The 143,772-nt window shown below is 41.1% G+C and overlaps 11 protein-coding genes across 16 annotated transcripts; 8 read left to right on the top strand and 3 right to left on the bottom strand.

Moving 5' to 3' along the window:
• Positions 1-4,847: 4,847 nt before the first annotated feature.
• On the bottom strand, positions 4,848-52,692 carry LOC105682999 (lachesin-like). Its single transcript, XM_020851127.2, has 8 exons — positions 52,386-52,692; positions 37,138-37,235; positions 22,897-23,104; positions 15,110-15,268; positions 11,920-12,048; positions 10,989-11,126; positions 8,909-9,058; positions 4,848-6,552 (listed from the first exon to the last, which is right to left on the bottom strand). The coding sequence occupies exons 1-8, from the start codon at positions 52,453-52,455 to the stop codon at positions 6,293-6,295; spliced, it is 1,212 nt and encodes a 403-aa protein (XP_020706786.1). The 5' UTR covers positions 52,456-52,692; the 3' UTR covers positions 4,848-6,292.
• A 1,037-nt stretch (positions 52,693-53,729) lies between these two features.
• Positions 53,730-68,969, bottom strand: LOC105684697 (RUN and FYVE domain-containing protein 2). Of its 5 annotated transcripts, XM_012398269.3 has the most exons (13): positions 68,686-68,969; positions 67,949-68,014; positions 65,359-65,537; positions 65,168-65,277; positions 64,826-65,033; positions 64,553-64,716; positions 64,313-64,475; positions 64,129-64,245; positions 63,905-64,045; positions 62,084-62,181; positions 58,990-59,206; positions 58,594-58,833; positions 53,730-55,959 (listed from the first exon to the last, which is right to left on the bottom strand). In XM_012398269.3, exons 1-13 carry the CDS (start codon positions 68,873-68,875, stop codon positions 55,819-55,821), a joined length of 2,034 nt encoding a protein of 677 aa, XP_012253692.2. In that variant the 5' UTR covers positions 68,876-68,969; the 3' UTR covers positions 53,730-55,818. The 5 variants fall into 5 exon arrangements, with proteins under 5 accessions (XP_012253692.2, XP_012253712.2, XP_012253684.2 ...); XM_012398289.3 differs by lacking the exon at positions 67,949-68,014; XM_012398261.3 differs by lacking the exons at positions 67,949-68,014; positions 68,686-68,969 and adding an exon at positions 66,463-67,923.
• A 2,786-nt stretch (positions 68,970-71,755) lies between these two features.
• On the top strand, positions 71,756-85,958 carry LOC105682993 (soluble guanylate cyclase 89Da-like). Its single transcript, XM_012395271.3, has 13 exons — positions 71,756-72,207; positions 78,979-79,178; positions 81,028-81,221; positions 81,372-81,505; positions 83,087-83,323; positions 83,556-83,770; positions 83,853-83,960; positions 84,038-84,206; positions 84,284-84,427; positions 84,526-84,679; positions 84,764-84,873; positions 85,431-85,520; positions 85,621-85,958. The coding sequence occupies exons 1-13, from the start codon at positions 72,166-72,168 to the stop codon at positions 85,723-85,725; spliced, it is 1,902 nt and encodes a 633-aa protein (XP_012250694.1). The 5' UTR covers positions 71,756-72,165; the 3' UTR covers positions 85,726-85,958.
• Positions 85,959-86,103: 145 nt separating this feature from the next.
• Positions 86,104-91,403, bottom strand: LOC105682987 (trypsin-1-like). The gene is made up of 7 exons (XM_012395257.3): positions 90,927-91,403; positions 89,357-89,552; positions 88,767-88,929; positions 88,341-88,549; positions 87,988-88,190; positions 87,434-87,488; positions 86,104-87,308 (listed from the first exon to the last, which is right to left on the bottom strand). Exons 1-7 carry the CDS (start codon positions 90,996-90,998, stop codon positions 87,193-87,195), a joined length of 1,014 nt encoding a protein of 337 aa, XP_012250680.2. The 5' UTR covers positions 90,999-91,403; the 3' UTR covers positions 86,104-87,192.
• Positions 91,404-95,235: 3,832 nt separating this feature from the next.
• LOC105682978 (trypsin-1-like) lies at positions 95,236-98,368 on the top strand. The gene is made up of 7 exons (XM_012395245.3): positions 95,236-95,512; positions 95,622-95,781; positions 96,054-96,216; positions 96,773-96,978; positions 97,098-97,303; positions 97,814-97,871; positions 97,961-98,368. The coding sequence occupies exons 1-7, from the start codon at positions 95,438-95,440 to the stop codon at positions 98,107-98,109; spliced, it is 1,017 nt and encodes a 338-aa protein (XP_012250668.2). The 5' UTR covers positions 95,236-95,437; the 3' UTR covers positions 98,110-98,368.
• Positions 98,369-100,543: 2,175 nt separating this feature from the next.
• On the top strand, positions 100,544-105,980 carry LOC105682966 (trypsin-1-like). The gene is made up of 6 exons (XM_012395234.3): positions 100,544-101,391; positions 101,933-102,041; positions 102,155-102,317; positions 103,714-103,922; positions 104,374-104,625; positions 105,199-105,980. The coding sequence occupies exons 1-6, from the start codon at positions 101,269-101,271 to the stop codon at positions 105,318-105,320; spliced, it is 978 nt and encodes a 325-aa protein (XP_012250657.2). The 5' UTR covers positions 100,544-101,268; the 3' UTR covers positions 105,321-105,980.
• Positions 105,981-107,897: 1,917 nt separating this feature from the next.
• Positions 107,898-113,033, top strand: LOC110116965 (trypsin-1-like). 2 transcript variants are annotated; one of them, XM_048650848.1, is made up of 6 exons: positions 107,898-108,316; positions 108,817-108,907; positions 109,239-109,401; positions 109,785-110,002; positions 111,430-111,632; positions 112,330-113,033. In XM_048650848.1, exons 1-6 carry the CDS (start codon positions 108,242-108,244, stop codon positions 112,507-112,509), a joined length of 930 nt encoding a protein of 309 aa, XP_048506805.1. In that variant the 5' UTR covers positions 107,898-108,241; the 3' UTR covers positions 112,510-113,033. The 2 variants fall into 2 exon arrangements, with proteins under 2 accessions (XP_048506805.1, XP_020707661.2); XM_020852002.2 differs by having other exon boundaries at positions 107,907-108,316; positions 109,797-110,002.
• Positions 113,034-113,176: 143 nt separating this feature from the next.
• Positions 113,177-116,561, top strand: LOC105682957 (vitamin K-dependent protein C). The gene is made up of 7 exons (XM_020851995.2): positions 113,177-113,746; positions 114,233-114,317; positions 114,415-114,580; positions 114,657-114,862; positions 115,257-115,468; positions 115,586-115,643; positions 115,742-116,561. Exons 1-7 carry the CDS (start codon positions 113,648-113,650, stop codon positions 115,861-115,863), a joined length of 948 nt encoding a protein of 315 aa, XP_020707654.1. The 5' UTR covers positions 113,177-113,647; the 3' UTR covers positions 115,864-116,561.
• Positions 116,562-120,472: 3,911 nt separating this feature from the next.
• On the top strand, positions 120,473-122,730 carry LOC105683915 (trypsin-1-like). The gene is made up of 7 exons (XM_012396906.2): positions 120,473-120,631; positions 120,718-120,766; positions 120,835-121,003; positions 121,076-121,284; positions 121,340-121,533; positions 121,599-121,656; positions 121,719-122,730. The coding sequence occupies exons 1-7, from the start codon at positions 120,575-120,577 to the stop codon at positions 121,841-121,843; spliced, it is 861 nt and encodes a 286-aa protein (XP_012252329.1). The 5' UTR covers positions 120,473-120,574; the 3' UTR covers positions 121,844-122,730.
• Positions 122,731-123,565: 835 nt separating this feature from the next.
• Positions 123,566-133,736, top strand: LOC105685048 (dnaJ homolog subfamily C member 9). The gene is made up of 4 exons (XM_012398855.3): positions 123,566-123,862; positions 124,042-124,356; positions 124,473-124,639; positions 132,917-133,736. Exons 1-4 carry the CDS (start codon positions 123,769-123,771, stop codon positions 133,163-133,165), a joined length of 825 nt encoding a protein of 274 aa, XP_012254278.1. The 5' UTR covers positions 123,566-123,768; the 3' UTR covers positions 133,166-133,736.
• LOC105685037 lies at positions 125,383-127,782 on the top strand. The gene has a single exon (XM_012398843.3). The coding sequence runs from the start codon at positions 125,794-125,796 to the stop codon at positions 127,219-127,221; it is 1,428 nt and encodes a 475-aa protein (XP_012254266.2). The 5' UTR covers positions 125,383-125,793; the 3' UTR covers positions 127,222-127,782.
• Positions 133,737-143,772: the final 10,036 nt, after the last annotated feature.

Here is a 143,772-nt window from a genome sequence, read left to right as displayed (position 1 = left end):
GAACGAAACGCTCGACGCTGAAGCCGATCACTTCACAATATGTAACGTCCAGCGGATCGTGAATCTTAATAAAATATCAATCATGACCATAAGAATTTTTTATTTGCTTTTTTATTACCCGTTAAAAAAAATCGAGCAACTTCAAAATATACGTTTGTATATTAAAGTACAAAAAAATTGAAAGCGAATGAAATTATAATAATTCCAAAATAACGTTAGGTTTGATCTTTGATTCATCTTCGTTATTCCGACGAATCTATTATGACTCTTGACGAATGAAGAATATACGGTGAGCCCTTAATTTCAGCCATCGCCGGTACAACGGGCGGAGGCTGCGACGAGGGGAGTTGTAGAACAAAACAGGCCATGCGACAACCATAGACCATACAGAGCCCAGTACTCTTGACTTTCTGGAACAATCAAAATGGTTTATGAACAAACAAGTTGACTATAACCCAAAATATATTCAATTATACACTTCCCCTACGTCGTTTACACGCAACGACGAACGGAGGGGATCTACGTGTAAGTATACCTCCGGGGTAGGGCAAGGACAAGCAGCTGATATCAAAGGTCTCCGTGTATTTCAAAGTTGAAAACCATCGCTGGTTGAACGACGGAGGAAGAGGCGTACGTAAGTTCAACATCAGACTCGCACCTCTTACTTTAATCATTGAACCGCAAATACGAGCGAGCGGATGCTATCCGAATATCCGTAATTCACGCAGTCGGCGTCCCACTACGTTTGACAACGAGTATATCTACGTAAGGGTAGGTTTTTGGCTCAATGCCTCGTCAAATCTACTTAGTCAATAACGTATAATAATCATTTTCAAAGTTATCTCACATCGGGAGAAACCACGCGTTCAATATTTCACCACAAATTAATTATAGAAATTAACTAGCGGATCATTGGGATCCGCGTGCGCCCCCCGTAACACGGACGCCGACGGCGTTCTATCGGGGTTTGATACTACTCTTTCTTTTTTATACAAAATACCGTAAAAATTCAGGCAATGCGTGGAGGGAGCCGAACAACGAATCGGGTGAATCTTTTTTTTTTTTTTCTCTTCTCATCCCGACGTGTAGGTACGTACGTTGGTTTGCTCCCGGCGTGCCGGTGCCATCACGCACATACCAAGAATATTCTGGAGAACTAACGGGGTTTTTGACGTTCCCCCCCCCATCCTTTCCGTCGCAACCTGCTGGGGAAACCGAGCCAAGGAATCGTGAACGACGAGAGTCCTAGCATGGCGTTTAATACCCACTTGTCTGACCCGTACGAGCTATCGACCGAAGCCACCGTACCGCCACGAAGATTTACTGCCTTAGTTACTGCACCTAATACGCTTGGTGCGCCCACGATTGGCTGGCTTCATAAAAATTTATCATATTCTCTATTTTTCGATAACTAGGAGCGTCGAATCTCCACTGTTACGGCACGGTGTTTGCAGCGATCTAGTTTTTTCTGTTTCGCATCTAGTTTTCTTCGATACGATTTAATTTTTCGAAGCAAGAATTGACCAGGAAAGAGGGCTGAGAATATTAAATCGCCTCATTATTTTTTTTCACGTGTATTTTGCGCAGGACCGAACCACAAAATTAAACCAGTATATTTCGAAAAGCGGATGAAAACTGAGCGCGTCAACGGATCGTAGGGAAAATTTCTTTTCCCGTGAAAACTGATTCGTTTTCAGAAATCTGCAGAAATTTTCATCCAATAAAATTCCTCCGAATGCGAATGAATGTTTTCGATCAGCGCGTATTTGTATGCGAGAAAATGAAGAATTTTCCATTTTTCATACCGAAATGACATTCTTTTTATTTTATTGTGCATACTTTATATCACACCACCCTCTATTCATAAGTCGGATATCCATCGCCTTTATAGAAACAGCTAAATACATATGGCGCGTGGATAAAACTTTTGGAAAAGTTAGACTGTTCGGAAGTACGAAAATTGCAATGTAAGTGCCATATTACCAGTTTAATTGGCTAATGGAACAGGAGAAACTCCAGTGCTCGGTAATATGGATAATGACGTGTATGTATAACTACGCGAACGCAAGGATAACGGTCTGCAAACGGTATGTGGTATAATCTGAAGATGAGGCAAATATAAAATGTTTATTGAAATAATTCTATATAGCGCAGACCAAACCGCGAAGCTCTTTCGTCAGCTACCCTCCGTATCATATATACGTACGAATATGGTTTTTGCTTCGGCAGAGAGTCTGAAAATTAAAGATTTTAATATATTTGAAAGTGTACCGACTGCGATTAAAAAATTTTGAATCCGGAACACACCGGTACCGAATTTGATCTGTAACGAGTCTACGATTTTTTGCGAGCTTTCAGAGTTATTTCAAGCTCCGCACAACACTCTACGGTCGTTCATCCGTCGGCAGGGTCGTTTGATGAGTGTACGAATGTAAAGTCTCGTGTAAATGTGGCCGAGTATCGCGAGACTCATTTACAGTCCAGCTGAAGGGCTGATACAATTTTATACTCGAAATCTGATGAGAGAATTTAGAGGACCGTGAAACCGGTCGAAGATGTCGATCGTCGAGATTCGTCTCGCTTCTCATAAATTGAAAATTTCACTGAAGCGCAATTATTCTTGATTTATTTCGAGCATTCCGAGGGAAAATACAACGGAGGAGCACAATCTGCGAATTGAAATCAATTTTCTATAGTGACACATTCCGTGTCAACGTCAGCTGTTTATATTCTTCGATAACGAATTTACATTCCGATAAAATCAAGAACGAAACAGGCCATTTAAGTGGCGCTCTGACAGCTCGGTGAATTCAGTCCGTCCTATAAAATTGCGTGCTACGAATCATCAGCCGCTGCTTCCACCACTGCATCAACAGTTATTGGTTCTTTAGTCACGACAGCACGATACTTGAAATAGATAATGTGATTTTTGTAATAATTATAATCGACGGGAGCCTCGAATCGTAGTGAAACTTTCCCGAACATCAGCCAACACCGATATTTACTGCCGATCAGCTCCGCGGTGGTCAATGTTCTTCAAACCTCACCCCTCCGACGCGCTAAGAACGGAAAATGTTTTTTGGAAAACTCCAGTCCATCTGAACAACTTCAAAAACCTTGAAATTTAACATTTATAGTTTCAATTCGAACAGAATAAAGAAGTTCATTTCTAATTTTTGACGAAATTTGCTTAAAAATACATATAGCTCGAATCTGAAGAAAGGTTCTGAAAGTAAATCATATCGAACCATCACTGTGAGTCGTGGCTGCCTACGATCTTTTCCTACTCACGATTAGTGACCTGAGTAAAAAACTCAGAAAGTATTCCATTTAAAATTATTGTTGAATTGGGGGGAAGTGGTTTCACGTTGTGAGTACAATTCTTGTTATTTCAAACGAAAAAAATTCGATTTGACTTTCGGAAAAAAAACGAGCGAGTGTCCTTTGACTTCGCCTGAAATTTGCGAGTGATTAGGGCGAAGTATACACGTTGTAGTCGGCATCAAAATGAGAAATGTTTGTCAAATGCTGAACCGTCAACCGACTCGCGGGGGTGTATTGTACCGGTAGGTATACAGTTGCTGTAGAAAATGACAGTATAACCGATATAATATGGCTAAGGGCTGAATCGGTACATTTCACCTCTCCATTGTCTGTCCTAAGCACGGTTCATTTTGGGCACAGTTATACGACCATTCAGCGATCAATTTTGGGCAGATATCTTTGTCTATGGAAGCTAACAAGGATTGTTTGCAGGTTTACGTAGTTTACATCCTTGCTAAAGTATTCACCTGGTGCCTAAATATTATTTATAAAAGTTAACTTGCTCCGCAATTTCTTACAACAATGTCCTCGGCAATACCACATTAAAGATGATCTCTCGCTATCACAGTGTACAGGGCGAGAGCATCTACCGCAAATTTTAAAAAATTCGAGGGGGTTTTGAGGTCGCGTACGGCAGCCACATTGTGCTGAACTCCTCCTCATTGCAATCATTTATTTTACGCGCTCCGAATTAATTACACATACGTGCAACGTGTCTAGCAGATACGAGATGTTATGTGAAGTGTGAGATGTGAGGCGCAGTCAGCAAGATGGGTAAAATAATTCAACCCCGCTAGCTCGCGTATTGCCGGCGCGGTAAACGTGGGGGTCGTAAGAACAGTCCGCATTCACCAATTACGGTAAAAACCACTACGTCGCGGTTGGGACGATAACTCAGCTGGCGTCTGCAGAATCCAGAACCTATATTTTCCAAGCTTCATTGACTCTGACGATTTACGAGAAGGTTCTGGGCAAACTTTCTTCCGGTTAGGAATTTTATGCAAATTTTACCTTATCAACGAAACCGTACCAACCGAAACCCCATTACCGGGTTATATTTTACAGCATTACTCGACACTGTGCGGGTGGCTCTTTCTTTCGTTCGTCGAAGCAAATAACATCCTTCGCGGCATGCCTCGACTCAAGCTCAATTTTTTGTCCTATTATTATCATCGGTTGTTGAAAATTCAGAGCTTTCAAGACGATTTTATCCTCCGCTGGTTCCTGAAAACTACCCTTACCAGACCACCCTTTTTGGTCGGTAAGACAGATTTTGTTGCACCATCAGTCGGTAGTGAAAATTCCCAAAATCTTTGGTTTGAATCCACAATGTTCAACGAACAATTATTATCTTTGTTTCTTTCTCGTAAGGATGTGAACGAGGTTTTGAAAAAAATCTTGCTGACAATTTCACAAATATCTTTCAATATCTTTCTAACATTTATTCAATAACTTCGTTACATGATGAAACGTAATTTATTTACAAAAAAATTACTTATCACGGTTAATGCGAAACCTAACCGTAATGTTCAACCTGATTTTATTTACATGTCCCTGAGGCTTATAAGCTAGGTATGGTAAGTACAATGAAACTTAGCATCGGCACATCATCGACTTGGTGTGTAAGCATAATCATCCCTTTTCCTTAACACTATGTATAGGATATTGGCTACCATTCGTATGTATATATACAGACATATGTAATCTACTATCATTATTGTATAATTACACATTGTACATTTTAGAGGTATACACGTTCAATCTTCGTACGTATTAAAGGATAGAAGTCGATATTGAATAATTTTTATTATTCTCACGTGAAGTAGAGGAATGGTATTGACACACCCATGTGCCCAATTACGGAGAAGCGGGGAAAACGAAATCATCCCGATGATTTCGGGTCTCGTCACTTTTCAAATTAGTTCGAGAAAAATTGTACGTATATTCAGACAATGTTTCTTCCATTATTCATACACGTGAACTGAACCTTACAGCGTCTGGCATGAAATTAAAGCGAGTAAGTATGTGACTCGAAATACCCAATTAATACTATCTAAATTTTCAAGTGAAATAGCGCAAGATCATATTACTGATTGTATTTTGTTAGATAGCTATTTGAGCCCCGAGAGAAAATTAATCTCCAGACTCGAATATTCTCATATTATTGACATTATGCTTTCCAAACTGAGCATTACGTAGTCCCGTCGTTTGCGAAATATACGCGCTGAAATTTTCGTCGATCAAAGCATGTAACCTTGTTTGAATACCTGGAGGAGATCGCTATACCGACTTTATTGTAACAATTCAGCATTGTCATTTCACTTTATAAAAAAATCGACGATCACATCAGCCTGTGGAAAGATCAACGAACGTATCACGTAAGTCGCGAGTTATTTCGTAAAATTGACTCTGTAAAATTGGAACAAAACTTTTTATTCGGATCAAAATTGAAAAAACTGTATTTATCGCACAAAAGACAATTGCGCTAGACTCTCATTCACTCGTAACGAGTTGGTAAAAAAATAAATTAAATTAAAGTAAAAAATCACTGCAGACGATATTCAAAACTTTCGATGTATATACACTATGGAACCCATATTTTTATCTAGAAACTGACCGAGCGAACTTACATACGCACGTAGAGAGATATTCACATCTCTCTGATCGACGTGTTCTGAAAAATTCACCATAAGAAAAAAAAAAAAATAGGTGATCGAGGCAGACGCGTTGAGATAATTGACACATGATGTATAGGTATCACTGAGCGAAATAAATAAAACATCGCGTAATGTTGAGTTTGATCTCGATATTTTGTATCTGCTCGCGTCGTACGACTTGAATAATTTTATCAAGGACTCCACGAACCTATTTCGAGTACCTTGGCTCCGAAAGATCTACTCTTATACTCAAAGGTAATTACACAGACGTGTTAACTCGAACGTAAAAAATATTTTTGCACCAGTGTAAGTTATGTCGGTAATCGTCTTCCGATTATCGTTATGATTGTCGCCATTCCAATTTTCGTCAGATGTCGATTCATCGTTGACGATGCCGTTGCTGAGTCGAAATCCGTCGGTTGTTCGCCAACGTCTTCGTTATCGAGACCGTTCGGTATCGTCCCACCTTTAGTCGCAGCCGCCTTTTTCTCCTGATTCCGTTCACTTTTCCACGATTTTTTCGACTCTCTTCTCGTGTTCGGCTTGTGTGTAGTCGGCGGTGCGGGAATCTCTGAAATTAATACGCACACACCGCATTGTTTATTATCGCGCACAACGGAATACGACGACATCTGATGATCCGCGAATAATTTCGTCCAGTCTTACGTTTTCGAGCGACGCTCAATCCGACCTAATCATATTCGGAATTGATACTGTAATAAACGAAAGGGACGGTAAGTTCGAATTCTCTCGACGAATAATTTTCGGTAACGAAGAGATTGGCCTCGCGGAACGTTGTACGGTTTCAGAATTTATTCGAGTTTTAATTCGTGCGAATTAACAATTTTAATTGGTGTGAGTGGGTCACGCATATAACCCGACCTCCCTGGAACCTCGGGTAATGGTGCAATGTGCTCGTATTAAACTGAAATTACAGCAGCCATAGCTCTAATAGCTCCTATAACAACGATGAAAAAGAATTTCTGGTTCGATATTCGTTTACACCGCTAATTAGTATTTTCACAACATCGAGTCAAGTTTATAAAACAGCTCTTACGTATTAAACCGTAGCAGACCCGATGCCTGTTAAATTTTTCTCATTTCAATTGAAATTTCGTTAAGTCTTCTGAAAACCTTGGCTTTTGTGCGTATTACATACACGAAAGTCGAAATTTCCACTTGTAATTAGGCGAGCAATCAATTAAAGTCTTGTAGCGCGCACCGAGGTATAATGGGCTTCCTGAATAGAACTAGCTTTACACGGCATGCCACTTAAATAGCGTGAAATACATCGAAATAATATAGAAGCGAGGTTGAAAGCTCAGTTTCCTGCTTCGATCCTCTATAAATATTTCTACCGCTATAGGTATAGCCGGTGCAGCGTCGCGGCATTCTCAGATCTCCCGGCACGGCGCGTCGCTACATTGTAGTGGGTTTCTTTTACAAAGCCGCAGATGGTTATCTGAATTTGCAGCGACGCTGTAGCGACTGGATTTGCCCACCGCCCATAATATCCTGAACCGTCAATTGCGATTACTGAAAATTCGACAACACGAGTAATTTTCCGTTCACGACATTAGAAAGTCTATATTTTTCTACAAATTTTCAGCCCACCTAGATCCGTTTAGCTTCAACCGTTCCCGAGATCACCTCTTCGTACTTCGTTGCACCTGGGTGCCATGTTTTTCAATATTTTCGAAATTTTTCAACCGGATCCTTTTAGAAAATCTTTCAATGACATCGCTGATTTTTTTTTTAAATATTTTCCAGGGCTTTTCTAACGAGTGGGGACGCTCCAAAGTTAACCCACTCCGGTTGACTCTGAGAAAACAACGTTTTTCGACCTTCCGGTGTTTCTTTTTCGAAATTCGGAAATAAGTCATCAGACGCAGAATACTCCAAGCTTTTGAACTTTTTTTGAATTTCTGCTCCATCATTTTTTTCTTTGTAGTTACAAGCTACCAAACTGAGGTCTCTAAACTTCAGACGTCGACAGTATGCCTTCTATGCTGCTACTAATATGTATGGTATACATATTCTACCACCTCAGGAGTTCGGAATTTTGTCCCACCACCAATACTGACGTTCACTGATTGCCTGCTCGCAGCCAGCTACACCTGCGTAATACATACCGTGCCCTGTACTTATGCTACTTTTATGTAATAAACGGATGCATGCTGTAACGTCATTAGCTATAACGAAGGAATTGCTTTCGATTAAGCGTTTTCACCTCCTATTTTCTCACTAAATATGTTATTAGCTCAACTACCCTTCACGTCGACACGAAATCACATCGCTGCAACACAAAAACGTGTATAACATATAACACCGCGAAGTAGAAGTCTCGCGTGCAGAGAACGACCATTTTCTCCGCCATTCTCCTGCGAAAATTCGATTACTCGTTTTTTCTTCTACTTCTTTTAACGAACACAAATTGAATTTTTCACATCGTTTATCGAATGTCCGAAATTGCATTGATTCGAATTCTTCGAGGATCGTGATCGCAAAGCAATTAGCAAGAAATAATCACTCAATGATAACAAAGTTCGCGTCACAGACCGCTTTCATGGCCCGATTCCAACGATATCGACGCGGTGGTCGAAGAGCTGAGAGCTACAGATTGATATTGCTATTATCATCGACGCGTCGCCGTCGTTCGTGGCAATCATCCACAAACACCGTCGTTTTTCGACGATTTTGCCCAAAACTTCATCACCGTGAAACAGGTACCTGATTGTAATGGCGATCGGTATCGAGAAGCGTTTCGACGATACTGCAACGCCGTTACATTGACCATATTTCCCGTGTTATCTACAGGTCGCTAATATACCTCGCGATCCACGAAGGATATACGTGTACGTGCATATTTATGAACAATGTAAGTACATACGCCGATATTCGAATGAACATGTATCAAATATACTCACCGTACAATTTAATTTTACCGTCCGTTTCGCCAATAGCATTTTTGGCTACGCATTGAAACGCTCCAAAATCCTGCGGCTGTATGGAACGAATGGTTAACTGCATCGTGCTCTCGTATCCCGAGTAACTCGAGACTAACTTGAAATTGTCATCTGTAAGGTGAAGGTATTGAAAAATTAGAAAACGGATAAGATCGTTGTGACAGATAATCGACCTTATTAACGGGACTACAACGGATTATTATCTTCGAGTCTCACAGTTTCGCATAGCTGCGCTTCACAAGTTATACGGTTCACGCACGATCCCTATGGCCCATCAGCCGACTCACTTCAACAGAAAAAAAAGACTCTCAATCCACTCCCGAACCCGCTACCAAAGTAACCCCCATCTTCGAAGGGTAAATTCGTACCTCTTAATTGAGAATTTTTTTCAAGCAGATGGTTTCACCTTAAAATTGAGGGTTTCCCTCTACACAGCCGGGTGTTTCTTTCAAGTTTGAGAGCATCTCGAGCTGAGAATTCTCGTACGAGTTGAGCGTTTACCCTTAAGTTGCGAATTTGATCCCTCCCCGCTTCTCCTCCAGACTTTTTGATCGTATTGTTTGTAGTTATGAGTAGGTACGTGCAAGCATTACGTCCGTTACGTCGATTATTTTACAAAAAAATGGAGGGAATTCGGAAAAATCTAAATTATACATCGATAGTTAATAACCCGAAATATATAAAGGGTTTTCTAACTTTTAACCTTCGAGGGTCAACGTTTGAAATGAATTATAGATTCACCTACAACTGATCCCTCAATTGTTGGGGTTACTTTAACGGTTGAGGTAACATCCCTTGATTTAAGGGTTACCCTGTATACTTTGGTAGATACGACTCCAAATTCGGAAGTTTACATTCGGAAATTTAGTTTCATTCGCTCGAGGAGAATTATTCTTTTTTGTCCATTAGGTTATAGCTAAGGTTGTAGTACCTGAAGTAGTTGTAATTTTTTTTTTTTAGAATAATTACTTGGCGTTATATTTACCAAACCGAAATTTGAACTGAGTCAAACTACTATGATTGTCAAAGTTTGAAATTAATTTTCTTTTTTTCCTCCGTTTGCGCTTCGTCATTTTACCTAAACTTCGCTCATTTCGGAATATAAAGCTCGTATTAGAAGCTGTAAATTCATTTGCTAAAAGTGAAAGTCCGCAACGCCAAAGGAACTTGAAAGAAAAACCGATTCCACGAAAAATTTTACTTTCGGAGTTGTGATTTTGACTACTCCTGCACTTATTGCTTCTGCGTTTAGGGCGATGTTTGAAGTGCAACATGTCGACAGCTAATCGATCAATCAATTATTTCCTAAGCAGGAAAACTAAATCCGATCATGAGTAGGTGAGAAAGAAAAGATAATCTATCGCTAAAGCGCAGGTTCTCGTCGGAAATAGTTCGATAATCTTCAATCGTATGCCCACAAAGCCTTGCGTAGATATAATTTCATCTGGGTGAAAATTTTCGCGTGATTATGTATGACGATAGACGATGAATTAAATACGAGCTTTGCCAGGGAATACGATGGTTAATTAACGATTGCCCGTTCGTTCGTTGTTCGTTGTTCGACAATTCGCACTCATATGGGAAATTGTTGGTCCACTGGTTCAGACCAGTATCCAAACTCCGGTTGTTTATGTGCTTCACTTACGAATGAAGTGATCGAAAATGGAACTTTTTTTGGACTACGTCATCGTAGCTTCATTATCGTCATCCCTGTTGATAGGAATAAAAACTGTAATGTGGTTACAAGAATGTAATCGATCCGTTGGTATACGATACGGTGTAAAAATTCGTAGGCAAAAATACGAGAATGAGATGAAAAGAAGGAGGGACGAATCAATGAACACCGGAGTCGTACCACTTCCGCGATATCGAATGTTATATGAAATTGAATAATTATTTTACACCGATCAATTGAACCGCGACGAAATATAATGGAATCAGCAGCGTTACGTACAGCATGAACGCGAACCGCACTGCAGTTCTATGTTGAGTCGGGTTTCCAGTTTAATTAAATTAATGAATTTGTATAGAATATACCAACCGTTGACGATGATCTGATTTGTCGGTCTGGTCCAGTAGGCGATCGGTCGCGGAAACGCCTCGCTATGGCACGTGAGCGTCACTGTTTGCCCTTCGTAAACACCGACCAATTGATTTTCGATCCACACTCTCGGAGGAACTGTCAAAAGAGTCAAAAATCAATCGATCAATACCCGTTACACTGTAACTCTGATTTCGCGATAACGAATTTGACGTACTATTTCTATTCGGATCGGTCATCGCGTTGAATTTCAAAGCTTCCGTAACATGGATTCTCTATAATAATTTTATTACAGACACAGATAACATTTATACAGATAGAGCGGTATATACAAAATTCGTTCCAAACTTCTGACAATTCACCCATCATTTCTAATTTTATTGGTTCGCCAGGTGATTTTGGACCTCGAGTCATGAATTTTGATCTTGTCGCGAACGATGGTAAAAATTTCCTATTGGTTGACAATATTCACTCATCAGGAGATTTCGACAAAACCCTGATTTTCGGGAAAACCGTACGTCAACCAATGCCAACCAATAATACTGAGAAATGAAGAATCACTTGCAACCCACGATCCCTTTGAGATTTTCGTTCTTCCTGAAGGGTAGAATTGTTCGGATCACTAGAACATCCTTTGATCTCGAATTGGATAGGCCTATTTTGCGGCGGTGAATTTACCTAGATCTTCACCGATTTCAAGAGACAGGAGAATCGTCTGGTGAAGCGATGACGCGTAGTTCTCGATGACACGGAACACTCCGTGAGGTCATGAGACGGTGCATTTCTAGCATCGATTACGCATCGCGTTACGTAAGTTTTACGGGGTTTCCTTGCATGCATCGTGCGTTTGAAAATCCCTTTTAACGCGTACGTTTGGGTCGTACCCGGTGGCATGGGGAATATGCTTCGCTACGGCTTCCGAGATACTTACAGTGTACAATGAGAACGATTCGCTTGCTGACTGTGGGTGGAACTCCGTTGGATGCGATGCAGAGGTAAGGACCCATGTGACGCCGGCTGACGCGCAGAATCTCCAATTCCGGACCCTCGGTACTCGCCACTGTAACATCAACACCCGCCTCTCTCATTATCAGGTTACGATGAAAAATATCAAGGAAATCGAACGACGTCCGGTGCAATAATTATTTCGGTCAACTGTGACGCGCTTCGCAATAATGTAAGAATCGTTGTAATCTGATTCTAGGCAACCCGCACCAGAGCTCATAATTGCCAATTAGAAGAAAATTCTCCGTTTAATCCTGAATGCGAACGGGAATCGAAAAAACTATCGAGACTGCCGCTAATTGTTTCCACATCGACGGGTGAAAATCGAGAAAAAGGTATCGCGCGATTTATACATCGGAAAATCAAATGACCTCATTTTCCGGTCGAAAGAATTTGAATGTTCCACGCTATGCGAGATGTGGGATGAATGTAGCAAGAAACTAACGGCCGTTACGATTCTGTGAATCTTTGTACAGTGGCAAGAAAACCACATCGTTGGTCAAAATGTGTATAATTCTTTGACTTTCGACCGTCAAAAAACTGTTTTTTTTTTACCCACATTCGCGTTATTCTTATACCACTTAATTGTTTCATTACTGTTTTTTATCGTGATGATTATGAGAGCAAAGAATACGTAAAACGTCTGTGCTATCCTTCCTGGAAAAAAAGTGTTCCCGCATCTAATACAACGATAATCGTCGGAGTTTCTTCGTGTAGCGCACAGAAACTTTGTCGTTGAAGTTGTCAGTGTTTGCCGATATCGGAAACAGTTGATAATTACGCCAACAATTTACCGTTATAACGAGAGCAGATATTGTTGAAGGAGGAGAATATTTTCGTTCCCGGAACTCCGGTTGACTTTGTGTAACGGGTTATTCTCACCCATCGCAGTGAAGTATTATCTCGCTATAGGCCTCGAGTGCCGAGCCACGTGGCTATTAATTAATTACTCCACATCACGCGGATCGAGTCGGGAAAACAATATAATCAAGCATAGTATACCAGCGACCCCCACAGTTCTACAGACTTTGACATGAATCAAGCTACGTATGAAACGACAATTGTGAATATGCGATGTGCAATATACACATGTTTCTGCCTTTGACAAAAACAAAATAATAATGACGAATGAAAATCTAACTATTTTATTTTAAAATGTACAACCGAATAACTCAGAAACAGTAGAACTCTGATGTTGGTTCGACCGAAACCTTTCAAATTGAATTACTTCTAGCATTCTGCATTTTTTTCTTATATGGATACGCCTGGCCGAACGATCCAGAGTTTTTTGGTACATACATCCAGGTTTTGAAATGGTTAATCCTGTAATTAGAATGGAAATTGGAACAATAAAATATCGTCAAATCAAATTTGTCTAATCGATATTACTCCGACTGAACGAGCCACACGTATCTTCGATTGAAATCCGCGATAAAAATATTTCCGAAATTTAGATCCACTGCGCTCACCACTCGTGAATTTCTTTGAAATAATGAAAGTTTTTCAATACCCAGCACATCTTCACAACAGATAAGAAGTGATCAAAAGAATCGCTCGGTTCGCGTGTCCTCGCAGCTTCGAGGGGTGTGAGCTGGATGAAAATAATCATTCCATCGCGCTGTAAACTGCAGATATTTCGCATTTCCGGTTGATGATTACTCTTCAGGTACGCGTGCACACGTATACACGTACGAATCCAACGTATACCGTAACAATACAAGGGGTGAACGTTCGCGCCGGATGACGTATAGGTGCGAGTTAAAAGGAATGAAAAAAAAATATAAAATAAAATAAGAAACGGCATAATACCTACAGACATAGCGTGGTTCGACGTCGCGTTCCTATTCCATTTCTAGCGAAAAAAATTCGATCCCCAATTTCTTCGCGTTTTCCAAATCGCGATTGACATCACGTGTACGCGTGAATAGGTAGGTATAGGTGTCTAGGCAATATACCAACAACTCAGGTAATTCCGAGTAAAATCTCGGTGACGGTTCGAGCCGCTTCGGTATATTGATTCAAGTGAAAACCACAAGAGTACCCTTTTGTCGCGTCAGTCATGCAGGAAAGAAGGCGAGGAGATCGCGCCGATAGAGAAGCTGTTGAAAATAAAAGGTGCAAGGGGATTCAAGGCCTCGTGTCAGCGTCACCCGCGTCCCCGTTGCGTTGGTATGCCAGCGGAATGCGAGCGTAAAATATTTTCCCTCTCTGGAATAAGGTAATTTATTCAAAGGATGAATCTTTTATATATCCCAGTGCACCCTGTTTTAAGGAATCGCTTAAGTATTTGTTCTCACCGGTGAAACCTATACGCGCGCTTCCTCTTCGGAGCCCGCAACTTTAAGGTATTTCTTCTTTAAACTCCACCGAGAGCTTTGAATACACAATTTCCCGGGGTCCACGTATCTATTCGTCGAGCCAATCAATCGCTTTAATCACGCGCACTTTTTTACCATTTTTCTATACTTTTTCATAAAATTGAACCACAAAATATATTTCCCGTACACATTCGCAATCGGTGAAAATTATGATTTATTATTCAAGTTGACCACCATTTTTCTACTTTTTCCCCCATTTCGATTCGATACCGCACGTATACGTATACACGGGGTAAGTTCGGTCGCGTGTTTAATAGCCATCTGTACACAGTTCTTTCCGCTCTTTCACCAGAGTAGACGTACATTTACAACATACGTATAGGTACAATTAGAGATACGACTCGATCTATACTTTTCGTGGCTAATATTGACTCGATCTCGGTTGCCCCGCGTGCATGCATGTCCGTCGGATATATAGAGCGCTCACCGCCGGCATGCTAACTCCGGTGAGATCTTATCGTTTTGTAATCACCCACAGAAATTTTCCCATAGCCCGGCTCGAGACCGAAACATTCGAATCACGGTGTATCTTCGCACCTGTTCCAACCGGATCGACTGTTCACTCTCCGTCATTAATTGTAACGAGAGTGTCACGTGATTCGATTTTTCAACTTTTATCGACCGGCTACCGCGCAATTCAAGCATTCTCAATTTCTCCCAACGAAATGAGGCGACGCGCTCGTACTTGGGTTGAAAAAATAGTTTTTTTTTTTTTTCCAATGATCGTGCGACGCTCACCTTCCTGGGTGGTGAATTGAATAATAGGGTTGCCATCCTCTCGTCGCCACGTCACCGACGGTGCCGGGGTGCCAGTTGCCGCGCACCGTAACGTAACGTTACTGCCTTCGCGGACAACCATATCCGTACTCGTAGGGTAGTCCAGGATGTCCGGTGGCACTGAAACAATCCCATGAAACGCTGAAATGGATCTGAATACGTCGACATTCCTGAACCATGCATTGGCAAGCCCATTATGACGCGGAATACAATACGGTGGATTAGCACCCGTGACGCAACGATTCCAATTTAGAAACAGGTATTATTAACCCCTCGCTAATTGGTAACGATTAACTCGCTAATTATCGCGTATTGCATCGTTCGTTTCTCGTTTGTAAGTCGCTCGCAAAACTTCCGATTGATTTTATACGCCACTCGGGCGTAACAAGGACTCGCGATACTAGCATCGAGATATAAATACATTGAATATGATACCGGTGATTCGTTGGAATTCATACGAGAACTGGTGAATTCGCTCAAGTTGAAAGGTGGAATTCTTAGTTTTACCGCATGATCACCACCTGATTAAACTGCGAATGTAATTTTACTGCAGTATATTTTCTGCGGGTATTTCAAATTGATGAATCGCCGAGTTCTTCTGCGGCCCGCATGCAACACGAATGGTTGCACACTTTTCGAGAACCCGGGTGAGTTTGGAGATCGTAAAGGTGGAATTACAGGTGTGTATATACATATAGATATATAGATATATATTTGGGTGAGTTCAACACGGGCGTGCTTTCGTTTTTAATCACGTGACCGTCGTGACAGTTGACGCACGCCACTGTGTATATATCTAATCATTTTATTACGCACTATTGGAGATTAACTCGAACCCTGATTATACGACGTCCGCGAGTCAACCCAAATGATTATATTCTTCGCCAAGGTTCGAGATAATTTCACCAAGTGCTTTGTATTATACATAAAACGGCTGAATATCTCGGCACGAAAAATTTTACACCCCGACTACACGTGCACGGTATAAGACCTTTCTTTTTTGTTTCACTTTAACGCAGCCACTGTAATATGGAACGAGTGAAGTTAACGGAGTACAAATTATTCGCGAAAAGATGTATTGTCGGTTGCGTGAAGTTTAGAGCCCTCAGTTTGGAAGCTTGTAACTACGAAGGAAAAAATGATGGAGCAGAAATTAAAAAAAAAGGTTCAAAATCTTGGAGTATTCTCATTTCAAAATTTCGAGACAAAAACACACCGACAGTTATGACCACCAAAAGGTTGGAAAAATGCTGAATTTTTGGCGGTCGTCAATAACGTTTCAGGAAATTGAAGGCGTTGAGCGTCGCTGCTTTTTTGATAATCATCTGCGGTATTATAAAAGAAGCTGACTACATTGTAGTTATGTGCGGCGCGGAGAGATGTGAGAATGCAGCGACGCTGTAGCGACTGGGTCGCCCGCTCAACGCCTTCAATTTCCTAAAACGTTAATGACGTTTGTAGTGAAACTGCAGCTTTTCTCGCGCGAAATGTGATAGCAAATTGTAGAGGGATTTATTCCGTACGTGTACCGTGTATGGAAATAAAAATTTCTGAAAGACGAATGTGTACGATAAAATTCATGGAGTACAAAAGCGCTCACGAATTTCACGCCGGATAGAAAGCCGTAATAATCCAAAGATGATAGATCGTAGCGTGGCATAGGTGCAGCAGAAGTCAATACGTTACACCGTACGGTTCATACGAACGTACAGATGTGGGTGGTGCACGTAGAGTTGTATTCGTTATATCCAGGAGCCCATCCTGTGCGTATTTGTTCTAGCGGAAAATTGCGAAGAGAAAAAGAAACGGAGACAGAGGGATGGCGAAAAAAAGAAACGGACTATAAAAAAACAAAAAAAACAGAAAAAACCATATAGATATATAAAATTGAGGAAAGCGTTAATGAAACAAGTAACGAACGTTGCAACGCTGCACGGTTGGATCTATAGAAGTATCATACGTAGAATTGTCCATCCGAGAAGCGAAGCGTGCTTTGATATACATGCGTGTACGTAGGTGGGTAGGTACAACATCGATCGGTGGCAAAGAGAAGTGATTAATCTGAAATCCAGTCGTTCGAAAATCCCATGTACACGGGTGAAAGGTATATTTATTGATTTTTGTCAACAATTGTACGTGTTTGATTTATAGCGCGTCACGACCTGCGACGAGGATGCTTTACGATTTTCCGTATCCTCCGACCACCGTTCCCGTTGCCGTTGGAAAGCACGCGCGATTCCATAGCGTTTCGGGGATACAACGCAGATACAACGTTATGATTCGAGTGAAAAATGAAATTGACCGGAAGTCTGCGATGTTATCTGAAAAATAGAGACCTCTCATTTTAGCACCTCCGTCCGCGGAACAGACCGACTCGTTTCGGGCTGACCAGATGCTCGGTGTTTCAACCGGAGGTTGTAGCTCGCGATATAGCCGCACTACCGCCGTTGCCGCTGCTTGTGATAAAGAGCAGTTTAACGAGGGGGTTGCCGTATGGCTAAACTACGTTTATACGGTTACTTCCTGGAGGGTGGCAGATGGGTCTTCACCTTCACCTCTCGCCGGCTACAACCGGCTTCGACCCTCTTCTTCACCCGGTTACCGACCCCACCCACATTTTCCAAGACTAGGTTATTAGCGCTGGGGGCACGTCGCCAGGAAGGTGTTTAATAGCTCTCCAAGAGTGCAATCACGTACCACGAATAGTATATTTTACATACATTTGCATCAAATTACCACAAATTGGTTACGAAGCATGCCGGTTGCCGGACCACGGACCCCCCCCTCCCCCCTGTAATCCCCACCCACTAGGGGTACGTATGTACGTTCACCTGATATACGAACGTATCGTGCGTCCCGAAAATTCAACGTCAAAAGAATCGGTCGGATCTCGGATATACGTCTGAATTTTCGAACCTGACGTCACAATGCGGATGGGAGTCGGTTCTTTTATAAAATTCATGGATAATGGAACCGTCGCCGGGATCACGTCGAGCTATTGTGGGAGAACGATGCGTCACGGCAGCACGATGCCGAGGTGGAGGGGAAATCGCTGAGTATCGGCTGGACTCGGTAATGATGCGAATCCGGAAGAAGTGGACAGACATCAATCGCACTCTTCCTTTTCTCCCTGGGCCGTCACGACGAGCGCACGTATGTAAGTTGAAGACAAGTCGCTTATAATCTATATTCTACCAATTGTTAATATGCCCGGGATATTGGGCCCATTTTTGCATATTTTATTTCATTATTGAACCATGTTATTTAACCAATTGCTGTTATACACACGAATTTACTGGTACACAATTTTATTTGTACAACGTCTCGTCGCCTGTCTCGTCGTTTTTATTTTGATGTGCCAAACCATTTACATGATTTATTTCTTCTGTACATAAGATTCTTACACCATTTACGAGCCGCTTATTTTCATTTATGTATATTGATTTTATTTATTTTACGTTGTATGGCTTGCTTTATGTTCCTGTTATTATTTATTCATTTATTATGTGATATGGTGACATCCCATTATTTATTTAATTGATGAATTTATGTGGAGTAAGAGAACTGGAGAAACTTGACTGAATATTTTACACGATCAGCGGTCAGGCTCACCGTAATATAAAAAAGGTAAACAGTACAGGAGAAGTAAGTGACGGTCAGGCTCACCATAATATAAAAAAGGTAAACAGTACAGGAGAAGTAAGTGACGAATTATATCTGAATAATGATAAATTCATTACACTATGTTTTGTAATTTGCGATTCCAATTTTGGGTGGACTTTTATTTTCGCCAACAACCTCGCCGCACGGTCATGTAATTTGTATTTTAGGCATAATTTGTCCGCGTTTCCGTTATAAGGTTTTATCCACATTACGAACTTTGTTGAATGCATTTAATTTTTCAAATTGACCAAATTTTGCCGTCCTCAATTTCGTTTCGTTCCAAATACAGGTAGCATGTATGAATTCGTTGATAATCTCCGATAATAATTATTCAATCACGTGCGAAAAAAACGAGTTTTCTATTAGATTCGGAAATGAAGTTATGCCCGTAAATGAACCCTTCTAATCTCTGAAACCCCCTCTACGAGATCAAAGCCGTTTCAGGGCTGTCGGAATGCAGAGAGGCAATTTCTAAAATGTTATTCAAATATGGGCCAAGACTTCTTAATTACACTCAATAAATAATAACATGCGAATACGAATTCGCCTCACAACCAATCAGAATATCATATCCCTTACCGTCTGCTGTTTCATGGCTATACTCATACCGCATGCACAATTCCAGGTAACTTTTTCACAATTCTAGAAATCAATATGCAGCAGAAACGAGAGAAACCAGATTAATTGAAAAACAAAAAAAACCAACCACTTTGTTAAAACTTGACGGTTTGTTTTTTGTTAATAATGGAAATTCGGTAGAGATCCGGCAATGCCGACTCACTATCGTTAAAGTAAAGTCAACACGAAGGTCTGAATATAGTTGGAAATATACGGTATTTCGCACGGCTGTATACTCCCCGCACCCCTATCGATATCCATCCGTCTCGTCACCTCGTACCAATCGACCCCGGTTGGTGGTGGTCAGGGATGGAGAAGTGAGCGGTTACCGTACATACCGCGGGAGGAGATGCAAAAACGAGTGAGATGTATACGGAACCGAACCGAAGTTTAATGGGGACCGGGGGTTGTGTGGCGACGACGCGGTCGTCGATCGGTATGCAAATACTCGGGTACGAAAATATATATGTAAAATATCGTAATCGCTTTGAAAAATAAGAATAATCGGAGCTCGCTTTACACCGGTATCTACCGCTTCCCCTCCTTCCGCCACTCGACCTCGTTGCTCGCCCATTACTTACAAGCTCCATTTCCACCTGTATAAGTATGAGCACGTAGGTACCCGCCTCCGCTTGTTCTTTACGCCAGCTACAGCGTGTAATGCACGTAGGGCATACCAGCTAGGGCCGACCAGGGGCGATAAAGAGGTAACGGAGATATCAGGATATCAACGCCATTCTTTTGGCGGGGGCGCTTTCGACAAATTATTTAAGTCGATAATAATAACGTGGGTCGATCGATGGATGCAAAAGAAACGCGATTCGATTCAAGGAATATCGGAGAAATCATTTTTCCGACGATCATCGCTGATTTTGTCGCAAATAGTAGCGAGATCCGGATACTTCCCATGCACATACAATGTTGCGCGTAAACCAACGACGAATGTAACATTTTTTGAATGGATTTCTGAAGTTCTATTGAGGAACCGCTCTAAATGAGGAACAATGAAGGAATCGATGAACGATTCCGACCCCTCGTCAAAACATTTCCCTTCTTCATCGACACATCGAAGGCTAAGAACCAGAAGGCCACAAGTATACATGCACCAGTCTGACTTCTGATATGTTCTACTCCGCACACACAAAATCAACCGAATAATTAAAAAAAAAGAAGCAAATTGAAACGGAGCTGAAAGTTTTCAAACCGCATTCCACTTGAAGCAGTGCGATCTTGACTTCCGTGTCATTTTGTCCACAGTTTTATTTCGTTCATCATCACGCTCTCGCGACACTTATTTGTAAATTACTCGTTACGGTTTTCATCCCTCAAAATACTCCGCATACCTGTTGCATCGATGAGCGTTGAAATATTGTAATTGAAAGATCTGGACTCGAATGGCGAAGATTCGTCAACTCGCATCCGTTCTAACGACATTCGCGTACCTACGGGAATCTGCAACCGTGGAAGTGTAGCGAGTAGAAGAAGACGAGAAGAAAAAAATTTCACGCCACATATCGCTGTTTATTCTTTTCTTTTTGTACAACGTGCGTTTCGCTCCGATGCAAGTCGTACCTATACCCGTTCTATGGACATAACGTACGTATGGTATACCTACGTCGCGTGTTGTACGGGTAGAAAATAATTAGTTTTCGAGCGATACATCTCTGCGATATCCAAATGTGAGTGGGTTTCGAAAGGAATATTTTATACCTGGATTCGAGGGGATTCGAGAGACCGAATATTACACGCTTTTGAGTACCGTACGTATACCAAGTGTTGTGAAAAAAAAAAACAGAAAAAATTAGTTACTCCAGAATCGGATTGCAAAATTCCGTAACTAACAATGAGATATGTGTGGAGATTGGAATGTAAAATGCCGCGATTTTCTAGCTCTCTTCTGTGGTAAGCGCGAGGATTAATTTCTGTATGAGATCTGAACATGGAAATATAGATCCCACGCGATGTTGACGCGTAGGTAGTGTAACGAAAATGAGTCAAACGAGTCGGATTCCGGAATTCGTATAAATTTTCCATGCTGATTCGCGTCATAACTCTACGAAATGTGGCAATTTTTCTGGAATTGAAAATAGTTTGTTTTCAATTATGTGATTATGTGGTGAAACTTTTCGAACTAATCTTGAACTTGTATGAACTTTAATTCCGAAAAAAAAAAAAATTAAGTACGTGCATACCACACACACGTATAGGTATGTACGTCGCATGCGCACACGGGTAAATTATACGTTCCACCTGGAGAGAATTACGGTCGATTCATTGAATTATTCCAGCTGATTCTCTACGAGGTAGGAAGTTAATATTTCCGTATCGGTAAAAGTGACTATCTCGGGTAGAAATATCGCCATTTTTACGTCATGCGCGCAGGTGCTCGTACGTTAGTATCTGGTGATCTTTGCGGGTCTTTAGAGATCGCGGTTTATTTCTTGACACTTATATTCCGAGTTTATGTTCATACCTAGAAACCACTTAGTTCTGCTCTGTGCCGTTTTAGAATTGTTGTCACGTGATATTTTTATGTTACCCCATGAAGATCGTACCGCTCCACATCGTTCGCAACTGCGCTGGGTAGTAATAAAACCGTAAATACGAGGCTAATTCTCATGTTTTCAAACGATATCTCTCAACATCATCAACGGTGACACAATCTAGATCAGCTTTATGTGATGTAAAAAATGTATAAGTTCCTTTTAGAGACGTGGCCATTTCCGAGTTTTTCAAATCTCGCTTCTCCGTGACTGTCGTGAAAAAAAATTCTACTACACGTTTTTCAACTACAGTTCGCACGTTTCTTTCTACTTTTGCGGTAGCGGCGGTTCAGCCCTTTTACTACTCTCTGGTAAAACTCCTCGTTGGAAAAAACAAAACGCTACCTCTACTTTTAATCTCCGGAGAACGTCAACTGTTCCATCTAACAATAAATGAAAATCAAATTTCAACCATTATTATTTGCACGTCGTTTCTATATCTGTTCATCTTTTTACATCGAAACTATAACCGATCCGCTGATATCGAATTCTATCGAGCTTTGGCATATCGTAATAGTTTACGGCTCTACCTAACGAAGCCCCTCAGCGATCGTAACAACGGCGCAATTTTTATGGAATCATCACGTGATACAGCCCATTGTATTAACATCTCCAAGTTTCCCACTGCAAAGTCTTTGTCGATAATTAGGTATGTTGGCGATCGCATTAGCTGGATGACAAATCAAACTGAATCTGATCCGATCGAATCAGTTTCTCAGCTCGCCGACCCAACGCGGCTATGAAAAACATCGTTGTCCCGACGGGAGTGCACTTCCCTCAATATTAAGCTCGGAGACAGCATCGTTGCAGGATGATGTTCCGCCGGTGCGGAATCGATCGATTCGAGCGCGATCGGTTAATTATCGATTGGGTATGGATGAAATCTTGGTGTGACAGAATTAGGGGTGAATTTTTTTAGCTTACCAACGACGTCGAGGAAGCCCGTGTTACTGGACATGGGGTCGGTGTTGACCTGGCACATGTACCAGCCACGGTCCGTTTCTCGCGTATCACGTATGTGGAGGGACCACGTGCGATGCCCGCTATGCGTCACTGCGATCCGGTGATTCTTTGTGATCACGTGACTGGCTATCGTTAGAATGGTCTGCGTGTCGACTCTCAGCCACGCCACCTGAAACCATCCCACAGATTTTATTTGACTCGATCTCCTTGTGGTAACCCCCGTATAATTGTACAAACAGGAAGTGCAGCCACCTCGTTGATTAACTCTCCTTATGGCGCTGCCGCTACCGCTGCAGGCCACCTGTTCTAATCAATGTTCAACTTCTGCTGTATACTTCATACCCGCGTAGCCAAGTGCAACGTGTACGTTCCATCGTCGATGGGGGGGGAAAAAAAAAAAAAACGAAATATCACGAATGACCGAATCGAATCGAATGGTTGAAACGACCCGTTAAAGTTGAATCTTCGTCCAGCGGTCGTAGCTAAATGTTCCGACTTTGTTTTTTCGCAGTAGCTGAATTGAGGTGGTACAATGAAAGCCGTAATGATCAAATTCGTACGTACGATTATGTAACGTCGTTTTGAACAGATGTTCCCTTTACTTTGGAAGAAGAGCTTTCGCATGAATTTCTAGTTTAATTTCGGTTCAGCACGCTCTCGTTTTTTTGACGGTGGACACCAGGAGAAAAAAAGGGTAACTCCATAATTTCCACTCATCTCATTCCCCTATATACTTTCACTCTTCAAAGGTTCGAAGAAATTAAAATCCATCTTTTCTGGAGATGGGATTCTAGTCGGAGCTTCAGACAGAAAAGAGGCCACGTGTGAATGAAAGACAATTTTTCGAGTCAGAGCTTCATTAAATTGATTTATTATTTCGAAAAAGTGTCGGTGACAACTCTAGGCACGATAAGAAATGTCACAAAATATATAATTTAGATTTGTGATACGTGACAACGAACATCCGTTTCGTAAATGGCAATCGTAATACGGAAAAGAGGCACCGTCGAGAGTTCCCCAGTTTTCTTTTGCTGAAATTTTCACTCACAGGTACTCCACTTTGCCGCCTTCATTCCTTATTAAAGAAGATAAAAGGCAAGGCGCCATTTTTTTATAACATTCAAATGAAATCCACTTTTTCGAACCACGCCGCCGATCGGCAACACCGTGGCCACCGGAAAATCAAAGGATCTCAAAAATTAGATCCATCCGTGCGAAGGATGTAAATTTCCATTGCGTCATCTACACGTGGTGGTAATTCTCTGCGCAATTCGTATTTGACTTCGGAACCATTTGCCTGCTCCGTGAAATGTTGGACACCATCTAGTTTGACAAATGAATACAGCCAAGTTATACTCAGAAGGTCCATATAACAATAACGAGCTTTTCCAACACAGTTGAATAACTTCGAAAAGGGGAGCTCACGAAGGATCAAGTAGCTCTTTTCTTGTGCGAAAGCTCAGGAGTAGAACTGTCTTTCAATGACATAGTTCGTACGTAAACACTTTTGTCCAGACCAAGAGAGTCATAATTGCGAGCTGAATACTACTTCTTTTTATCATCTTAATCTAACCATAATTAAGCTCCTGGACAGGCTTAACTCTTGAGAACCCGCACAAGACGTTCGTGAGTGGAAGTAGATCATTTCTAATAAACCACTGAAAAAGCCGGTGAAAAAACATCGTCTTCCGTGATCGCGAATTCAACTCTAATTTTTCAAAGGGTTTTCGAGGAGACGATTGAATTCGTGAGATCATCGAATCGAAAATTTGTGAATCGAATGCGTGAAATGATTATCGTGAAATCTGGTTGTAATATGTACGACGCCCGAAGGTGGAGTGCAAAAAAATGAATCAAGCTCCACCGAAAAGCCCCTTACCGTGTCTCGTAGCCAACACTAACTCTCATCTTTTTTCATCTAAACGTAAATACATCGCTCTTTCTTCATGCGTCCGATTATCATCCGGATCCGTTGTGGTCAATCGTTCGCTAATTTTCGCAAATGGGACGCACATCGGTCCCATGAAGTTAATGGGAATTAGTTTTAAATGTGAACAGAATCCTCAGTGTGCCGCAGACGGTGTACGTATATAGATACGGAAAATGCGGAGCCGCTATCTTCATCTACATTTTCCCCAAGGGTCGAACTAACTAGTTCATGAGGAAGCATTCGACTGCGAAATTATGTCGGTTGCCTCCGTTACCGGCGTCCTAAGTATCACTTGCAGTCCCGAATCGATGAAAGCTTCACATGTCAATATGGAAAGATCGTTGTTGGTGAAGATATGAATCACACGTACCGTATGCCTTGTCATTCGTATGTAACCTATAGAAATGTGAATCGCGGTATGGAAAATATAGAAAACTACTGTAGCGAGTAGTGAAAACGGAATTATGAGAGAAGAGAGAAAGAAAAAAAAAAATAAATTGAATTGAATGAAGAATTTTTTAAAAGAAATGGAACGAAAACAGTAAACCCACTGGTACCGGTACACATTTTATTCTCAAAGGGGAGCCCCACTGGCCGGAGGTAAAACGATGTTTCGTGTAGTGGGTATAAGGTAGAAATTAAGAATAGAGGGTCTAAATTGTGTGCGAAAGAAAGGTGTCAGGGTAGCAGGCCGCAATTCACGAAGTGGGAGGATGGCGCCCCTTTGTAGCATGCTCAATTGCGCGAGTAATTATTCAGTCCGTGGCAAACTTGAACCAACCTAACGTCATATAACCTGACCTAACTCGGCTTAACCTGCATATCAAACCACATACATATTTCATATTATCCTGGAGCGCTATGGAGTGTTTCAATAAAGTTGTCTCATTGTTTGACTGCACTTTGTAGAATATGGACAATTTTCAAGAACCCGGTTTTTTTCATCCGGATTTTAATTTAATCGCACAGAGATCGTACAGAGATTTTCAGCGACAGTGACAAAAGAAAAACGATGCAAAACTAAATAATCGGCGGACGATAGTGTTACGACAAATGCGAAATTTTATTTTTGTTTCATGTATTCAGAAAGTTTGGAATTGGGCGGCTTTTAAGGGTTCGTTAAAGTTACCGGTAGCCATGCCCGTTATCCGTAATTGAAAGATCCCGAAAAAGAGACTATTAAGCCGCGTAGGCAACGGACGCGAAGTTTCGCATCAGCAATTATAACGTCATTTAGTTTATCTGCTCTCGAATAATTGCTTTTCCTCAATCTTTCAATTAAGCCAAGTGCGCGAAGCACGTCGTCATATGGAGAACCATTGATGATTCGAGATCCCATTAACCGTCCAAAGATACCGTAACGAATCTATTGTTTTCCGTCGTTATTATCTTTGTTGCGAAATTTTATTCATTATTGTATTTATATATATGCCAGCTATGATTACATTCAAATTACACCTAATCGACGGACTAATGTGTTCTCTTCAGACGGAGAAATGTAGCGGAGCATACCGTTTATAGGAAATTATGCTCGAAGATGGCTGCTTCTGTTCTTCTGCTTTATTATTTTCGTGCACGGATGAAATAATAAATAACGAGACGCGAACGCAACAACGTCAATAAATAAACGGGAGATATATACTCGATACAATAATCGTAAAAACCCATATGCATATAACACCAAATGAACCCATAAGGCGATAGATGAAATGAAACGGACTGATGGGCAAATTGTATATATATATCCATATAAATGAATAATATGTATAAATAAAATAGCGAGTGAGTGATGTAAGGTGTCGTAATAAAATTGATATAATGTAGGTTATCTCACGTGTGATCGATGGGCAACTATCGAGCCAGCGGATTCCGAATTACGTGTGTCACAATTCCTTCGTCTAGCCGGCAGGATGAATCGAGCGGAGAAAATTTTTTTCGTCAAAACTTTATTAAAATTGAACGGAATATCGACAGATATTTCGATGAGCACCGCCGCATTATCTTATTAGAGAAATGATGATAAGCCAAAAAAATATTCTCCGTCATTTGATGCAAAGTTATTCATGTTTTCAGATAATTCAAATTTCTTCAGAAGAAAAAAAAGATGGAATGAAAAATATGTGCCCGATTTAAACGATTCGGACGAAACATGGGTCGAGAGTTCGGGGTACAGGGGTCCTGACAATGATAACGAAAGGGCAATTATTGAAATCGTCCAGACACCGAATCCGGTAAATTGATTAGCGCGAAGACTTCGAGGAAGCGATTGAATTGGTAGGGTAAATTCAGTTAAAAATGGCCGCTGAACCGTAGCAACGGTTTTCTCCCTGCCGGTTCGTCCGAGTTGGAATAAGACGGTTTGGGGTAGACGAGTCGTCGCGTCGGTAAAAGGGGAGTCGGAGAAAAGGATGGAAGGTGTAAACTGGAAAAAAAAAGTGTAACAAAGATAGAAAACGGCATCGGGAGTACGTTCGAACAGCAACGTTGCGGCTGGTTCGGAGCGCTGGCGATGACGTTCGACGCAATTCAATCAACGTGGCACATTGTCGGCGTCTTGACGGAGACGTCAGACGTCGAGGAATATTCGGGTAGCTCGAAATATGAAAAATGACGGGCAGGCGGCGGATGTCGCCGGGTCGACGGATGCTGCTGTGTTTGGTATATCCCCTCAGTTGGTCGCCGAGCATTTTCCCCGCACCTCGGAAACACTCGGTTTGCTTCCTAGATCAAGGTGTCCGGAACGTACACGTATACCTCGTAACGCTACACGTCGCGTGCTTCAGGCTTCATCTTTCGTCCATCAGTCTCACCGCATCAGCGGCCTTTTCATCTGTAAAAAGATTAATCCGACTCTGCTTTGCCGCGACTTGACTGCTGCAGGGGACGATTTCCCAGCCCTAATGACGAATACCCGCTCGGACCTCGCGTAGCTCGGTCCAATCTGGTTCGGTGCCGCATATACATATATCTTACCGCCGGAAATAACCGAGCTTTGGGATTCGGCGGGACAAGGGTGAAAATCGTGTGCCGTACAAGTTGAGCCATAGTCTTGATTATGAACGGTAGTATTACGATATAACTGTATCACGGTTTTTCTTCCCCTCAACAATTTTCCCGAAGAGAACGCTCCGAGAAGATGATTTACAACGTATATCGCTGAGTTATATAAGTTACGCTTGTCATCCGATACCCGTCCCACTTTTCTAAGCTTCCATTTCTTCTATCTCTACACCGTTCGAGTTCTCACGCACCGAACTCGAAATCTAATCGCCGTGTCAAGTGGATGATGACAAAACTCACCAACTCTTATTTCATCAAGGATCTCGCTGCCCGTATCAAATGGTCAGAGGTAAAGTGTTGGCGAATGATACGCATCGCTGCAATGTAAGTCTGAAGAAACGAAGCCATCGTGAAAATAGCCAGATCCCCCAACCGCGAGTGCGACAATCGTTGAAATTTGATTTCTCCATAGAGAATCGGCGGGAGGCAATGATCCCACGTTTGATCTAACGCGAGATTCGAAATGGACGTACCAAAGATAAATAGAGAAACGTTTGCATGCGCGCGTATCGTCGTCCATCACGGTGATGAAAAACGATGATGAGTCAACGTTGTCTCGACGGTGACATTTTACGGCTTCTTGCCCTTTAGCAGCAAATGTCACTAAGGCGGTAAGTGATAAGTAATGTTTACGAAAATGTCGCGTGTCTTATTACCTCGATTTTTGTCCCCGCGTCTGCGTTACGGTTGGGCTGTCAGTTATACCGGAATGTTAACGGCTTACGATCATGAGAATAATAACGGTGACGATGCTTGCGATGGGAGCATACCAAACCCCTTTCCGATCGAGGTACACCGTACGCTACGAAATTCTAATTTCAATATTGCGCGATAACGGAGTCACATTAGCAAACTATCGTCACATTTTACTCGCAAATCAGAGCCAACCTTCCGATGGGTTGAAATCGATGGATTTTCATACGCCACATGTGAGAAAGGTTTACGCGAGCACAACCGAAAACATCTGTGATGCCTAACGTGATTACCAACGCTGAATAATTTAGACCCCGAGCTGTGGGTCGTATAGAAAATTATCCTCATAAACTTACGATGCCAATTTCGTCGATTGTTTGGGCGAAGTTGGTTGACACCGAGGAAACGTTATCTGCTCCAGACAACTTTGGTATCGATCATTGTTTTTTCGTTTTTTTTTGTTTTTTTTTAGCTTTCGGATCGCATTGTACGTTGTATCAATTTTTGCAAACGAGGACGTTCGAAACTTTGGTCCACTTTCGATCAGGAGTTGACCAACTGCTTGTACGTATGTACTTGGAAAGCATCGGTATAACTTGATGCCAGAAAATCCGTGCGGTTCCGAACGCGAATATTATTTTGATTTCGAGGTTCTGTTTAGTGAATAAATGAATCTACAGGAATGATACACGTGTAATACATATTTGTAAGTATGTATAGGTAAATAGCTGCTCGCATTTTTACTTGTTGAAAAAGAATCTCCCGTGAATCATGGGCCCTTGAAAACCGGATTCCGCCATTCAGCGGAAAAGTAGAGCTTCAACGAGTTTCCTCTGAATGAGAATAAACAAAGTTTGTTCATTTATGAGACTCGATGAGTGCGCTGAACTTTTTTCAATCAATACATAGAAGGTGAAACATATATTTCGCTCGTTACAACGACGAATCTGATGTCACAGAGCGTTTTCAATGTCAAAGATAAGCTTTACGGGATAGTTATTATTCAGGTATCAAACACTATACGAGAATATACATTAGACGATTGCATTTGATTGATACAGTTTCTACTTTGGAACAAAGCCAGAGCTGTATTCAGTTCTCCTTGAAACTTGAAAACTGAAACGTGGATCTGGTCTGAGAGTTTCATACTTGGACAGAAGTTGTTGCAAGTGATCAATTCACACCGACTGATTTGAATAGAATTCTGAACTAGTCAATCTAATTGAGTCAACAGTTGAATTTCTTGAGCTATTAGAGATGCGACGTCTTCTGATGTAGTACCCGGGTAAATGTAGCGGTAAAGTTTTTCGTAAACAAACTTTGTCGCAGTTCCAATTACCTCGCGAACGGATATCACGAATGCATCACGCGGCACGCTCTGAAAATTGGAAACGAGTTCAAATAGAGCACGCCAGCCACGCGAGTATTTGTGTTATAAGTCCTAGCGGAATGGAGTACAATTGAGTACCTTGTGAGCGAGTAAAGCGATAAACGTAGCAGAAAAAAATGTTCCACTTTCCGTAAAAGCAGCTGAGATTTATTCAACGTGATAACAGGCAGTGGCGCGTAGCTCCACTTAGGGAAGATAGGAACCTTTGACCAAATGGGTTTTAAGGTTAGGGTTGTAACTCTGTATCGCTTCGCGTCGACCCCCCAAAGAAGATCGTCTTCAATTACAGAAGAGTTGGTATATAAGCAGCGGCCAGGCGGCCGACCGGTCAGGCGGAAAAGCAAGCGACGCGATGCGATCTTCTGGGCGAAATCGGAGGATGACCGGATACCAGTTTAGGTTATTGGTCTCGTCGGTATAGCGAGGATTTCCAGGAGTTAGGGCTCGAGTCGTGGCGGAGGTCCACCGTGCGAAAGCGCGAACTTGGCCTAGGATACCCGGCTGACCGTCGAGCAATTTTTCCTTGGATGGGTGCACGGGCGCACCGCCTCTCGCGAAGGTTCATCCGCCTACCTTCTCTTTTTTTCTACCTTCCACCTTCCAACTTTTACTCCCTTACACCTCGAATTGAAGGTTCAGACATAGCCCCAAGCGGAAGACCACCATTTCTTATCCCGTTTCTCTTACCCTCATTTCCCAACAATTCTCGCCCCATCAATCTTTCATTTCTCACCCTACCGAGCCCACCCCTCTCTTTCTCACCTCCGTCCCAACTCATCCGACACCTTCGACCGCCTCTCGCCCCGCAACACCTTACCGTTCTTCGTTTCGCGTGAGTAAAGGAAAAATTACATTTGCTTTGCGCTGCTTCCACTAAATATCATGCTATCAATATCACCAAATATCGAGGGTCTCGATACGGATGAGAATCTCTCAGAGCTCCGAGTTCACCCGTGTACATCTGTACACCTATAAATACCTATGCGAGGTATGTAGTACCGTTCACGCGATATACCAAACCAAACGAAGCATCGACGAAATAGTTTTCCACCAACGAAGCGCGGCGCAGCGGTCTGACGTGAGAACATCCCATTTAGCCGAACAGTGCCAAGGCGCGGATATCACGGGTTGAATAAAGCCTAAGGGCTCAGACTAATCTAGCTGGGGTGATTATATGGATCGAATTATTTAGTGAAGTTGAAAGCCTCCTCCTACGGAAACCGCCTTAGCCATTGAATCGTTCGAGAATATACCTGCGTCCGACCAATCCGGGGAATGACTCACTGCTATTTGATTAGCTAATCGTCAGCCGATAAAGGCTGCGTGAAAGTCAAACAGATTTTCATTGAAATTTATTTACGGGACGGGGACAAAAAATGCGGGGGAAAAGCGAAAAAGTACCTTTATCTGATACCAGATATCTCGCGGGTGCAAAATATTCATAACCGAGTCTGAGAATTTGACCTTCTAATAGGTCAGTCATTCGTTACTCGTTCGTTGTACGCGCGATAAACGAGATATCAGTTTATCGCTGGTCAGGCAAAGAAACGAGAAAAATCAAGATCCTATCACAAGTTAATGCAGGTAGCGTGTGAATACAGGGCGTAGAGTTAAGTATCTATTTTTTACAATAGAAACGTCTACGTATCCCTGGCAAAGTCTGCACCGGAACAAAAAAAGTTCCCACGTTTCATCCGAGAACCGAAATACCCACGAACCATGTTGCAATTTTTTGCACATCCAATTTGACGCTGAAGATCGAATGTTATGGAATTACAGGCGAAAATCAACGATTTTCATATTATCAATTCAAGTCGGTGGATTCTAAAAGAACTGCCTTCTTGCGAATAACTCCTCATCTGATATCCTCCTAAGATATTTATTCGAATTAAAGCAACAGAAGAATCGCTTTACTTTGTTCCAAATTCTGAGAAATAAAAATACGCTCAAGAATGATATTTTGTCTGAAAAACATCTTGACGGATTGTGTGTCATCTAAGAGATTGAATTTTCGGACAACCTAGTTCAATCATAGCTTCTACGTTCTTTATAGGTTTGTTGTAGTTTCGCAGCCGTTTAAATAGTACATGTGATGGCGGAAGTGTAGCTCTCACAAAGCGGAGAAAATTTGGGAAGACTGGTGAAGGGAAGGTGGAAGAAAAGGCAAGAAGATCTCTGGAAGAAAGACGCGAATCCCTGAGTTGCCTCGAATGTCTACCTCGGCTGCAGAGGCGGATCAGTTGATAACGTGTTCTACAAGTGCTGTTCTACACCACTTCGCAGCCCAAACGAGAAACCGCGCGCTACCCAGCAGACCCCGTAGGAGAATCCCTCCCGGTTGCCGCGGTCTCCACTCGTAATCCAGTCAGTTTCGTCAGACTTCACTTCACCGTTGAACGGGTATACCCGTAGTCACAGTTACCCTGCACTCTTGAGTATGAGGGTACGCCATTTTAGGTGCCCCGGACCGCCTGCTTTTACCAAAACCTCATTAAGGCCATATCTATTCTCTAATTCTTGCGATATCCATTTTCATTCTCGCAACATTATGAAGCATCTGAAATTTGCTCTCGATTATGCATTGTACGAGTTTGAGGAGTCGGCGGTTTTCGGACGGGGATCGACGAACCAGACGATTTATTTTCTTCTTCCTTCCCTCAGGTGGGAATCGGTTCTCATCTCGTGTACATTGAAGGCTTTTCACACTATCATTTCGACAAGAATATCTTACGAATGTTTAGTCGACGCAGAGGGATTTCGTTTACGTTCCATCCCGACGGTTGAAAAACTTGACTCGAAAGAAGCAATGTAATTCGACATATCGGCGCGAATTTTTCGTTACAAAAAGCTTTTCGGTATTTCATATTAGATCTGATCGTTTGTATTATTTCATAGCAAAAAAAAAAAAAAACATCATACCAGTTATTTGGTTATTCAATCATGGTGCATATGTGTTTAATAATGGGAATACCTCATTCTCAGATTACCTACTTACGCTGATCGGATTACGTAAGCCGAGAAAAGTTTCAATCGGCTTTTCCTCGCCGCCTATAACCGTTGAAGATATAAATAAGCTTTGACACTAGAACGTTGCCACAAACCACCGTTCAACACCACTTATGCCAGAATTATAATTATGGGCAGTCGAATTTCTCCTGGCCAATTGTGCAAATACGTTATCGGATCCTCCTACTTATGTACATATGTGCGGGGTACCGATGATTCAGGAAAACGAATACTTCCTACTTCCTTGATCGAAAAATTGCAATAACCAGTTGGAAAACAATGAAAACAAAAAAATCTTGGAATGAATGTACGGACGGGTTATTTTTCGTGGTAGTTTTTGGAAAAGTTATCTCGCTCGTTCATCCCAATTCGATGTGGAACGCGGGGCTTCTTTCCCGGAAAATGGTTATTGAACAATTTACTGGGAAATTATACGAAAATTAGTTCGAATATGTTATGTTTGAAAACCACGGTCGTGATTAAAACTGAAAACGCACACTAATGACCGGTGCAGCCTCGGGTGCAGCAGACTTCGGCGAAGGAAAACCAGGTCGGTTTAATCATCGTATAAATTCCGAGTAAATCATTCCGCTACTATCACCTTTGAATGCAGCTATCTACTGATAATCTTGCGGTAATAGAATATTGAAATTACCTCACAGCTATTAGTATGGAGCAGTTAGGGGCTCTTCGAGTGCATAAAATAGCCGTATCGCGATAATCAATTGTTTATCGGAAATCTTGATCACGTATAAGCTGACACGTTTTCTCTCTTCGGACTATTTTTACCGACTTGAAAAATCGAAAGCTTAGACCGTCAAAAGCTCTTGCAGAATTCATTCGCGATTCGAAGACCGCAGCTGGTGATCTGTGGTAAAAATATCCAATGATGGGCATCGACATTCGCTGCGTCAAAGGGCGACCGTCATGTATGAGGATGATTGCTCTACCTGTCCGTTTGTGACATTTGGATATCGAACAACTGGAGACACGTGATAAGGATAATCCGGTATGCCGAATAGACGTCCCTGTGCAGGTCTCAGAAGCAAAGAGCTAACGATATTCTCACAATGTTGCATTCTGGACTAGTACTAACTATAAGGACTATACAATGTTGACGACGGAGGTATGAGATGGAGGTGAATCTGGACTAGAAGTTGGAATAATCAAAATTCGATTCAAAATTTTACGGGTTAAAATTGATTGGATTAATAATCGGAATATGAAAATGAGGTATATAAGTTTGTGTCCGTTTTCTTACCTACTCCACCTTTCATCGTGAAAATTTGAAACGAACGTTGCTCCAATTAGGTTTAGGGTCGTAAAAATATTTCGAGGCGACGAGGAAAATTATACCGTCGTTTCCGCCAAAAGTAATTTCGACTTTTTGATAAAATTATAAAATTTTCCCACGGAGTTAAAGTAATATAAAGTGAGTTCTTTGCGACACAGGTTATACACAGCGCGATTCTCATCCAAGACACGTTTAAATATTAACGAACCCATTTAAATATCAAGTACTCTGCGGCTACCCTTCTCATTCTACTCGAGAGGCGTCGTCACATACCCCATTACGTCGTTGTCTCGTGTCAATTGCAACAAATCTGGGGATCACCCACGTTGAAGGCACACGTGTGTATCCAGGGTGAATAAATAAACATGGGACATTGCGTAACAATTCATCCATCGTATCCTATGACCCTGACTATTTTTGTCTAAAAACAACAAAACCAAAGGTCATTGTTTTGAAATTCCAAGAGATTCAATTCTCTAACATACATTAGACTTCAAAAGAAAGTTTTCCTACATTTTTCACTGTATTTAAAACCTCAGAATTCAGTGAAACACATATCTTTTTTTCATCACGCTGCTATTTTTTTTTTCGTGATTTTTAGAAAATAACGATAAGTTGTCAGGTTCGAAGGGGTGGGCCCTTCACAAGAACTGATTGAACATGAAAATGTTCGATTTCTACCGAAATGAGTAATGCTAGAAAAGTGAAATGAAACAATATAAATTGGTCACGGACTCAGGTTGAGATATTTCGTCAAGAAAATGCTCCGTACGTACGTACATACGTCTATACCATCGTACCTATAACGTACCTGTACGGTAATAAAATCGATGTTCCGTACGGTTCGAAGCTATAGAAATGAGGTTGAGAATTATTTTCAAGAAAAGAAGAGAGCAGTAAAAGTATATAACACATAGAATGCCAAAAGCATTCGAGAGACGTCCCTTCGGTTTCTATATATCTATATATATATATCTATGTATGATTCAATACTCGGACTGCTGCAATTTTTGTAAATCACCAACAGCGGCATTTTCATTTCCTAGGAGGTCGCGCCTCGCCCCCTCGGGCGATATAATGTTGCGTCGATGCTATTAAATATCGGGCTATAAAACAATCTGGCGCCAACACCGACACCACCCAAAGGTGTATAACTCTGGATACGGCTCGCGAAGCGTGGCGCTTGGCGACGTCTATAAGGGGGCGTTGGGGTGCCGGTGAAAACGGATGGGAGGGTGGTTACGTGGGGGAGCTGTTTCTGCGGTGGAGTGAGAACCGGAACGTGGGCCGCCACTGCGACGTCTATTAGAAAGAGAGAGAGAGAGAGAGACGGGGAGAGTAAGATCCGCAAATGAAGATAGAGAGAGCGAGAGAGAGAGAGAGGGAGAGGGACTCTTTAACAAACTGCTGAACTCACACCCGTGGGATTTTATCCCCACTTAATGGAGTCCTCCGGAATACGCACGCAAATTCACCGCCAAATCTTTGACTCTAAAATTATTAGGGATCGCTACGCCCTCTAATTTTTGCCCGAGGACCAAACTCACCAGATCGGAGCCCCAACTGCCGCGAGAGATACACGGACTTTTCGAGAAAATTAACGCTCCCAAAAAGGATTATAATCGGTATATATCGTTGATGGCATTCGGCTTAGACCAGCGCAATATCATGCTAATAGCAAGATGAAAAGGCACGAGTTTTTCTTTTTTTCTTTCATTAAAAAAAAAAAGTCAATGCCTACGCAATCCCCCGTATTATACTTATGTATATATACGAAATTCTGGATCGATATCATTCGTACGCGTTCCGCACAAGAATCTAAAAAGTTGAAATATAAAGATCGAGTATCATACGAACAACTTTTCCGAAGTATGATCGTTACGAACCTTATTTTTCGGCCCCATATATTCTATCGCGTGATACAATGTTGTACGAGGACGAACGTTTGATGAAGATTATATCCGTTGAATTTGTTTTTATTCATTTTATTTTTTCTCTTATTTCTTTCTTTGTATGTATTCATTATTTTATTTTATTTGTTTTTTTCTGCTCTTACTGTCGTATACGAATTTTACGGAAAAATATGAAACAATGCAAACTTTATTCCACGTTCTTTGTTTCATTTTGTTTTTTTTTGTTTTTTTTTCCCGAATAAAAAGGGTGCTACGGTACAGAATGAATTTGAATCCTCTACTGAAATGACGGATCAATGCGTATGGTTGTGAAGCGAAATTTTAAAAACTGCGACGGAACGAATAAACGTGGACTCTTTACCTATGGGAAACTTCCACGGCTGTACAGGCGTAGCTTGTATCGCGAGGACAAAAAGACGGTTTTCTCTTTAATAATTTCGGAATTTCAACGACCGCCTAAATACGCTTCGCTCGTCATTGTGTGCTCGTTCAAAAAATACACACACACGCAACGGGGAACTCAAACAAATGAAATGAGCGAGAGAAACGATGACTCCACAATCCCAGAATAATATTAGTGCAACCAGCGAGGATTATACTCCCCATGGATGGGAACATAATTAGGGACTATTAGGGCAAAATATACTTACTCAGGGTGTCCCGTATCAATAATTCAACCGGTTTGATTACTCGGAAGAATCGGGTCGTACGGAAAATATTTCTCGCAAAAGTTTCACGGTTTACAAGGGAGAAAAACTCAACGAAATAGAATTTCTCTATTGAAAAAAAAAAGACAACTCAATATCATTATAATCGATTTCCCGATTTATCATACTCATTCATTCAAAATCACAATCAATACTCATAGATATCGTAGTAATTTTGAATTAAATATTACACGTAGATATCGTAGTACCTTGAAGGGTCCGAGGTCTTCGACGATGCAGGTGAAAGTGGCTTCGCGACCGACCGATATCGTCAAATTGTTCAAGGGTTTGCCAAATTTTGGTAATACTGAAACAGATTAAAAGCAAAGAATTAGGTACCGTTTTAAGGCTAAAGGGTTCACCACATATGCGTGTGTAAATATAGGTTTATGTAATGTGTACACAATTATCGACGCAAAGTCGTTCAAACAGTTCATTTGTTACATTATTCACCATCTTTTTTGAACAGCTCTGACAAATTCCAATAATCAAAAGTTGATTTTTAATCTTTAGAAAAAATTCTACCACGTTCGATTTTTTTTGCGATAATTCAAGTGCGACGGTAAAATCAGATGAATAATTTGTCGTTCTATTTTAGCTGTATTACATCGATATTTAGCATGCTAGAAAGTGAAAAGGTAGAACAAAGAAAAAAGGTTCTATCAAAGGATATGTTTGATCCGATCGAAAAATTGTCGGAATCTTTTGAAACGGGGAACAAAATGAAAGGGTGTATGAATTTTTGGTATTTTTTTCATCATATATCATCGTGTTCCACGAAAGGAAAATACACTATCCTGCGATCCTGCAATCCTGACCTAACTTGTTAGCTTCATCTCCATGACCACGTTGAGATGCTCCAGTTACCAGCCAGCGCGCAAACGCAATCGTGCCGAGAAACACGTTACCGTAATTGTCTTATAAACGGTACACCAGAAGTTTGTAAGTTTTTAACGAAAACCAGCATTTTTTGCGAAGGCTGTGGTCTTTGATTTTTCCCGATTTCGGGGTAAAAATTGAGGTATGTTTTTCGGGTGTTTTCTGATGTATTTTGTGCTCAGGAATCCGAGTCTGCTAACTAAATTGATCTATCCATCGTATGATCAAGTTATCGCGAATTTTTCGCTCTTAGGAGCAGAAAAGTTGAGATATTCTCGTCCGGTTTCAGTCGTAGCCCAACTCTCATTTTTTCGTTTATTATTTTCATGTAACTCGACTCCACGAGTCCGCATTTTTTCTAACCTTGAATACCAGAAAATGTATTCCGCAGGGGGTAGATTTGTCGTCCCGTCGCGTAACGCGTAACATATCCGTCATTTAGCATTTTGTAATTTCTCAGTTCTAGCCAATGAAAATACGAATAAAAAGGCGCGCAGCTTATACACGCGTATCGCGGCGACGGCCAATCGAAACGTCAACGTAGAGGTCACCTTACACCAATCGGCGAGAAGTTTTTCTCACTTCGAGATTCGACTGGACATCAAATTTTCAGAATAACATTTAACCCGTAGACCCAAGACCGTAATAGGAAGTGAATGTCAAGGAGAAAGAGAGGTCAAGAATCCCAGTAAATTCCCAAGGGTATAAAGGAGGGGTAAGAAGATTGATTGCAAAAAAAGAAACAAAGTTTTAAATACATTCATAACTCAAATACATTCGTATAAATAATCGTAATAATATTAACAATAAAATTAAAAAGTCGGCGTATTTGAGCAACGCTATACAATATCGCATAAAAAAAGTTACGACCAATTCAAAAATGATGAGACTGTAGCAAACATCGGTCGAATTTTTCCTGACCTATATATTGTATATACTTGTTTGAAATTAATTTGCTCGGAACTATAATTCCGTAAAATATTGTCATCTTCTTGCCGGGTATAGAGCGCGTTAAATATTTGTAAGACGGAATAATAGGCGAGAAATATTTTCTAGCTGTAAAGATGAAAAACGGTTTGCGTGCGCGAGGGTACCTATAAGCAGTCGCCTCGGGAGTCTATTATTTCCCAACGACGCGACGACGCGTCGACGACCCCATCGGACTACGTGCGCCCCTGTCCTCTCAGGTATAACACGAGCTTGGTTTACGGGGTACGAATTTTCTGGGCTATCCACACCGATTCGCCGGATGCCCACGCGCCCGCCTAGTCGTGAGCTACGATCACGACCGTTCCAACACCCCCGCGAACCAAGCGACGCGCGTTTCGTTATCACGAATTTTAGCCAACGCTTTTAAATTTGGAAAAATATTTTTCGTCGCCACCTACGGATCCTTCCCGATTGAATATTTCGTTTCATTTTTTCACTCGCTTACATTCAACTGTATCAATTTATTACTCGATTCGAACATGGTTGATCGTGAGAATTGGTAACGGTTTAAATTTTATTCCGTATTCCATACACGATGAGATATTGTATAATTGAACATTCTTCCGGTGCATCGTATAGTTTATATGTATCACAAAGGGATTCCCTTGACGGAGGAAAATAGGAGTGGGCATTCCTTCGGGAAGTAGCCGCGAGGTCTCCGACCCTTTTGTTCATCGACGCTTTTAATATAAAATACAAGATGGGCCCGAAACGCTAGCGGTCTTTGAATGGAACGGCTATTGGCCGTTCGGACCCCCAATACATACAACCGGAAGGGTGGTCATTTCCTCCCTTACGCATTTAACCCCCCCCGCCCTCCTTCCGCTGGGATCGTCGTCTGGATGACGCAGGTCGAGTGAAACGAAGGAGAAAGAGAGGAAAGAGAAAACCAAATCGCAAAAAAAAAAAAAAAAAAAAAACGAAGAAATTGAGCAGTAGATTTTCCGGGATATCGTGCAGATAGAGCCACTTGTGAAACAATTTTTTGACCCTTGTCCAGACGGTGTTTTCTTTGCGTCTCTCACTCGACGTGTAGGGCAGGAACATGGCCAGGCGCGACCGACTCATCTCACACCTCCAGAACACACGCGCATTAAGGCGAGTATAGTTTATTGCGATCGGTAACTAATGGCCATAGTTAGGAGGGGAAATAGTACGAGATGGACCTATTGTTGGCTGTATAACTGCGGACTGGTTGGTCGGCACAGTTAAGATAACAACAGAAGCCCCAGTTAACACTCACCAACTGTATATTTGTGGAACCTACAGCCCAGGGGTTGTAGGCCGCTATACAGATACTTGTTTCAACTTATCTTGCATATCTTTTCTATTATTATTATTATTGTTATTATATTTGTTGTTGTACCAACGCAATGTTAATTCATCCTTGTCATGTAAGAGTCGTGTTGGTTCGAATTAACGGCACGATCTTCAAAATCGCCGACTCGTAACATAATTAGTCTATTATGCGTCGACGCGATTGACAAAGGGTGAATCTAGATGTCGTTTTTTTTTTTTAAATCAGTGTCATATCAAGTGACGTAACGTCGACGAAAGTTTTCCTATAAAGTTTATTGTGAACGAATATACATGATTCAAAAGTGAGAGGTATTCATAAGTCTAGCAAAATTGGATACGTCGGAGACGGCTCATCGTTCCGAAGTTATAATCGTTTTTCTTTCCTCATTTTTCTTATAATTTTTTTGTTCAATAATATTCAGCGATGTGAAGTTTTCATGGGGATTCAAAGCTCAGTGAAAAAAAAAAAGGGGAAAAAAAAAAAAACTTTCCAAATGACCTTTGATCCGCTGGCTCGTTCCTCGTTATATCTCATTTTATTTTACATTCCTTTGATCCTTACGGTATATTTCTATCTTATAATCTCTTACGTAATAGCGTCATGCATATACATATATACGTCGTTACGTAATCTTCAAGCTCTGTAATTTTCATCGGCTTATGATAAGTTGCTGCGATTGGTATCGGATGGGTATCGGTAATCTATGATGAATCTTCCCGAAAGAATTACCGTATACGTCGCCATGCTTTGATTCTCTACCTCTCTACGAAATAAGGGATGATAATCCGTAGAAAGCCTCAACGAGCGTCATATAATTTTGCAATGATCATCCGCAACTCATCCCCGTCAGTTCGGAAGTGATGACGACTATCAAGGAACCTTCGAGGAAACTCTCGAAAGCAATAAACCGCCTGGTAAGTACGGCTGGAGGTATACGTGTTACATTGTATAACTTATACACGCCACCATGTGCCTTGGGGTACACACATGTGGATTCTGTACTTCTGTACCTTCGTTCAAATTACATGTCGCCTAAATATACGTCTGTCTTAGCGATATCCCATTCATCTGCCGTTTCAGGATATGCAGAGGTGTATAACCCACTCGTTACACGTGTATCGAAACACCGGCGTATAGCTTGGATATCTGTATATGATACACGTGTGATATCGGCACAGGAAGTGGATCCGTTCAAGAGTTTGCTTATCCGTTCCGCACGAGATACGAAGGAATCTCTCGCCACATCTGTGCGAGATTCTCTCCTAGTTAAGAAGTAATTAAGCGAGTAGATCAGACGCGGTCTAAATAATGGGATATAGAATACCGTGAATCTTATTAACGCCCTCGAAGACGCGATCTTCGATCAACCGCGATCGGTGGGATATCGGTGCGTCTGTGAATCAAAGTTTTCGAATCGAATGAAACACACGCGGTTCGAGTGAAATTTATGATTGTTATCGTTACTCTGTTTTCCGACAATGAATCGGCTCAGTCTTTGTAACCGGTTGTTCTTTCGTGAATAGGAAGTACGAAACTGATGAAGGTAAAAAAAATATCGATGATAATTCAACTCCTGCGGTGTATTGCACTAGGCAGTGCATACGAGGATCATAAGTAACTGCATTCGATACGTCTACGAAAGGGCGTATCGTCCTGTAAAGTACCGTTCGAATCGAAAATTTAATCAACTGCCAATTCAGGTGGAACGGAAAGGCAAATACCGAGAGGAGGTTTCGAGATAAGGAGACGACGCGATACCTACCGATCGAGGTACCGATATATCCGCATTATTCGTTGAACAAGTAATGGATTCCAAATGTATAAGTACTCTCGAGCTTAGGTACGTATCAGATCATCCAGTCGTAGTTCCTCGGAGCGTCCTTCGTCGTAACGTGGTGCTGTGCGCCGATCGGTTGTAATTCAGAATTCAATATTGGTCTACAGCGCGAATATTCGTTTGATTTCATTCGTTGTTAGAATTTTTGCCCCGTAATTTTTAGTTCAATTTCATATCGTCACATTCTTGTCAATCTACATTATTGTTATTGCAATTTGAATTTCATGTGTAGCGTATGCTATCTCTTAACATTAGACGTTTGCGCATCTCGACATCACTCTTCGCTCTTGCATTCTTCATACGGTCAATTTAACATACTCAAGGCATTTCACGTCAAACGAGTTCAGGTGTAATCATCCATTCATTTCATTGGAAACGTAAAACGTGACTACGTTGGCGCTGACAGTAGACATACAGTGTATACGTATCACATTTGTACCAATTATCAGGTACATCGATCACGAATGATACCAGAGCCGGTATAGGCCGGTCGAATTGGATTTATCTTCGAATACTCAGAGTAGAGTATTACTAGCAAACAGAAGCACGAGCCCCATCTTTGACGATGGGGTCCCGTCTAAATCGGAGGGTTGTTCGTCCGACAACTTTCGGAGGAAGAGCGACCACGCATTTGGCACCGCGAATCCAGGTCCCCGGAGTCTTCGCAGTCTCAAAGGTACGCTTTGATCTCCCGATGGTTGCACGCTTGCATGCCTGAATGCCTCACGATGCTTCCCATCCATGTCACTTCCTTATCCAAAACGAGAGTAGGCACAAGATCTTTAACGTCAACTTCACGGCTGACTGTTCAGCCATTAAGTGACTTTTTTCTTCGCTTTGCGACGACAGCTTACGTCGTCCAACCTACGCTCGCTTTTCAGCAGCGACTCGCGCGCATCCGAATGTATTCCGATGGTGGTTGGCTGTGAGCTGTTACCGGGAAAGAGGGGAAATTAAGTGACGGGTTCACCCGCCTGGCATTGTGCTTTTGTTTTCGAGGAACGAAAACTCCCTCCCTTCGCCTCCTTCGCCGCTATGACTCGAGTCAATCACTCAGGTGGATAACGTCGGCGCCGTTTCGCGCCGTTCTTCACAGAGGTTCTCCTCAAAGTATTCGACTCTCCCGTACCAATGTACAAAATTAGAAACCCGGCAGTAGCTAGTGCGAAACGCGAAGAACCCGACAAGAAAGGGGATGACGCGGGAAAATTGGTGGGAAACCTTTCGTCGCACCATTCCAACGGTAAACCTGTTGATTTAGCCGCGAGTAGGTATTATTACCGTGTCTCTTCTGTACAGACACACCCGCTGAAAATGCCATCGGCGAACTCGAGTCTCCAGAACTCCTTCTTAATCATACCGAGCGAATATTCGTTCCAACGGCCCTCCGACGAGGACCAGCTTCGCTTTATCGAGTCCACCACGTACGTCGCATGGTGCGGTAAGTACTGGTCGGAATAACATGTTTGCGCAGTCGTACGTTCTCCGATTGTCTGGCCAGTACTTTTGGTTTAACCGTTACAAGTCACATAAATTAGCCGTTTTCAATTCCATTTGGACAAATACTTGAAAACATCCGATAGAGCTGAATTCGAATATCCGCATAGGACGATTTTAAGTGAGATATATTTCTGTCTTATCGGTAGCCCAGAAAGGCAAATCGTTCCTCATGTAATATCTATAGTATCTTCCAAGAAATCCCGAGAAGATTTGTGGAATACAAAGTTTTTACAGCTTGACCTATGAGTCGAAATTTTATTGAGATCAAATATCTGCATTTTTTTTCCGAAAAAGTAAGCTAACCGAATACCGCTTGGTCCTAAAATATATCACCGCGTTGTTCATGCCAGAGATTTAGTGAGATTTCTTCGAAACAAAAAATAATCATAGCCGGTCCTGCCAACAGGATTTGAGTACGTACTTTATCGAAGGGTGGAGATCGAGAAGGAAATTCAAAAAACAATCGGACGATCATTTTTATCAGAGCTTGGGCAAATTGACGTGGAAATTCGAATTGGTTAGCCTTTCCCCGTGATCGAATATTGCATCGAATTAATTTTCAGCTCGCGTATACGCGGGGGAACACAAGGAATTAATAAACATTGTACGCCGCCGGAGACATCGACGCGTTTATAAATTTCGGACGATAGGAATTCTCCCCTGGCCACACGATACCGCGCTGCTGCGAAGACCGACACAGCTGATACTATAGCCACGCGGAAGCAATCCGGCGATTTCGCTTTATACCCTGGCTATCCGAGAATAGAGAAATGCTTCATGGATATGGACTCACCGAAAAGGTTAGATAACGCTTATCTGTTTCCTGAATTTATTGCCACTATACGAAAACGCAACCGCGGTCGCTCTTCGCAGCCTATTTCGATGTTAATTAGGTGCGATGTCAGAGTATTCTTGGTCAGAACTTAGGTCGTGTCAGGACACGTGAAACGTGAACGTTGGGGGATCGGAAGTCGAAACTTTGATCAATTCCATCGGTCGATGCCTCTGTGCCAACCTTCGTTTATATATAAACCTGCGTAATAATTTATGGAAACAACCATGAAATTCTATTAACAATTCCACTTCACTGTCAAACTCGCGAAGCTAGTCTTCTTTCGCTCTAATTATAATACATTCCGCTCGAAATCATAGTTCACACAGCACCACCCCGCATGAAATTTTGAAAACTGAAAACTATATTCACTCGAAATCATGAATGTTCCAAAATCTTCCAGTTCACCAGAAATAATAACTCAGAAGCCGTGTTGTACCGGCGAACTTTTTCCAACATCCGAATATCAGTTTCCGATTCTCTTTCTCAAATTACTCCGCGATGATGACTGCGATAAAGCTCATAGTTTATGATACCCTGAAAAAGAGGAAACTGACAGAAGCACGAATATAATTACTACCCATTCGTACCGTCGTTCCGATTCCGTGAAAAGCAATACAAAAAAAAAAAAAAAAATCTGCTAAATACCCGGCGAAACTAATACCATTGCCGATCTACTATTGTACGCGTATCCAATATACACGTAGTTACGGTGCATATACTTGTTATAATACGCCACAACAAGTGCGTGCAATCGGACCGGCATGAAGTTCGTCCCATGAGCAGAAAATTTATGCGAACAAAGGATACGTAAGAACAATGGTTCGGTATTCCTTTCTTTTTTGTTTTTTTTTTGTTGGATATTTATGGAATACAAACAAGAAAAAAACTACATGGGGTATTGTTACACCGAAAACTAATTTTCCACTTCTGTGTCGAGTACTGACGAGGACGTTATCGAATGTTAACCACTCCCGCGTGGCACAATTTAAAAAAAAGAACTATCACGTCGTCTTTTTTCGCAGCTGACATCTAATACAATCTGGATTATCCGGATAAATTCAGCTTATACAAAGCGTCGTGATTACGTATACAATGATTTTAATGAAATTACGATATTTATTCCGCAGATCGTACGAGGCGTTTCAATTTTAGGTACAGCAATATATTGCCGAGCAATTCGAAAGCACAAGGTGGAATAATCGTCTGCTCCAATTTCAAATTTCTCCATCAGTTTATTTGAATGCTAAATAAACGTCACGCTGTTAGAGTTCTTAAATACAAAGATTTTAGGGTAGAATCTTGGTTTGCTAGCATGCACAACCTACTAGCGTGAAACTATTTTTATGGTGGATTTTTTGGTCCGAAACATCCTCTTTGGATTTCCGTTTACATCACTCCTTATAATGGAATACTGTTGAAATATTTGGTGAAAAAATTTGCTGACCATATTTTCACCTCGCGCTAAAAGACGTTCATTTTATGCTACAATTTTTCTTCTTCGATGTTCTTATCCGAACTGTAATTCACGAGCTGCACAGTTTTGTACGTTCGACGATCTTGTTACAGAGTTATTCCTAGATTTTCCAGTGATCGACAACGGAGCGTTTCGGATCGAATTCTCGTCGAAGATCAATGCTAGTGGCGACGTCGTTTATGGATCGGTGATGTGTTGAGGGAATCTTTGGTTCGAGGTGCGTTCCTGATTAAGCCGTCGCACGGGTTGCTTGTAATTGTTCGTAAAATGAATTAACGTGGTACACGCAATGCACTTTAACTTATTCACGTCGACGTACGCGGTAGCCGGTCTGTGAGTACCAACCTATCTCAGGTTGAACAATGTAAATTATGTTAGTTGGACATGAACGAAACAAGGCGAGCGCGCCCGCCCGCCCGCATTTCAGGTGAGATTCGATCGAAGTGATAGGAACGAGAGGAACGTTATTTTGAAAATTTTTCGATTCACGTCCATCCGTACATCTTGATCGAAAAATAATCGTTGAAAATTTAGCCTGTGTAATATAGCTATTGCGAGATAACCGTGGCGAAATTTGATAAAATTCAATTTCGGGTCTCATATAAGTTACTTAGGAAAGTCGCTGCAGGCGCGAAATCGACGCGACGTGATGAAAGTTCACTTTGACGATATAATTATAACATAATCCTCGCAGAGTACAGGTATACTTCGTCTACGAGGTGCCTATATAGCGAGACCACTTATCTCTAGATTTCAGATTTCGGCGATGTGGTACACGCCGGAACGACTAACGCCCTGATAAAATGAGCCGAGCGATCCCTGCGCACTAAAGATAACGTGACCCGAACATATGAGGATATTAGTACGAAAAAGGTGTAAGTACGGAGATTCAAATTCACCCATGATTCGTTACTTTAGACACGGGAAAGAGTGAATTTTCAGACAACCCTTATTCTAAAATGACTGGCTTCGAAATGCCTTTTTCCCCATAGATTCCATAGATTTTCCCCGTCCCAAGAGCGAAAGCTTTTCGAATCAAAAATTTGAGCGCAAAGTAAAATTGCTCGCAATGGCCGCCTATTTTTTTCTTTTCTTTTTCCGTGGATTTTTGTTAAGCGGATAGCTGAGGTTGGAGTCGCGGACGTTTCATGCGAAATGCTTCGTGAGCATTTTTCACACAACACATGTTCGTGATACTGCAACTCTTCGCAAATCCTTGATGGTCAGAATCCGGCGTCAGATGTTACGTGTAACAATTTGTGGTATATATTCACGGATTTTTTCCCTTCCTTTTTTTTTTTTTGTTTTTTTTTTCATTTTGTTCAGCCGAAAGCAACAAAAACTAAATAAGCAGTCATGCAAAGAAATTGGAGGAGTGGTTGTGTTGGAAATCAAACGCCATCTAATGCTCAAGGGTAAAATTGCGGCGATTTATAACACGCCATCTCAAATACAACGTGAAATATCAATCGAATCGAGGCCAGACGAAGTGCCAAACTCACGGGGCCGTGAATCTTTTTAACAATCGCTCACCGTTGCGAACGCGAGTGGACAACAACATGTACGTACAACGTGTACTTTTTTTTTTTTTTATTCAAGTGCCTAACTCACAAGTCTATTATGCATAAAATATTTCCCCACTCTTGACTGGCGAGGCCGTAAAATCGACGCAAGGGACGAGGACCTCTGTCTCAAGATGCAGACACTCCATATCCAAGGACAGTTTTTGCCCCTCCGCAAACAGCTCCCTTACAAAGTGAGTAGGTCCTCGCGAAATCCTTTTTTTTGAACTTGAATAACTGTTTACGAATACGTATACCTAATATGTGTGTCACGTTTACCGCCTATTCTGCGGATCTGTATTGCCGAAATTCGTCTTGAAAAAATGTTTTGACGCGTAGGTACGAGGAAACGTTGCCCACAATAGCGATAGCCGTCAGTCAATTACCGCGGGGGTTGAGAATCCAGACATTTATACGGTATCGATAGCGCGGGCCGGTCGGCGACAAGTTTAATAGTTCGTCTGGGAGATCAATGATATTGTGTTGCCGGACGTTAGTTGGTTCGACGCGTGACGTCGTTCCTCCGTTCGCGGCTCGTCGAACCTTGATCGACCTCAATTCTTTTCCGATTACCGACTGGTTCTCCAACAATATACTATATAGACGTCACTGGACGGAACACTTTGCGGCAGTTATATAATAGGGCCGATAAATTCTATTGCTCTTGTATACCTTCCCGTCGTACGTACGTACGCCAAGTACCGTGGGAATGCATTTCCTGTGTATTTCCTCTATTCTCCTCAAACCAAATGAATCATTTTAAAAATCCTCACAAACCCTGAATATTCAAATCGCTGAAATATTCTTCCGATTAATCCGATTGATGAGGAACGAAAAACACTATGTTGCAAAGAGGTGGCTTTATTTGAACGAAGCCGCCGATTCTATACCGACAGTTTGACGCCCGCCAGGAGAAATTATCCCTTTGAATAGGTGCACCTGTCGCTCGAAAGCTCGACTTATTGTAAGTTGAAGCGTTTTTTTGAGTAGGAGTTGATCTATCCGCCCAAACCTCTTTATTTTTCACCCTATTTTCAATCGGTACAAGTTTAGTGTCGCAGAGTTCGGGATACAATGTGGACGTGTGCTACCTTGAGTTATTTTTTGAAAAATTTTCGTTTACTAAACCACATGTGGTGTACTACCGACGATTTTGACGGAGGTCTACATTTCCATGAAGAACGCAAACGTGCCGAACGTGGGTTTGTAGACTGAATTAAGGTCACGTCGACAGAAACGAGAAAACAGATGAAAATAAACTCTTGAAAAAAAGTAATATTCGCAAAAATTGGATCTCGTATTGGAAAACCAAAGCACATACTTTGTACAGTTTTATATCGCCTGGTCCGAAGTCACGCAACCGATGTGATATATCCATAACCAAAAGGGAGGTCCCGCCGGTGTAATTAACTCCAATGATATTGATGAGGGGTTTTACCACCCTATCATCACTCTGTTAGATAGCACCTTACGAATATTCAACCCCTTCACACCTCTGAAACCTCCGTTAAACCCCCACTGCTATTACACGGTCATTGCCGGGTTCCACGAATTTGACGGTGTTGTATATAAGTGTATACCCGAAACTCGATTTTTGATTGCTTGGAACGCCGTACGATAATCATTGCGAAAATTGTTGGGGGTGCGAAACTTCGTTTCTGCGGTACAAGCCAACAGGTACGAGATATCCAGTTTGAAGTTATAACGTCAGGAGTAAACTTGCAACCTGATTTCTGAATGTCTTGTACGTACGTTTTGTACCGCCTATTATGACATATGTCTCGAGAATCGTGGCGGTACAATACTTCAAATTTGTGGCACCAAACAGCAAGAAACAGGGTTACAGAAGGTGGGTGGGGGGGCCAACGGCGGCACCGTCACGCCAACTATTTTATGGTCTGATGTTTAACCCCAATTAATTAGCCACCCGGTTCATTACGACGGTGGAGACTAAAGATTATCTTGAAATTATGACTGGCGTACAACCCGAGGCTTTTATTTCGGAATGTGAATAGAATCATATCGCCATCTATCAATCTATATATCTCATCATTCAGCGGGGTACGATGGAAAATTTTATTGCTTCTCGAGGCTTAGCTTCCGAGCCATTTTTTTTTGTTGGTCACAAATTTTGATGGCGAAAAAAGAAACAGCATGTTCTCGGGAATTCCAAAATGTATGCGATTGAAGTCGTGAAACTCTCGCTTCTTTGAAATCATAGCGCAAACTAAGTAAACGTATTTCCTTGGTCCGAATTTCAGAATCCTCTTTTCAAAGAGCCACTCGCGCAACCTATATCAGTAGCAAAGGGATTTTGGCGGGACAGAGGTCGACTGTGCATGACGTCTAGGTAAATATCGAACGAACGTCGTGCAGAGAGCAGTAGACGCGGTACCCTGGAAATCCAAAATACCTGCAACGCGTGATCGCCAAAGAACAAATATTTAAACAATCTCGCATTGCACCCTCCGCTAAATTTATACCGACGCGCCAATCAAATCACGCGTATTCTTCGCGTTCTCGCGTTCTTCGCGATACACTTTTTATTCTGCACAATTTATTTTCTCGTCCAATCGTTATTTTGTTCATTTATTTGTTGTTTTCTTCGAGTCTTCCATGAATTATTCAGACGAAAATACATAAGCGACACATGTGCGAGATGTAAATCCGAAATTGGAATTTTCGTCGCCTGTTGAAATTTAAAATTGAATACTTGGGATCGTATCGGAAATTTAATGCTTATTCTCAAGGGCGCAACGATAACGATTATCTCCGAAGAGAATGTGTGCACAAACTTTGGTCGAAATCCAAAATCAAACATTTTTTCAATGAAAACCAGGACCATCCATCGATTCTTTGAACAATCAACGGTAATTTATACTGCCTAGCTGTCATGTAGACTCATTTCTCGGTGTAACGTTTATTTTGATTTCAAGTTAGTGCGGTATGCGTGATCGTCGAGTTGACCGCAACTACAGAGAGTAGTATATATATATGCAGAGGTGTACAGCTTGTTATGGGGTGAGTTCGTCGAGTGGAAGAGATAGAGATTTTCAATTGAAAGCTGCGTTAGCTCAACATGTTTAAACGGTACTGATGCAGGCAAACATCGGAGTGTCAGGTAACACCGTAGCATGTTTGCGAATTAGATGCAATCAAACGGGAAATTTCTCAAGCAAACATTCACAGTAGTTTGCTTATCATAAATAGCATTTCAGTTAATTAATTAGGTGTGCAATCAAATATAGGAGAGCGCCAAACGTCAGGAGCGGCGAGGTGGGGAGAAGGAATTACCGCGATGCTCATCCCAAGGATTTGCCGTTTCTTCGAATTATAATCACGCTTATTTTTTCCCTGTTCATTTTTCCGTTCGTAATTTGTCAAGAAACTAAATTACATTGTGGGAAGCTGCGGTGCCCCTCATTTTGTTCTCTCTTTCGTCTTTTTCGGGTTTTCTTTATTTTTCCTCCTGTCCTCCTCTCTTTATTTTTCACTTTTTCATCCTTATTTTAGATTTTATCTCCTCCCGAGTGGAATCATGCGAAAATACTTTTAATTTAAACCGATTACAGGTAAAGCTACGTTTCATCAAAGGAAAAATGTCTGTAAGTATATATGTGTGTGACATACATTAACTATATTATACGTATATATACGTACGAACGTCTCTTCTGAACTACCCAAAGAAAAAGAGGAAAAATAAATTTGCGTTACGCGTGCACATAAAATCTGCAAATTGTTAGCACATGTAGAAAGAAAAGACAGAAATGAAAAAAAAAAAAAATATAAAGTGGAATCAGTTAAAAGCTCCAACTCGGTTGTACTGTCGGAAAAACGTCAACTTCAGAGGTAGGACAGGTTGTGAAAAGTCAGAAATGTCGTCGTCAAACAAAAAAAAGAAAAATCAAAAAGTAGAAGAAACAAAAAGTTAGGGGAGTTGCGGAAAGATGGGTGTATCGAACGAGCCTAAAAATGATATTTGTGAGAGAAATTCGTTCCATGGTATTTTTTATTTTTCTTTGTCGAACTAGATTTATGGAAGCGCGAAAAGATGGTGACGAAGAAATTGAAGGTGGCGAGGTATCGATGAATATTTCATTTCTCACGAGATCAAGAAACAGCGACGCGAAGACGCGGGAGAAACGCCTGAGCTCGTCGGATAATTAAAACTTAGACACTGCGGTGTATGATCCATCACGTAACATGTACTGCACGGTTCATAATTTGACAAGTGATAAAATTGTTGCGAGAAATTGGATGGCATTTTATTCAAATATTGGTGCCATCAGTCATCGGGGATATCATATTTCGAATAGCTTTTTATCACTGTAAATACACAAGGCCAAATTTATTACCCAAACGAGGTATCATAGCTACAGATATACATAACGTCTGGCTTGACGGATGTTACGAATATTTATTACATAACTGCAGCAGTTTCGGTAAAGACCGGTCGTTCAGTTGCCTCAGGAATTCAATCAGAAGTCCCTAATACAGTGAAATGCGGCCAATTGAAATGAAATGAATCAGGAGCTATTACATACCTTATTGGCAGACTGACCTTTTTAACTTACGAATTCGATCTACCTGTACGTCAGTTCAGGCTTTTGCAACGTCTTGCATGATAAACGTACTCCATACATGAAGAGAGACTCGATTACTATACAATAATTCGTTTTATTTCAGTTTCGGTGAAACTCCACTACGATGTTATTTACAAGGGATTTTACGTGAACAACGCTGTTGCGCGAACGATATTCGACTTCGAAACCTGGACTGGTCCGATTCTACAGCCAGTCGTAAATAATTTATCACCAACTTATGCGAGCTTTCCCCATTGTGGAATCGACGCAGGTGAAGCAAAGTGTCTCCGAATGATCCGATCATTTTTATTTTCATTTCTTACTACCCGGTTGTCGAGACATGTCCGATGACCTCTCTAAGATACGTAATTTTGAAAACGCATCGGAAAGTCATGACGACCCTAAAAACGTCAGCGGCAGTTGTTGGGAATATGGTAAGAAGGGAGGCACGTTTTTAATTCGAATAGAATTTGAACTTTGAAAATTCTGAGTTATACCTGGTGTCGGATCGATCAGCGCTGAAACCCACGATGCAATGCAGATTGCCAGGAGAGTATAACCGAGCATCGCGACGTCGTGGACGCGTGGACGTCAACTGGCGCCTGGTACAAAGCGTCGCAACGTGCTGTCACGAATTTCAGTTGCAACCAACCCTCTGGCGCAGGCGTCGAATATATGAACAAGGGTTGTTAAAGAGCCGACGGCAGCTTTATCCCGCGTTGCATCGTGTCTAGATATGTCGTCAGGGTCGAGGAGAGGGAAGAGCAATTTCAACGAAGGCGCGAACAAATTCTGCTCCTTAATAACCGAACCGGAAGTGATTTGAAAAAGAAAAAAAAAAACAAGTTTCGATCACACCACGAATAATCGACGTTGACGCGCGAACGTGATTCCGTTGAAAGAAAAGTATTCAGATGTCGAACAAATTTGAATATCGATGCATCGTAAAATCAGTAGGTATATTATTTATCGACCATTTTTTGGTCTGACTTGTTCAACGGAGGCATTTATTACAGTTGTCGACTGCCTTCTACATTAAATATAAATAATTGTCCCGCAACTAACCCGGCAATTCTCTACCGCCATGCGACATACCACCTATATTGTTAAACGAGAATACGCGCAGACTATATCCACTCGGGCAACAAAGCTACTGCAGCAGGGAAATGTATTAATTAATTAATTAATTAATAGAATCCTGCCAGCCAGTAGATAGCTGGGTAGAAATAATGGAGAAGTGTAAATATGAGTGAGACGGCAGAGTGAATTATAAACAGCGAAGTGATTATAATATGTATAGCGTGGGACAAGCGACGTCTATACGGATGGCGGGCGCAGTACAGTCAGAAGCGCGTAATTCCGAGAACCAAAAGCGTAGAGGAAAATATTATCCTTGACAAAGTCTTCAGAAGTACCGACACGTCGCAACGGAGAATGCACTCGATTCCGAAAGTGCGAGAAACGATAAATTCATCATCGGGAAAACCGCGGATTTTTATCACGTGGCGCCGGAATGCAGAAAAGTTTTCAAAAGCTCGATGCAATCAAATTAGTGGAATATGTATTCAACTTTTTGATATCTCGTGTTGCTTTTTTCCGTTCGGAAGTGGCGATTCGGTTCGTAGTTTCTTTTGAATTTGATCGTCTCAAGAACGAAACCCTGCGGAGATGATGGAATTTTTTTTTCACAAGTTTCTGTAAGCAAAGACATAATTTCGGGAAGAATTCAGGTGATAATCACGTTTGGTTGAAAAGTTACGATTTATTCGTCGTACGTCAAAATCCTGAAAAACAATTTGAATCGTTATCACTCGGAACATATATATATATATAGACGGGAATTGCGTTATAACAAATCTTCTATTTCCAATACAATCAATTATTCTTATTAATTGGTTAACATAATTCACATAACTCTTGTAATCTCATCGTTATTTATAATAAAGCAACGGTTTGTTTGCTACAAATATAAACTTAATCATCTGATTATACAGGTTGCAATTATTTACGTAATGATCATATCATACATTTAATTACTGTACAATGGGGGGGGGGGGGGGGGGGAACCCCTGGACTTTGGTGTGGCCTGTGATCTGTCTGATCGGGGCCGAGGCAGAATACGCGCATGTACTTCTCACGTGTATGATTTTCAGGAAAGCAAGCCTGCGTCCTATTTTTGAATATATTGTCGATAGGTGGGACCGATGTTTTATAGATCGGTTGAATTGATTGCTCGTCATGAAAGCATAAAGGTATTAAATTAGCATTTGTCATTTGGATAAATTTCGAATTCACAATGTTTCGGAGGGAAATTTTTCAGGGTATTGTTCCCGAACCAACGTTACCCGTGAGCACATAAAGGGGTAGGAGGTATATGTAGACGAGTGTATTGCTATTTCGAAATCAACTCAGCGATGAACGGTGTGGAACAAAGGGTAGAGCCGAGCCGCATACTTTGAATGGCGCGACATCGATTCGGTGACCACTAATACCGACGAACTGAGAATTTCCAGAACAAAATCATCACCTCCGATTGTTCTTTTTGTCAATCAAATGTCAAAGGTTTTTCAAAATTCGAACCGGAACTAGCAAACTATCGAATAATAACTGCTGAATGACACAAATGTATGCGAGTACCGACGAACCATTTATGCCAATCGGCTGACACTTTTTCCGGCTATCCGTGATCGACTGCACTTCGCGGTATTCTGAACACACACACTACAGGTATACGTGACATCGCCCGGCATCACCTGTCATGAGTTAATCGTTATCCGTTTTGATTTATAGTTGAAAACTTTTGTAGAGATTTTCAGGGTGAATCTACTCTGCGTTATCGGCTATACCCACCGTTGTTTAGATTTCAAAGCAATCCATTTCAGAGCATCGAATGGGCGACCACGAGATTCGGTGGAATATATAAACATTTGCACCTCGTAGATTCGCGCGGACGTCAATAATGGAATTTACTGTTCCCGATTTCGTCCAGATTTCACAGGATCGAAATGCGTTAACAACTGATTTCGTACAAATCGTGTTATTGTACTCACGGTATGTCCGTGAATGTTACACGTAGTAAATTATTTGTGAACATACTTGAACAATGTATGTATGTATGTCAAGAATTATTCGCTCACTTTTTTTGCAGTATCCACAACTTCCATGTAGTTCGGTGTCCGTTAACAATTTGAAGCACCGAAATTTGTGTAACTAATGAAACATTTACTCTGCAGCGAGGCTGTAATTGAAATCGATCCGAATCAGGTGCGGACGATTCAATAGAATAATCTGATAGAAATCAGTCCAGTATCTAAATTATTTCCGAGAACACAACAATTTTCTTACAGTTTAAATACGATAATCGGTTCAGCCAGATTTTTTGAAGCATTAACAATCACCGAAGCGCATCGATTTTTCGTTAAAAATTTTTCATACAATAATCTAGCGTGTCTACGATGGATGATTCTCATTACAATGATTATAGAAATTCAGACTGAAATTTTTCTGAATTTCAACGCGAAATACACGATATCAAATTTTCATCGTCATAATTATCAGCACGTAGAAACATAGTTTATAAAATCATCGGTGAAATGTATTTCTTTAATTCTGACCGACCAACTCCACGGTACTTCATAGTTGACGACAATCATCAATTACAAATCAATTTTACATTATAAAATTATATTTTCTGTTGTAGAATGTTTGAATCGAGCACAAAGTTTTCATTATCATATAGTTATATTACAGGTAGACTTACAAAGTATCAAAAATTACAAAGGCGGTTTGAAAATCGGGGCGATATGTGTGATTTATCTATCGCGCTTTGGTTGATTTTCGACAAATAGTTTGATCATGTTTTTAGTTTTTCTATGAAACGACAGAACATGCAGACGTCCGTTGTGCGCACATTATTCAGCGAAGGTGATGTTACGGCATCAGCGAATACCGTCCGACCAAGAATACATGGCATTCGTCACACACTCGAACTGGTTTCGTTGAATTCGGCAATGCTATTGAATTATCGCTGCATGCATTGCAAAAAATGTCCCCGCAGTTGCGACAGTGATGCTGAAAATACAAACAAAGAAGATGAAAAAAAAATTGTACATATATATATAATACATAAATCATCGAGTTGTCAGAGATGCGAAGTTGATGAATAAATTGCGACGACAAAATTTGGAGAGCGAACGATCGTGAGACAATCTTCTTTACGTGCAACGCATCGGGCGATTTAAAGCGATAATTTCTGAAAATAATTAGAAAGCAGTTTTGTCCCTTCGATCAATTTCTCATCGCTTCAAGAGTAGGGGTTAAAATTACAGGACGGAGAATAAATTAGTACCCCAGTCTCGTCAGTTGAGAGATGGTAATTATTAAATATAAATGACAATTCAAGAACAAGTTCTTCGAGAAACGGGACCAGCAATGGTTTGAGTAATGGAGTGAAACAGGGTGCGTTCGCAGCTGGGCCACCTGTAATGCATTAATAATTATAAACAAGGGGAAAAAAAAAAAGGAAACTTCCCGAACAATCGTTCAAGATTCGAATTTTCTCGCAATGAAATATATGCATGGGGGTTTACGAAAGAAATATATGACATGCGCGGATATAGGTATACATCAGTTATGATAATGCTTCCGCATCCTGCGCGCTGCCGGAAATATCCAATTTAAAATTTGAGAAACACGACTCCGTGATGTGTACGTACGTGTGTGTATATACATCCATACCGTTTAGATATCTAAATTGAATCGTTTAAATATCGGAATGAACATTTCGAGTCCCGTATTATTACTCGAAGAAGTCGAATAATATAATTCCGATAACCAGTTCTCTTGCGAAAGTTAATTATTGAACCGTCTCATCCACGTGACTTATAGCCAAAATGTGGTAAAGTCGGCCTTGCGCCACCACCACCAGACTTCACTGCCACCCTTATCGGCCAACAGTATACCTTCCAATGCTACCGAATAAATCAATACTAAAACTTCGAAAGAAGGTAACTCGTCGCTGATAATCGGTTAACGATTCACTCTCGCACAACTAATCACACATCTCCGATCCCGACTAATTACATAATCTTCAAAATTCGAACCTCGCGTACGAGTTCGCCAAAACTCCCCACAAAAATCAACTCTCCAAACGTACGGTATTCATGTTTGTTTCATAATTTTTCATACGAAAATAAACCAAAACTTTTCATTCGTTATGATATTCTTTACATACCTACCTTCTACACACCCCGGGCACGCATGTGTGTTTTTCTAATTAAAGGTTACGACGGAGAATCGTAACGAATGTAAGAATATAAAAAGGAATGTTGACTCTACGGCGAATCGCATGCTCCCGAGCGGGTGAACAAGGTTATACGTAGCTAGCCCACAAACCCGTTTATAGCAGGTCCATAATCATTTTTTGGCCAAAACTTTTCTTATCTAACCAACGTCTTTTGACTCAGCAATAAACTTTTGCGCGCAGCAAAAATCAGGGGTAAGAAATCGGAGCCGAGGTAAAAACTGACGTTGTCTTCATAATACGGCTTCCCACTATAGTTTTCATACAATATTTTCTTCACCCTTTTTTACTTTACCTCGTCGCCGATTTCCTCCCGCGATTTCCATTGAATCGTTCGCCTCGCACTCACTCACAAAGATTTATTACAGATTCGCTCCGATCTTTAAGTGAATCATTAGAAGTAAAGACGGTAAAACGAATCGCGTAAATGAAAGTGTTGAATTCAGCACCCCCGTCTGAAGTATCGGTATTACGATACGACCTATGCAGCTGCATAGCTGCAAAACTACCGCGCTAGACGCGGTCAGAAAGCGCGAAAACCCACGCGTTATGGACGAGCTGATTTATGATACCGAATCGTAGACCACCCGGAGCTAGCCTGTACTTCGGTTCAGTTGTTTGTTTGTTTTTGTTTGTATTTTTTTTTTTTTATTTATTTCATTTGCCTGCAGCGCTACTTCCGTCGTACGTCCACCACAATGCACCTCTCCCTTGTTCTTTCTTTTTTCTTCTTTTTTTTTTTTCCATATTTTTCTCCCTCTCACACCACCATTACGTTTTGCCGGGATCCCCTTTCGCCCTGCAGAAAACGAGTACGTTGCCGTTTGCTGGTCGGAACCTTAGGTGGCCTATTCCGTATTAAACAGTATGCTAATACACCCCACTGTGAGAAAAATGACTAACAAAGATACGCGACGTAGACTTGTTATTATGCAATAACTTATCTTACGTAAAATGTAAAATGTATTTTAAACGTATATTTTAAAGGATATACGTGTGTGCATGTGTACATAGGTATATATTCTATAGAATACCTTGCCGGTAACGTCTCTATCGCATTATACCTGAATATGTATGTTATCATGAATATATATCGAGTGATCTGACAATAATGCAATGCCACTCCGAGTATCGACGACAACCTGCGGCGACGGCCTGCCTGCATTTACTCCAGAAATTCCTACACGGCCACTTTACCAACGGTAATTAGATTACAATCTATAATATACACGTATAATGTGACTTGGATATTCCAGAGAATCTGCTTGTTGGTCGCCTGAATTCCACCATGCAAGATACGGAATATCAAATTTTGCATTTTTAGTTTCTCCGTTCCCCTTTTTATTCCCGTATCCATTTTCAAAATCAAGTTAATGACGTATCGATAAAAGCAAAGTACCGACCTTTCTACGAGCGATGTTGAAATCACGACTGCACTGTTTGCACTGAGTAACAAGCCGATCGTTTGCCCAGGGTGCAGTTCCGTCCTGTTGCGATTGCTGGGCGCTGTCAGCAGCCTCCCTTAATTCCACAGCGGCTAATTTTGCCGTACTTAATTGACCGCCGAGTTCTTCGAGCGTACGTTCTTGTTCCGTGCAAATTTCCTTGAGCGCGAAATGCTCCTCTTGCAATGCCAAGAATTTCTGCGAACACAGATGAAAATGTCCCGACATAATTGAAGGCGATATAATTAGTCACGGATATAATCGAAAAAGCCAAAAGAATGAGCGGAGACAAAAATAAACCGACCGGCTAATGTAAATAAGTAAAAAAGAATGAAGGAAACAGACGAGTCTTACCTCGCCAACTTGCTTCAGTTGATCGACCTCTTGACGAAGCTGTGAAATTTTTTCACGGTCCTTGACTGACGCCCCTTGCAGCGCAGTCCTCCACTCCCGTTCTATCCTCAGTTCACCCTCAATTCCGGAGGCTCGAGCTTCGCGTAGAGCAGCTTCCGCTCCAACGACTCGAGCCCTTTCCTCGGCTCCTGATTTAATGCCCTCCAATTCCCTGCATCTGGTTAATGTGCGAAATTAAAGATATAAATTATCGAGCTGCGATATGAACTTCGATTTAATCGCATGAAATGAAATTGTTACAGATGAAGATGAGTCTTGCGTTCGTGTATGTGAGAGAGACAATGACGGCGGGATTTTGACGACGTTTGTTAATTTACACCAGAAATCGTTCGCATATTTCGGTTACCAAGGAAGTTTTTCTTCGCGAGATACTTTCTTTTTCATCTCATGTCGGGGCGCGAAGAGCGGAGTAGTCGGCTGTTTTAACGAGCCTTTTTTTCGCTATCGCTACGCTGCTCTTACAATAGTATACGTAAAAATAACAAATAATCGTAACTTGGCAAATTTTTCGGTGATAAACTTTGTAACGACGAGACTCAAGCAAACATACATATCGGTAGCTTCAACCTTTACCTCGAATACCTTGTCACATTTTATAATACATGTATACCTGGTAGAGATTCGTGTTTTTTCCACTCTCGAACTTTCGAGCATTCTTGAAACTTTGCGATTATTAACCTTATACTTCATAATTAGTGAAGCGTTTACGACGAATATTCGATCCGATGTAAAGCAAACTTTCGCAATTATTGGTAATCAAAAGAAGGGTATAATTGTATACACGCAATTAACGTATTCTCCCTCGACGAATATGAAGCCGAATGAAACTCCATCGGATGAATTATTTTCGCTCCTTGATGTTTTTTTTCATCTCAGGTTATTCGCATTCAAAAAAAATAAAAGAGGAGGACTCTAGACATTCCTGGGAATTATTGGATCGTAAAATCGTATGGCATATCGCTCCGGGTCATGACCCCATAAACGACATCACATTATCCTAGATTTCATGGTTATATTCGTGAAACCTCATTGCGAGAAAAAACACATCGAAAAACGCTGACTATATCTTAACTGCTCCTACGGTATAAACTATCGCAAATGTTGCGAATCTTGACACTCGAGATCAAGTAATATTTCACGAGTTTCAATCTAATTGTAAAAGGTATTGTAAGGTACTCATAAATGTAATTGATTCACGCCTAGAATTGATCAATAATGTATGATGTACCGAATTACGGGTGCAAAAGATTTACAGTACGTGCTTTTGATTTATCAATTTCCTCATTTATTTATTGGTTTTTTATTAATATTTTTGTGAATTAGCAAATATATGTATAATTCGTTGGTATTGTGCAGCCCGTGCTTGATAGATAAATTCATAACTTACCTTATTGCCAAAAACAAAAAAATCACGTCATTGATTTTGCAGAAAATCAATTTGATAATCGGAAGAAAAGTAAAATATTCTCAATAGATCATCAGTGAATGCGAAAATAATTTTTTGAAAGATACGAACAGGAATTTGAAGAAATGGTATTTTTAAGGTCAGCTTTTCTATAGGCTTGGGATGATTAAATTTGGTATGACACTTTGTCGCCCATTATTCTCATAATCATTATTATTATTATTATTATTATTATTCAAGTCTTATACAAGCACACGTGGTGTCATGGTGGATTATATTGCTGATCGCTCGATATATTCCGTGTGGCACTTTAGCGATTTGTGGATATGAAGTTATAGAAAACTTTGTAGCGTTATTACATTTTTCATTATCTCCTCTCTTGTTTTTCTACCTTGATATTTTTATTGTGAAAGTGGTATACTTGAACGAATTAGGTTTCAAAAATTGTCGAAGACTCATACGATTCGAGATTCTCAAATTTGAAATAACGAAGAAATAATGAAGTTCCACTTATGTATGTATGTTGATACGCAAAATTTTATGATGTTGGACTTGAGATTATTTGTTTTCAATTTATAACTTATTTGATTTTGGTTTTGTTTTTTTATCACAATTTTAATACTGAAAAATAAATTTGTCGAACAACTATCAAAATCAATAACTGTAATTATCATTATTGAACTATAGGATTCAATTATTGACATCATGATATATAACCATAATACATGGAATAAAAAAATACGTTTGGAGATCGTTCAAAAAATTGATCGATCGAAAGCTCGTCAATTTTATCCAGCTTCGAGAATTCCGAAAGTTTACGGAAATTTTCGAAGCACAGAACGTCTGACGATTTCGAACGGTGTGGGAAAATAATGACATTGTATACATTTATGGAGTCTGGAGTCAAAGGAAATGAATACATTGTTGCAACTCCAAATTGACGGGCTAACATTTGGGGAGGCCCAAGCCACACGTAGGTATATTATTATAATTACTGCTAATATCATTATCTACACAGTATATATATATGCATATACACATATCATATATATATGTACGTACGTACACGCACTTTCAGGCAACATGATCGTGGGATTAATTTCTATCAGTAGGTATGCATAGTTTGGTAAATTAACAAAGGGTCGCCAAAATCCTCAACCCACATCAACGATACAAGTCATCATCGGCCGTTCTCAACATAAGCTGCAGCGATGCCATTTTTCGTGATACTATTACACTATCCATAAATTCATAAATTCTATCTAATCTCGCATTGAACAGACAATTTCTGTCGAAAAATACCACCGACCATCGAAAGCAACGATCTTATCTCATTAACATCGATAACGACGCGGTTTTTGTTTCATCAAGTTACAATACCCCCCCGTCCCGTCCCTCCCGTCCCTCCCGCCCTTCATACCATTCATATACATGATTATTGTTTTATATTCACGAGTAATGTGAAAGCTTATTCTACCGCCATAAAGAATATTTCAGTAGAACAGAATTGTTTTTAATTATTCATACTTGTTGAGCGAAAAACGTATTCAACTACGACTGACAATGAGAAATGGGCACGGTGCGATTGTTGAATAACGTTTGAATTTTAGTGAAAATGAGTAAACGTACTTTTCATCCATTTTCTGGATAGTCTCAGTCATGGATAGTGCCTTAGCTTCCAGCTTTGATATCAGTTCTGTCTTATACTTAAGCGAGTCCTCACACTCCTGAAATGAATATTTCTTGAATATGCATGTCGTTACAGGATCAACATCTGTCATATTGATATCAGCAACAGCTTTACCCCGAATGAGATTAGTTTAGCAGTGCCTGTCGCAACTACTTTAGACCTGCATTAAATTTCATTCTAACATTCGAAACTCGACGACCTTGATGGCGTTCATCGAGATATAATCTCAATATGGGTATAGCTGGCTACAAAATAAAAATGATTGAGAACATCATTTTTTGTACAATTATAGGACACTTTGTCGATGATATAGAAATCACAGTTAACGAAAAGTCAAGTAGTTACACGACATAAACTAAGCACATAAAATTTGCCATAGCTAATTTCAATGAAAGCAAGCAGGGACAAGATTTTTTTGACAACATATTGATATGGAATCGACAGATCAGTCGGTTACTTTAATTCTTGTCCGTTTGCTCTTGTCTTTTGTTCGATAAACTGAGAGAGTGTTAGTTGTTTTTTTTTCAACAGCTCCCACATCTGTTTTTATCAAGTGTTGGAATGTAATTTCGAAAAGAGCGAGTTCAATTCAACGTCTGCAGCGAAGGTATCTATGTTGTATCAATAACCGTTGATCTCGACGAAAAAAAAATAAATAATATATCACACGTGGGGTACAAAAACACCGACTAGTTTCACTCCAAGCCGTTGAACTAGTGAAATCGTACGTATCGATTAAAAGCTCTTGCACGAATAAAGTGCAGATCTTCCAATGGAACGTATCGATATCGTGGTATCATGTCTACCATGTCTTTCCAAATACGGTACTGCCCAAGCGGCGGTGCTTATTCATCTGCATGCCAACCTGTAGAGACCACTGATAACGGCAACGAAGTAGAAAAAGTTGTGATTCCGATACATTCATTTGATCAGATCGTAAGGCTTAATCTCTAGTTACATATAACGTAACACGAATAAACGGATTACACAAAGTTGGTAACGGTAGTGAAATGAAATGGATAAAAACCAAAGAAGCCCAAATTCAAAAACCCCCTCAATCTTTAGCTTTATCGGTCTGGGGGGCTACGGATGGGACAGATTTTTCTGGCTTGCTCTGAGCTTCTCCGGGTAACTGAAATCGGACTAACTCGTTGATGGGCACTCGAGGCGAAGTGGGACTATTTTTTAGAAAAGATTTATTTCCGGATCCAGGAGTTGTCGGACTCCGACCACATTCCGCATCTTTCATTAGATGGTTGTATTTCTCGAGGTTGTTCAGTAACTTTCCAATCTGATTCGTCTTGGCATGAAGCCGGCTCACCATCTCACCCTTCTGTGTCAGCTCGAACTCGCATTCCTACAAGTCAAACATCCAGACAGGCGAGTCATGCATTTACACGATATGAAGACCGATTAACTTTTCCAATTCCAAGTAGAACTGAATCTACCCGGTGTAGGGTTTTAAGAAAAAAAGCAATTATTCATTGCTCAACCACACGGAAACTTTTCAAACAATTCGAATATCATCTTCTTACATTAGCGAATTTGACATTCAAAAAATTGGATTCGTCACCAAAGAACTTCACTACGAATGTTCAAAAATCTACGATACAACTGAAAAATGGAAATCGAATGTACAGTGATGGTTGGTACAGTGAAACAGGACTCAGGATTAGTGGTGGATGGAATTTCTTACGTATGAGATCTGCTACCAGATGAATCATTAGTTTTAATACCATAAATTTAAATCTCAATGTCACCTGTAGTTTTTTGTACATCTCCAAGTTGATCAATTTGATGTCATCTAATTGCCGTCTCAGAGATATTATGGTGTCTTGTTTCTCGTGGATGTCTTTTTCCAATAATTTCATCGCCACTTCCATTTCCGATTTCATGCTGACCTACTCCACAAGTTTGTTTTGTTAGTTTGGTTTCCAACTGCACTTTTCAATTCAAACCAGTTGAAAAACTAGGTATTACGAACCTGTAAATCTAGTTCTTTTTCCGCCTCAAGTTTCTGTTTTTTTTCCATCTCAAGTCTACTCCTCAGCTCCTCGATTTCCGAGGTAGTTTCGGTGATTTTAACGGGTGCCTTACCGTTCTGAAATAAGTGTAAGATGACGTCAGTTAAGAAAGATTTCTTTTTCATTCCGAGCAAGTGATTTTACCTCATTCGGATCCTTAATCTCGATACCCAGTTCTTTTTTCAGCTGTCTATTTTCATCGTGAAGCGATAGGATATTATTTTTCGCAATCGCGAGATCTTCTTTCATCAGGGCATTCGTCGTAGTAAGCGATTCAACTTTCGTTTGTAGATTCGTTACAGTTGCACTAAAAAAACATATACTCGTATTGACGAAATTTCGGTGAAAATTTTCAACTCCATCAGAGATGAAAGCAAAAATTACTTCAGATGCCTGTTCAATTCCTCGATGTAATTCTTCTGGTCCAAAACAGTCGTCATGTTGTCGTTCTCTAGTTCATCGTCTGGAGATTCCCCGGGAATGTGATTACTGCTTCTTAAGTACAATGAAAAATCGATAACTCCTTGTTGACAGTCCAAATCTTCTTCCTATTTTTCGCAATTGATACTCATAAGATTAAAGCGTTCTAATTTTGTGGTGACGACGAGGAAATGCAGCTCTCAAACGGACGGTGTCGGCGTCAGGCTTCGCACTAACCTTGACGCAGAAGTTACAGTCTATAACATTAAGGCCAACCAGTAAGCCCATCACGACAATGGCTTCTTCGCTCATCATTAATGCGTCCGGTTCAAAGTATTCCGAAAGAATGTCATCCTTGTGGTCTATGAGCACTTTGAGGTAATCCGCCAACTTTTTTTGCATTAAGGCCATTCTTAACCACGCACGTGCTCGGCCCATCGCAGTCCTGAAAGTATCAGGACCGTTACGAATGAAATGTGAACGCAAAATTCACCGTTCTCAGTCTAACCAAGTGCTTTCAATAGGTGTACAATGTACACCTATCCAACTTGTTCGGCTCAGGTTTATATGATCGAGTACCTAACGGTTGGCAAATCGCGGATACTCGATGTGATGTCTTGTGCTTCTGAACAATATTTTTCAACGAGTTGTAGAATGTCCCATAATTCCTTTTTGGGGCCAAGAAGTCCCTGAAATTCGATTCGTTAGATGGGAATGATATTCATGGATCGGTCGGATTTCGAGGTACTGTCGTTCGTTCCTGATCCTACCTTTTTGGGCCGAAGACCGTGCCTCAGAACATGTTCGAGAACGATGAAAAAATGTTGCAACGGCATGTGATCCGAGTCAAGCATACGTCCATATTTTAAAGAGGTCTCGATCAGCTCCTTTACTATTAACTTTGAAATATTGACTAGGTTACTCCTTTCGATAATCACTGGATCTCGTGCTGCAAAAATAACAAGCGTTTCCATTCCGAAATTTGACGATGTCTACAATCTAATATCGAATCTTTCAGGAATTTAAACAATCTCGCGTTTGAATTTATATTCAATCGAGCTCATGTGGATCGAAACGAATGATCTTCGTAGTATTTTGTATAGGTATTTGATTCCGATAGCTGAATCTCGATGTACTTCGATACGTTAGCAGCCGAAAAAGAGGAAATGTACGGCTCAAGGGAACTTGTTATCTTCATATCACTTACGCTGTACGCAATCGCGTTTACATGTCCGGGTGGGATTTTCGCATGCGACCCGTAAAATGACTGGAAGTACCAGATAGAATTGAGAGTGCGAAGCAAGCCAAGACAATTTGATTCATCGACACGTATAATACTGCAGTAATGTCAAAATTTCAACGCACAACAACAGAGACCATACTGCCCCTAATTTTTGGTGACCAAATATTAGACACATACCGCTGCATAAATGTCACCTGACTATCGTCAATTAGCACGCGCGTTACGATTGCTTACGGTTAATACTGCGTGCAAAATAAATTTAAATATAAGAAACATGGCGGTCCAAGGCTTTCACAGCTGAAGCTATTGATCGAAATACTGATTTTTTCTCAAGCAAGGCACGCGACGCAGACAAAACTCTTCCGGCTTTATGAAAAATAATCCAAACGAACCAATAAGAGACATAAGAGAAGAACTAGAAAAAAAAAGACGGACAGTGATGTAAAATAAACGCTACATTTTCACTTTCCCAAGTAGTACGTTCCGCAGAACAATTTAAAGGTCGTTCCCTTCCGACTCCCAACACTGTACGGTGCTGATTACGGGCCAACTAATTGATCGTGACTTTCGTCAAACGGACGAGACCTTTAAATCACTCTGCCGTGGGCATTCGTGTGCAAATAATACAGACACAAGAAGCTGGAGAAGAGTGGCAATGGTGGCGAACTGGACATGAGTGCGTCGCAAAGCGAAGGAGTTTCGTGTCGATGGTGATGATGTTGATCGTGATGGTGGTAGTCTGTACCGCTAAGCGGCAATGGTGGTGACGGTGATCGTTGCATCGACTCCTGCATGGAGAACTCGACGTCCTGAAGTTCCTTCAAACAGAGCCACTCCCCGTCGACGGACACTCGAAAATTGCAAAGATAGATCGTATCTTGAGCCCCGGCCATGTCTTGGTCAATCATGACTCCTCCGCCTCCACCTTCTCCTCCACCGTGATGATGATCGCTCAGCGGCCTCAGCTTCACACCGGCTTGGGATTCTTGTCGCATAGGTTCTAAGGCGCCCTCTGCCTCCCTTATATCGACCAGCTGATACTCGATGCCCGGCTTCGAATTGGGGGTTTATTACGTCACGCCACCTGCTCTTCGACACCACCTTTTCTCAATACCCTTGTACGGATCCTCTTACTTATATCCACCGAACGATGAGTTCGGTCCGTAACTATATCTCCGGAATGAATCTCCCGGGGATGGATTCCGCTAATTTTATTTTTCGCGATCGTTCGCTGAGTCAATTTTCCGGGTCTGTTTTCACGTATGATGCGAAAGTTTTGATATTTTGCGATTAACTTTCGCCGCTTGGCGGAAATATGATTCACTTTTTCCGCTACTGATATGTCTTGGTCCACACTCCGCTTACAATGTCATAATTTTGTGCGTCGTTGTTTGTCATTAACTTTGTTGTAGCAACTGGGTGACCGATGAATAAAATTTGATCGGTAGAAACCCACCAATTCGACGCTACAACGATTCACTGAGAAGCGGCGCACTGTTATTAATCGGTAAAAATTCGTATCATCGTAACACGTGAACGATATAGAGCGCAATGAATGCGAAATGTTGCTTAAATATACTCCATGCACTCAGACGGCGCAACGCTGAGTGAAAATGGCGAAAAACAACGGCGATTATTGATTGTTGCACCGACTTTGCTTCCACCTACGATAATCAATAATCCCGCCAACTCTGACGCTAGAAGTGCTGCTTCTGGTTGGTGGAATTTTGAACCTCACGGTGGCTTTTGATTGGTCGGTAAGGTTGAAAATAACGGTCGCCGAGTTATGAAAATCGAAACATCAGCCATATCGTTTTCACAACAAAATCAAAATCATCGTGCGCATTTCACTTTTTTAGTCCAGATTTTGACAGATACAACTGACAACTGATTTATCCAGCCAAGTCAGCGGCGAACCACAGATTGAACAATTGAGACGAGCGAATACCAAACGTTTTTAAGCGTACCTTTACGACAAATTTTGTTCGTCAGGGCGGTGATTATGTAACAGTAGCGGATGACAGGAAAATGTAATTTTTGAGTTATTGGTCGTTCAGAGCATACTTTCGCTTGTTATTGTTATATTTTTTCTATTGATTCAAGCTCCAATAATTTACCTTTTGTACTGCAGTCGGACTGCGATCGTCCAAAATCGTACTGGTCATTCAATTTTGTAATGAAATCTGCGGATCACCAATGCCAATTATTATCATAGATCGTAATAAAACTATAAATATTTCACATTTCTCAAAAGTTTATTATTTGCTCAGTTTGGTTACATTTCTGAAACAAATATGTACAATTGTTGGGAAACCAAAAGAATCACTCGTGTGGCGGGGGACAGTTGATATTCGGTATTTGAATATGTTCACACGAATCACAAGGTGGGGTGGGAAATTAAATGAGATCACACAAAATCATATGCACGATCGAAATCAGATCTAAAAAGTAATTACTATTCGAAATATCAGCAATCGTCTCGTAGATTCATGTGGTTAAATGTTGGTGAAGTTTGTTTGGCCTAAAGATGACAATAAATCACAACAAAGAAGGAACTCGCGCGAAGGTTTCGATCGAATTGAATTCTTTTCCCGCTCGAAAACGTTCGATCATACAGTCATCTGGCGTCGGGACGCTCAGACTGCACGACGAGTCGAATACGGTTATCGACACCGTGCCACGCGTATCGCATTCAGACAGTGGCGTCGCATCGGTCCTTTGCGATCGTGTGGCGAGCGACATTGCGATTGTCCGCAAAAACCTTTACCATTGCATTTATGACAGCAAGTCAGTTAGTAGAAATGATATTTTGAAACTTGGTACAAAATAAGATGACATGCATCAAACCACTTACGTCTCGGTGCCCACCATGCGTCTAACTTACGCGGTCGTGACACGACCAAATCCGGCCACCTGTCCTCCCGAATCGAATAACTGGACGGCGATCGCGATACACTTTTATCATTTTCATCCGACACAATACTACTCGTTAATGATTTCTCGGATGGAGATATCGGCAAGCCTTCACAGCCTTCCGCAGCCATGTTTACATCTGCTTTTATCGAACAGCCGAGCTCACCTTACATCGATAGATACCTCAAAGCTTTGTAACGACGGACAACTGCGTCCATGACTAGCGAGATTTCGACCTCGAAGTTTAATACCTCGAAGTCGAACTTGGTATTTGGATAAATCAGTGGCAATTGGCGCGAAGAAATGTTCGAAAGCTCACAATCGGCCCAGAGTCGCCACCGCGCCCTTAAGTGCAAGATGCAACTCTTAAGATATCAACGGGAGGATTTCACCATTGATTTGGGTACTTGATGAAGCTGTATATACCAAATATCCATATAATTCATCACACTTCTCTTGATTGATGAACAAAAAGTCTGATGAAAGAGACTAGCCATGAAAATTTCGTTCCACTATCTTTACCTACCGAGTACACTACCGAGAAAGTAGTTTGCCAAGTGCCCAGAGGTCATAAATCCAGCCAAATATCATCAGGAAAGATTCGACAAATTATCACCATAATGTATTTTCAAACTGGCAAGTTGACGCATGTCAAGTTTCCATAAATTTTTATGTGAGACTTCAAACCCTACTACGAATTTTCCCTGATTGTAAATTCACTCTTATTGTTAGTCCGCCATTTTGAAATCGAAAGTAGCACATCGACTAAATGCTTCATCTACAATCGTGGATACGAAAAACGCAAACTTATATGCTGAACCCGTTTCGGCAAGAATCATTTGCAAGCAGAGAAGACGGACATACGGGGGTCATATGCAATAAGAGTTTTATATTCATTCATTTGTAGTCTTACATCACTTATTTCGTTTTCCCATGATCGCTTTACTTCTAAAATATGTTTCAAACGATCTGTGGTGATGTACGAAAGAGAAGTTACATTTCTCAATGGTTTATGAGTTCCGTCCGTCAAAAGTAATTTTTTCATCCATCGCAAATCTTATGACAGAAAAATCTAAATCTACTAATCGAATGAATTTTCAGGGACTTCATAGAATGTCTGTACACAAACCGTGATCATACGTGCAGCATGTAGATATTGCGCGATTTGATCTAAGTTCGCGCAAAATATCCCTAGTCGAATTTACAGCAGCGCCACAGCAAAGGTGGGGGGATCACATCGACCGGCCGCGATCTGTTATGATCCACGGCGTGTTAACCTCACGAAACTGACACAGCCATTCAACGATGATTTAACGATGAACGAGACGCGTTAGCAGTCTGAGGGAGTTAGCAGTTAGAAGTTAGCATGCAATTATCCTTGATGCGTCTCGTTTATTGTCCTTTTCTTACAACACTCATTTCGAATGCACAATGGCAAGTGTTTACCCTGTCATCGACGGAGATCATCCTATCCTATTTAATTCACCGTATTATTTCTCTGACCAAAATAACAACATGGGTCGTGGTTTCTACGATATTATCGACAGATAGATTCTAATATTTTCGGCAAACACGCCGTGGATCTTAACAGATCGTGGCCGGTCGATGCGATCCCCCCACCTCTGCTGTGGCGCTGCTGTAAATTCGACTAGGGATATTTTGCGCGAACCTGAATCAAATTGCGCAATATCTACATGCTCCACTTATGATCACGGTTTGTGTACATATTTTACTCAGGATAACGAATATACGATACACATAATTTGAAAAGCCACCATTTCGTAGCCTTACTATCTGTCAATTTCGTTTCTCATTTCACCTATCCGAACATTTTCCGTATCCATCGTATGATCTGTATTTACCAGAGATAACATCATGTAGTATCTACGTGCAACCAACCCACACGATATGAGACAAAGTGATACGTACAAAACCTATTCGTTTGGATCATCATTCTTCGCCAATCAATCTGCACTTTCCACCCTCTCGACATACACCAATTCGGAGACAATGTAGAATGGAGACGATGTAAATATACTTATGAACTACTGTCGGCGGATGAAGTTCAGAGCCTGCATTCTTAGATCTCACCGCACCGCGCGTCACTACAATGTAACAGTGAGTTGCTGTCATGAAAACATAAATAGTTATCAGTAGCGACGCTGCAGCTGCTGGGTCAACCACTTAACGCCTATAATATCCTAACTCGAATTCCGAAAAAAAATGGCTCAGGGGACTCAGTTTTTGCGTTGAAATGTTCGCGTTGCACCACTCGAGCAGCCTATGTAAGTATACAGTAAATGACCGATCGGTACTTATGTACTACGTGGGACACGGAAGTCCACTTCTTGTGGATCGTCGTATAATCATTGCCAATACGAAGTCGCGGGCCAATAAAATTTTTATATCCATACATACTGGGTGAACCAAATTATTTTGTCGCCGCTTTTCTAATCGAATGTCCAGCTCGAGATCGGTGAATATCCGCGAAAATTTTGCTAACACAATCTCGCACAAAATTGACCTGTAGACCTCATTGGAACGAGTCAAAATATAAATCTTCATTAGTAGTTTGTTCACCACGAGTCTTTCGGCTATTTAATCTTCATATTTCAGCGACTACGTTAGAAAAAAATATTCAAGCTTGACTTTGTCATCTCCCCCAACCAACGCGCACGGAGGAATTCATCTAATTCATGCCACGCAGCATTTCCAGGCCATACATCGATCCTTCTAAATAAACGAGGAGCTACGTCACAGAATGAAGAGTCGAAGTGCTTATTATGCGCTTACGTGTCTTTGATCGTTCGCGTATATAAATCAGAGAGAAAAAAAGTTCTTCAAACAGGTAGTGTTAAAATTCGCGAGAAATAACACACGGGTCATACGTGCCCATAGGTTTGGCAGCGCGCAGACTCCTGGGGGTATTTCATGGGGTAGGTGGGGTGGCAGCAGGATCTACAGAGGATGTTGAGCTCCCTCTCGGTCACCGAATCACCCTCGTCGTTCGCGGCGTCTAAACTTCCGCGTGAGGCCGACCCGCGTGAACCTCCCTCTCCTCGGTAGTTCTTTAAATCGCCGGACTTCATCACTATACTAACTTCTATAAACACTAGGCATACCATTGACCCAAAGGCACAAAGTCTTGAGCTATCCTGTCACGATGTCAAGCGCGTTCTCGATATTCGATCACTCGTTGTTGTCGGTTCAAGACACTCATTAGATCTTCATGGTAATCGGTCTATTTGTGATCGTCGGTACAAACAGTTCACAAAGAACGACGCGATTCATCGTTACAATTATACAGATCCGTGACTTGTGTCTGTCGTGTAGATCGCAGATCAATCCTCTGATGCGTTTCATGCACAATTCATAATTCCAAATGCAGAAAAGTGAAGAATAAAACACACAAGAATATAACATGTACGGAATGCTTTTGGAGAGTGTTCAGCACTTCGTTCAGGTCAGTACAAAAAATAGCAAAAAAATAAAACAGATGATGATAAATTTGTAATAACACGTAAAGACAATACCAGTGTCGGAACTTTATTTACTACTCTGTTGAAAGTAAAGCACTGAACACTTCAACCTCGCCCTGTAGATAGTTATTTACCCTTTGTTACCTAATGGACTTATACTCGCTCGCGCGCCCCTGCAGCTGATTGCGCTGAAAATTAATTATTGCAAGTAATAGTAACTTTTCGCTCATCGTCGAATCATTTCGTACGCTTTTGAATAAAAAACTTTGGCTAAACGTTCGGTTCAGGAGTGAAACTCGATGAGGAAATAAAAAGGGGGAAAAATTCAAAGATGGAACGCAAATGAATTTTACGATCTACTTGAAACGTGCTGAAAGTAGAGGCTGAAGTGATCGTCTATCCTTTTTCGATTACAATAATTGCGGGGATTTCAATTATTCCTCAAATTACCTCTTTCCACGCTCCTATGTAAGTTCGATTCGAAAAGGATAAGTAATAACGAGTACTCTTCATACTGGTGACTGTGCTGCGGTAAATCTTTTTCCGAGTCTTGTATCCTGGTAGTCCATTATTATCGTACTGGAATAGATTTATTTTCAGTTGTCTACACACAGTTTCCCTTCGTAAATCACAAACCAGAACCGCGACTCATCAATTATATTTATGCTGCACCCGACGAGATATGTCGTAAAAAAAAAGAAAGAAAAAAAAAAGTAAACTTGTCACTGCCAGATGATATTTGCATAATCTAGGGTGGTTTGGAAAACCTTTTAGTTTATTAGCGAAGACGAGTCCTCGCTCAAACGGGGCTCATTTGGTCAAGCTTCTAATGCCAGTCCAGTTTTATAGTTCGTATTTTTAAATAATCCAATTTCCGATTCTTTCGACGAATGAATTTCGAATTTTTTTCAGTAGCAGAAATCAGATCATCTTTTTACCGGCCACAAAATTTCAGTCTATGCTCGAGAAAAAATGACAAAGGTTACTCGTTAAGTGAAATTTGAAAAGCTGGGAGTTCGAAAATGACAATGAATCTTTTCTGGAAACCACCCTATCGTAATACCGAACCATGGCGAATTCCCGCTTGAAAAGTTGACAGGCATAACGTGAAATTATGAACTTTTAGAAAGAGTCCTCCTTGCCAATGACGATTGCAAATAGTTTGATCATTCGTATTTTCAAAAAAAAAAAAAAAAAGGCAGCACTTTTACCGGAAGTGATGATGTACATTGAGGCGGGCCAAAAAAATTCAATGTTTCATTTTTGACCGATCTAGTGTCTCGATATTTTTTATCTGTTAGTGTCGAGGTGTTACTTCTGAAATGCTACACTTTTCTCGTTGCACGCTTTTTACAACCATAGCCATTGCGACTGATAGCTGAACGTGAACTGAAACGAAAAAAAGCACCAGTTATTTCCGTTGACTCAAATTACATCGTACGATAAACCGCCGTGAAAATTGTTGCAAGGATGCTTTTGTCAAAATGTAAATCCAAATCAATTTTCCGATCCAAGTTTTTCAATCAATTCCAGCGTTGTATGTAACAGGTGTCGAATCTCTCCGTGACTTACATCATCGCCAAACGTCCATATTAGTTTGAATTGCATTTCACGGAAATATCAAACTGACAGATGCAGTTGATAAACACATTATTGACCCCAGCGGTGCGATATTATTAATAACTCTCCACAATCCATGTAGATATCACATGGGTGTGCATGAGTAAAGTTTTGCCGATTAATCAGAGAAGAATACTCGAATATAATATCTATATTCTCGTAATTTTTCAGTTGTTAATGCACCTCGACACATTTTATCAAAATTTTCCTAATGGGAATCATTGATTTCAAATAACAATAAATTAGGCCACTTACGGATATAATAAAATTAAACGAGCTTCGCTACGTACGGTTGAAGTTATACGATTTACTACGAACATCAACGGGGAGTTAGGCATTGAACTCGATCATTCATGCCTCGAACGTCCCATCGACAGTAAATCGTACGTATTAAAATTAGATGCACGTCAAGGTCAAAAAATTTGCAACTACTTAACTCTGTGTAGAATCATATTACATCAGTCTTCCCTCACATTATACAAACAAACGGTAAAATTTTCGTCAGAAAAAATGAACACTTCTAAAAGTAGTGGAGGAACGATACGAGACGAAGTTTCATCCGTCGAAAGTTTGAAAAAAATTCAAATTCAACGATCTTCGAAGAATTTCGAAAAAAATTGAGAAGTTCTCGTTAAGGCGTAAAGAAACATGAAAAAGTTAACTTGTTAATTACATCAGCAATGAAAAATCATCCGTCGAGGTCGGTACCCATACCCGTGAACATTATCAAATAATAATAATCTGTGCAATTTTGCGGTGATAAAAAAATCACGAAACCAAACTCAAACTCGTGAGCTTGCAGCTAGCGCATATTCAAAGAGATCATGTACCACCGCGAGATCGCGAGCGGGTGGATTACTGACGCAATGAAAAGGAGGCGTCACTTTCCAAAAAATGTAAAGCGCCAACACTTTTTTTCGTACCGTCCACCTCGTGAGCTTCGAATGTTTATACGTATTCGACGATTTGCAATTATCCTGCGGACTTTCGGTCAACCATTTTTCTTGCTGCATCGCGCGAAATTAACGAGTTCGAGTATTTGGAGTTTAGCGAATACTGCGAAATGGCAGTCGTGTCATGATGGATAGGATTAACGTTGGAAATATCCGAATGAGAAAAAAGAAGACAAAAAAAAACGAAAAAAATTCCGGCAGTTATCGACAACAGCTGTTGCATCGGTATGTACTCGTGTTGCACAGCGCTCACGGGTTCAACTATTCATTGAATCACGTTCGTTAACATTAGGTATGAAGCGTGCTTTTCCGCGAAATTCACTCGAGATTTCCATGTAATGTCTCTACGATGTATGTACATGATATATCTATACCGTTATCGATTTGTGAATGTTAAATTAGGGAGCTGAGCTAATACAAATTGTTCATACGTGACGAAACTGTAACTGCATAGCGAAATTCTCTAAAAGCGGTACAAATGGTAACCTGCAACCCAAGTGATATGAAAAGAATGGGATAAAGTCGAATGAATATTCGCAGCAGGAAACCTGCACGATTGAAAATACAAGAGTTATCAGGTGTGTGCGATGCGAAAGGCAAAATTGAATTTCAAAGCCGTAAAGCGCATCCACAGTTCGAGAATTTCACGAACCCCGAAGTGTAGTCGATATATGGGAATCGGAGAAATATTTCTGTTTTAAGAGTATTGAGAAGGAAATGAGGCGGAATATTTGACCCACTTAAAAAACAATATGAGGTTGGCTAACTGCACTTGAAAAATTGTCCCTCTTATCGGTGAAAGAACGAAGAACGGTAGCCGAAGGTAGTTCGTCATTTGTATAATGGAAAGTAGAAGATCTTCGTAATCTAGATAGCCTTATAAATTGCGACAGTTAAAAATATATTGATTAATCATTGATTTCTAAATTTATTGCACACAATTATGGTGCGGGTATTGTACGCGGCTGTCGTATACGCAGGTAATTTGAAAGAATCGTCACGTTCAAATTGATTATAATGGTTTGCGACAAGAATGGCTTTACACATTAAGTACTTCCTTTAAAAGTTACGGAGCTTCGGTACTTCGTTCAAAAGCAGATACACTGACGTCGTTCGCAGTTATAAATAGAATCGAACGCCAGTTACGTCTGGATGATTATCAATTTTTTACGTTCCAAAGAACCATGTCGCCACGTTTTCAATTGTGGCGTGAAAAGAAAGAAGATGAGTTGAAAGAAAAAAAAAAAAAATTTTATATTCGTCGTTCATCGAAGACAGCTGTGATCTCGTAGCGAAACGCTATCATTGTTGTGTTGGTATAACGTCCAATATGCAGAAACATCGGCGTAACATAATAAAATAACGATCATGACATTGCTTGCGACAAAAGAGCTCCACCTGATTTTCCACGAGGAGTTTCCCTAATCGTATTACCGGAAATAACTGATAACGTGACTTTTGAGAGTTAGCTATATTTCGAGGGCTTTATTGCCAACGTCATCGTCATACTCTTCGAGCTTCGGGAAATTCTCAAGTCGAGGATCTGACGTGACTCGTACGCGTATGAGTCCAACTATTCCGAAACATGTTCTCATTTCGTCGGATAAAAGTGTACAAAAGCTTTTGAAAAGGAGAACACAAAAGAAATGGCAATTTATGTGGGAGAAATTCGCAAAAATTGTTCCATTCAGTTGCTGGCCATTTTTTTAATCATTATTCAACTGTCCATTTTTTGTTACAATCACAATGCAAATACAAAGTTTACAATAGTGCAGAATAATCAAAAGCAGAGGTTCAACGATTTGGAATACAACGAACCGTGCACACTTGCAGTCTACAGTAGCGTTCTAAATCTCGAATAATTTTCTCGTAATGAAATGGTACCGTTCAAGCAAAGTGTACTTTAAATACGAATAATGCCTCCACTGGGCTGCCATCTTAACGTTCAATTTCTCGACTTCGCGAGCGTACCTACTTACGCTGATTATTTTCATTTTGTAAATTATATCAGTGCACACGGCAACGTGTTGCATGAGCATTGTATAATTTTACTCGCATAATACGAAAGCCGATGAGGAGGTATCAGAAAAAAACGAAGATAGGTGAAAGAAGTGCGGGATACATAATTTATACCTTCAATTCGTCAAATAAAGGGCTGAGCGAACAAAGTGGGATATCTCGTAGGATATAAAGGGCGATGTTTTATTCACAATGTCAACGACTCGATCGACGTCACCCATTAAATAGCGTGATTTTGAACTCCGTTCCGAAGTAGGACTTTTTTTGTCAAGTACCGAAAACTAATCCAAATATTATATCACGCCGTTATGGCTTCGTACGATTATTTGCATGTCAGCAATCGTTCGTATTTTATGCACACAAGATTCTCATATCGGCAGATCGCAATGTTCGGAATACATGCGCGGTCAAAGATATTGCTGGCTTAACCGGAATGCGTGGAATTCGGTTGAATCGAGATTTGTTGCGGCAACATGCGTCACGTCTCTTCGTCTTTTTTCCTCGGAAACTTTGGTAATTTTTTTTTATTATTTTTTTTTGGCGATGGGGGAAGAAAGAAAAATTTCGACGTCGTTAAGATCGTGGTGAATCTGATTTTCATCGCGACTTTTATGGCAGCCAATAATCATCAAATATTCCCATCGTAAACCGGTAAACCCTAGAACGAATAGCGAAATCCCACCAAACTTCAAAACGGATCCAATCGGTATAACGCGTGTCCTTGAATAACATCGAAAACCGTGGGTGGCCTGTATTCAATTCAGCCATGTTTAAATTCAAAACTATTCGATGGTATAAAAAAAAGAATTCACCCCGGCAAGGACGTTGTAACTTTTGCCGGACACGATATGGAAATATAATGCGAACAGTGCTCAGATTTGACAAATCTGAGTAGCGGAAAAATTATGTTTTTCTTTCATATTTCGATCGAAACATACTCGCGATTATACCCTTCTCTTTTTGAGGAGTTTGTTGCCGTTTCACCTGTTGTTTGGTTTTTTTCATAAAAATAATTTGACAGGTAATCAATACCCGTCATAAATGTCCTCGTTCACCATGGCAATCGGTCTAAATTGCCGACTACCGCACACAATAATGACAGTCCAAATAAACACCCACTTGACAAACTATTCATCAATTACCATCGTCTGTAATTATTTGCTGCCCCTACAACTGCAGCTGTGTACGGGCTTAAAAAATGAATTGATCGATTTCCAACACATCTTCACTAATTTGAATTCATGCGTTTTGAGGATCCGAGTAGATGGCGCGCGAATTATATCCGCGAAATCCGTTTGGATTCTCGTCCGATGGACGTTGTTTATTATTTTTTTTTAAAACTTCTTCGCTTCAAAAAACTATAGAATGATATTTTTGCAAAGATTGCCCTCGTTTGCAAAGATATTTTCTGCGATCGAAGGATTACGCGTGTGTGCGATACATCATCTTACGTTTCCGATGATCGTGTATGATTCTAAAATAATTGCACCTTGCCAATTCCGGCAGGATGGTCGAATTTCTAATAATCCTCCGTGTAGCGGCCAGTGGTTAGATGATTCGCGTGTCGCATCCTCGTAGCGGTCAGAATTGTGCCCTTTGGCTCCTTCAGTTATTAAAGTATATCAATTATTTTTACGATGACACTGTCTCGTGACTCGAGCTAGTTACTTATTGTTCGTTAAACGTTTAAACCACGATGTGTCCATTACCCTCGGTGCAACCATACCTAGTATAATGATAGTCTTATGAAAACAGCTCGCTTAATCGAAAATTATGAACAGTAGGTAATCAAAGGCTCCCATTATATGACGCGAAGTGAGAACAGATTTTAACTTGTTCAGAAATTTTCTGCCAGGCGTAGCCGCGCGACGCTCCGACGTGAATCAATTTCGCGGCTTAACCACGTGATTCGTATAAGGCGGTAATAATTTTCAGTCGATTTGATCACAGCAAGAAATAAAATTGGAATAAAGAGGAAAAAAAAAAAAAAGGAATAAGCTTATGCAAATTTGACAGTTTTTTCTCGTTTCGCGTGACTGCGAATCCTGAAGCCGTTCGATATCCACCGTCTTCTCGTACAACTCGATATATAGCTTTTTACGTACTCATGAGATTAAAAACCATAAAATGACAAATTAATCCAAACGATAATTGCTTTTTCAGTTGGAATACGGCGAGGAGGTGTGGAACCACATCGTCGAAGCTGCAGGCGCCACGCACTCCGTATTCAATACCCGTCAAATTTATCCAGACAATTTAATGACGGATTTAGCGGCGGCTCTCGCCGTCTACAATGCACAACCTGTGGAAGAAGTGATGTATTTTTTTGGAAAATGCTTCGTAAGGTTTTTCAGCAATCTTGGGTGAGTGAATTCACATTTTTTTTTCGACACATTACGAGGTATAAGAGTAAATAAAAGTGAAGAGAAGACTTATGAAAAAAATGGCGTATACGAAAAGGTGTTCGGTATGAGTAATAAATTGCCCACGTGTCAATAGGATAGGCGTTTTTCAGTCTGACGTGAAATCACTGATTTCGATTTAGAAGCAGTTTGACTTGTGCCGAATTCTCGCTACTCTTGAATCTTTGACTCCGTTTCCACCTAGAAATTCCGGATCAACTTTTATATTGGTTTTCCGAAGCTGCACTATTCTGCCGCGTACAATGAAGAGGATGCGGTGGTATATTTCGTACACCTCAGGCGATAGGCCCCGCAAACAACAATTCCATCCAAATGAGAAGATAGAAAAAAACGGCGATGTTCTCCGTTGTGAAATTTCTACGATTTCCTCCCTCTACGTACCAATTAAGTCCGAACTGGTTCAGAATAGTTGTAAAAAAAAAAAAAAATGCTTTTTCATTTATCGTAACTCGTCATTCACTTGGGGAAAGAAACGTTTCATTTTATTTCTGATCACAACGGTAGAAATGTGTGCGGCATCGATCTATCGAATTGTCTACAAGTGGGTGGTGCTGACTTAATTCCGATCAATAACAATTATTTTGGTTGTAATTACTCGAGGGGATAACCAATTACTGGATGTTCGATTGGCTATAGTCTCCCGGGTGGATCGTAATGTTCAATTACAGCTGTGGTGAAATAATTAAAACTGCGACGGGCGGTTTAATTTAGTTTTAAAGTTCCAACGTCGATGGTCAAAAGTATAAGTGATTCAGTTATCTGCCTATAGCGATGTAAATTCATTCCTTCACGTTGTTAGAATAAACGATAAACTAAGGTGAAACTCACAATTACGCTGAATTGATCCAAGCAGGCGTAAGTATTTCTATACGTTGCAGCTTTTGTTATATAAACTCTTAAAAGTACTCGTACATCTACACCTAAAGCATTTGGATGTGTGTACGTAAACGGACGTGGCAGTTAATTATATAAGTTTATTGCAAGCTGTGACAAATATTTCAATCATTCCATGAATATTCGATCTTCGCTTTGTAGACTACAGTAATAACGAGAAATTAGGAGACCTGAAAAAGCAGATAATTATTTTTTGAGAAATGCATTGGATGAACGTCCTTAGTTTCACGCACGCTGGTCACGACCGTATGCTCACTTATTCGGTCCCAGTGGTGCTAATCAACAGAGGGTTATTTACTGCTCTGGAAAGGACAAGATTTATACCGGAGATGGGATTACAAGCGTTGCGAAATATGACTTTTCATTGCATTCACTTTGATAAGTATGGTGCATCTGTAGAGGGAAATCAACTTCAAGATTCCTCATTCATCACGCACCCTGGTAGTTATCGATTTGAGTTATGCAGTTCATGGGGCGCACTCGAGCAGGTGCATGTGAATTTTTAATCTCACGCGATTTCAATATGAAGAATGAAAAAAGATAAAAGAAGTTCACTACGAATCGAGGGTTTCATCCGATACTTTTTAATTTTTACGGTCTCCTCGGTGAAGCTACACGTGAAAAAACCTTAATAACGTATGGGAAATTTGCCAACTAATAGAGGTGAACTTATACCATCCAAAATCGATCGGAAAGTCTGTGTATATAAAATCTTCGAGCGGTGCGAAGCATGCGCGAGTATTGTAACTCCTAGAAAAATGATATTTTCACGTCTGAAAACAGATTTTCTACTTTCCAGCTGATTGTGAGGCATACAAATCCATAATAGGTGTGCAAGCAAACACGGGACTGCGGTATTTGATTTGTTATTTTTTTAAATTTTCTCATTCCGTAGGTACGATTGCACGATAAGAGCGACCGGTCGTTATTTTTGCGACTTTCTTCAGAGCGTGGATAATATTCATATGCAGATGCGATTTACTTACCCAAAAATGAAGAGTCCTTCGATGTACATCACTCACGAAGATCCCCAGGGTGTTGTTCTAGTTTACAGGAGTACCAGACAGGGATTCACTCATTACTTTATGGGTAAAGTTATTTCCACAATCATTATGATATTTCAACTATACCGAGGCCCTCCGTATAGCACCCACGATTGTTTTCTACCAATGACCTTACGCACCCTCTACTTTAACTCTTGATTGTCGACGTATTGAATCAACAGTTGGGCACCGGCAGGTCAGTTGTTTCAGATAGCGGAAGATGTTTATCAAACCAAACTCAACATCACCGTACTAGAAAGTTTGACGACGATTCCTGGATCTCGTAATGTCCTCGTTAAATTTCGCATCAACTTTGACAATCGTGCATACGTGAGTAAAAATCATCAGACGTTAAAATAACTGTTTCAAAAATCGCTGTACCTTTACACGGTACCGTCTGGCTTATCGTCTTTATGAAAGGTCAGATTCCTAACCCGCGGGATGAGAGAAAACTTAGCTCAAATAAGAGAAAAAAAAAAATCGATGACTCGAGGCGGCAACCTGTAACGCTAGTTGCGGAAGAACTTCTAAAAGATACGATGAGAATCTCGAAAATCCGCACAGAATTTGTTTAGCACGTACGAGACTCGTTGCGAGTAAAAAATGCCCCTTGGCTTACAACAATTAAGGGCAAGAAACTTTTGCCCCCCTTTTTTTTACGCCAGATCAATAATCTCGTGTTTCGTGATTATTGATTATTCGTGTGGTTCTTTGTTTCGATATTTAAAACCAATTCTGAACGCACCGCAGATTCCGGGCATCCCAGGGATCTGTGCAGCAGATCTTTCATCTTCTATATAGTTTTCTCGTTACAGAGGGGCGAAAATTTCGCGATAAATTTTTATGGGTCTGTCAACCAACTAACAGGTTGCCGAATTTTTATACGTTAAGATTCATGAAATTCTCGAATTGCAATAGCCCGAAAAATAAGGGCGAGCGGGCGATCTAGTCGCTACAGAGTCGTTGCATTCTCACATCTTACCGCGCGGCGCGTCGCTACATTGTAGTAAGTTTCTTTTATAAACATGGAAGGTTATCAAAATTTGCAGCGACAATGTAGCGGCTGGGACGCCCGCTCAGCGCCTATAATACATTGAAACGTCAATGACGATTACCATGGATTCATCAATACGAACAATTTTCTGTTCACGGCATTAGAAAGTGTATATTTTTCTGCAAATTTTCAGCCCACGCAGATCCGTTTAGCTTAAACCGTTGCCGAGATCGTCTCTTTGTACTTTGGTGCACCTAAGCACCATGTTTTCTAAGATTCCTAAAATTTTCTAACAGGATCATTTCGAGAGTTCTTTCAGAAACCTCCCCGAATTTTTCCGTATTTTTCTAGTGTTTTCCTAACAAGTGGCAACATTCAAAATCGACCCTATTCCGGTCAACTCCGAAAAACCAACGTTTTTCAACCTCTCGGTGGGCATAACTGTCGCTGTAATTTTTTTTCTCGCTATTTAAAAATGAGTCATCAGACGCAGAATACTCCAAACTTTTGAACCTTATTTGAATTTCTAGTCTATAATTTTTTCCTTCGTAGTTATGAACTTTCAAACTGAGGGATCTAAACTTTACGCGCCGACAGAAGGTATGCTGCGGTCGCGGTATTCAAGTATCACATGGAACACACGTAGTACATGAAAACCAATATTTGCTTACAGGAACGAAATTGGAAATGTAGAATTAAATGAAAACAGAAACCGTTTCAATATCGGTGAACCATTGCGGGTATTCCATGTGTAGAAGTTTCGTGTTTCTACGAAATCTAAGCACAGAGAATTTCTCCACCGATCTTCGAAATGTCAAGAAAGTTATTAGAATCGGCGATTCGTGAAAGAGTATGACGATCGTCTGCTCAAAGTTCTATGACTTGTTACCGTAACAACAATTTGTTTCAATCTCTAGATAGCCTCTCATCAGAAAAAAAACGTCCCGATGGGTCGTCAATTACCCCCAATCCCTTGCACGATTCTTCTTCGGCTATTCCCTTTCGGAGTTCTGCTAAACAAAAACATGTGCATAATCGGCGCAGGTGAAAAACTCCTACAAGCTTGGGGAGGAAAAACCAGCGTGCTCAATACGTCGGTTACAGAACTCTTCAAACTGAGAAGACCGAAGGGAATCGTCTTCAATTGGGCCAATGTGAGTCTCGTTACTTTCACGTACATCCATTCATACGATACTCGGGGATTTTGCAGTTCGCGGAAATTCAACCGTTATGATCTATTTTTTCTTAGTCGTCATTTCGTTTGGGTAGCAAATAGTTTCGAAAACTTCTTACCCTTGAAAATTCTCATACATATTCTCATGACATCGTTCTAATGGTAAACAATTCTGTACAATGAAGGTCATTCAATGCAATCTTATCGCACAGGTAATTTACTTGCGCTCCGTATTGTTCGAGTTGGAACTGATTCGCTCAGCTGAAACACAGTTCAAAGGACCCGTTTCGCCCACATTGAGCGAATCAGCGAGTACCAGCACTGGTTTGGGTCGAAGAGGTAGCCAGGGAGCACGCAGTATCCTTCTGAAAGGACAAATGCGACACATAGAAGAAATCAAAGCGATCATTTTCCTCTGCAGTCCACTGTAATAATTTTATTCATTGTAACGAAAACGTAGTAGCGCCTTTCTACGGAATCAGAGAACACAACCGCGATTCGTTTTTCAGGATCAACAGTTTGGACGAACTGCCGAACATGGGATTATTCTTGAACGACCTGAATCCTCACGGAATGGGTCAGGAAATGGTATTAGCTGGCTGGCAGCACTGTGGGAGGTGAACAATTAGTTTCGAAATGTACGAAAAGTATGTGCGCCCATCGTGTTGTACCGTGTAACTTGGATTCATTCCAGACTTGAGATGATGTTCGAAAGAGCGGAACAAAGGTCGGAAGAACTTCAGATCAGTTACACGCTCCTCGATCGATGGAAAAACAAAAGCGACGAGTTACTCTATTCCATGATACCTCGGACGGTTGCCGATCGACTGAGAGCTGGGGCGAGTCCACTTAGCACTTGCGAGGTACGTCTCCCGACCCGAATACCCTTCCGGCAGACCTTTTGATCCCATGATTCTCACGATGATTCGAATCGTTCCAGTCCTTCGACTCGATATCCATTTTATTCTGCGAGCTTTGCGACATTGAGTATTCCACGATCGAGGAAGTTATGAAGGTCGTGTCATCCATGAACGCGGTGTTTTCTTGTTTCGACGCATTGATGGACGACTTCAACGTCTATAAGGTAGTTTCAGCGAAAATCTCGACTGAGGATCGACGTTGAAAATGAATAGAAAAGTGGCGCGGTTGAATTTTTTTTCGAAACGTAAGTTATGTTAACAGGTGGAAACCGTCGGGCGCGTTTACATGGCGGCTAGTGGAGCTCCCGACAGGACGGAGGACCACGCCAGAAACGTCGCTGACGTTGCACTCGAGCTAATATCACGCGTGCGTTCCCTGAAGTTGCCATCCGGTATTGACATCCAGATTCGAATAGGTCCGTTCTTCTTTAAATATTTGCGGACGCTCGTTTCGTTTTCACGCTGCGTGACTCTGAATTTCCGAATTATCAAACATTCAGGTATTGCCTCGGGTCCCGCCGTCGCCGGAGTTGTCGGCATCAAGGTCCCCAGATATTGCTTTTTTGGAGACACGGTCAACACGGCAGCCAGAATGCAAACAACTAGCGAAGTAAGTCACAACTTTGCTACTATGTTACTTTTGGCGCATGCAATATCGATCCGAACTGTAACAGGTGTTACTCGAACATTTCTTGGCGCTCTTGTTCAGTGGCATACGTGTATTTATATCGTTTAGAATGCCAATTCGACTTCGAAGAAAATAGAACTCACATCGTTTCCGTCAAATGATGCGAACCTGTTATTTCTTATTCTTATCTGTGACTCGTTAACAATGACAAACTACTTTTCAAACCGTATAGACTTTTTCTGTTACCTCCTACTTAGTTTCCATTCGTATTACACCGGAAGAGAAATATTTCGATGCTTTTTGTTTTTATGTATTCTTTGAAACTTTGCAACTGTTTTCTGAACGTACAGAAAACATGCGGAGCTTACTAATGAAAAAAGTTCAAGCCATAATCGCGAAGTTGTGGAACTTTGAAAGCAGCCACTCATAAGCGAGTTGTGTTACCATTGAAAAATGAGTTTTCTATTATTTTGTCACTTTTCCACGTTTCTGAAACGAACGCGATAGAAACCATGCTACCGATCGGTCTATACTTTCAGCCAGGGAAGGTGCACATCTCACCGCGCACAAAAGAATTGCTACCATCGGAACGTTATAAAACTGAATCCAGAGGCAACGTGTGGGTGAAAGTGAGTCGTTATTCGATTTTCTTTCCATTCGATTGGATCAACTAGTAAAAATGATAATGAAAAATCGATTGTAATGTATCTTTACGATCTTTTTTATCAGGGCAAAGGAGAGATGGAGACATTTTGGCTTGTAGAAATAATAGATTCACCAGATTCGATGAACGAGGATACAAATACCGGTGGCGTTTTAGTCACAAGTGTATAATAAACCGGTCCAAAGCCACACATCGAATTCCGTAACATTGCAGAACTTGCTTTCTGGGAGACTGTACAAATAGTAAAATTCAATGTATTGTATATAAGTAGAAACTGTACTAATAAATTGTCATTTCAGGCCTAACTCGTGAATTTACTCAGGATTCCCGCGAGAATCAGGATTACAATATCGATTTCAATTGAGCTTTGTTTCAGGATTCACGTTAATTCGAAAAGCTGGGTGAGTCAAAAAAAACGTACCTACCCTGAGTCGTGAAATTACAATAAACGAATCTTTGCAGTTTACTTTTCTTTTTTTCTGATTTTAAGTAGTAAAAAAGCGTACCAATTGAGCGGGAAAATAAAATTCACGATAGGATAAGATAGATAGGATGAACGATTTATATTTATTTAAATAAAATGACTGTTTAAAATATGGAAAGTTCGTGCAGTTATTTGACTAGATTAGTATTTATCTATATCTATGATTCATGTAATTATAATGTTAGTGGCGCAGCTGCCGCGACGTCGCGAAATACTCTACGAAATTCTGGTCACCGTCAGCTTGAAAACAGTCTTCTTTGTACAGGGCTTCGACGTTAAATCAGCGGGTTCTTCGACGGTGACAAAAGGTTGCATAATTTTACAGTGAAGGAGGTAAACTCATCAAAGGTCCCACATTCGTAACGACGACGAGTGATCTCGATTCTTTGTTCGACGTTTTTTCAAACTTTTTCTTTTTACTCTCAATTGAAGAGCGTGCGGCATAGAATTCACGAGTGCCATCTCATGTACTAATGTGTTATGCTTTTCACAATTTCAACATCGATGACCCGACGATTTCCCAACAGTGGTATTACTCTCTGGCGACACATGAAGAACTGAACTCCAAATTTTTTGCTATCGTCGAGTAAAGGTCCGCGCTATCACTGCACCACCTGTTTCTTCTCATTCGATATATTGAAACTTTGCAGAAAAAAAAAAATCAAACGAAAAAAGCGAGCGAAACACCTTGACGTCTATACTATCGATTGAATTTTCATTAAAAAAATGTCGGCAACTTAGTCTTGAAAATGGAAACTCATAAATATTGCGAGACGATAAGTAGAAAAATGTCTGAGGAATAAGTCGTTCGAAAAGATATTTCGCAACTGGCGCGGCCGTGTTGATTACAACTACGGATTCGGTTCGGAAATTCTCTACTGCATACAGTACTTGGAAATTGGACCCAAGGATGCGACGCAGCGTCGACGACCGTTGTTTGAAATTTGCATAGTTCGCTTTTTTTCGCGGATTCTCGAGTTGAACGGGTCCTTATAACCACCGGAATATTAATCACTATGTCGACATCGCGTTATCGCGTTTGACGCCGCGTTAATACGACGCGGAATACTCTTCTCAATAATCGAAATAATTACCCGTTACTTAGGTGTACGTATTCGTCACGATATAAAAATTTTTGGAACGCGAATGAAGCTCAGCAATAACAGGCGTCCTGCGTGTTCCGACGTATCCAAGTTATGAAGCGATTCACCCTCGTATATACCCCAGGGTAATTTGCTTGCGCGCATCCCTCACCCCAGGACACGATTCCTGGAACAAGCAGAAAAAAGATCAGATAAATTCTGCAGTTGGCATTCTGTCTGTGTATTTTTTTTTTTTGTTCAAATGTATCTCCAATTTTTTTTCATCAAACGACGAGTTCCTGTGAAACTTACCGACGATGGAATGAATCGAATCCTTGATCACGTGGAGAGGACCCCCGCTGTCACCCTGTGGATTGAAACAGATGAATTCAATGCTATACGGAGTGGAGTCATTCTCTTCCACTTTCACCGGAGTGTTGAATTCAGGCATTGACCGTGACCTTAACCAACTTAACGAGTTGTTCCGACGCCCAATCATCTCTATAATCACCGCGGGGACAAGGCCCCTCGTCCGTTTCAATGAATTGTTCAAATAATTCGTCTTTTCGCATCATGTGAGTCGAGGTGAACCACAAAATGTGTCAGGTGAGTGAAAATACGCGAACTATAAAGCGCTTCGTGGAATAATATTTGAATAAAATTGAATCATCGGCAAATTATGACTTATCATTATAACCGAACCTTTTCGTACCGCGGTAAATTACCGCACGTGCAATCTGATGTTTGCGAGTACACAAGATCATCGACGTCCGCGTAACGAGAGAAAATCCAGTGGAATAAAATTACGGTAAAGAATTTGAAATAATTGATCACTTTCGCTCGTTTACACAATCATTGATTACTACCTGACATGCGTCCTTTCCGCCCTTCGTGTAACCGGCGCACAACATATTGTCGGTTATTTTGTGAGCTGGATATTTGGAATTTCTGCACTCCGCATTGCTCAGAATTGGTACGACAACCTCCTGGAGTGTGTTCGATACCGGCCCGGACTCTGACGTCGCTCCCCATCCAGTTACCGTTCCATTTTCTCCGGCAAATGTTTTGGCTGTAGAGAAATTGATCGGATCGTATCAATTATACGAGTGACGGATATGAACGTGCAAGAGGTTTTATTTTTAGCCACCGTCAGTCAGTTGCAGGTCGTGCTACTGCAGCGGGAAGTTTTTCTGTTTTATTTAACGATCATCATACTCACTCAACTCTGGTAAGCAAACTGGTCTCACTTTGTCGTCGAGACTTATCGTAGCGTGGACTTTCAGAAGAGCTATATCGTTGTTGTAATTAATCGTTGAATATCCGGTGTGTCTGATGACTTTGGAGATTTTGAAATCACGGACCACAGACTTCGCAGTTGAGTTTCGTGCGTGAACGAGAATCCGTGCTCCCAGATAATTTTTATTGAATCTGAAATCAAGAACGGTATGAACGAGATTTTCAAATGTGATCTCGAGTCCGTAGACGAGATTGATTTTTCTCTTCAACCTTTGCTCATTGCTACGTACGGAAAGCGAGATAGTTTTATCGAGTTACAGAGGAGTAACCGTACGCGCAGATATTATTTCGTTGCACTGATTGTACAATATATTTTACGGAAAAAAATTGTACCTGATACGCTACTCACCCTTGCACGCAATGAGCTGCCGTCAAGATATAATGATCGTTTATAATTGATCCACCGCAATGAAAACGACCTTGATAAGATAGTAAGGCCATCCAGGGATATTGGTTTTCTAACGTTTCCACTCCACCCACAATCCTATTATGTTTATTCGTTTTACCGCATTCTGTTGAGGTAAAATTAATCAAGCTGATCAGATTAGATCAATTTATTACAAGCCTATACGTGACTTTTCCTTGATTCGATGAAAATCTTGAAACAGGATGAAATACTTATGCACAGTTACATTGTGCCACATTATCGCGATGATTGAGATACATGTATTATAATCTGTTTTTGATATGAATTTCGGAAAAATTGTTCACGTGTGTTCATCGTTTAACTATTCATTATTTTCCCACGGGGTAGCGAATAGTTTAAATATTTCCAACGGAAATTGCAAAGTCTCTGCACGAAGATGTAATAGATGGCATTCCGACGATTTACGAGGTCACGAATACCGGTACGGTTCCATATGTATCCGCTGTTTAGACTAAATCGATATAACAACGATCTCAACTGTTGTCACTTCAAAAAATGAATTTCATACGTACCGCATGGCGGACAATTTTCTGGGATGTGTACGGGTTCCGGAGTCGACGGTAGATTTGAATCCTGGCCTCCGGAAAAGGGTAAATTGTTGAAAGCATCCTGCAAGAATTCCCAAATTCCTTTGTCGACTTGGTCACCACTTGAACCATCAGTCGTTGAACTCGAGGCCGTCACTTCTTGTTTGACCGACGGCTCCTTCTGCCGATTGAAATTGAAGATCGATGTGATTGTGTGCGAGTGAAATTCGGAGACACTTTCGCGACACTCAGCTTCACTCGTACCATAGCGAGCACAGTACTCGCTTCAGTAATATCAAATGTGAAATACACATGTACGATAGGTATTAAAAAATTATCGGAATTATGTAACGCGAGTGACGCGTCCCTACGCCGTAAACACTGGAGAGAGTGGCTTCCTAATGAAAAAATTGCACATTCACACGGGATGAGAAATGACCGTGATAAATTGAAGGAGAACGAGCACAGGTGACTGAAGATCGGTTAGAAATTCTCTTTTTCGCAAATTACCGAAAAACACGTCATCAGCCATACGATTACCATAATTACGAAAAATATCACTAATTATAATGTGCCGCCGAATCGGTAAGGCAAAAGCTGCGCATATTTTCGAAGTAACGAACTCTTACAGAAATTTCACGTCGCTTGTAATTACGTACTGCAGAGGTTGTCTTTCGAATTTGAACAGCGTGCCGTGGCGTACAGAGAGAAGACGACGAGTCAAACCGCGAGCCGCAAAGCAGCCAGAAACTCATTCGAATTTACGTATACCTACATCACCTTTACTCACAATTTACTCGGACCTTATTATTTCCTGATGTACCTTTCAAGATTTTACCAAACCATGTAATGACATTTCAGATGAAAGTGCAACGGGGGCTATTAAGGCGTTTTATTCCGACCTGGAGCGAAGTGAGCAGGTTATTATAAGAAAAGCAATCTCAGAGAAAAGTGTACGTGCGTCAAAGGGTACGATACTGATTGGACGGTAACAAACAAAAAAAGTCTTGACCAAAAGAAAATTTTCACTCGAACTATTGCGAAAACGTGAAGAGCAACTCACGTCTTAAAAATCTATCGATTGCACGATTTTTTTCGATCATGTTGGTCGCGACGTTATCGCTCAATACCATCCAATTACTCACGTATACTATCAACCGACGTTGAACATTTCCGTTTGCCTAAGATTCATGTGTACGCAATCGAGGTAACGCTTTGTATGCACCTTGGGGTGCACGCACTCGAAGACGGTTGAAACTGTAACAGCGAGACAATTCCGCAATTCCGTACAATATAATCAAGCATGCTAGAAATGAAACGAACATTCCGGTGATCCGGGCATCGACCAAATTATAGTCACACGGAATTCCGAACACGTCTAGAAGTGACGATCCACGATCCAATTGTGACATCGGATGGATTTCTTTTTACTCGAAATGTTTGCAATTTAAGATCGAAGAAGGATATGCACGTGCGCATGGTGAAAACGATAATTGAGTGATTACGTGAGCGAGGATTCCTCCACATCAATAATTCAAGGTTGTTTGATACACACCTGATTCTCCAGGGAGACGGTGGCCGCAAAGGCCACGGCAATCACGCCGAGAAAGGTCCCTACGTAACGCATTGTTATTTCAGACTCTCCACGGAGGTTGCTCGGAAGACACTGCACGGCAAGAAGTTGCAATCAATTTGATTCTATTGGTCACTTGCTACTGACACCGGTGGTGGACACTTTCACACAGGCTTTAATTCCGTGCTACATCTTTATTTATATACGGAATAACCGCGCGACTGGCGGGAACCACTGGTGAAAATTTAGGTTCTACGTATGTTAATTTCTTTGCAAATATACTTGCGCGAAATCGAAAGAGTGTGAAGATCGGGTTATCTGCATGGAGAAGGAAGTTTCGATCATCGACGCTTTACCGAGATACTTCGCATAGTCTCACTGAACTTGCGTTCGAAAATGTTGCAGAAAAATAGCAGTGACCTTATTACCGCCGATACACTTCATAGAGAAAGTTTATCCGGTTTTGCGAACGATCGCGGCAAATCCCGAACGATCGCTATGATCGATTTAACACGGAATCTATAACAGAACGGACACGATAAATTCACCAATAATATCGACACCGCGTCGTTACCGTAGTTGATATTTCGCTGCTGACACATTTCGACACAGTTCGTTCGCCTCTGCGGCTATTTCTCTCGATTGATATTTATGTACGTACACTTGCTACGAGCTGCTACTGCAATCGACAATCGTCAACGACACGTCGTGATCTTCAAGGCTTGATTTACAGCAGTGGAAAAATCGATGCCCTTGAAAAGTTAACGCTGCATTTTTAATCTAAAAAATCTCAAATATTTGCGTTAAATCATCGTAAGATACACGAGGTATGGTGCTAATGCGAAGCGCGTACATATATATATACATACCGATATTTTTAGGAGTATACCTACGACAAATACATATCCGAATATAAATCACGTTGTAATCAATTATACCTTGCGAGCAAATATCTGCTTTCAATGACAATCGGAGTGGTCAAAGTTCAATCCACGTCAGCTGCAATAGTTCACTATTTTCGAACTATTTGTACTATTTTTTTTTTTTTTTTTGAGCATACGTCGTCACGGTTCCACTTCTGGATCGATTTTTGGAACGGGTAGTTTGAAAAGGTAGTGCGGCTGGTTAATGACCCCTTTGCTTTTAATCTCGGGACTTGTGCCAACGACACTCCACTTTTTCACCGCGGTATTATCCTGTCGACTAAATTTCTAGCGCGATAACTATTCACGGCGGCATTAATCGTGGAGCGGTTCAACGTTACTCCGAAGTTTCAGTTGCGTCAAATTCGTCACTGAAGGTTTCGGCGATTTCGTGGGAATCCTGCGTCACGCTAAAAACAAATAAAAACAACAAAATCGTGTGTGATAGATTATAGATTCGGTATATTTCTCATTAATTGACCATCACGCCACTCAAATTTGCTATTTTACTCCGGATACGATTACATATCGAATTACGTTAGAAATAACACAATCGAAACGAACTTTCAAAATGTGCCAAAATCCTAACAATTGTACCAGCAATTCGAGATTCTGACCTAGTTGGAAATATCCGATTGATCCTGACGAACAAATTCCAGGGATGGGATAAACCATTCGAACGTATCGGAACAGTTTCGCATTTTATAACGCCTTACGCCTCGACGCGTTTACCGGTATTATCTGCATTCGTTGAAATATTTTTCAAAAATTCTCCCACGAAATATAACGAAGATCGATTCGTGTCAGATACTTTCGCTGCAATAAATCGGCAGAATACCCGAAAAATTTTTCTCTCCCGGTAATGCGAATATGTTTAAATTGTTTTTGTGCCAAAATGTAGATCGAATCGAACACGGGAGCCCGTTCCGTACGCTAACGATTCCTCTGACTGACAAAAATTGAACGCGTTGGCTAGAACAATTTGAATGATAATGCTAGCAGTTCATGGAACTCAACCGCTCGTAGGAGCTCCTCTGACGTCTTGATACTTTGCACTTGACAGCCCACACGCTTCTCGCATGGATTTACTTTGTTTGGGCTTTGTTAATTGCCGTGTAAACTAGATACCGTCGTCTAGGAACACATACTCCACCCGTGACAGTGGGTCAAGGTATCCAGGCCACGGTGCCCTCATGCGGGTTGGTTAGCGCTGCACACTTTGTTATAATACAAAACGTCGCATCACCTCATTACCTTCGTTGTCTTCGTAGCTCATTGGAGCCCCTCGATGACGATGATGATGATGATGATGATGATCATATTAGCGCTGCTGTTACTGTTTCTTATCAGAAACCTTGCCTCAGTTATAACGAGTACGTGGCCATGCAACAGAGCTATATAGATTCAACCATGATTTGTGGGTCTCCACGAGTCCTCTGCAACATTGTCTGCAACGACTAGGTGGAGTACAGGGGGAAGGATAATTATCGGCCGTAACGGTGAAAGTAGTTCTCATTATAATTTTTTCAAAGCCATAATTTTGAAACATCCGTAAATCTTTGTCCTCATGTTCGGTGATGATTTGTCGATTGAGACAATCGGAGGATGGTCAGCTGAACTTTGAAAATTTTTTGACTCCCTTAAAACCTGGAACGCTATCACCCAAAATGGTACTTGTTTCCAAACTGAATCTGTTTTTTTATTTGTAGTCAAATCGAGCGGTATGTACACAACGAGTCACCCAACATCTTTTTCCACCTTTTTCGGTCGCCCATGTCTCCCTTATCGAACGGCACACCTGTTTTACCGTACATCGAATGTTGGGCTGGAGTGTACGTATATCTATACGACATTCGCATTGTTACACTACTCATAGAAACCGGAGAGAAGCGTCACTCCGGATTCGACGTAGCTGTGAAGGGTTGAGTAAACCCTTCGTGCAAAGTTAAAAAACATTTCGTAATTCAATTTTCGAACTCGGATATCAGCCCATTGAGATCGTGCTGTAAAAAAGCTATTTCAAAGTTTATATGACAACAGTGGACCGATTCAGACGCTGCTCGTGCAACAAATGATGCTGGAACATCAACTTTGTTGCGGACAAATTCAGCGCGATTCACAGCAAAAGTGAAAAAAAGGCAACATACAATGTTCGAAAGCAGAATATGTTACGATTTTCACGTTCATATCTCTGGGCGTATTACTTTTTTTTAAAAAGTTTGATTCGGTGTCTCATTGTCACGGTTTGGGCAAACAGATGATAATCGTGATTGTTTAGGTACCGTGAAAAGAACGAGATTGAATTCGTAGATGCGAGAAAACCATCAAAGCTCATAAGCTCACCGTTTGAACAGCCCTTGAAATTTTTCTTAGCAAAAGGTAAACCCTGAACTAGTGACATCAATCTATCATCAAGATAACCGCAATACAGGCTTCTGAAACCACGAACCTTGTTTTAAGCTATTTAACCAGAAGGCATTAATTGATATTCAACTATTCGTATACTCTGTTTCTGGAAATTTGAATCAGACATCTGTCAATCTTTCGATCCAACGGTCAAGATCAATGCGAACGGAACGGCAAAGAATTTTTGTTTTGATTTTCGATTTGAAGTTTGTTTTTTTCTTTCAACTTTTCATCGTCATCCCATCGTTGTCGGAGCACGAAAGAATCTGAACCGAATCGATCACACGAAGAAAACGATGTTTTCGATGGCGGCTGGGCTGGCGATCACATCACCAACCGCTCGAATTGGCGAATTTACGAAAAAGTAACGAGTCAATTTCCGAGCACTTTACGGAGTTAATTGAATACATTATACCTCAGCGTAAATTATGCTTATGTAATTGGTAATTTTGGATCGATGTCTGGAATTTGTCGAGCAGGAAGCCTGTAGAGATACTCGTAGAGCGAACTGCTACAGATGCAACGACCCAATTACATCCAGCTGCGATAATTTTATTTCGAAAACACTAAGCTCCTCTCCTGCAGTATGTTCATCCTGGATTTCGTTGATTACCGTCCATCCGATTCCCGCGGGTCTTCGCAAATGACGACAAATTATTTGAAGTAATGGGCTGAATCAGGTTCAGGCGCGGGCTGGTGGGAGGAAAAACAGGATGGAGGAATGGAAGGGAGGTTCTGGAGCAGGTGAGATTCATGCAACCGGGATTATGACTGGTGGGCATCATAAATGTTGTTCCGAAATTGTTATCACCTGGATCCTCGAAGGAGGCAAGGACCAATATCGACGTAGAGATGCAGGTCCCCCAAAGTCGTACCGCGATCCCCGTTTGACGGTTAATTAAAGAGAATCGCGCGTGACACTGGCCGTCCGAGGTGATCGTCGATTGTGAAATACAGACAACGAATACATACCTCGCAACATAAAGCATGGAGGTGATTTACAAGCCGTCGACACAACATCTGCCAATGCAAACGCACTGCCCAAGGTGACGACGCCCCACCACACTCTTTTAATAGTGATAATTTACTATAAAACAGCAAAACACTCCCAATCCTTACGTCCGTACTCGACACACTCGAACAAATTGACAATCAGTGCCCATCATGGATAAAAAACAAATTTTACTCTACTCTCTGGCCGTCTGGTTAGGCGGTTGCGTGCTGGCCCTCCCACATCCGGTAAGTCGCTTTGTGCGTTTTTCTATTGATGATCTTCGAGCGTCACTCGCACGTTTCTTGAGACGATTGTTGGTACATTCGAGAAAATCTCTCCTCAATTATTTCACAGGCCCCACGAAACCGTGAACGGAACCTTCCCACCCCGAACGCGCAAGTTCACTACAATTTGACGTCCGCAGAATCGGGGATCTCCGAAGAAACTTTTATCGACTACAGTCCGACTGCGGCCGCGATATCAAAAGACCGGCCAAGCACGTGTAACGATTGTGGTAAATGAATTAATCATTGGATAATGAATTAAAAAACAAGTGAATTTGATCGAAGTCTTGCAAATTGGACTGTTCAACATGAGTGAATGGAATTTATTCCAAATATTTGTCGAGTGAAAAACACCCCCTTACCGTTCAAGAAGTTTGTGATTTATTTTTTTAGTGACGCGACCCATCTCTTGTGCGGTTTATCATTACCAACTTATTTACAAAAATTCAAATCGAGTATTATTTATTGAATCAAGTAATGACATTGTTTTTTTTTGCTACAGTGTGCGGCATCAGCAATAGAAAAATGCGAATTGTGGGTGGTAATATAACCGAATTGCACGAGTTTCCGTGGATGGCGAGCTTCACCAAACGGGGGAAATTCTACTGCGCGGGTAGTCTGATCAGCAAGAAACACATCCTCACTGCCGCTCACTGCTTGGAAGGGTATGTTAATCGGCGATAAGAATTTTACTCGGTACAAGACGTCGATCAATCCGCGAGCACATCTTGCCTCGATTTAAACGTCGGTAAACAAGGGCCATTATCCCACTTTACGAACACTGTAGTATTCGGTCCGCATGTTGAACAAGAGTACACACGGAACGAGTAGTCACTAGTGACAGAAAGTTGTAGTAGTATCGTTGCAGTATGCGCTGTGGAATAGTTTACCCGGCGTCACGCTACCGGAGTGTTGCGTAAACGTTACAAAATTGCAGGTTGCTCGATCTCAATATGAACTATCGTGCGATATAATAGAATAACTGATGCAGGCGGCATTCCAAGGATCAACTTTGCATGACCCAGATCTTGAATGATGTGGAATTTCGCCCACTAAGTTATTATTCTCCCAATTTCTTCGTGACTTCCTCAACTCAAGAAATAGAACCAAATAATTTTCGGGATAGAATTCACCAATATTTCAGCAGATTGACGTGATCTAGGGTGCGTGAATGAAAAATGTTCGATCATTTTCTGAGAAGACGATGCGTCCGATTTACAGATTCAACACCGAAGATATCCACATTGTTTTGGGGGACCACAACAGAGCCTCTCGCGAAGACACGGTGGTCCGTCGTAGGATAAAATCTGCCCAAATTCACGAGAATTTCGACCCTTACTCGTACAACAACGATATCGCTCTCGTCGAGTTGGACAAACCAGTTCAATTCAACGGCATCATTCGTCCAGCTTGTCTACCGGACAACCGTAAGCATTTCCATAAGAATTACGGGGTGTTCTCAGACCCCGTTGGATCATGTCTACCCAATTTCTGAGAGAATTGATCAGAACTTTCGCTCTGTTAACCTCGAACTTGACCGATCAAGGGCCCATTGACTATGCTGGATCCATGGCAGTTGTCGCGGGATGGGGGCGAACCGGTGAACGTGAATCGGTGAGCGATTCTCTTCGAAAAGTCGACCTTCCGATCTTATCGGACGAGGAATGTCGCATGGCCGGCTACGACAAGAAACGACTCACCGAGAACATGTTCTGCGCTGGATATCTCGAGGGACAGCGTGACGCTTGCCAGGTATTGGATTGATATCGACACGATCCCAAAGATTTTTGTGAGATCAGCGACAAAGTAGTGGTCGGCCTTTCGACTGGTCGCCGAAGTTACCGTGTGTCTTTTCGCGAGCAAATAATTAATATCGGAAACATGTTCAACGTGGCGTAACGTAGGAACCTTGTTATATCGGTAGCCCCACCCTGAGCGAAACTTTATCCGTGACCTAAGAAAGCTACCGACAAACTTACCGCAGTTTTAGTCACTTAAGCCATACAAAGTTTTTCCTCCTTCAAAATGACAACCTTCAGTTCCCGGAAGCAAAATGTTATTAGTTCCCTGGTCATCGTTTCCATCAATCGAACCCTTGTTGATATTGGATCTTATAGACTTGAAAAGCTTTCGTCTTCGATATCGTGAACTGCGGTATAACGCGTGCTGACACCAGATAGAAAGATTTTCATTTACGGGGCAAAGTTTTTGGAAATTCTAAACTCTCCGTTGAACGTAACGTGAAATTTATTTAATTTCTAGGGCGACAGCGGCGGTCCACTTCACATAGTTGGATCGTATGGCCACTTGGAAGTAATCGGTTTGTTTCCTGTTGGCCTTCATATGTGATAAAATTTGGAAGAAGTAGAACGATAAATTGCCCTGCTAACGCCCAACTTTCATTCGCAGGTATAGTTTCATGGGGCAGAGGGTGTGCGAGACCGCAATTTCCCGGTATCTTCACCAAACTTACAAATTACTTGGGTTGGCTACGCGATCACCTCGACGGTCAATGCGTATGTCCACCGCCAACGGCCTTACCAACGGTTCTTCATTAGGTCATTCGATCGGACCAGAAATTCACCCCCTACCTCGAATACCTTATTTATGTCATTTTCGATACCGGAGTATCGAGTAGCCGATGAGAACCTTCATCGAATGCTGTTACTTGCATTCCGTATGGTTAGAACACGAAAATTCATAATCTAGTCTGTCTTAGATGTTAAGCGAGCCTCTGTGAGGTAATGTGATTTATGTTTCTCTATTTATAATTAATCATACACTTGTCTAAAAAATAAAGTTATCGTGCGTAATTAGATCGAAGTAATATCTTTGCGTCATTAGTTCGAACACGAAGAGAGTTAACCCCTCTCCACTTACGTTAGTTGAACCAACCGGAAGTCAGAGGGCAGGGCTCATCCGGCGGCATCCGGCGGCATCGCGCTAATCGAGATATTCAGTTGATGTTGAACTCAGGTTTACTTCCGGGTGTATACGTACCGGATTGTTGATGTTTACGGTAGAGAAACAAAGCAACATCCCTGAACATCAACAGCAGTAAATCCTAACGAATATAATTGAACCTCAACGGCGAACTAAATAAGAATTTCACCCCGTTTCGTCCGATTCATTAATTTATTTATTTTCGAATATCCGTTCGGTCGAAAGTTTTCTCCGATAAAATTCTCACGTCCGATTCGACAACGAGGTGAAAAAAAAGAAGAAGAAAAAAATAAAAAATAAGATCAACGAAGAACCAAATTATAAACTCGTGTTAGCAATGGTTGTTCGACATGCGTGTCAGAGTTGTCTGCAATCGCACATGGGGGTCCGAATCGGCGATGTATCTTCGTCAAGTAAAATGAAATGAAAGTGTTGCACCTCCATCGAGTTACGCTGCAACTCTGTATGTATCCCTGTAATTCACTTCTACTCCAAATTGGTGGTGGAAGAGCATTGTTTGTAACGGTCCGTTATGGTTTCACTAACCCACATTCGGCCGTTGAAAGCAAAACGCTACAGACTCGTCGTGACCTCGATTCAATCTCAACGCGCGCGCATCTCATTAAATGAACCATACTTTTCCCCCCATATATCCCCCCCGTTTCCACGTCAGTGTGCCACCCTCCACATGCCCGGATTCCTCTTCGACTGTATTTCTCATTCCATTGCGCCTTCGAACGATCAGCTGATTAGAGGTCTGCCGGTACGCCCAAAGTAACGGGAGAGACTCGAATCCGATTAAAACTATCAAACTTTGTCTGTATTCTCCATGTAAAAATTCCATGTTCGTTACACGCATGTATTGGTATATAACGAACGTGCGTACGTTATAATGTTAGTTTTGAAAGACCAGTTTCTTTCCATGAATCGGCGCCTTTCGCGAAAGAAAGTCGATATCTGCAGACGGCTTGTTAGATAAATCAGAAATGAGGATCGCTCAGATGGCAGCCTCGTATGTATGGACAGGTTGACATATTGATTAATTTTAACGTTAATTGATCATTATAGCGAGATGAACAGTTGTTACGGATGATCATACGGTGCCTGCGTAACAAGAATAACATCGGACGTCGATAAACTGGATTTTTCAAGATCGATTGTGTCATTTGGCCTCCGGAATTCGCTGAAAAGGGATTTTCAGATCAGATTTACTTTTTTCTTTATTCATCCAATATCTACCGACTTCGCACTCTAACTTTCCACCCTCATTTAATCGAGAGTGAATCGTTGAGATGCATGATTTGGTCTTTTATCGGAAATGCGAAAATTCGCGTCAGGCCAAAAAGATTTTGGGTGGATTTGCGTTAAGGCATGGGATGGTTTGAGCAAAAACCAACAATAATACTCCTAATGGTGATTCTCGTATTGGAAGATCATGAAATGGAGAGCGAAAATGCCGGAAAAAGATGAGATGTCGTACTGGTCCCCGGTCTCTTAAGTAGAATGGAAGAGTTTCTCGACTTTTTGGGTCAACTGGACAGCAGTGTGCATAATACCAGCACGATTTGCGGAGTCATTCAGTAAGTGGAGATCCCGCCCATTGGTGAATCTCGACATCTCGGTTTGACCGCGCTATAAATAAGCACATATGTATATATATTTTTTTAACCAAGTGAAAATACAAATGTATAAATGTGATAAAAATGAAAACCGAAACAAGTGAAATATCAAGTAGTAAACCAGGTTCAAAAGAAAGCGGTAGTTCGCTTTTTGAAACCATCCAAGAAGCCTGAACTCTGGTATTATTTCGTTCACAGAATTGTGATTACTCAATTATTATAATTTCCGGTTATACGTTAGGAGTGGTACGAATACCTCTATTATGTACATTAATCGAAGGCTGAACCAGCGACATGTGGCATAGTCTGTACCGCCTCGTCGCAGAGTAAATACATACCCAAATATAGAGAGAAGATAAATTGACGGTTAACAGTTTCGTCGAAACAACCGACTCCTTTCGCTGCTCGGTAATCAGTGACGTGCAACGCGGTTGTCCGTATAGTCAAATGACGAGCAGTCTCGAAGAATCATCGGCAAAAGGAAGGTCTTCGGTCGCCGCTTCCAACTGACTGACGAATAGGCGGCTACAACCCCTGGAGATCGATTCCGAGAACGGTCAAACGTTGAAAAATAAAACCCCGCATCTTTTGACAGAAGGCAGTTCCGACTACGAACCATACGGCGAGTGTCGAAGACGGTTACGAAAAGTCGGAGCGACAGCGCCGGGTAGATCGACGTTGCAACGAACGGACGTACATCGAGAGAAAGAACTTTCTTCGACCGCGTGCGGTGGCAAGGAGTAAACGATCGGCCACGCGCAACCATCGAGCAGCCTGGTACCTCTGCTTCGGTCAGTTCCTCGTGTTTATGGAGTCGGTGAAAGCAGCGATCGGATATTAAAATCTTTACTTCGGTCTTCGTTGTGTGATATCGGTTCACCAGATATAACGTAGAGAATTTTAGCGTGCGTATTTAAGACGAGGTTCGGACGAGCTTTCGAATAACCGAGTGAATAAATCAGACAGAAAGGGAAACTAATTATAATGCAAGTGGTGCTGACTGCAGGGCTATCTTCTCGCGACTTGGAGTGTTCAGTGTGTCTTGTCAGTGGAAGACCGTCTCACCGAGTCTTCTCGTTTTAAACTTAATTCATCGTCGGGTCTTCAACCGTATTCGTCATTTTTATTCGTCTCTTATAGTTATTAAGTTAAATAATGATGACACATTCAATTGGAATCAAAGCGCTGCTTTTGCACCTCGTAATACTGTCGAGTGTAACAGGATTTATAGTGGGGTTGAACGGGGCTTCTCCGTCTCAAGATTACGTCAATTCAGAGGTAAAAAAAAATTCCTATTCAAATACGCATGTCTACGGATAACACCGGTCTTTGAATCATCGAGTCGAATTGAATCATCATTGTCGAGTAGTACAAACGTAAATCCTTTCTGAAGTATTCGATCACTCACTCTAACGATGTTCCGCGATATCCCATCAATCAACGTTGAGTTATTAGCTCAGCAATTGTCGTTTTGTTTCGATGGGATCACAAGTAAATAATTTGTATCGAAGATTTTAATTTCACGAGTACGACCTTGACCCATACTTTAGGCGATGGTCACTTTCTCTTCGGATGGTTAATCGCAGACTCTTCGTTTCGGTATACACTGTACATATCGTACGAGCTGTTTGCGAGGACCAATTCACTCCGTCGTGTTATTTGACTTGTCTTCTCATTACCATAAGTTCAATTCAAATATTGAAAATTCATAGTTCACGTACACCACGTTGCTACGATCGAGTTAGTCGTTATTGAAAAGTGAGTACCGGTTACCACGTACACATTACACTCGTAACCCTCCGATCCACTTCTCTTTCAGCAAACTGGTAGGAATCGATCGTCCAGATTCTTGTTTGACTACTTCTTTGGCATCGATAGAGCAGAATTGGATGACGACGACGACGAAAGGCTCAGGAACTGCACGTGTGGTGAGAAAATTCATCAAACTTGAGCTGAAAAGAAAAAAAAAAAAATATTCGAAACCTCCATGAGCAAAAGCATCTGAACATTGTTTAACTTCGTGATTTTCTGTCTCTTCGAGAGTGCGGCATATCGAATCAGGAAAACCGAATCGTGGGTGGCAGGCCAACCGGACCAAACAAGTATCCGTGGCTGGCACGTCTCGTCTACGATGGACAGTTTCATTGCGGTGCGAGTCTCTTGACAAACGACTACTGCCTCACAGCTGCCCATTGTGTTCGCAAGTAAGTCGTCATACAGATTTAAGTGTAACGTATACATCTCGACTTCGTTCATTCTCAGCTGCTACGATAGCGAGTTCGTTTCGAGGAGTAGAAACTCTCGTTCACCCACCTCAGAGGGGTTTAAGAATGAAAGAAACGTGCAGCACAGAATCAACACGCTATGAAGTTTGACAAAATTTACCTACATATCAGCGTTAACTTGGGTCCAGTTTTCGGTCGATATTAATCTGGATGTTACGTCGGTTGAATCGATGCGATAGAAAATGAGTCATCTACCCAAATGTCGAATTGAATGGTCCGGTGATTCAGCTGCACCTTCGCTATTTACTTTCATATGCGAAATCGGCCTGCACCGATTTCTTTCAAATCAATGGGAGGCGTAAGAACTTCTCGCATCTCCTTGAACGTTCCTCAAAAATGAAGGACTCGCAAAGTTTCCACGCGATCGAGTCCAATCAGTGAGTCAACAGCTGGCTAGCTTTTGAAAAATTTCCGCACAAACCGATTACCGAAATCGTCAAAAAGTTATTTGACTTAATTTTGTCGTTTCCGCATCGATTGATCCGAGTTGTCATACAAACGAGTTACGTACATAACTCAATGACGTATAGAAGCGGAAAATTTTTCGATAAAAAATATTTATTCGGTTACACTAATAAATGAAAAAATTGGGGTTGCTGACTTGGAACGAAATGCGCCGCCTTGTACAAACACAATTGGCCCGTTATGATTTATCAGGTGTTGAACAATTTGTGCTAACAGTAAATTCATCGAATTTAATCAACTCGAAAGCAGAGTTATACAATATTTACAATGGAAAGTTTGATCACTTCCAGATTACTTCTATGTCATTTTTAAGACAAATCTTAAAAACAGTTTGTTCATCTGTTTCCAAGTATATTTCAATTGAGTACACCTGAAATGACGCAGGGTGATATTTACTTGTGCAACAACATAATTGCATTGGCAGCCTTCGTTCATTTGAAATTATATCAACTCACGCTACCGTCTCGTGATTATCAGGAATACCTGGGATATTTTCTCGATGTATTTCCAGACCTCCAATAATTGGGATTAGGATGCTGAGAACCCGACGGAGCTTTGCTTAAACAGGATTCATTTGATGGCCCTGCGTGAACCAAATTCCTAGACTAACAAGATAAAAAGAAAACTTTCCCGCCTAGCTTCATTCTAATTTAAAATTCGGGCTTTCGTGTTATCGCCAGTTCATCTAATGAAAATAGTATATATGCAATACAAATTGCGTATGTGATACCATACAATCACCTTTTTGAGAATCTCCCTAGTTTCATTTTACTAATCAGCTCGCAATCAAGGAGATGCAAAAATTATTCGATATTCCACCGTGATATTAATTAGTGGTATTTTCTGAAAGCCTCAAGAAATCGAAGATGCGGGTCGTCCTGGGCGACTATGACCAGCACGTTACCACGGACGGGATTGCGATAATGAGGGCAGTAAGTGCGATCATACGTCACAGGAATTTCGACACTAATTCTTACAACCACGACGTAGCTCTGTTGAAGCTACGGCGTCCCGTAAAATTTTCAAAAACTATTCGGCCGATATGCTTGCCACAGTCAGGTGAGTCAAAAATCGTTCTTATTATTATCATTTTTACTATAACTGGTGTTATTCTTGTTCCTAATTTTACTTTTCATCTACGAATGACGCGCACCGTGTGCATACAATTCGGTAAAAAATTCAATGAGTTAAACCAAACTTGATTCAATAATAAGTAATGCGGAATGGTTTGACGTGAAAGTGTGAAATTTAGTAGCAATATTTAACCAGCGATTAGTGTATGTGGTAACAGGTATACGCGTGAAAATACAACTTACGCATAGATTATTTTACAAAAACGTTTCGCCCGCCAACTGTGGTTGGAAACAAAAAATGAAACTGGATGAAGGTGTTTTCGTATGGGTGTGACGCCGGCCGGCCGGCCGGCGGTGATCCTGGACAGGCAATAAGCGTCCAATAAAGCACAATGTGGTAATATGAGAGAACAGTTTGTAATTGTTTGCGGCAACAGGTTCGGATCCGGCGGGCAAACAGGGGACGGTAGTGGGCTGGGGTCGCACTTCGGAGGGTGGAACGCTTCCCAGTCAAGCCAACGAAGTTCAAGTTCCGATACTGAGTCTCACTCAGTGCCGGCAAATGAAATACAGAGCGAATCGTATAACGAACAACATGCTCTGCGCTGGTCGTGGCTCGCAAGATTCTTGCCAAGGCGACAGTGGGGGTCCTCTTCTCGTTCAGAACGGCGAAAAATTTGAGATAGTTGGTACGTATTTACGCATTTTCGTGTCACTTTTATTGTCAGTCGCTCGGCCAGAGTTTTACCCTCGTCAGTTTTAATTTGGTGAAAACTTATTTCACACCAGAAGCCGTACCGGCAAAAAGAGAAAAAAAAGAGCAACCTCTGGGTATTTCAGGGGTGCTGGTTTTTTATCAGCAGAAAAAAATTTGAAGCAGATTGAAAATGACGAGAGTAATGGGACTCCATAATTATAGTATGTCCGTACAATAACCACGTAATCCTTGTGGGTAATTATTCATGAACAGAAATTATGCAGCGCATTTATATTATTACGAATACAACGTGGGTATATCTGGTTATGCTAACTACGCGTATAATAATCACCTGTGTATATTTATCCCGCCAACTATAAGTGAAACATGATAATTTCGAATAATTTTCGAATCTTCTGTACGTACACGATATGATAATGAATTTTCGGAGGTCATAGACTCGGAGGTAATATTGAAAAGACCGTAACAATACCTAATCAAAAATTGTCATTGAATTAAATCAATGGAGACGTTATTAATTGACAATTGACTGTGATTATTCCAGGAATCGTTTCGTGGGGTGTGGGATGCGGTCGGCCCGGATATCCTGGAGTTTACACGAGAGTAGCCAGATATCTGAACTGGATTAATACCAACGTGAAAACAGCGTGCCTTTGTGCGGGGTAGTGACAGTGAAAACAAAAAAAAAAAAAGTTAGATGTAAAAAAGTTTTCGTTTTATTTTTTTCGCAGTTGGGAGACTAACTTGAGTGAATTGTATTTTTTTAATTTATAAACAAAAGCGGGCAGCGAACCGGGTGTGATGTGTTTAATTGTAAGATTATTCTCTACAAATCCAGTTACTAAATGTGATATTTTTACGACTATACATGGCAACGGGGGCGAAACTCCCATCGAGGGAAGTTTGTAAATACATAGAACATGAATTTAGCAATGCTAACAATAAGCTTAACTAGTATACCGTACGTCATATACAGGCTGATGAATCAGCGACTACGGTAATATTTAGGATTACATCAAATTTACAAATATCGTTCAAGACTCCTCAATCCAAGTATTGCCGCGCAATGCTTCGGTTGATTGGGAATTTGATATATCGGAATGATTCGGGTATTTACCATTCGAACTCCGGTCAAGCAAACGTTTGTTACCGTTTCATTGTTATTTATAATAGAGAACGAATTTTAGATCGTAAATGAAATATGGGTAACGCTTTACTGTAGTTTAGAAAAATATCTTTAGTGAAAACCGATCAGGATCAGTGCTTATGAAGCGATTCGGTTGTTTGCAGTGTGTGAAATAAAAATGAAGAAAATGAAAAAAAAAATAATAATGAAATATCATTTAATATAAGTACACAATGAACATTCACACGAACGGTTTATTTTTTTCTCTTAATTTTATCTCAACTTACGAATGTGAGTGCCCAATTTTAACCCGTTTGCAAATGAAAATATTTCTAGTTTTTTTTCCTCCTCATGAAATAATACGTTTCACAAACGATCGGATAAATTCAGTACCTTTGATACATTAAACATGATATTCAACTTATAATCTGTATTTATGGGGGGTGGGAATGCTTGAAATTTAATTGTTTATTGGCGGAATCGAGATACAAATTGATTATGCTTATTCATTAAGTAATCACACGAACACACGATATGTGCAGGTAATTCCCTGAACTTGATTGATTTTCGTCCTCATTCAGAATAACGTTGTGTATTGTATGTACACCAAATATTTTCACTTGGTACGTATACGTAGGTACACATATTGGCGATAGTACGTTCGTGCAAACCTATGTTAATAAAACAGAACAAAAAAATCACTGCGATCGTCACAGTAACGACGAATCGCACGTGCGACGTGGGACGCCTAAGATAATTGCATGAAAAAAAAATAAGACAAGAAAACTGGAATCCTGCAGCAGCGAATCGTCGTCGTCAAATACCAAAAATGAAGAATTGAGCACCTCAAAATAAAAAGGAAAATAGGAAAAATATCAACCCTGTAAATGCCTCATTTTTGATGCGGCAGCCATTTTACTCATGTGAGAAATTCGTTGCAAATAGCCGCGTATAATACACGCGTATACCTACATCCTTATATTACGCATCGGCATTCCGTATACCGTTTGCGTCATTATCCACAAAATATTCAATGGACGACCGGTGTCGCTGGAATCAGTGATTATTTCGAAGAAGGTTGGCATGTAACCAGGATTTAGTTATATACATGCTCGTTCCCGGGTATGTACGATATCGTACATGAATTCACCTGTGTTATGCGCATAATATGTTAGTATACATAATAATTATATGTACTCCTATTCATATGCATATGTATTTAAAAGAGTGAAACTATACCTGCAATGTAACGGTTCGTTGTCAAACCGAAAACGGTCCGTCCCACCACTCCCTGCATTTCAACGTTCGATCATTACAGGAACAAAAGTGCTTGCACTATGGGACTGTACCGCTAAATATCCACCTCACCTCACCGAGGGCCGTCGACCTGAATCGTATATATGCGTTAACTGCAACTTAAACTGTACGTCGGCGATGAGCAGATATTTCTCTGGTCTTATATAAATCTAACGCGTTGCGCGGAATAAGAAAAGACCTGGATTTGAAAAAACAAAATGAATCCTCCGCGTCGAACCGCGAAGTGAGGGAAAAATGTGGCGTGGAAATTACTCGAAGATATAGCTGTATACCTATGTTTTTCTCGTATATTTTATTCGATCTCAGAGTATTCCAAAATATTATTCTGCATAAAACTAGACCCGGAAATAGCTGCGAATATCGTACAAGAAGGGCTTACGAAACCATCTCACCAAAGGCAGATATATTTTGCGAGCCTGTGGCTGGAAAATGTTCTTTTATGTGGTATTCGCGGAAGCCATTCAACCCTCGCGGTGCAGGTTGTTTATTTTGGCTTTGTATATAGAGGCGGGATAAACCCCCTGGAGGTAGGACATATTTCGTCGAAATTATTATCCCTTTTGGCAGAACCTCGGTATTTTCTGCCTCAATAAAATCTGCATATCGGATGACAATTCGGGATTCGTTAAAATCCAGGTATCCTCGGATAATCCTTTTGCAAAAATGCGCGATTCTTTTGTTCGGATAATCGAAATGACCAGGCGATCAACCGTAAACGGCGAATTTCAAGTTCTGCACAACTTATGGCGGTCAGTGACAGCGATCGGGTCTGCCCGTGAACGCGGAGAACGTGAATGTCTTTCGGTCAGGCATCGGCCATCGCGCGTCGGAGACGCGCGGACACTCGAATGGTCGGGCGCCAAGTCCCAGCTGTCCTCTTTTCTTTCTGGAATATTAAGCACCACTAGGACGTCGTCAGTCTGGGCAAGGCGTTACTACGATCAACTTATACGTACCTTGTCCCAAGTATCGTAGCGATACGTCGTCTCTTTCGTCTTCTCCTTGGTCATGACCGTGAAAAAATTTTTACTCAATTCGCAATAGACGCTCGATGCGAACGGTAGAAAAGAACGGTTTTCCTGTTGTTTTTTTCGCTAATCGAACTAATTATAGATAACAATAACAGTAACAACACTCGCTAAAAATGTTTACCTCCGTGAGGTTAGCGTACTGCTTTTCAGTGATTGTAATCGTAGCTGGTCATGTGCAACAAACACCCGTAAGTCATTCAACAGTAATAACAATTATTCTGCAATTTCTATACGCGTTGTCGTATTATGCGTATTATGGTGAAACACAATTGCGATATCCATGACGCGTCTGAGGACATATATCTGAAAAGATTTCTCATCGCATATCATCTATCCCCCGCACGCGTGCCGTACATCATTTCAAAGCTTCGAGGTGTGGATTGTGTCAAGTTCGCGAACGCGGTCGGCTTTGATCCTGTTATTTCACCTCGTTAACTATCCATTCTTCGTTGCGAGGTAATTCGTAATTGAGTTGCTGGCACGTAGGAGTGATTTATTTTTTCCGCGTTCGGATCACGTGCGTGCTTCACCATCGATGTTCGGGATACATGGATGTGCACGGTGTCCGAATGGGAACGGGATTTCCGCGCTTATTGACCCCACATATTATCCTGTTATCATGATTGCTATTTTTTATTTGTATTTCATCGCCGTTCTTCTATTTTTTTTTTTTTTTTCATTGTCACAGGGGAAGCAGATTAACAGAGGGAAAAATTTCTTCGGATTATTCGGCAATAAGCCACCGCAAACGGACGACCCTCCAGAAAAATGCTTTTGCAGTAAGTCCGTCGATCTTACTTATACCAGACTAAGGTCATTCCGGGCGAAATGGCGAACGAAGAGAGCTATAACGGATGGCTAGTGGTTAAAATTTGGCTATCGGAAATGAGGTATTGAGGAAATTTTGAATGTCACACGCAAGGTCATTTGAACATCCACATCCGCAATTTGTACGAATTGATTTTCGGAAAATCTCAGCCTCGGATAGCCAAATTTTGTCCTCTGCAGGTCATCGAATGAAGAATCATTTGATTCAACATTAATTCAGTGAAACGACCGATTAAAAAACTTGTAACTTTGATTCGAAAAAATTAAATCACCCCTCTACAGGCTGTGGCGTACGAAACGAGGAGAGCCGAATTGTTGGGGGTCAGACGACGCAGATGAACGAATTCCCTTGGATGGCCAGACTTTCCTATCTGAACAAATTCTACTGCGGAGGGACTCTGATCAACGATCGCTACGTGCTGACAGCCGCTCACTGCGTAAAAGGGTTAGAATTTTCATTGTTTCTACAGGCTTTATGTACGTAATCCATAGCGATGGAATCAACGGGAAAAGCTTTGATTAAATGTACCTCGAGTAATTGGATAGAAATTGTTCGGCGATATTGGAGCCGGTTTGCTTTGAAATAATTATATCCGATTATGCCGATGATAACGTACAATGGGGATACGGAAGAACGTATCAATAGGCTTATGTATATTCGACGTAAATCGGATCTGCATTATATACTAATCGAAATATTACCAATTCAAATACCTTCAGATGATGTGATATAGATAAAAAAAAGAAAATAATAATTGGAAGTTATTTTACGAGGGTATGAAATTACTGCAATACGCGGATATCAGAAAAATTTTATAAACTTTCTAGCATCATTTTCAGATTTATGTGGTTCATGATCAGAGTTACATTCGGCGAACATGACAGATGTGACGAGAAAACAAAGCCTGCATCAATGTTTGTGACGAGAGCGCTGTCCGGTGATTTCAGTTTTTTGAATTTCGATAACGACATTGCATTATTACGAATGAACGAACGAGTCCCCTTAACGAACACCATTCGACCTATTTGTCTTCCTACGGTTACAGGTGAGTTTCTAAAATCTTAAGACGGTTCTCAACTGAAACAAGCGATTTAAGATTTCATGCAAATTTTTAACAAAACCTAAAATAAATTCACCTTCCAGTTGTCGAGTAATTATTTTGTGAACGTTCGGACGTAATTTTTTCTCTTCGAACAGTCGACAAGATTTTTACAAAATTGAAAAAATATCTTGAAAACAAAATTGCAGACCTTTTTCACAACCTATGCGAATCCATCTGTACACGAAACAGCTTCATAAGTCATCGACAACTTATCAATTTCTTTGATCGGTACCACATAATTCACTTTTTAGCTTTTTCTCGTAACTTGTTATTTAACCAGCGTAGTTGGCTAAGAACTATCTTAAAAATACCTTCGAATAATTCGTTAATGGCTCTCTTTTCTTTTTTTCTCATTTTTTTTTTTTTTTTCTTCAAAACAAGGTGATTAACTCATGATCGATGTATTCTACTTGGCGGCGAATGATCGCCGGAGAACGGTATAACGATTATTTTGATATATATTTGTTCACTTGTACAGTTGCGATAAGAATTTATCCGGAGATGTATGTATATTATCATCTTTGTATATACCACATATATTTAAGTACATATTCTCACATGGGTTTGGTACTGCCAGTCGTCGCTATCCATGATCGAACTCGTTTAACGGGTTTCAAATCTCAACCGCGACGCCTTCACGCACCGCAAAAGAATTCCAAATGAAAAATTAGTACAACGTCAAACCGCACCCATTATTATTCTGTTAATCGCCAACCGCGTGATTAATGAGACGGCATAATCACCTTGGTTCAACACATTCGCGGTCACCAAATTAATCCCGTATTATACTCGTGCACGACCAAATTGACCTTTTTTTTCGTTATTGTTATTATGCATGCTTTTTGACTACGATTTTGAATTTCATCGGCCCCACTTTATACTTTGGATTGTTATCGCTATCGATGCATATTCTACATCTGTACTCATTACCTGTGAGACTCACAATCAGTTTCCTATATTACGTATTGCAATAGGACATGCATTTCGCAAACCGATTTCTGCGACCCAGTTGTTACAGTTATCTCTTCAAGTATTGCGTCCGTGTGGCGATAACCGTTGGTCGATTAACAGGAATACGGGTAGCTGCCTACCTCTTTCCAGTGAAATTATGCGAAAATAGTTGATCGATAATTTCTGGATGTACGTAATACACTTTGCGGAAATCATACGGTCTTTCTACCCAACTGATTGAAATTCAAGACGTTCTCCAGAAACGAATAATTTCGGGTCAAATTCGAGTGGTTGTGAAATAAACAAATCATACGCCGTCTGTACAATGTGATCCGCGATGTCATTCTTTGATTTGTTACGCTGCATGCCTATAATTATATGCGTGTGAAATTCATTATACGGGCATTCGTATAAAACAGATAACGATTACGTGGGAACGAAAGCAATCGCGGCAGGATGGGGTACCTTACACGAGGATGGAAAGCCATCTTGCTTGCTCCAGGAGGTCGAAGTACCAGTGATGAGTCTTACAGACTGTCGCAACATGAGTTACAATCCTAGAATGATTTCGGACAACATGCTATGCGCCGGATATCGCGAAGGCATGCGGGACTCCTGCCAGGTAACTGAAGCGAAACAAAATTGCTTTTATTTCATGTATATTTTTTCACATCTTAATTTATTCATTCATTCATGCATACGAAATTAAGATTATGTCTTTATGTTTGTGAAGCCTAAAAATTCAACTTTCTGCTGTAATAATCTATGCGCTATCTGTGAAGTTTTTCATCAATAAGGTAAATTCATGATCTGAATTTGGTAAGGAGAATTTTTTCATGGATTTTTATAAAAAATTTCGGAGAGTGACAAAATGGTTTTTTGCCAAAAATTCAGCGATAGTTTCGTCAAAACTTCTGGACTTTTTTTCGTCATTTCTCGAACGGCTTATCTGCGAAGGAAAGGACAGAAAAAAATACAAAAAACGTGTCTAGACCGTACGTTCATCTCCATTATTCGATCGCGGTGGCAAAACGTATTATTTTTTCAAACTGGTCTGAGAATGCAGAACCTGTCGAATTTTTAATTCATGAATCACCGTCGCTCTTAAGGAAATTTCCCCCTAATATACAAAGTATACAATATTACGATTTCCAACACTTTGTAATTTTGTTATTTTCTTGGTGTCCAATATAGTGGTCATAATTGATCCATAACTTGAAAGAATAGTTATGAATTTGGCGCAGAATAATATTCTACGACGTCCCTGACACCCGATATTCTCATCACGGGCGTATTTGAAATATAACATGGTCTTTTAGGGTGACAGCGGTGGACCACTCGTTGCCGAACGAGAAGACAAGAGATACGAACTGATCGGCGTCGTCTCTTGGGGGAATGGCTGTGCCCGAGCAGGTTATCCCGGCGTCTATACCCGTATCACTCGTTATCTTGATTGGATCCTTAAAAACTCTATCGAAGGATGCTTTTGCGAAGATTGAAGATCAACTCCCGCGATTTTCATCTAGTTATTAAAATACTTCATCGAACTAGTAACGGGCAGCTGAATTCGTAATTACCATCGTTTTGCCTCCATGATTGACTAATTTATTCGAATAAATTCTTCCCTTTTCAAATTAGTCTCTGCCGACAGATCAGATAAACAGTAGGGTCAACAAATATCCACGCAATTGTACGTACGCATATTCGATATAACTGTTGAAATTTATTTCATGACTGTTCCTTTGGCATGTGTATTGTTATATCGATAATGTTGATATGTTTTTAACGTTCGTGTTTCTTCGCAATTTCTTTATTTTTTTTTTTTAATCTTTTCAGAGTCATTTGAAACTGATTCGCAAGTCATTATTCGATATCGTTCATTGTTACATAATCTGCCTGTGTTATTTATTTTGATCATTCTTCAATGGGATTTATGACGTGCGTTTATAATATGATAATTATGTATATGCCTACTACTTTGTCACGTAATTTTCACGATTAAAGTAAGAAACAAATAACCAGATTGTGAACAATGCTTTATTTTAATGAATTCCATCTACAACAGTGACGAGTACGACGAGAGACGTTTAGAAATAAATTTACTTCGAAACAAAAGCAATTCTCACGGAAATCAACAAAACTGCTAGTTTGATATTCAGCACGTCGAAGCTTGCGTCGTAATTCGATCAAATACAATTAACAATCAACGGTTATTATCCGAAAATTAGTAATCGTCCAGTCGATATTCTTAAACGCAGGTGAACGAACCTGGAGGCAAAAAACCCAACGTGGGGTATAGAATGGATCCCTTTAAAAAATGGGATCCCTGCCGTTGTTCGATTAATGACGTATCCAAAATTCTGCAAAGGCAATAAATTATGTTGTTGCGCGATCTTTACATCGTATTCCAAACTTCGCTAGATAACGGGACCCGTCTTTCCGTAGGTCAGCGATGGCTGTGGTCACAGTATTTGAGACCTTGAGGTGAGAAATATACATACAAGCGTCGCTGGATTACACCAGCTGCGGCGAGGTGAGGGGGCGTCGATGCGGGTTGATAGTATGTACCGCTATAACTCAGCATGCTACATACAGACCAAACTGTTGCAGTTGTAGCTTGAATCGCAAACTGTAATCATGAACCTCCAGGAATACGTGAAATTCTTACTCTGCGTATTCGTTCCTGCAATACAGGCGGTTTACGCGCTAGATAATCCCGAGGAACTCGAATTAAACGTAAGTGCCCAAACTATACCTTCGAGGAATTCCCGTGTCCCCTACCATCACTTGTACCTATGTGTATTATATGGAATCTATTCGATTACACTCTGAGTTATACAACGTTGATCTTTGACCTTACTTACGTCGAGTTCACGACGATGGTCACCTTCCGGAAGGACGCACATTTGTAATAGGTTCTCCGTCTCTTCCCAAATGTTCATTCTACCAATTCTGTTGTAAGGCAGTAACAAAGTTACGACCAATATCAACGGCTAATATATATCGAATATAGGAGACTGACACCACATGCATTAAACATCGAATACATCGATACAATTCCTTACTACAGCACTTCCGTCGGTCGTAACTAAATAATTGTGATGGGCTAATGAAAACACCTGTTCACTTTAACGAAGCTATTGTGGATTCCCACGGGATCCTCGTCGAGGGTTGAATCAATCACACCTCCGTCTATGATTAACGACTTGTCATTTTTAGCAGAACTCAGAGGAAGTTGACAAAGTTCGAGACACCCGTGGCGTCTTGGATTACCTTTTCGGAAGATTCAAATCCTGCGGTGCATGCGGTGAGTATTAAAATGCCCGCGTGTTTTTACTTTAATTTTCTTGATAACACACAAAATGAAGGAAACACATTCCAACAATGATCGAATGATATCGCAGAATGTGGACGACCGAATCGCGGAGGGGCTCGGATTCTTGGTGGAGAATATACGGACACTCATGAATTCCCTTGGCTTGCAACCGTCCATGTGAAGTCTAAGCTGGTTGTGAGCGGGGTATTGATAAACGATCGATACGTCCTGACAGCCGCCAGTCAACTGATCGCGTAAGCGGAAATATTTGACACGGCGTTCAATTTTTGATAAGGTCTTTGATTTTCTCATCGATCAATTTACGTCCAGGACAACAGCACCAGAGATCAAAGTATCGTTGGGTGAATACGATCGCTGCCATTTGGATATATCGTCGACAAATGTTAGCGTGGAAACGGTGATTCCATATCCGGAATTCAATCCAGAATCTCGAGCTCACGATCTGGCTTTACTTCGACTCAGTCAGCCCACCAAGTTTGAGAGAAGGATCTCACCGGTTTGTCTTCCCAACCCTGGTAGGTTTTTAGTAATATTTTCTCGCCCATTTACTCGAATCTTCATCAGCAGTTCCTGGAACTACTTTCATGTAATAGCAGCTTCATTTTCTCATCGCTAACTTCGGACGTGATCCGCTTCGGCTAATCTATTTCGAGAAATCGCGAAATCGTTGCATCGTAGAAATTATGCGAGTGTTTTTAATGCATCTTTTCCGTTACGTCAGTATGTTTGGAATTTCATTTTCAAAGTAGTGGAAACTTCCCTCGTGTTTTTGCACGATTGTGTCGTAGAATCTTTGAAATGTGTACCTACTCCTGGTCTTTTCAAATTTATGGCTCAACGTCTGCGCGAAATTGTATTCAACGTACGTTGAATTCCTCGCTGAAATTGTTCCCGTGTATACCTTTTCAGGCTCGACTTATTTGGGGCAAGTAGGAACTGTATCCGGCTGGACGGAAGGGAAGACGGAGGACGCTGCGGATTCGCGAACATGTCGTCCTAGGAAACTAGGACTTCCAATCCTCGGATACAACGAGTGCATTAAATCTGGAATAGACTCGACAACTTTTCACGATGAATCTGGTTGCATTGGTGTGATCGGAGGGAATTCACTCGTATGCCAAGTAAGTAGGTCATGTTATAGGTGTACGATATGATGATGATGTATGCAAAAAGAAAACGTAACAATAATTGTATTGTTTAAATTTTTGAAAAAAATATCTTATTCATATTATTTTCAGAACGATGTTGGTTCTTCAGTTCTCTACAGATCTTACACGGGGATTTATGATCTCGTTGGTAAGTCTTGTCGCGACCGTCTCGGGGGTCGTATTACTATATCGTTGACTTTATTCCCATCGGGAATTTTCTATGGAAATATTGATTCCATTTTCCAGGAATCATGTCCGACGTTAATAAATGTGGCGACAAACCAGCTGGCGCTGTATTCACCAAAGTTGGATCACACCTCAACTGGATTTTACAGCACACGAAAGAAGCTTGTTATTGTACCAAATAATACATTGTAAGTCAGGTCTGTAAGTCGGGAAGGAAATGGGCAAGGCGGAACTACTGAGGATATGAAGCTCCAAATTGATGTTTGAATCGACAGCCTGACCTATAATGAGTCGTAGAAGCTCTCATTTTTGCGGAAAGTAAAAACCAATCGAGGGAAAAGTAAGTCTTTCCAAAAGTTTGTGAATCTTTAAAACTTGAAAAGCCCAAATGTTTATCGGACACTACTTGTCACGAATGAACTTGGAGCTATTAATTTTCAAATTTCCGGATTTCGAAAACGTTCGAAAAATTTTCAGCAGAGTTCATTTTGCCCGTCTTTTTCCTAGATACGTATGAACCGTTTTAGAATAACTCGACTGATTCTTTTCGTCGCCATTTCTGATTTCATTCATAATTTTGAAAGGGGTAGTTTATATTTCCGAATATAGCTTCAAATAATTTACTTTGATGAAAGAATGTTTTTTGATTTCAGTCTGTTTGAGTTTCAAAAAGTTATAAATTATTCACATAAAAATCTTACTCGGAATTTCATTTTATGCGACGACATGATAAATTTAATTTATTCACTTCTCCACACCAACAGAGGCTACGTCCTCTTATAGATTAATCAAGTTAGCGCACAAGTATCCTTTTACGAATTAATACAATGTCACAGTGTCTTAAAACAATTACGAATAATAATCAGTATTATCAATCGTTCATTTCGCAAATAATTTCTCAGTAATTATGTTCAGATTAAAAAACAGTGAATTTAATGTTCAACAATAAGTCCTACCATATATGAATCAAACAATTTCAGTGATTTCTCCACCAAGAAAACTGGGGATCATCGTTACAGGTTTGCAATCAGATACCCATATCATCATTCGTATGGTACTTACACGGGTACGAAAGTGCAAACAGCTCATAAATGTGGGTGTATATTTTTGGAGGATAGATGCGCAACATTTTATCGTTATTTTGTCGGGTGCATATTATACCACGTGTCGAGAGAGTACGCGCGTAAATGTTTTACGAGTAAAAGTTGACAGCTCCAAATGCGGGTAACTTCGACCTTGCGTAACACTCACGAAATTTCAATAAAATACCGCTACGTACTTTCGCGGAGATAAAACGCAAAATGGAACGTATCCCTGTGACAGCTTCACTTTTCCCGAACCCCAAATGTCTACTCGTCATTGAAGTTGAAACAAAAAGAAAATCTCTCCAATGCAGTGATTTAATGATAATGATAAAATCCACGAATTTTGCTTACTTCGTCTTCCGACGTTTCGATCCAACAAAACGCCAAAAAAAACTCCCATCGATCGATCGAGGCAATTAGGTGATTTTGCGGAAGTCCCGTGTAGGAAAATTGAGGTGAAATAGTCGAATGATAACAGTGTATAGAAAGCGAATAATTTTACGAAATTCGAGTGCAAATTTTTATCGCTATTGTTATTATTCCGTTATATTATCCTGCTCACGTGGAATGCGGGAGATAAAGTTCCCCTACATTTTCTACGGGTGACGAGAGTCGGCGGCGTCATAACGTTACCAAACAAATTTCCGTTAATGGCGAATGGTTGTCACCCACGGTTCCAATCTCGCGTATGATGGGACGCTAATCAACGATCGCTGCCTTCTCACTGGGGCAAATTTTTTCGATTTTCAGCAAAAAGTTATCTCGACTGAAATTTTATCCAAAGCAAAAAGATTCGATCACCAGCCATGAAGTGATCATGGAAAACTTATCGCACGCAAACGGGAAAAAAAGAGTTGGGAAAATATTCAACACTCTAATCATCAACGCGTTGAATTCCTGACAAATGAAACTCTTCCGTAGCCGGATTAAATACTGAAAGTCTTTTCGGAAGAGTTCATAGTTAATGAATCAGATAGTCGTTACAGAGTTTTCAACTCTGAAAGTTATAATCGTAATTCTATTACATGGATCGACGTTCTATAATTTCATTTCTTATCTCATCACGTCGTGAATTAATGAATTAAGACGTGGAAAAGTTGCGCTCAGTACCAGTGAGGATAAAGTTTCAGGTAAGAGAAAACGAAAGTGCTACTTATTGCAGAGCGTGATCAAGCTATACAACGGATTCTCGCCACGGTAAAACAAAATTTCAGTTGAAGGGATTTTTCGACGTCCGCAGTATCCAAAGAGCGCGAATCAAGCTGAATTGATGCTCATCCGACTCAACATGAAAATCACATTCAACGAATTCATCTGGCCTATGGAAGATCCTAAACCAACCAGAACACATGGGCGATAAACCGCAGCCATAATTTACTTACTATGTACTTGAGTTATTCGAAACTCTGTGATTAATTTCACTGCTCGGGTCATCGACACGCGAATCCTCTATTCAGGTCATCCGTACATGCGAAATATCGGAAAGGCAAAGGGTCGGTGTGTACGATTATAGAGTAAGATTATCTCTTGGTTGAATAAGGAACTAAAATTCATACATCGCATAGATAGCTGATCGCTGGGTGGAGAACGAACGTTATCTGTTCTGATGAATTTTCCTAATTGATAATTGCAGCGTTGCAACCAAAGAGATGGTATCGCGTTTCGGAGGGTGAATTGCAAGGGCTTTACAGGGCGATGGGGTCGTGTATTAGCCAACTAGCAAAGACCTGCGCTTTACGTCTTCTATAACTCGAAATATACGAGTCAGAATTCTGTCCCACCTCCTTACACGTGTAGGTAAAGCGACTTCGTACCGGGTACATTCGACTGACCGTGATGACGCCTGCAAGGTGAGATTTACCAGATACATATATGACGATAACGATGGTACGAAAGAAAATTTCTAAAAGATCTTCGCGAATTCAAAATATAAATGTAAATTCCAATAAATTGGTACGAGCGAGTTTTATCGATTTTTCATTTTTCTTTCTATTCAAAGTATCTATTGGAATATAATGGTCATACATATAGTCGAAGGTTTCTAGGAATCTTATCGAATGGCATCGATCGTGGCAACTAGAGACTTGCTGAACTTAATAGAGATATTTTGATGTAGATTCGTGCCTTGGATCGTTCAAGTCACTTTACATGACTCGATACACTATTGGTATTGATGAAACGTGCGATCTCTTAAAACTTCCATGTATTTGAACAATTATTGAATTTTTCTGTTCGTATTGCGCGAAAGCTGAGCGATTCTGCTACATGAATCTGTTACGGCACATGTTTCACCGAGATAATATTGATTGATTCACAGAAGTCCTTAATGAAATATAACCCCGTGGGAACTGAGGTTAACAGCAATTTGGATCGGTAACATCAGCGTTTCGAATTTCTCAAATACTGCTACTAGAAATTTGAGAATATTTCTCAATTGTTTGGTTTGCGATTGGAAGCGATTTCGAATTTCCCAGTTAGCATTAGTCGTCATTGTGAACTCGAACATTGCGAGCTTGATTCGACGTGGCATTCGTATTTTTTCTTTCTTTTTTTGCTCATTGACCTGGTTTTTTTTATTACTGAGCAAAATTTGCGTCTACTCAATCAATCTGATATATTTATCAATTTAGTTTGATTAGTCGGCACATTCGGATCCCTAGGCTTATGGAATACATGATTGTCGTTATCTGGCGTGCCTTTTTTAATATGTCACATCACTCGTTTCTATCTTTGCATCGTTTCCCTTCGCAATTCCAATCACAATATCGATTGTTGTTTGTTACACTATTCTGATACGAAAGATAAATGAACATTCGAGTAATATTCATCACACAAGGAAAAATATTTAGGTACTACATACGTATGTATACATTGTATATTGACGTGAGAACTACAAGTCAGACAAAACCTTTATTATGTTTACTCACAAGCCACGGAGCTCAGAAGCCTTCCAAGTTAATGAATTTGCAAAAACTTTTGTTCTGTATACGCAATCTGTGGGATTAAAAGGTATGCCCACGTTTTACTTCAGAAGCCTTTTTACTTGGAACGCATCTTTCTCGGATCGACAATGAGGTTTTACAGCACAGCTACAACCGTCTGTCTACCGAAACAATGTAGTCCACAAAATACGCGGATGAAAATCCATTTTTTTTTTTTTTTTATTCAATATTTGAAGTCATTTATTCATCATCTATATTTATCGTATAGTGCAGTTTGAACAGAAATCATAACTTCGACGTATGTCAAGATTCGAACTGGCAAAACTGTAACGACAGCACATATTAGTCAAAATTAAAGGCCCTTAATGATGATCTGGGGAAATAATTTCATTAGCCGAGCGATACGGTTTCCATTTTCCTTCTCGCGAAATGATAATTACTCGCCACTCGACTATGAAGACTTTGAGCAGCTTCCGTATTGGAATAGAATACTCTGAATGTAGTTTGCGTATAGCAGCATATCGTTGAATTGCATCGAGGTACTGCTGGCAGCGCTGTAATATACCCACCGTATGAATCCTTGCATCGGCGGTGCACCTTGATCGATGAACAATGTATAAAGTGGAGTGAGGTATAATTAATCTCGAGCGGGAATAAGTCCGGCAAACGGAGGGAAGGGTGAGGGGCGCGAGGAAGAATAAAAAATATTGAATCGGTAAGCGGCGCGGGGGGTTAGCCGAGTCGAACAGGTACCCATGAATTTGGATATAGATCGAAGTGACCAACCCAGAGAGCTCAGTAGCTGCTGTATAATAACTGCAGTCATCGCTCACTTGGTGCAAGTTTTTTTATCGCACATTCGTACCATGAAACTGAGAGCAGCGCTATTCGGAATCGGAATTCTTCTGATTACCACAAATTATGTTCGTTTGAATTATCATTTTCATTTACGAATTCACGCAACCAATCGCGGAGCATTTATTTGAATCATTGAATTATGTTGTTCTAGGTGAAGGTGGATTGTCGCAGAATTCATCAGCGCATCAAACCATCCTGTGGTAAATTAATTGATTAATTTTTGGAACGAAAATTTTTTAGAATTATGTTAATAAATTTCGTTTTCTAGAATGCGGAGTGTCCGGAGAAGGTGTGTCCAACCGCATAGTTGGTGGACAGATCTCAATCCCACACATTTTTCCATGGGTCGCAGCAATCTTTAACAAAGGATCTTTACATTGCGGTGGTACCCTGATAAATGACCGTTACATTCTGACCGCGGGACATTGCGTGAAATGGTAATTATTTAACAGCTGTTTCATTTTGAAAAGTTCATCAACCGGCTGACGACAAGCCTCTATAATCCGCAGGACGAATCCCAACGATCTTGCAATAGGTCTTGGTATGCACGACATCGAAAACGCGAACGAAGGTTACATCGCACCAATCGATCGAGTTATTCTTCACGAAAACTTTGAGAGTGATCAACTGCATGACACCAACGACATCGCATTAATTAAGCTCAAATATCCGGTCAAATACAGCGAGAACGTGCAGCCGGTTTGCCTTCCTCGCAAAGGTAGGCTGAAGGTGATCATTTAATTTTATGAATCTTCATGATGAAATTCCTTCAGGATCCGACTACACGGATCATGCAGTCAAAGTCACTGGATGGGGACGAGTCACCAACAGTGGAGGTGCTTCCAGATTCCTTCGTCAAGCTGAATTAAAAGTGATGCCGTATTCGACATGCCGAAATACTTCATTCGGGGATCATCTCACCGAATCTATGCTCTGTGCCTATACGGATGACACGGATGCTTGTCAGGTAATTAAATGAATTCGAAATATTGATGAATGAATCGTGTATCGTGCATCTTTGTTGAAAATCAGGGAGACAGCGGTGGTCCTCTTCTCTACCAGAGGTTCGACGGAAAGTATGAGATAATTGGTAAGTATAGTTTGAAGGGATTGTTGTGGAGAAAAACAATGTTAAATTGATTAAATTCGTAGGGATCGTGTCCTGGGGGATAGGATGTGCCAAGCCTGGAATGCCGGGTGTCTACGTCAAGAATACGGACTACCTTAACTGGATTCGAGCCTACACGGCAAACGCGGTTTATTGCGCTGACAATTAAATTTGGTTTGTCGGATTATGATTTTAATCAATTCGACGCATGATAACGATGATGAGTATAGTTTGATTCGATGACGTGGTTGATGGCGGTGATGGCAATAAATGTGGTGATAATTTTAAGTGTTTTATTTTACCGTCTACACGCGGACGTGGCGAAGGTGAAAACGGCCAACTCGGACCGTGAGTATTTTTCAATTTTATGATACATAAACCTCTATAGAAATTTCATAGACGAGAAGTATAGAAAACGTGAAACATCAGGCAACACAAGGGTAAAACAAAACTCCTACAAGTTACAGAATTTTCAAATTATTTAAGAAAAAAATTTAGAGAGAAACGGTATGGCGCGGTAAGATTTGCCTTCGCAAAAACATCAACCGTATTTGAAAGAAATGAATATCAGAGCAACAGATTTTTTATCGTATTTCTATCGTCTTTGCAGCATGTCGTTAACGCAATCGCCACGGTCTACATTTCCAATTTCATTTAACGACCCAACGTCATTACTACAGTTTCACCTTGATAACTTTTCGGGCCGCATGTTGAAACAATAGTTTATAATCAAAAACATTTAAAACCAAATATCGCTAACGGATATAAAGCGCTGTAAAACAAATTGAATAAAAATTTACGAACTGTATATTAATTGTCGAAGTCGTGTATCACTGCAGTCTCGACGTGTACGAAATACTGCATATGTATGTATTATCACTAGATGACTATATAATTTATGAATGCACACATTCGTTGACGCATTCGAAAAATATTATACACTGTACTTCAACGCGCCAGATTTTCATGAACTATGATTTTTATTTCTCTGCTCGTGTATAATTGAATAACATCATACGAACTATATTCTTCCGTCAATAAAAATGGTACAATGGAGCAATTTCGAGTCTTGAATTTTTGATGATGCCCGAAATTGAAAAATAATAACATTTGACATCGATCCAATATTCTTCAATATAACCATGTATTTATACATAAGAGAAAGACAGTAAGTGAGAGAAGGATATAAACATGAAATCAATGAGAATTTACATGAAAAATATCCCGGAATATTGGAGATGAACGGAGTGCAATGAAAAGTTCAATTCAGGCCTCACGGATCAACAGAATTTCATTATTTCCAGACCGCTGATCCGCCGAATACTTTAGTTTGTATATTTGTTTTATCATTGTTCACTTTTCCAAAATAGTTATTGCATACCTAGTTAGGAACAAATCAAAGAAACCTTAGACTGGGTTTCAATTCGTTGCAAGTGATAATTAAATCAACGTCTATTGATTATCAGAAACGAATAATCAACCGAACGTAGATCACCCATTCTTGGGATGTTTTCCCATGTTTTTACTACGATGAAGCAGTTTTTAGTAAGTCGAATTCTAATAATCCTTAGACTATGCCAATAACGATAAGATTCATTCATCGTTCTTTCGTTATTCTTACATTTTCAAAATTCACTCTTATTCGAGTATCAATTACCAATCATCAGTCAACGTTATTCAATTCATTACGTGATAACCAATCATCAGTCAATCTTATTCGATCCATTATGTGATCACCAATCATCAGCCAACGTTATTCAATTCATTACGTGATAACCAATCATCAGTCAATCTTATTCGATCCATTATGTGATCACCAATCATCAGCCAACGTTATTTTTCGTAACATTCATTTTCAAAATCTACTTTGATGGTTACCAATCATCAGTCACGTTATTCGATTCGTTAAGTGATTACCAATCATCAGTAAAAATTATTCAATTCATTACGTGATATTGCGCGCGCCATTCCTCCCCACTTTCGAGAGGCTTGTGTTGTATTCGCGCCGCTGATCGCGCGCCGAATCTCGAACCACGACGAACGTTATTTCGACTTAAATTGGTAAAAATTAACGAAAAATCTACCGTATTTATTATGGCAGGGCTTTTAGATTTGTGTGAAAAATATTTCGGTGCACGAGACTTTTATGAGGTCCTAAAAATTCCAACAACTGCTGATGAAAAGCAAGGTAAGATGTTTACAGTGACAAATGTAACCTCAAACCACAATATTTTTGACCACCTCTGTTGTTTGTGAGTGACAAGTTCTTCTTCCAAATTATTGAAAGTGAACGTTTATTCTATTCTACTCCTTCACAAAGAACACGTCCTTTGTCCTTTTGTACTAACAGAGTTGGTTATTCCACAGTAAAGAAGGCGTACCATAAACTCTCGTTGTTAGTACATCCTGATCGAGTAGAAGAAGCAGTAAAAGTAGAGGCTACGGAGAAGTTTAAGGTACTCGGAAGGATTCATTCAATTCTTAGTGACAATGACAAAAGAAAGATCTACGATGAATCCGGGCAGTTCGACGAAGAGAGTGAGGAGGTTGTCATGCGTAACTGGGCTGATTACTGGCGCTCTTTATTCAAGGAGATCACTGTTGAGGATATCAACAATTACGAGAAAACTTACAAGGGTTCAGAGACTGAAATAAAGGATCTAAAAAGAGCTTACATGGACAGTAAGAATCTCAATATTGATTTTTAACTTAAGCATCCTGTGAAACTCTATTATCATAAAAAATAGCATTCCAAACCGGCAGTTCCTTCATTTCTCCACATCCAATTTGTTTTCCAGGTAAAGGAGATATGGACTATATTCTGGAAGCTGTCCCGTTCACTAACTGTGCAGAAGAACCTCGGTTACATGATATGATACAAAAGTTAATCAAAGACGGGGACGTTCCAGAGTTCACTGCCTTTACCCAAGAAGATGACAAGAAAAAACAACGTAGGAAACGAAAGGTGATCTTAATTTCTCTATACACAAATTCGTGAGTATAGCCTCATGCTATAATTCTGTGTTTCGCTCTTTCATTGGAAGATCACATGTACAAAACTGATAACAAATGTCAATATCATTCCGCTATATCTACTACACAGTGAGTCAGATCGAGGAAAGGTAAGTTGTGACAATCATCAAATACCATTACTTTTCGTCTGTTACTACATATTCAGTTCTCGTTCTGCAAAAAACGAAATATTAAAATTAGGGCATATGAATTGTCATAATCGTCTGAAAATTAAACCCAAACCCACCGTAACACGTAATATATAAGTATTTCTGAGGTCAAAAACCTTAGAAGCCAATATTATTACACATTCCGATTGAACATTCATATTTGCGGAGACGTCAGAAATCTTCGAGCGATCCTCCTGAAACAGATAGATGTTCGATTACTCAGGAGATTGAAGGGTACGAGTGTGATGTATCTTTCAATCACGAGTTATAGTCAATAAAAAAAAAAAAAAAAAATGACATTTTTGGGGGCGCATCACCTGCGACCCAGTTGCGCTTTTCGGTTTTGTCCATTCAAAATCGCTTGAAATTCCGCTTTGACTGCCTACCGCCAGAATCGTACTGTGGCGTTCTATTTCCATGCCCACCTATTTTTACCAGTAGGACAGCCACTTGACGATTATCCGTGGAGTGGGGCAGTCGTACGCCAGTAAATAAATATCCCGTCAACAGTGGGAACTCTCTTCAGTCGTCTAAAACAATCGGGTCGGTATTAGCATCTAATTTGCTTGAATATCGGCTCGTAAATTTAGAGGCCGATTAATGGGAACCACCTGAATGCTAAATTTTAGTGACCGCAAGTGAACTTGAAATGACAATTGAAACTTGTGACTGCAGTGTGAATAATTAAATGACCGTAGAATTCTTTACTTCGAGTCACTTTTTCAATCCCTTAAATATTGGCCTCTCCTTTCCGCGATACACTCACAGTGATAACAATTAACAGAAATTAAATTTCCAACGAAGTATCAGCATTCTAGCAATATGTCGAAAGTTCATCAACGCGGATAGTGGAATTAAAAAACTGTTGACCATTGAAACAATCAGATCAGTTCCGCGTCCTGTTTCGAAACCCGAGCAAATTTTTTCCGTACGCAAAATGGAACAATTGTTCGCGTTCGCGTTGCTTGCGCTATTCACGCTGTCCGCGAGGTTTTCCGAAACCAGTGCAGCGTGTAAGTTACTCCCTAGCCCTGAGGTGACCGAATACTCGTGCGAAGGAGGACAAATTTCTGACCTGGAGACAATTTCGTCGAGGGCTGAAAAAATTCTTATCACAAACATGATGATCCCTAGGCTCCCAGCAGACGTACTTCAAAGGTTTGGTAGCAATTTGTTAGCGTTTGGTTGTTCGCATTGCGGAATACAGGAAATAGACCCTGATGCGTTTAAAGGTGTCATGTACATTCAACAATTAACTTTGGATAACAACCTGCTAACAACCGTGAAGGCTGAGTGGTTCCGAGGGCTTTCCGACTTGACTTATTTGGACCTCAGTCACAACAAAATTAAGGACATCGAAGAGGAAACCTATGCCCATCTTCCGAGGCTCGTCGAGTTCAGACTATCCGGAAATCTCATAGAGTGCCTGGATACCAAGGCGATGTCCGGCTTGCAGAATCTCAAGCGAATGTTTCTAGTTGAAATATCGACTTTTAAGTGTCCCAGAACCGCCTCAAAATTTTTAGCCGAAAAGGGCATCATGGTCCAGAAAGACGAGACCTGGGAGGCTATTCCACCCGCCGAAGAAGAGGCCTTTCTTTACCAAACTAAAAGCCCTAGCTTCACCAAAGCGCCCGTAAAAGAATCCCCGACCACCGAACGGATACCCCCAATAATCTCGAATCCCTCTTTGTACGTCACCAAACCTCAGCCTATAGAAATTCTAACAGCAGTCGAAACATTTGCGCCACTAATGACGTCGGAAGACTTCGATATCGACGCTGTCTTAACAACGAATTCCTTGCCGAAGATTCCAGTGCAAAGTTCATCCCCTAAATCGGTAATTCCGCTTGTGGTGGTGCCCAAGCCTACAACGGAAATACCGAAGCCCCCGGCGTCACCGGAAGCGATCGACGCCAACGTTGCAGCTTCAACGTATTCTTCGGTCGAAGAGTGTATCGGATGTACCGTCACTCCATTATCATCGACCGTGGAACCGGTAATGGAAGTTCGTTTACCGGAGATCACCGAGGAGCCGATTATTATCACACCAATGAAAACTACCGAGATTTTTATACCACCAACTCCGACTTTGCCTCCAAAATATATGCCAGGAGTAGTGCCTACGCATGGCGAACAACCGCTTCCATTTTATGTCATACCGATTACCGAGAACGCTGTTGATTATCCACCCCCTGGACCTGCACCATCAGGTGAATTATATCAAGAACAGCGTCTCGAAGAGACGACTACAGAAGTTGATAAGCCGCTTCCGGACTGCAACGTAGGAACTCGGACAAATTTCTCAATCGGACATTATATCATGATTATTATCGTTACTTTGACCCGTTACGGTTTTTTGTGAGGTTATGTGGTAATTTTATTTAAAACGAGAAGATAAATAACGATATTGGGATCGGCATACGCTACGAATTTTCACCAACCTATAATTAAAAGAACTGAATTAAATTATATACCTTTAGTGCGTCGTAGAGAGAGTGACCCCCAACGTCCATTTACTGGGGTGAATAATGTACGAACGATACGTGGTTGTCGTTTCCAGTTCTGTTGATTATTTAACGTTTTTATTTCGAAAAATCGAATCACAAAAATCGAAAGAACATCAAAACCAAGTGAATCGTAGATTTAACTGTTAACCATAAGCTATACTTAAATAACACAACAAAGAAGATTAATTTTAGATTAATGTATAAATACATAATTCTCAATTTGTCCGAGGAAACCTGAGTCTAAACTTAAATCATGCATTTATATACGTATGAGTTCATTTTATTATTTAATACAACGCATATTTATTATTTTTTCAAACCAAGAATCATGCCATGTATAATTTCTCAGACTTACTACCCAAATTGTATACAATGTTACGTGCAAATCATGAATTAAACATCGATGAGTAATCAGATTCGCAAAGAAATACTCGTAAAATAAACTGACTAATGGAGTAAAATCTACATTAAAGAGCTAACAATATCCGGATCAACGTTGAATCGAAGAGTACAGTCAATAAGCGTTGATCTGAAACCAAACGGTAGGTATAATGGACCTCGTCTAGAAACATGTTACAAACGTGGTCGTAGTTTTTTTTTTTTAGACTAGATAAATATATAAGAAACTGGTACGTCAAAAGCTTTAATTGCATGGACACGTGTGTCCTACGTATGAATTGTAAATACGCGGAGTCTAGAAGTCTGAAAAAACGAAAATGAGTTGCTCTCGCTGCAGAGCTTGAGGTTTCTTCATTTTTTCAGTTTTAGGCATGTTTTCTGCTATCACTAAATTGTCATATTCTGACAGTTTCAATGTCAGGCCAAACATAATTTCTCGCTATTAAGATGTCGTTATTTTAATTTCAAATGTACGCTCCCCAGAAATTACGGCTTGTTAATACTTCGAATCGTTACGACAGCTTCACGCACGGTAAATAATTCGGCCTTAAAATTCATGGTTCATTGTTCACTCTTCAACACCCGCTATGAGATGAATTCCAGAGTTATGGCGTTTAATTTCCGTACAAAGATCAAATCAAAATTCCTAACAATTATCGCGCAGTAAACGCAAGTACGAGGTTCTACGTCGTTTCTGCTCTTGACGCTCGACGAAAGAATAAAAAATAAGGAAAGGGAAGGATGCTAGAATATTTTTTCGGTTCGGTTGGGGTTTAGATGAAACCTTCGCTTCAATTGCTCATAAATTCCCTTACGTTCGTCTGCGTTTTCGTTTGACAGAACTAATGCTTTTGACACCCCGTAACACTGAAACGTAGAGTTTTTTTTTTAATATCCTTCGTCGAATAAAGCCTCGCACTCGTGGCGCACTTGAAAGCACTGCTTCTGACTGTACCTTTTTTTGTGGTTTGTCTTTTTTTTTTTCCTATGTTTTCATCTTGTTACCAGTTAATATACCGCGTGCAGCGAGATTGAACCGAGTGAGTTTGCTAACGACGTAGAACCCAATTCTCACATGCTGCGCGCACGTGTGCATTTGCCCAACAGTGCCTTCCTCTGTGCAGCTCGTGCAGCCGGAAGAGACTTCTCGTAGTATTACGCTGTGTCTTTCGATCCCATTTATCCGTATGATCTCACAGTTCTTCCGCTGTGAAAATCGTGCGGGAGTAAAAAATTGTAAAAACCATCGAGGCGTTTGTTTACGATAAAGTTGTATATAACGTGAATTCACTGACGGAATTGCCAATTAAATGTGCTCACTGATATCGTGTTTCATGTCAAATAACTCTGGAATTAATGTTAATCTAATTATTGAAAAAGTAACGCCCTTGAACCGTGTTTAGAACAATTCGTGCATTATATTTGTTAACGTAGCTGCAATTCTTGTTTGGCATTATCTTTTTTTCTTTCTAAATTTTCGTTCATTGTCGTATTAAATTATAACAAGTCAGTTTGTACAGGATTGTGTAATCGTATGAAATTCCAAGACTATGATAATTTACATTATTCATGCGTATGGCAAGTACAATTGTTTGGCGACGATATCTTCCGTTGCAATATCCGTCTATGGTGCAAATACAACGAACAATAAAACTTCGTTAAAAGGTGGGATGCCACGGTCGTAGTTTTGAATTGAATTGCTACGGCCACCGCATGAGTACATAATGAATGAAAATTGTATACTTATATATGTGCGTACCGTACACGTATGTAGATACGCTGCAGTTCCCGCGAACGATGGAATTTCTTGTAATTATAATTCAGCAAAATCGAACGAGGGATATATAATTGAAAAAACGCAAAAGGTTATCTAAATGTGATGAGATAATTTGGTCCATCACCGTGAAGTGTGTCGCAGCCAAGCTGCCGGCCAACTTGCCGCACTGCAAGTTACTATTAGATAGCGGACTCAAAAATAAAGAATTTTTTTCTTCGCGATTTTTGGTCGGGACCGCGATGAGTGACGATATACAGGGGCAAAACGTGGAAACTGGCCACTCCATACGCCGCGCACTTTAGGCTAACGCTAATCAGGCGTACAGACTGGCCAATTTCCACTAATTGCCCCTGTATAAAAAAAAGAGATAATTAATCATAATTTTCAGCGGCTTAACCGAGGGCTTAACGATAAGCAAAGAACGGTCATGTTCGAAGATACGTACCAGGGCCAAATAATCGTAGAGAATTTTCTGAAAAAACAAAATGGAGATTCTCTTCGAAACGCTCTTTGCGAGAAATTTGGCTGCCTTTAATTTTGAGTTCGCTATCTAAGTTTCAGTGCGGCAAGGATTTTGAACATGTAAGTTAACTTGTTGACGGATTCTAATGAAACAAATGTATTCGGACAGATTGAAACTGATACATTGACCGGAAAAGATCAAACGATCTAGAGTCAGGCGAAATTGGAATTGACTCAGAACCACTGACAAGGAAAGAAAAAAAAAAAAGAAAAAATCAATTATAAATGACAAAAGAGAAGTTTCGCTTCAATTACAGCTTTTCCCTGCAAATATAGATGTCTGCAATTCATAACTCGTTCCATTTCTGCTTCGCATCCGTCAAGATGATTTAAGTACTAGAGATAAATTATGCAAGGTTATTAGATGTGATGTGGGACTCGCTGAATCGACAAAACGATTTCATACAATGTAGTCGGTTGAAAGTTTTACCATTTTGTAATAATTCTTTCATTTGGCTGACAATGAGAATCTTATCCAATTTATCAGGTGTTTTCCATGCTGATTCGCAAATATAAAACCAAGTCACTGTATATTTGACAATACTTGCGTAATTCAAGCACAATGCCTTGAGCCACGCAGCATCTAATTTTTGTCGATCGAGACGCGTTCGGCGGCATTGGGCGCAAAAATTTTCATTTACCGGTATGTGTTATGATTCACGTCTAATTTTATATTGTGCCGTTAAAATGCGGGAGAAGAACAGATTCCGCGTGTAACCGGTACAGATCACATCTGTATAGATATATTTGCAGGAAATTGTAATCGCATGTATCGAAAATTGCGAACCAAAAAAAAATTTTATTTTCTGTAAAAACGCAATTCGAGAAGACTGAAAATTGAAACGTTATCGTATTTCCTTGGTTTTTGGGGTATACTGAAATTTTTATAGTCATCAAGAAATATTTTCTGTGATGTACATCTAATTTGATCTTGTATTACCCGCACGCTTTGCGCTAATGGCCTGCGATGCACTAAATTCTCTTCAGGTCAGATCAGTCGTTAATCATATTAGATATCGCGTCTCGGGGATCGCGAGGAAATTCTCAACTTCGGGTATACCGCGTACTCCTAAAAACGCTACAGTGATAACTTGTCGAAAAAGTTTAAACTACTCTTAAACGATTCTAACAATTGAGTCGCCGTGAATATTTTCGACCTTCATTGATCAGATATATGTTCGTACCGGCGTACGTAGCTCGATACCGTAACAATTGGATTCCCTCGAATCGCCTTGCGCGTCAAACGATTTAATTGAAATTCTTGATCAATTGTATCATCGCGAACCGCAACTTTCCATAGATATTATATAATCGCACACTTGGTAAAGGCTTTGATTTTTCATTCCCTCGACTATCAAGTACAGTATGGGTGCTCCAAGCGTTGGTACAGGCCGCTAGATATGGCGCAATTTACGTACTCCTTGTAAAAGAATCTGCCAGAGACTGCACAAGTTACAAAAACAACTTGAAAAGATTGCAGACTGCGGGCGTTCTTGTTTGGTCAGATACGGTATGCATAATACGTCTTCTTACAATATTTCTCCGAATGGAATTATCATCGCGTTGAGATGAAGCCCCGCTTATAATGAACTTATTTATAGAAAAATAAAAACAGCGAACTTAACGTGTCAATTATTATGTACGTGCGATTTCGTGGGAAGAATCGAAGACGCGCGAAGTTTCTATTCTCATGCGGCGAAACTTTCCCCCGTTTATTTTTTATACTCACGTTCGCGAACATTCCGGTACGTTGAAACATTTTTCCGTCGATGAAATACTGTGGGCGCGTGGCAGATTTCCGAAAAGGTTCTCCACGAAGCCGCTACGATAATGTTTTACAGTAGATCGCGTACCAACGCACAGTTTATTCACGATAATACGTTGATAGGTCGTGTTGATACCGTAATATCGGGCGATTGATGTATCAAAGAAATCCACCCACAACGTAATCCGCCAATCTATGGTTATAGGGGTCGAGTGGTGTAACGGCTAACATTAGCTATGTAAAAGATGCCTCAGGAAACCTGCCAGAATTATAAATATACTCGAACCGCGTAATCCAGCTGCCAACATTTCGTGCTAACACAAATAACAGAATCTTGGAGTAGGCCAGAGGGGCAAGATCGACGTGTGACGTAGTATAGTTTTGCATCATTTGTATTCTGAACATAACTAGGGTTGTCGGGGCAATGTTCTAATTCTTTGTAATGAATCCCCGAACGAATCGTCGAAGGGATTCATCTCTTCTCTTCCGCAACCTTACCCGTTTTATACATTTTCTTGCATAATTCTTACCGAAAGGTGAAATACACGCTGGAAAGGAAAATAATTCATCTATTATCTTTGAAACGAAACAAACGGTTGCGGCCATGGGGAGGCAATACGCACGATGATATAGGTTGTTGATAAAGATAAATTATAAATAGAAATCTATAAGTATTCCATAACGCTGCCGCTCCATGAAGTACACGTCCTTAGATTAGACTTTAGCCCAGGCCATGTAATAAACTATTTATAGCTAAAATGTTATGTTGTAATTTGAAGCTGGAGTCAGGGTAGAGCTCATCGAGAAACTCTTCCTTTCATTATAGTTTTGATTTCTTTTTTTTTTTTTGTGGATTCAGAACTAGAAGGTCAAATAAGTAGGGTAATTGTGCTTAAAATACCATTAGGGTTCGAACAAAACGCGTTTGTTTAATCCGTTTTGTGACGCGTTAGATATTTTTTTAAAAGAGAACAGACCGTGCGGATGTAGGCGGAGCAAAATTTTCGCATACCGACATTCTAATTCCGTGTAGATATATGCGCGTTTATGCGTTTAAATATAACTGTGAATTATGTTACGGTTTTAGTGGGCCAAGGAGGCAGAAGAGGCTGAGAAGCTCGAGAAGATGCTCAAGATCGAAAACGAAGAGAACGCGGCGACGAACGCCCTGGCCTTAGCGATCCAGAACAGAGGAACAGCGAGAGCAAAAGAAGCGAATAATTTCTTTGATTCCCTCATCGAGAAATATAGCAAGGCAGCAAAATCTACCAAGGGCAAGAGTCCGAAAGCGGGCAAGGTCACCAAATCACCCAGAAAGACCAAGAAAAAGGTCTAACCAATCTTAGCTCAGCATTCCCGTAACTCAAGATTTCTACCCAATACAATTTCTAATGAATTCGTTAGTTTGTATCGCAAGTGGATGTTATAAAGCAGTGTTTTCTCCATTCGTATTTCTTTCGATTTGAACTCTAAATAAATTTCTAAGGGTGTTTTTTTGTAAGTTTGGTTTTGTGTCTCTCATGATTGCAACATGTTTGTAAAAAATTGGTTTTCACCATTACAGACCTGAATTGCCATATTTAAACCCTGAAACTATCGCAGAGGCTCCAGCGTTACTCGATATTGTCTACAACATGATTATTTCGTGAACCTCGCGATATAGTTTTTCATCAATTTTCATATCGCGAAATACGTTCCACCCCCACATTCGATAAAACGATTAAAAATGAACTCTCGGGGTAATCATTGACATTGGTCGTGTGCAAGTATTAGTTATCAGAGTCTAATGCCGTTTAATCGTACATACCCTTTTATGGCATATTGACATATATTACTGTAATTCATTATCATATCTATCATGTCAATGTAATTATGTTTACAATTATTAAAATTATTGCACACAGATACTACCATGACAGTCGTTCATACCGACAACCAACACTGTCGTCGAAGTTGACGCTGACAAAAAAAAAATTTGATGCGAAGAAAAAGACGAAGAAAGAAACTGGCGTAATGAGGTGGGTAACGGTGTCATAAAGACCGAATCTCTCTCATTTTTCTTCATTAAGGAATGAACGATCATATTGCGTTAGATTACAGCGGTTGAAAAAAACGGAAAAAAATAAACTAACGAATCAAAATTTTACTCAAAAGATAGAACGATCGGATAAGGTTGCAACTGGAGTAATTTGATTGAATATCTCTCATCGATCGAATAATTCAGAGATTAAATATCCGAAGTTTAGCCGGTGGTGAGATTGCACGACCTTTATGAAATGTGTTTCCAAAAAATAGCAAATGTTCGTAGATTTTTTGATCCGAGACCGTGAAAATTCGCTTTCCAAAGCCGCTCGAAAACTGTTGATTCGACATGTTTCACTAACGATCATGTCAATTTCGAAAAAATTCCGATAGTTCTGATATCGGAGCTGATCCGCGTATGCAACACGATTTTTTCACGATTGGATGAAAAAAAATTCAATAACCTTACACGGTCCGAAGTATGTTATTTGCAGGAGTCTGCTAATTTTAACTACATGTTTTCTACTGTTTTATGTGAAGTTTTTTCATCCTAATTGTTACAAATGTTTACATTTTCCAAAAACAAAAAGAAAAAAATAATGAAACTAAACAAGTAATAACATTTCTGAAAAAAGTATAGCCATCTTTCATTTGTTACAACACAGGCTTTTTGAACTGACAGATCATTTCGCATTCTTTTATACAGATTTGTGAGCATAGGTATTTGGGCTATTTCGGGTTCATGCCTAGGAAATAATATTTTTAGAGTGAAACTAGGGACTACCGATTCGCCCGCACGCCTTCAACCTTAAATTTTTCATCTGATAAGGCAAATCTTGAGATCTACGTGCACAATTTATTCCATCCAGAAAACAGATGAATGAACCGCTCTGAAAGCTGGTTGGGGAGCTCGTTCCAATTCACGTAAAAAAATTGAACTCTCAGCGACACTTGCCGGTAGTCGGTTCGAAAGGTATCTAGAACATGTATCGTGGACTCGGTAGTGAAAAAAATTCCCATCGCACTGACCAGGCGCATCGAACGCCGATGGTACATGAAAAGTTTCACGATGTCACGATTGGTAACCGATATCTCCGCTGATTCGCCGGTCGGCAATCAAGTCGATCGCGATCATGCCACGTGTGGAAAAAACATCTCCGGATTTTGCCGACGACGAAAGCTCGAGCCGGCTTAGATTCTTCTGAGGGCCTCAGTCAGAGTCTGGAATTAGTCTGGAAATTATTCATAGCATTGAAGTTCATGGAATTATGTATAATTAAAAGGTTTTATAGGTATTCACGTCGTCGTCGCCGCTTGTATTTCCCTTAATAATGCGGCAGTAAGTGTTATTAGAAACACCGACCGAAAACCGGTATACTGAAACTCGATCTGTGGAAGGCTAAGGACTGAAAAGCTTCGTAATTATATATTTCCATGTATACGTACCTTATAAAATGTCTGGGAAATAGAAGGACGAAAAAAAAGGAATGGTGGTTGATTTTAGACGCGTAAAGAACACGTTCGCAGTCACCAAAATTGAAACAAACATACGCTCGTCGTAAAAAGAAGTATTCCGAAAAATTGTTCGAATCGCATCGCGAATACTGCGAGTGTCCGCGAAACCCCGTATGCAACTACAGCGGTGCGCGTAAGACAAAGGGCGGTGATGACCCTATTCAAAAAGGTGATGAGATAAGACGTATATATGCGGGGCCAGAGTACGTACGAAGGGCCTGGAGATAGGGAGCCCCGATAATAAGGCAAAACCAGTTCTTGGCTCGTTACCAGAAAATTGCCAGTTTAAGTGGGTGATGAGAAGGATCAAAAAACGTGCTATAACCACGGTTCGAGAGCCGGGGAATCGTCACTGGAGCAGCGGCAGCGGAACTGAGATGTTGCCGGAGTCGTGGCGCTTAAGGATTACGACGATGTGCCAGTTGGCAAGTCAGTCAGTTGGTCGTTAGTCACAGAGAACGACAGATTCGCTAACTGTGGCATTACGTTTGTTCGTGTGAAGCATTAGCTTCTAAGTGGATGAAGTAGCCGTGTGACGGCTTCGAATGGTCCTGGGTCGAGTTCCGTCTGGGCCTTACACCACGACGTGGTACACATCGGGTGGGTCACCCGAAATCTCCTAAATAAATTAAAGAATTTTCAATCCGTCATCTGTGGTACTTGCCCGTATGAAATCCACAGAACTCAATCTCCTCGTCACATCGTAGGATCCTCTCTTTTTTGTCGGACTTTATTTCCAAAGAATGAGAAAAAATGTACTCGAGGATTTCTAAAAAATCATTTCCATTTTTCCCGCATGTATTCGCGACTGAGAAAACCAAAAATAATTACACAGGGCTCGCTCAACGATATTCAATCAATTCCACTTCATCTAGCTCCATATCATTCGAATCAAGGACATCGATGCTGTGAGACGAACGTGATCCGTCTCGAGCTGAAATTGTGACGTCGACGACGCGACGTTCATACGGGAAAATATAAACTCGTTTTGGAATAAGAGCACCCGTTACGTGGCGATCAACGCACACGCGCTCGCCTTTGCCTGCCGTAAGCTGTCGTCTTATTACGGGTACGCGGTGCAAACATTGGTAGCTAAGTGTAAACCATCATTATTATTAGCTAGACACGGTATACGGGGCTTGGATTGAGGTTTACGAAACAAAAATAGAATAAGAAAGAAAAACCAACCAAGTCGAGATGGGATTGCATTTTTCGTCCTGTATAGCATATCGAAGCATTGGTTGAAAAGCTTTTCAATCATACACTGAATTTTTTTCGTCGAGTCCCCCATTCCGAAAAATGCACGTCAACACTGCACGTAAAATTTTATTTTTTCTCCAACACGCCCCATACTTTTCGACTGAAGAAATAAAATTTTTTTTTTTCTCGTTCATTGTATATGTTACGTGGAACCCACCTCTTCTATTCAATATATTTCCGTGTAAGTGACAATCGTAGAGACATATGTGGCAACAGGTCGGGAGGCGGAACGAATGTCAATTTTCTGTGAAATATAGCGGAACTGAAATTTTTGTGCTGTAAATCATGATGATGAAGGACAGCTTGAGTTGCGTGAAAATCAGGGTTTATCAGGAAATGCAAGAATCTAATTGGCGAAACAAAGAAGGGAGACGTGCGTACTATTCTCTCTATAGATTTTTATCGAAAGTTAATATTTCTATCGTTTTGTTTCGATTACTTGCATCCCCTTCTATACTGGAACTCGGTGCACACCTGGTTCGCAAACCCGATAGGCCATCTTATCTAAAAGAAGTGATATCGCTCTACGATCCCACAATAACCGACTGCAAAAACGCGACGATAAAAGCTTCGTGTAAATTCGACCAAAGACTCATCACTGTTACACACGAAGCCCTCCCCGGATTCACTGCGAAATAATCAGCTGTCGTTCGATATCCCAGAAACGAGAATACCTAACGATGGATTTACCAAGTGGAATCGTTGGACTTCGGCCACTTTTTAGAACTGGTTGTAATATTTCCCCATGTGCAGCGATTCGACTTCTGCTTCGGGGAATAAGTTGTCAAAGTTTCGAAGGTATATCTCTGCAAATCCGATTCAATTTAAAATAAAAAGGCGGTTAACCGGTTCAAATACGGTAGAGGCGTTAAGAAGTTGAATAATCGTCACAACCCTAAGACTGCCATGTCATAAAGAAGTAATGGAGAGAAACAAGCGCACTTCACCTCATAGAATGGAAGAGATGGATCTTCGCGGTGGAGAGAGCGTGACGCGCGAAAGGATCAGAGGCTGGAGCTAGTGCAGGTGAACTCGAGATCGCTGTTCCTACCGTAATAATACAATGGAAATGCTATTTTGGTCGTGTACCATACACGCATGAGGATATCTCCCTTGTGCGAGAGAGTATATATGTATATATATATACATCCAATGATATTTCTACGGTGGTGCACCCCGTTAAGTCTGGAGAGTGCGAGGACGAGAACGAGAGGACGCCATGGGGGAATCTCGTTGCGGAGTATCGAGGCGCGACTGAGAGAAGAGATGAGGATGCAGGAGAGGGGGGCGGACCGAAGGGTCCATAAGGGACGGGGAAGGGGGCGGTACGGTGGCGAGGAGGGGAGGGGGAGCGACATTCCAGAAGGCGGCGGCGGCGGTGGTTCTCGTGGGAAACCAAAGAGAGAGATGAGAAATCGCCTCGCTCGAGAGAGACGCGGGACTTAAGGTATAAACTCTAAGGCGTCGTCCCCAGCTCGTGCAACGTCTCGCCGAGGGCATATAGTATCGGACATGCGACACCGCCTCGACGACAGGGTGCCGGACGCCGATCCTCCGAGTTACAACCCTGCGGCACCCCCGGGGCCGCTACACTCCTCTGCACTCCGTAGCTCGGCAACCGGCCTATATTAACCTACCTTACCCGGCACATGTACAAATCCTCACATCCATTCCGAAGCTTCTGCCGATGCACCGCGTGTACCGCGGCAGGAATTTCGGAATCCCTCCTTACGTAAGAAAGTGTACATTGGCGAAAGGCCTGTTGTATGGTGAAAGAGGAATTTCAGCGGGGAACTGAATCTGAATCCAATCGGGGAAGGTGAAAATGGATTCTGAGATTCGCGGATAAAGAGGGGAAGAAAGTACATCTCTGACGATCGGGGCAAAGTGCAGGGACGCGTATGAACACCGCACGACTATAATTTCTTTCGAAACGCGAAGCCGCGGTGTAGATTTTAAAGCTCGATGAACCAAAATCACAATTTCGCCGGACAACGTCGAGTTGAAACTCCTTGCTTTTCGTCACCCGCGAATCGGACTGATTTCTCGCGCGATTTCGCACCTTGGACACGAACGTATTTCTAATCAAGGTGAAACTTCGCCGTGTCACGTTACCTCTGTTACCCGCCACTGATTTCCCATCAACGATTACGCAACCAACGAAGACCCAAATTATCGAGCTTTCGACTTGCATTGAACACGGACATCTCCCGGCCACTCGCACGACCCAATGACGTGGAAAATAACACGAAGACGACCATATTTCAGATGAAAAATATCCAGTCGACAATGACTGTGAATCTAACTTTGAGGTCGATCGGACGGGGCCATGGTATATGCACGCTGCAAACATTCACGCATGTATTCTGCGGAGGCGCACCGCATATGCCGCGACGCTGGAGTGTGACTCGAACCCGTGCAACCGTCCGAGTCTCGCCAATCTCAACTACCTGATCGGTATACAAACAAAACATCTTTGCCCGTTTCCCGACCGCAGCTATCGGATTTATCAGATTCTTATAACGAGATAGCCGGCGAAATATCCATCCTTTTCTGTCACGATTACTCATACTATGCTGTGATACGTGGATACACCGCGACCTATTCCTCAGGCTCAAAATTCAGACGGCAATTTTTCGATCAAAAAGATCTGATAATTCGCACAGCTCGCATACCCGCGAAGCAACGAGGTCAGAACGGTAGACGAGATATTCCGGTTACATGTAACGCATGACACACAGTTATGGAAGGATCACCCGATCTAAATATTTTCGCAGACACTACGCTCGAAAATTTCTTACACACCTTATATTACTCGTATTACGCGGATCAGTCAGCGGTCTTTATTCCAAAGCACATCTGACGCGGTTCTCGATCACGGTTGTCATTTGAAAGTAGCTGTCGCTAATCGGCAATGTTCGCACAATGGTGAAAATGCAGTGGCGATTCAATCTCGTTCGACGGTAAAAAAGAAAATAAAATAAAAAGAAGAAGAAGAAAAAACAGGAGGAATACAACTTTAAGAACCTACGACTTTTCGCATCGTGAAATCAGAGCTGGCAACGTATCTTTTGAATCTTTTAAAGGTGCACGCACCGCGGTACGAGAATGTTCTGCAGTATATAGCGCGGTTGACCGTTCGATCCTGCAGCGAGTCCGCGGTGCAACTCTGCCGATCGTTTCGCTCGACTCGTACGGAGAGTTTGGACCTGAAAATAAAGAGGGAGGAAAAAAAATCAGCGAACATATGAAATAGACAACTACGTACGAGATTCCAATTATCTCAACGCGTCGCCGTCTCACCGCCATAGCGTTTTTCCACTGGATACGAAGAGATGCAAGGCCACTTGAGCAACGACGACGACATCCGCATCGGTCGATGTAGAAAAAAAATTGATATTCAACATAAATCTCGTACCAACGATGTGAGTTAAATGCATCGCTGGTTCAACGAATCACCGATGAAAAATATGTGAAATCTGCACAGAGATTTTCACAAAGTGAGATCGGTTCGAATGAAAATTGGAAGCACTAAAAATGTGAAATTTACTCGAATGTGAGGTAAAAATGTCAGGATTGGTATATAACCGCAGGTTTTATAACCATACAAGGATGTAAAGAAAGAGATAAAAAGAAGTATGCGTGTATACACGTATACATACATGTATATCTTTCGATTTAGGTTTCAACAGATTCAACAGAAAGTCTCGCGCCTGTCGGATCACGTTCGTCAGAAAGTCTTTGTCGGTGAATGCGCCGCGCATGAGATCCCTGGAGCTCCGCTGCAGCTACACTTATACGAGCGATCCTGCCAACAAGGCGTTCGGGCGTGAGCGGGTTCTCGTTGTAACGCTTACTGACGCGCTGAAATTTCAGATATCAGATTTGCGAATATAACAAGATACTCTCTCTACGTATACCCCCGTTGGTTTCGGTGTCGAAAATCGGTGAACCCTCGACGAGGTACGGTAGATCCTTCCGAATCGACGTGATTCTTAGGCTATTTATAACACGCGCATAGAAATGACCCGGTGGTTGAAATGTCCGAGGCGTCAACGCGGTGCGCCCGGAGCCCCGCCACGGGATATCCTCGTCCTCAGCGCCGATCGAATAGAATCCTTGACTGCGAAAAGATACGGCAGCGGCGGATCAGAAACGCCGGGGTACGAGGGCAGCGGCGGATCTCCGTCGGGTTCTGGCTGCCTTTACCGATCGGTTGTTACCATCTGCACCATAATTTAGGCGAGTGTGTTTCGCGCGCGGGATGCGCGTCCGGATTCCCCGGGCAGGCATACCCGGGGGGCAACGTTCAAAATGGAATAGGAAATTGGTAACGTGTGAATACGAGGGCGTCGCAAGGGCGGAGAATATTCACGGAGGGAAGCCTGAGAGAGTATTCAGAAAAGCGGGACACCCTGTATAGTATAGGTAGGCAGCGCGCATAACCGCGCGCTGCGAGATGAGAAGCAGCGCAGGAGGAGAGTTAATTGAATCCGAGGAGCGTATAAGTGGAATGGGCTATTCCTCCGGTCGACTTTTCTTATTCTTCTTTCTTTCGTGTGGAGGTACGCGAAGGAGGTGAAGGTGGTGGAGCAGGAGGAGGCGGAGGTGGAGGCGGCAGCGGAGGAGTATGGGGGAAGCATTCCTTTGTCTCCGAGCGGGGACCTAGATCATATAGGTATAGGTATAGGTATGTGTACGCGTTCGGTCATTCCAATATAACTATATATATATACACCCCAGCGTACTCATACGTAGGTATCGTACATAGGGGCATAATATACTATACGCCACAACCGAACTTACTATATACACGCAATGAAAGACGTCACACGTCCGTTCACCGCACCGAACCAAAAACTACCATTATATTGTATACGTCTACCTTCGTATCTCTCAGATCCATGTACGTACGTACGTACGAATGCCGTACCTACCTGTACCTCGACGTATACCTTCTCCAATGATTTTACCACCGAATTTGGAAAAATCACGATCTTTGTTGCGAACGCGTCTGTACCGTTTTTTTTTTTTTTTTTGTTATCGACCATTGAAAATCGACGGATCGAGTGTGCGGGATGATATCCCGTACGATGTGTACGTTATATATATATATATATATATACAACGTGTCCGCTGGTATCGGGTATTTGCGTACCCCGAAAGTTGCACGGCTGCGGCGGCCATGCGTCGTCGGGACAAGGAAACCTGTTCGGATGAGTAAACAAAAAACGAGCAGATATTATATGGGCCTTGTATCGCTGCTTTATTGCTAATTTAGAGACACTCACTGCTCACCGGCACCACCAAACTTTATAGCCTTCACTTTGGAGGCTCGCTACAGAGATAGTCGCGGGACTAAACGAGCGAAGGACCGATTTCCGATACTCTCACGGAATGGAATCGCGAGTGATCAACTTCTCGCATTTCCTCGCGTTACGCTAAATAAGTATTTGGAAATTGTCAACTCGACTGGTTCGAATTTCAACTGGAAAATTTTTATTCTCTCAAGCATACGGAATACCGTCAAACGGAATTATAACGTTCGGTGTTTCGGTCAACGAAATCGAACACCGGACGCAAATTTTCTCTCATTATACCCAACGTGAATCGAAGGGGGTTTCGGTCGGTTTCAGACTGCAACTTTTTGCGATTCGTGGTCAGTGTATACTAGAATCGAGTGACGGTGCAAGGAAGAGGCATCCCGGTTATATGTCTGTAAACTAATTTTATTACAGCTGTATCCCAACCAATTTTCTCGCGCACTGGAAATTACGTTATATATATATACTTTTGCCTAACGAGCGGAGGCTGATGTTATATATATTTTGGAATGCGAAGAATCTGAAACATAAATAACGAAACGGAGTCCTGCACGTCTGCAAAAACGACGCTAATAGGAGCAGACAATGGAATTCGAATTTTTGCTGAAAAAAGGAAGAATCCCTACGAATACCGAATGCGTCGAGGTTATCCTGTATTTCGCCATTCTCTTGATATACGGGGTGTCTTGCCGGCAAATCCTCCGGAGCCCTACAACCGCGAGTCTTTGTAAATCTTGTTCATCGCTATCGGCCGCAAGCTCGATTTTTTTTCCGACTCAAACAGCTGCGTGATCACCATCGATACCGAACGCGCGAATCTCGTTGTCGGTAAACTTGAGAAATATGTCAAGGAATTTGAAAAATATTACGAACAATAAGCGTTGAGTAAGGAATGAATAACAGGTGCGGCAAGGGCAACAAGTTCGTCCCTTTGCAACGGGGATGCGGAATGACGTCTAATCTCGTCACTTCCATCAACGGCATTTTATAGTCGTTGACAAACCGTGAACGAGATAACGGCTTCCGAGACCGTATATTATCTTAGTATTTCGCGAAACGTCTCGTATACACGTGCTGTGTAGCTGAAGCGGATTCAATTTTCGCCCATAATAACCCCCCAATTAGCGTCGGTACCGAACCGCGGCTCCGGTTTATTCCAAATTTCACGCGAATAGCGAGAAGAACGACCCTGAAATCATTCGGACCTGGTAATCGATTGCCGATGACAGGTGTAGGGTCGAAAGATTTCATCCCGTACTCGATGATCCTTACGCGTCGATTGTCCTTAAAGAAATATCTCAAGTGATGGGTGATCATGATACATCCGCGTGTCGCAGCTCAGTGAATGTCGATTCGAAATTGAAAGGGAACGGGCGAAGTGTCACCTCGTCGAAATCACGCAAGGTGTCAAGGGGTCCGTCCTCCCCCTAATTGACAAATTGGAATCTTATTAGAAGGTCGTGCGGTGTGCCGGACGAGGTGGAGGTGAGCGAGCAGCGCGTAAGGAGGCCTAACAGGTTGTAGAGATGGTATATAAGGCTACCTTGCCGAATGCCACCCAGGAAGCGTTCGCGCGTGCGCGATCTGTGTGGCCTCGACCACCGAGACAGACCGACAACTACCGATCACCACCGACGCCCAACGGACACACCCGAAGCGGACGTGTGCAGGCCACCCGGTAGAGAGCGCGCGTGCCACATCCTGTGTGGTCCAGAGGGAGAGGCAGGCACCCAGTCCCGGGTCCCGTCGGCTGACTCCCGGGCCGGTGCGCTGCTGCTTTCTATCCCTCTCTCTCTCTCTCCGCCGTTCTTCCTTTCTCTTT

Source organism: Athalia rosae, chromosome 2 (assembly GCF_917208135.1).
Source record: "Athalia rosae chromosome 2, iyAthRosa1.1, whole genome shotgun sequence".
NCBI classification, from domain to species: domain Eukaryota; kingdom Metazoa; phylum Arthropoda; class Insecta; order Hymenoptera; family Athaliidae; genus Athalia; species Athalia rosae.
This window is presented reverse-complemented; position numbering and strand designations above follow the sequence as displayed.

What these genes read in the sequence shown, in the direction of transcription:
- LOC105682966 (XM_012395234.3), top strand. Translation starts at nt 101,269, where the DNA reads ATGATGACACATTCAATTGGAATCAAAGCGCTGCTTTTGCACCTCGTA. An exon ending in GCTGCCCATTGTGTTCGCAA is followed by an intron (nt 102,318 to 103,713) that starts GTAAGTCGTCAT and finishes ATTTTCTGAAAG; the next exon opens with CCTCAAGAAATCGAAGATGC. An exon ending in CGAAAAATTTGAGATAGTTG is followed by an intron (nt 104,626 to 105,198) that starts GTACGTATTTAC and finishes TGATTATTCCAG; the next exon opens with GAATCGTTTCGTGGGGTGTG.
- LOC105682987 (XM_012395257.3), bottom strand. Translation starts at nt 90,998, where the DNA reads ATGCGTTACGTAGGGACCTTTCTCGGCGTGATTGCCGTGGCCTTTGCG. An exon ending in AGAAAATTGTCCGCCATGCG is followed by an intron (nt 88,930 to 89,356) that starts GTACGTATGAAA and finishes TTACCTCAACAG; the next exon opens with AATGCGGTAAAACGAATAAA. An exon ending in GCAGCTCATTGCGTGCAAGG is followed by an intron (nt 88,550 to 88,766) that starts GTGAGTAGCGTA and finishes TCTTGATTTCAG; the next exon opens with ATTCAATAAAAATTATCTGG.
- LOC105682993 (XM_012395271.3), top strand. Translation starts at nt 72,166, where the DNA reads ATGTACGGAATGCTTTTGGAGAGTGTTCAGCACTTCGTTCAG. An exon ending in ATTTTCCTCTGCAGTCCACT is followed by an intron (nt 83,771 to 83,852) that starts GTAATAATTTTA and finishes TTCGTTTTTCAG; the next exon opens with GATCAACAGTTTGGACGAAC. An exon ending in ACGACTTCAACGTCTATAAG is followed by an intron (nt 84,428 to 84,525) that starts GTAGTTTCAGCG and finishes TTATGTTAACAG; the next exon opens with GTGGAAACCGTCGGGCGCGT.
- LOC105682957 (XM_020851995.2), top strand. Translation starts at nt 113,648, where the DNA reads ATGAACCTCCAGGAATACGTGAAATTCTTACTCTGCGTATTCGTTCCT. An exon ending in CAAATCCTGCGGTGCATGCG is followed by an intron (nt 114,318 to 114,414) that starts GTGAGTATTAAA and finishes ATGATATCGCAG; the next exon opens with AATGTGGACGACCGAATCGC. An exon ending in GGAATTCACTCGTATGCCAA is followed by an intron (nt 115,469 to 115,585) that starts GTAAGTAGGTCA and finishes TATTATTTTCAG; the next exon opens with AACGATGTTGGTTCTTCAGT.
- LOC105682999 (XM_020851127.2), bottom strand. Translation starts at nt 52,455, where the DNA reads ATGCTCGGTTATACTCTCCTGGCAATCTGCATTGCATCGTGGGTTTCA. An exon ending in GCTGATCGATCCGACACCAG is followed by an intron (nt 37,236 to 52,385) that starts GTATAACTCAGA and finishes AATCTGTTTCAG; the next exon opens with TATTACCAAAATTTGGCAAA. An exon ending in AAGACCTCGGACCCTTCAAG is followed by an intron (nt 23,105 to 37,137) that starts GTACTACGATAT and finishes GGATGGTTTCAG; the next exon opens with GTGGCGTGGCTGAGAGTCGA.
- LOC110116965 (XM_048650848.1), top strand. Translation starts at nt 108,242, where the DNA reads ATGTTTACCTCCGTGAGGTTAGCGTACTGCTTTTCAGTGATTGTAATC. An exon ending in TTGTCTTCCTACGGTTACAG is followed by an intron (nt 110,003 to 111,429) that starts GTGAGTTTCTAA and finishes CGTATAAAACAG; the next exon opens with ATAACGATTACGTGGGAACG. An exon ending in GCATGCGGGACTCCTGCCAG is followed by an intron (nt 111,633 to 112,329) that starts GTAACTGAAGCG and finishes ATGGTCTTTTAG; the next exon opens with GGTGACAGCGGTGGACCACT.
- LOC105684697 (XM_012398261.3), bottom strand. Translation starts at nt 66,826, where the DNA reads ATGCGACAAGAATCCCAAGCCGGTGTGAAGCTGAGGCCGCTGAGCGAT. An exon ending in AGATTAAGGATCCGAATGAG is followed by an intron (nt 64,246 to 64,312) that starts GTAAAATCACTT and finishes CACTTATTTCAG; the next exon opens with AACGGTAAGGCACCCGTTAA. An exon ending in AGATGTACAAAAAACTACAG is followed by an intron (nt 62,182 to 63,904) that starts GTGACATTGAGA and finishes TATTCATTTCAG; the next exon opens with GAGTGTGAGGACTCGCTTAA.
- LOC105685048 (XM_012398855.3), top strand. Translation starts at nt 123,769, where the DNA reads ATGGCAGGGCTTTTAGATTTGTGTGAAAAATATTTCGGTGCACGAGAC. An exon ending in AACTGCTGATGAAAAGCAAG is followed by an intron (nt 123,863 to 124,041) that starts GTAAGATGTTTA and finishes GTTATTCCACAG; the next exon opens with TAAAGAAGGCGTACCATAAA. An exon ending in AAAAAGAGCTTACATGGACA is followed by an intron (nt 124,357 to 124,472) that starts GTAAGAATCTCA and finishes TTTGTTTTCCAG; the next exon opens with GTAAAGGAGATATGGACTAT.
- LOC105685037 (XM_012398843.3), top strand. Translation starts at nt 125,794, where the DNA reads ATGGAACAATTGTTCGCGTTCGCGTTGCTTGCGCTATTCACGCTGTCC.
- LOC105683915 (XM_012396906.2), top strand. Translation starts at nt 120,575, where the DNA reads ATGAAACTGAGAGCAGCGCTATTCGGAATCGGAATTCTTCTGATTACC. An exon ending in GCGCATCAAACCATCCTGTG is followed by an intron (nt 120,767 to 120,834) that starts GTAAATTAATTG and finishes TTCGTTTTCTAG; the next exon opens with AATGCGGAGTGTCCGGAGAA. An exon ending in GCGGGACATTGCGTGAAATG is followed by an intron (nt 121,004 to 121,075) that starts GTAATTATTTAA and finishes TATAATCCGCAG; the next exon opens with GACGAATCCCAACGATCTTG.
- LOC105682978 (XM_012395245.3), top strand. Translation starts at nt 95,438, where the DNA reads ATGGATAAAAAACAAATTTTACTCTACTCTCTGGCCGTCTGGTTAGGC. An exon ending in AAGCACGTGTAACGATTGTG is followed by an intron (nt 95,782 to 96,053) that starts GTAAATGAATTA and finishes TTTTTGCTACAG; the next exon opens with TGTGCGGCATCAGCAATAGA. An exon ending in AGCTTGTCTACCGGACAACC is followed by an intron (nt 96,979 to 97,097) that starts GTAAGCATTTCC and finishes TGACCGATCAAG; the next exon opens with GGCCCATTGACTATGCTGGA.